The sequence below is a fragment of the Impatiens glandulifera genome, chromosome 1 (assembly GCF_907164915.1).
Source record: "Impatiens glandulifera chromosome 1, dImpGla2.1, whole genome shotgun sequence".
Classification (NCBI taxonomy): Eukaryota; Viridiplantae; Streptophyta; class Magnoliopsida; order Ericales; family Balsaminaceae; genus Impatiens; species Impatiens glandulifera.
In genome coordinates this window covers 96674264-96801578 of record NC_061862.1, presented here as the reverse complement: position 1 = coordinate 96801578, position 127315 = coordinate 96674264, and the positions used below count along the sequence as shown (strand labels likewise).

Genomic DNA, 127315 nt, shown 5'->3' with positions numbered 1-127315 from the left:
TATTTATTTTTAAGAAAGTCTATATATATTAAAAATGAAAAAAATTCGTTTAACCACAACGATAAAAAACGATACTCAATAAGTTATCAAGCTCGTAAATCCTCGAGAAGAATGATTAACTCTCAGACATATTTTACTGACTTTCTTGAACGAATCTCAGAAAGCGTCTTAATAATTGTATTATGAATGATACGCATTGAACGACTACGATCATTGAAAGTTCAACGTGTTCTCTCTAACTAGATAGTCCACTAAAAAATAATTGAGATGATAATCTAAATATGTAGGTCTGCATATCAATTACATCAATTCAAACTTCTCAACAACTACCCAAAGACTCGGGCATCACCCAAAAATAAAGTCTATTAGGGCATTTCATTAATTAACACACAAAAAAAAGAGAAATAACTTTCTCTCAGATCTCTGCTCCCCCTTCCCTGTACACTCGGTTCTCTCTAGTGAAAGATTATGACCAGCCTCTGACCAGTCGACCCTGTGCTTTTATTTGTTTTCTCTAACAATTGGTATCAGACCTGAGTTCGTTTGGTGGTGATTCTTGTGTAATTCAAATGGAAGAATCGTTGAGTAGTAATGACACGATGATCAAACTCATAGCTATCAACTATAAAATCTGAAAGTCATGAATGGAGGACTTATTGTGTAATTATGATTATGAAGACACTATCTTGGGTGAAAAAGGCAAACTAGAGGCTATGACAGATGTAAATTGGAAGAAGCTGACAGAAAGACAGTTGGTAAGAACAAGAAATGGGTTGACAACATCGTGTATCAGCATGTGACTACTAAGGTTAATTCTCATAAAGTGTGGACTATTTTGAATGAGTGGTATGAGAAGAACAACACTCAAAATAGAGCATTTCTATTTAGAAAGCTTTGCTCGTTGAAATATCAAGATGGATCTTCTATGTCCGAGCACCTAAATGCTTTTTAGGGTATTCTAAATGAGTTGGCTACGATAGGAATGAAATTTGATGAATGGCTTCATGCTATATGTTTGATCAATTCTTTGCCTGATAGTTGGGAGACACTTGTGGTTTCATTTACCAATTATGTTCCACAAGGTAAGCTCACTTTGAAAATGATGAAATAGAGCGTATTGAATGAATATGCTAAAAGAAAAAAATAAGGCTTCTCGACTCCAAGTCAGGTGTTCGTGACCGAGAGAAGGGGTAGAAGTAAAAGTAAAACTCCAAAGAATCGCAGTGACAGTTCATACAGGTCACGGGGAACATCCAGCTCGAGAAAAGAGATTACATGTTATCATTGCAGTAAGCCGGGACACAAGAAGTATTAATGCAGATCTTTCAAGCGGGAACAAAAGGAGAATAAGCAAGATGGAAGTAGTAAGGTTGCAGTTGTGGATGGTAATAACATCGATATTATTTACGATAATGATAGTATTAACCTTGTTTCTCAAGATACACAATGGGTGGTAGACTTGGGTGCTTCTTATCATGTCACCAATCGTTGTGATATATTTACTTCTTACACTAGTGGACAATTTGGTTTAGTAATGCTGGGAAACCATGTTACGTGTAAGATTTTTGGAAAAGGAGATGTCTGTTTGGATACTAACACTTTTTGCAAACTACTTTTTAAGAATGTTCAACATGTTCCCAATATTCGGATGAATTTGATCTCCACTAGAATTCTTGATGATGATGGCTATCATAGTCACTTTGGTGAAGGAAAATGGAAACTCACTAAGGGGTCTTTGGTGGTAGCTAAAGTAATGAAAGTCGGTTATCTTTATGTGACATAGGCTAAGTCTTACGGGGGAGAAGCAAATGCAATTAATGTATGTTCAGCACAGCTTTGGCATAAGTGACTTGATCACTTAAGGCATAATGGCATGCGAGTTCTCTCCAAGATAATCGATCTTCAAGGCTTGAAGTCTATAGATTTAAAGACATGCACAGATTACTTAGTTGGTAAGCAACATAGAGTTTCCTTCTAGAGTTTATCTCCATCTAGAAAACCCAATATTCTAGATATGGTTCACACATACATATGTTTTATGGATTCCTTAACTTTATGTGATGCTCATTATTACATCACTTTTATCGATGATTGCTAAAGGAAGGTGTGTGCCTATTTCTTAAAGACTAACGACAAATCATTGGATTGCTTCAAGTTGTTTCACGCTGAAGTGGAGAGAGAAACTGGGAAAATGTTGAAATGTGTTCGTTCGGAAAATGATGACGAATACAGAGGGACATTTGTGGAATATTGTAAAAGTCATGGGATCAAGCTTTTGAAGACTGTGCTAAAAACACCTCAACAGAATGGAGTCGCAAAGAGGATAAACAGATCTATCAATGAGAGAATCTTATATATGTTGTCTCATGTTAAGTTTCCTAAATCCTTTTGGGGAGAGGCAATGAAGACAACGGTTGATCTGATAAATCCCTCAACTCCTTTAGATCGACGTTCCAAAAAGAGTTTGGAGATGTAAAGACGTCTCTTATGATCACTTGAGAGTTTTTGGTTGTAAAGTGTTTGTTCATGTTCCTCAAGATGAGAGAGCTAAGCTTGATAATAATACGAGACAATGTATTTTTATTGGGTATGACCACGGAGAATTTGGTACCGATATTGGGACCCAGTTAACAAGAAACTCATTAAAAGTAGAGATGTTGTACTCTTTGAAGATCAGATCATTGAAGACTTTGAGAAAAAAGAAAAGTTAAAGTCTACGAAGAAGGAATTGTCTAATAATGGTAGGATTCGTACACCACAATCACAGCCTAATGATATGGAAAATGCCCAAGTTGAGGTTGATGAGACTCATTTAGTTGATGTTGAGCCAACAGAGGAAACTGAACAAGATGATGATAGTTCTCTATAGTCATCTGTTGATCAACATATTAAAAGATCTAGTAGGCAACGATAACCTTCTAGTAGGTATCCTCCCAATGAGTATGTGATGTTGACTGACGGGGGAGAATCAGAAACCTATCAAGAAGTATTGTCTCATAAAAACAAGAACAAATGGTTTGTGGCAATGTAAGAAGAGATAAATTCCTTGTAAGAGAACGGGACTTATGGCTTAGTAAAACTTCCGAAAGGGAAGAAGTCTTTGAAGAACAAGTGGGTATTCAAGTTGAAACATCAAGATAATATCTCACAACCTCGATACAAAGCAAGACTGGTTGTGAAGGGCTTTGATTAGAAAAAAAAGGATTGATTTTGAAGAGATCTTCTCACCGGTTATGAAGAGGTCATCCGTCAGAGTTGTGTTAACATTGGCTGCTAGTCAAGATTTGGAAATTGAACAATTTGATGTGAAGACTACATTTCTCCATGGTGACTTGGAGGAAGAGATCTATATGGAACAACCCAAGGGTTTCAAAGTTAAAGGTAAAGATTATCTTGTTTGCAGGTTGAGGAAAAACATGTACAGGCTCAAGCAAGCGCCTAGACAATGATACAGGAAATTTGACTCCTTCATGGAAGAAAATGTGTACAGTAAGACTACTTCCTAATCATTGTGTTTTCATAAAGATATACGGAATTAATGATCATGTTATTCTTCTACTCTATGTTGATGATATGTTGATTGTTTGGCAAGATATTGCAAAAATTGAGAAGTTCAAAAGGGATTTGAACAAGTCTTTTGCAATGAAGGATTTGGGTTCAGTGAAACAGATCTTAGGCATGGAAATCACAAGAGACAGAAAGAACAGAACACTTGGCTATCACAGGAGAAGTACATTGAGAAGGTACTTGAGATGTTTGCAATAAAAAATGCAAAACCGGTTCCAGTTCCACTTGCAGGTCATTTCAAGTTGAGTTCTAAACAATGTCCTACAAGTGAGAAGGAGAAATATAAGATGAAGAATATACTTTTTGCCTCCGTAGGTAGTCTTATGTATGTCATTGTATGTACCAGACCGGACATAACACATGTAGTTGGTGCTGTTAGTTGGTATCTCTCCAACCCGAGAGAAGAACATTGATTGGTTGTTAAGTGGAGTCTCAGATATATTCGAGGCTCTTCGAAAGTACATTTATGCTTCGGTAGAGATACTCCTGTTTTGGAAAGCTTTACAGATTCTGATATACCGAGTGATGTTGTTCAAGAAAATCGGTATAAGGTTTTTTGGTTACCTTTGCAGATGATGTTGTTTCATGGTAATCAAGGTTACAAAAGTATGTTGCGTTTCTACTACAGAAGTTGAGTATATTGTAGCTACTGAGGCATGTAAAGAGGTGTTGTGGATGAAGAAGTTCCTATAGGAGTTGGGCCAAAAGCAAGATAAGTTCACTTTATTTTGTAATAGTCAAAGTGCCATTCATCTCTCGAAGAATTCAGCTTTTCATTTGAGATTCAAACACATAGACGTGAGATATTATTGGATATGTGATGTTCTTGAGGCAAAAGAGCTGAACTTGAAGAAGATTCATACAAGTGAGAATGATGTATATATGTTTACAAAGTCCTTGCCTAAGGACAAGTTTGAAGATTGTCGAGAGAGAGCGGGTTTATTGGAGCCCGCAAAGTTGCGCTGACGGGGGAGGTTTCGGGCTTGACCAAAAATGAATCCCATTAGGGCATTTCATTAATTAACACACACAAAAAAGAGAAATAACTTTCTTTCAGATCTCTACTCCCTCTTCCCTGTACACTTTGTTCTCTCTAGAGAAAGATTCCGATCAGCCTCCGACCAGTCGTCTAGGTGTTTTTATTTGTTTTCTCTAACAAACTATTCATATATTGTCAACGCATATCGTCTTATTCAAACAGAAACACTTGTTTGCGTCCTACCAAAAGTAAAACTCTATTATGGGACGAAATCTTCATAATGTTTAATCTTCTTCTATATCTAATTCTGCTATTGAAACCACTAAACCAATGATCAAACATGTCCTTAACTGTGTTATTTTTACATATAACATTGACAGCAAGTTCATGATACGTCGTAGCTAGACTTTTGACACTACACCAAATGTCCTCCCAAAAACTTATTGAAAAACCATCTCCCACAATTAATATAGATTACTCACTAAGACTTTTCCATATAAGATAAATTATCCTCCAAATGCTAATTAGACATTTTAGTGAACCAAGTAGACCAATCACGATCATACTTACATTTGATTATCGATGCCAAAGACTATTTGGCTCCATTGAAAATCTACTACACAATTTTGATAGAAGAGCCTTATTAAATAAATAAGATCTCGAATATCTAGACCTTCTTTATCTTTAAACATTTAATATTATCTTAACTAACTAAATGACAAAACGATGAGTTAGAAGATTCCCATAAAAATTACACATTATTCTCTCTATTTTCACCACCACACTCTTGAGAGAATGAATAACGACATTATATATGTGAGCATACATGACAACACACACTCTTAATGAGGATTAACCGACCCCCTTTCAAGATTATTTTATTTTTCCATCTAGATATCTTACATTCTATTTTAGTGATAATCGGGTCTTAAGCAAGTTTAAATCGTAATTTAACACCTAATGGCATATCAATTTATGTTGACGGAAGACCGCCAATTATGAACTCCAACACATTGCTAGCCTCATCATTCTTTTATTCGAAACAAAATATGAGGAAAAAATGTCTAACTTATTAAGATTAACTCGAAAATTGAAAGATATAAAATATCCCATTTTTTAAAATTATTCAATCACATATATACTATATTTTTGGCTTAGGTCTCGACAAAATATATTATGGTTTAAACTGAATATGAACTCAATCTCATACTTAGATATTAACACTCTAGTTACTTTTTGATTGTTATATTTATAAATATATATATATATATATATATATATATATATATATATATATATATATATATATATATATATATATTTTATGTAAAATTTGAACAATACTAATTAGAATATAAATTATATATATAATAATTTATTGTGTTTTTAATTAGAAAAAATATGAAATAATTTATAAAGTCACATAATTATATATATATATATATATATATATATATATATATATATATATATATATATATATATATATATATATATATATATATATATATATATATATATATATAAAAATTAAAAAAATGAAGGAAAATATATAAATGTATTGAGAAAAAAGATATAATAAAGAGAAAATATTATTTATTATACTTTTATTTTATTTTCTATTTTTTAATTAAAAAATATGATTAAAAATATAAAATAATATATAAAATTCACATAATTATATATATATAAAGAAAAAAATAAAATAAAAAGATATATATATTAGACCATCTCTAACCCATATATTCATTCTCAAAATATAGTAGATGACATATCAAACCGTAAATCATCTCAAATCCTAAAACTCATTCTCAAACTAAAAAATTATTTTAGAAATATTTTTTTACATAAAAAATTTAACTTTTTTCAATAACTATATATATATATATCAATTTTATAAATTAAACTCTAAAATTTTTCCAAATCCACGCCTATTAAAAAAATTATGATAAAATTAATTACAAATTAATAATTTTATTATCAATTTATTCATTATTATACATTTATGATAGGTAAAAAATATTAATAAATATATATAAGTTAAAATCAAAAATTAAACATATAAATAAATTATATAAAAGACTAAATATAAAAGTTTAATTAAATTAAAAATTAAAAGACCAAAATAAATGTTTCAAATAATTTATATAAACGAGTTTAATATTCAAATTAAAATATTTATATATTTTAAGGACTTATTTAAAAATTTATAATAAAAATTGCAATGAATTTTATTTTAAGAACGGAAATTCTCATTTTGCAGATTCGTAGGAAATATAATAATTATATTACATAAATATTTTATACTTAAAAATTAATAGAGAATAAATATTGCTTTTTATAAAATGGGAGTAAATATTTTTTTTATAAAATAAGATAACGGATTAAACTCATAGTCCACAAACACGCTTAATCATTAAAGCAGACACAGAATTTGTCGAAATGTCTTATCGCTAAGCTAGAAAAAGAGATTATTATTACTGTTATTATTATTATTTTTATATAATTATGATGAGATATTTTTTTATTATATAGAATGTTATTTATTTATATATATTATTATTATATGAAAAATAATATATATTATATTATATTATATTAAAAAATAAATAAGAATATAGAATGCTTGAGGTAAGAGCTTGTGAAATGATTTGTGAAAACTTTATATTTATAATATATATTAATTAGAAGTTATTTAATATAAGTGATCCTTAGGGAGAGTTCATTGTTTCATGTGAAAGTAGAAAATATAAATTAGTACGGTGTATTGAGAAAATCCTTTGATATTTTTGATATATAAAAATAAAAATAAAATTGTAAGATATAATATCGATATCAAAATTACAGATATAAATAGTATATATTGAAATAATATTTATAAATTAAATATATATATATAATAATTATAATAATTAAAAAAATATATAATAATTAATAAATTAGATTCACGTAATCATTATCAAATTTTTAAAAGATTTAACAGTCATCAACAAATCAATACAATTTTAGTAAATTTATTTCTTTTCTAATAAGATTTGAAACTCAATTCTCAAGTATCTATTATGTCTTTTTTTTTTCTTTTAACAAAATTCAAAAAAAATCATCCAAATAATTAAACAGACCAATCAATTAACCAGATTGGTTAGAATTATTGAACAATGATAAATACTTTGTTGGCAACATGCAAAGTCAAAGCGAGATCACCGCAACCTTCTTGCTTCTCTCTCAGACTCGAGACGATTAATCCCTTGACATTCCTCATGATGTATCGGTTATGATCATCAAGAAACTTGACTCCATAACTTTCAGAACAACAACATGCTTAATTTGAGACTCCATACTTCTGGATGAGAGACACTCCATTTCATGTTGGAATTAAACTAATTCCATTAATTAAATGGAAATGATATTTAGGCTAATGAAATTCACACCAAATTCAAATGTGAATTAAGTGTGAAATTAATCTAAATGAAATTCACATGAAATTCAAATGTGAATTAAAGTGAAATTAATCCAAATGAAATTCACATGAAATTCAAATGTGAATTAAAGTGAAATTAATCCAAATGAAATTCACATGAAATTCAAATGTGAATTAAAGTGAAATTAATCCAAATGAAATTCACATGAAATTCAAATGTGAATTAAGGTGAAATTTCATCCAAATGAAATTCACTGTGAATTAAATTTGTTAATTGTTACAATTAACATAAATGTCTTGAATGAGGCAATTAACAAATGATGTTAATTGCCATTGTAACTACAAAATATTTATTGTAGGATGTAACTTGCAAAGATAATGAAAAGGCAAGCAACGATAACCGTTGGATGAATGGATGATGGATTAGTGACCGTTGGATTAAAGAATTGATTATGAGTTTAATTTTCAACTATAAATATCCCTTCACATTGTATTCCTCTCCACACATTATCTTATCACTTCTCTCTCTAGAATTCTAAAGTCTTTCCTTGTTCTTGTGAGTTTCTTGTGAGTGTTCTTGTGAGCGTTCTTCGAGTTTCTTGACTCGATCATTTCTGTGTGAAACCCGGTGATTGTGATTCAGGTACTTTTGTCTAGTTCGCTGTTGTAGTGGATTTTTTGTGCTAAATCATTGCAGGTTCCGTTGTACCCTGGGAAGCAGCCACCGACGAAACTCTCCAGCACAAACAGGAGACGGTGAAACTGTTTTAAGGGAACTGTGTTTCACAGGCCTCGGAGCAAACGAGAAGACATTTTTACATAATCTATTGTATTTGTTGTATTATCCTTTTATTGTATTCATATATTATTTACGTGTAATTTTTTACGAGATAAGATAACCAACAATCTTGGATTAAGGCTCCGGTTTTTGACAAAAGAATTATGTTTCTTCTTGTCTTTACCATGCTCAACCACATTAGACATTTGTATGATTTAAATCAATGATTTTCTAATCAAGAAATTGTCACACAATTCTTTTACAAATTTCTTTTGTTATACTTATCATACATTGAATAAGATAACAATATTATAAATATTTAATTGAATAAATCATAATTTCTATACAAGAGATTAGAATGTTTATTCATTTATAAATCATTCTTCACATAATCTCTACATAAGAAATTAAAAATATTTAATCAATTAAAATATTTATTTCAACACTTAATTTCTATAAAAGAAATTAGAATATTTAATCAAATAAATATTCACCATATCATATGATTTCTACAAAAGAAATCATAATGTTTCAAGCACCTTTGACCGAAGTCGCTTAAACATTTATTTCCGGTTGCACGTTTGCATCCCGTAATATTGGTACGTTTGCCACATTATTCTCAAATCAAAGAAGACTTTACTTGTAATTATTTGATTTCAAAATTATCAAATTAAGTAAGTCTTAATGATGCAATTGGACAATGTATATCAAGTATCTTATATTAAACCAAAATTAATATATCTATATATATATGATATTATATATTATTGCTTCTTTTATTTTAGTCACCACGATGACAAAACAACTATAATATATATAGTCAATAACATAGAAACGTAATCAGATAAATAATATGTCATATATATTATTAAACAAATATATATACAACTTCATTTATCATCAAAAATATCGTTTAAAAAATATATGATAATTAATTAGAATGTTGATCATTTATTTTTAATCAAATATAAAACTAACTAATTATATAAATAAATATTCATGTCATCAATTATTCGTTTCTTAATTAATTAGATGACCTTAACATTCTATAACAAATCTTTGTCAATCAAAGAACACATGATTTGTGACAAATTTCAAAATTATCTATTAAAATAAAAATAGATAGAAAATAAATCTTAATTTATATATATATATATATATATATATATATATATATAAATTTCTAGATAATCATACTTATTATTAATAACATGAACCATCATATTATTAGCTAATATGCATGATTTATATTAATAATCAATTAGCACATAATCAAATTAAATATAACTACAAATATATTTCATATCTTAATCGAAGCACTTACATTGCCATGTTTTGAACAATAATTGACATGAAACGACTATGCATGCTCAAAATAAATCTGAGTAGATTATTCTCACCGAGACTAATTTCCATAGTCGTGTCTCTTTAAATGAATGATTAGAATAAGTTTTAAAACAAATAACTTATTTAATCTCATTATACATATGACCTTCATTTTCTGTCATTATGAATCACATAATTTCTATAGTGCCCCATTTCATTTCATTTAATATTTTTTACAAAAGAAATTATAATGATTTTCACATCAATGACTCAAGTCTGATTTCTATAAAGAAATCATTAACTACCTCATTCATCTCCAACATTAATGGATAGAGTCATTTTAACGAGTCTGATTTCTACCAAGAAATCATTGACTACCCCCATTCAACTCATAATTTCTACAAAAGAAATTGGAATGGTTTCAACATAAATGACTAGTGTCATTTTATAACACAATATTTCTATGAAAGAAATTATTGGCTTCATTCATCTAATAATTTCTATACAAGAAATTTGAATGGTTCCACCATAAATGACTAGTGTCATTTTATCACGTCCGATTTCTATAAAAGAAATCAACGTAAATGACTAATGTCATTTTATCACGTCTGATTTCTACAAAAGAAATCATCTTATCAGTTGGATTTGAACAGGGGACCTCCCTTCCGTCACACACCATTGCGTCTGAACTTTGAACCACTGCACCAATGCGTCATTTCATTGTTGTACCCCTTTTATGACCTTTTATCTTCTTTCTAGAGACAACTTATACTTCATATTTGACTAGACTCTGTCAACCAATGAATATATACACATTTAAAACGATAACTTATTACCATAATAAAATGTAATATATAAAACAATGTATAAATAAAGATATGTATAAATAAAGATATCATCTCTCTTTATTTATTAAATCATCTTACCATATTCTTATTAATTATATTACTTAATTAAAAAGAATGTATATATTATAATTAATTATTTTAAAACTGAAACCATATGTTTCAATTATAATTAATTTTAACACCATTAATTTTTTAAAAATTGAAAGCTAACATATTAGTTACTTTCTTATTTTTATTCTTTGTTATTAATAATTTTAATAACCAACAAACATTTAAGTAAAAATAAAATAAATTATTGTTTTCTAATTTATTTTGTATAAAATGTTTAAATAATGAATATACATCATTTTTCTTTAGAATATATATCTACATCAACATATATTAGCTTATAAAAGTAAGCTTTCATACAAATAATATTAATAATAATTAACATTATATGTATAAATAAAGACTTATCTTTATTTGTAGATTCTTTTATTCCTTTAGATGAACAACTTTATCTTATCGAAATAAGCAATCATCTCCTTTGCAACATCGCGACTCAGATTCTGAAACATCAAAGACAAAGATTTTTGACGGCAAAAGTTGCTAAATAACTTAGCACACGATACTGTTTTAAGATTGTTAGAAATCTTGTCTTGAAAAATAACAGAAATATATATATAAATTATGTTACAAATAGATGAAATAAATAAAATATATGAAAAACAATATCACCGAATAAATTGTTGATTCGAGGCATGTGCTTAGCACATTTCCCTTAAAACAGTTCCACCGTCTCTCCATGTGCTAGAGCTTATCACAGATGGCTGTCTCCCAGAGTACAACGAATCTAGTAGTGATTCAGCACCGAAATCACTACACAACGAGCTTGATAAAGTACCTGAACTATCACCGGGTTTCAACGGAAAAATCGAACAAAGAACTCAAAGAACACTCACAAAACAAGAAGAAGACTTTTGGAATTCTAGTGTGAGAAAAATACAAGATAATGTAAAATTTTAGATTAAAGATGAGGGGTTTTATATTGTTGAAAAGTTAAACTTTCATAAAAATAAAATCAACCATTAATCTTTGATCCAACGGCTGACCTTGATTGCCTCTTCATTGCCCTTTGTATTTTCTCTTCAATAGAAAATACACGTTACATGATTTTCTTGCTAATAAATTGATAGCAATAATATCATGAAGGTTACAATGACAATTAACAAAATTAAACATATTTAATTTGATAATTGTTTTTCAAGCCATTAAATGTTAATTACATCATTAACAAAATAATTTAATTATTTGGATCAAATTTCACTTTAATTCACGTTTAAATTTCATTTGATTTTATTTACCCAAATTCTCATTTCCATTCATTAATGGAATTTATGAATTAGTTTAAAATTCCAACAATCCCTTCACATTGTATTCCTCTCCACACATTATCTTATCACTTCTCTCTCTAGAATTCTAAAGTCTTTCCTTGTTCTTGTGAGTTTCTTGTGAGTGTTCTTGTGAGCGTTCTTCGAGTTTCTTGACTCGATCATTTCTGTGTGAAACCCGGTGATTGTGATTCAGAAATGTCTACCGAAACACCTACTTTTAACATGAGGATGCCGGTTCCAGCTAACCATTTGGATAAGCCAGAAAAGTTTGATGGCTCAAACTTTAAAAGATGGCAGCAGAAGATGTTCTTCTACCTCACGACCCTAAGTCTTGCGCGATTCCTCACGGAGGATCCTCCCACTCCCAAAATCGATGAGCCAAACGTGGCTTCATCGTCGGATGCAAACGTGCATCCGAAAGTTGATGTGCAAGCGGCTTTGGCCATTGATGCTTGGCACCATTCAGATTTCTTATGCAGAAATTACGTGTTGAATGGCTTATCAGATTCATTGTACAATGTGTACAGTGAAAAGAATACGGCCAAAGAACTATGGCAATCTCTTGAACGTAAGTACAAAACAGAAGATGCGGGTGCAAAAAAGTTTATGGTCGGTCGATTTTTGGACTACAAAATGGTAGATTCAAGACCGGTCATTAAACAAGTTCAAGAGATCCAAGTTATTTTGCACGAAATTCATGCTGAGGGCATGATTTTGGGAGAAACTTTCCAAGTGGCTGCTATTATTGAGAAGTTGCCACCGTCTTGGAACGATTTCAAGAACTACCTTAAGCACAAGCGAAAGGAGATGAACGTAGAAGAATTGGTGATTCGTCTACGCATTGAAGAGGAAAATAAAAGCGCCTCAAAGAAATACTTTAGTCAACATGTGGCTAAAGCAAATGTGGTTGAGCATGGTAAAGACAAGAAGAAACATAATTCTTTTGTCAAAAACCGGAGCCTTAATCCTAAAGGAGGAATCTCTAAGAAGTTCACGGGCAAGTGTTTCAATTGCAATGGCATGGGCCATAGATCTTCCGATTGCAAGAAGCCGAGAAGAGTTCGAGAGGCTAACTTGACTCAAGGATTATCGGACATGGATCTATGTGCGATGATATCTGAGGTTAACTTGGTGGGATCTAATCCACGAGAGTGGTGGGTTGATACAGGAGCTACAAGACATGTTTGCTCCAACAAAGAAGTATTTTCAAGCCTCGAAGAAGTGAAGAATGGTGAAAAGCTGTTCATGGGGAATTCTGCCACTTCTGACATACAAGGTGAAGGAAAAGTGGTGTTAAGGTTGTCTTCAGGGAAAGATTTAACTTTAACTAATGTGTTGTATGTTCCAGAGATTCGGAAAAATTTGATATCCGGATCTCTTCTAAGTAAGCATGGTTTTAGAATTGTGATTGAGTCGGATAAAATTGTTTTATCCAAAGGTGGAATGTTTGTAGGTAGAGGTTATGCTACTGATGGGCTTTTTAAGCTAAATGTAATGGCAGTTAAGCCAAGTATGAATGAAAAGAATAAGTCTTCTATTTATTTGTTGGAGTCTTCCATTTTATGGCATGGTAGACTAGGTCATATTAATTATGATTCGATGCATCGATTAATAAAACTGAGTAGTATACCTACATTCGAAATTAATAAGAAACACAAGTGTGAAATTTGTGTTGAAGCAAAATTGACGAGATCATCCTTTCGAAACGTTGAAAGAAGTAATAGACCGCTTGATTTAATTCATACAGATGTGTGTGATTTAAAAGGAACACCAACACGTGGTGGAGGAAAATATTTCATTACTTTTATTGATGATAACACAAAATATTGTTATGTGTATATTCTTAAAAGTAAAGATGAAGCCATAGAGAAATTTACTCTTTATAAAAATGAGGTTGAAAACCAACTTGGTAAAAAGATCAAGGTGTTAAGAAGTGATAGAGGAGGTGAATATGAATCACCTTTTGCCGAGCTATGTGCTCAACATGGTATAATCCATGAGACGACAGCACCTTATTCTCCTCAGCAAAATGGTACAGCTGAGAGAAAAAATAGAACATTAAAAGAAATGATGAATTCACTTCTATTAAGTTCTGGTCTACCACATAACATGTGGGGAGAAGCTATTTTGACAGCTAATTACCTTTTAAATAAGGTTCCACGAAAGAAGCTTGATAAGAGTCCATATGAATTATGGCATGAAAGAAAACCATCATATGAATACTTATGAATGTGGGAGTGTCTAGCTAAGGTAGTCGTACCATTACCTAAAAAGGTGAAAGTTGGACCAAAAACTGTCGATTGTATATTTATTGGATATGCACATAACAGTAGTGCTTATCGCTTTCTTGTGTTTAAATCGGACATTCCGGATATTCAGAAGAATACGATAATGGAATCGAGAAATGCATCGTTCTTTGAACATGTATTTCCATATAAGTCTAATGAAGAACAACGTTCTCCAAAAAGATTTCTTGAACTAGATGAACAAGAAAAGGAGAATGAAGTTGAGGTTGAACTTAGACGAAGTAAACGAGCTAGAACCGAAAAATCATTTGGTCCAGATTTTATTACTTTCATGATGGAAAGTGAACCTCAAACGTATAATGAGGCAATTAACTCGTCTGAAGGGCCTCAATGGAAAGAGGCAATTAATAGTGAGATAGAATCTATCTTGCAAAACCATACATGGGAACTAGTGGATCTTCCTCCGGGAAATAAACCACTAGGTTGCCGATGGATTTTCAAAAGGAAAATGAAAGCTGATGGATCAATTGATAAATATAAGGCAAGACTGGTGGTAAAAGGATATCGCCAACGAGAAGGTCTTGATTATTTTGATACATATTCTCCAGTTACGAGAATAACTTCTATTCGATTGATTCTTGCGATTGCTTCTTTGCGCAATCTAGAAGTTCATCAAATGGACGTAAAAACAGCTTTCTTAAATGGAGACTTGGAAGAAGAAATTTACATAGATCAATCTCAAGGGTTTTCTTCTCAGGGACAAGAAAATAAAGTTTGTAAATTAGTTAAGTCATTGTATGGCTTAAAACAAGCTCCAAAACAATGGCATGAGAAATTTGATCATGCTATGATCTCAAGTGGATTTAAGATCAATGAATGTGATAAATGTATTTATATTAAAGACACAAAAAATGGTTACGTCATTTTATGTCTTTATGTAGATGACATACTTATCATTGGAAGTGATGATAAAATGGTTAAATCCACTAAAGATATGTTAAATTCAAAATTTGACATGAAAGATATGGGATTGGCTGATGTGATTCTTGGAATCAAAGTGATTAGAACATCGGAAGGGATAGTTCTGAGTCAATCACATTATGTGGATAAAATCCTCGAAAAATTTAACAATGATGATTCTGCATTTCTAAGACTCCGATAGATACGAGTCAACATCTATCTAAAAATCGCGGAGAGAGTGTTTCTCAATTAGAATATTCTCGAATAATTGGGAGTCTAATGTACTTAATGAGTTGTACAAGACCAGATATAGCCTATGCAGTAAGCAAACTAAGTAGATACACGAGTAATCTGGGTAATAATCATTGGAAAGCCATTGTACGATTACTTAGGTATTTAAGAAATACTCGTGATTATGGTCTGCACTACACGAGACATCCTGCTGTTATCGAAGGGTACACTAATGCTAATTGGATTTCAGATATGAAAGACTCTAAGTCAACAAGTGGATATGTATTTACACTTGGAGGTGCAGCTATATCTTGGAAATCTTCTAAACAAACTGTTATTGCTAGATCCACGATGGAATCTGAATTTATAGCTCTTGACAAATGTGGTGAAGAAGCTGAATGGCTACGTCTATTCTTAGAAGATATTCCAATATGGTCTAAGCCCGTACCAGCAATTTCTATTCATTGTGATAGTCAATCTGCGATTGGACGAGCTAAGAGTCATATGTATAATGGTAAGTCTAGACATATACGTCGTAGACATAATACCATTAGACAATTACTCTCTACTGGAATTATCTCAATTGATTACGTAAAATCAAAAGATAATATTGCGGATCCGCTAACCAAAGGGTTAAATAGAGAGTTGGTGTTAAAGTCCTCACAAGGAATGGGACTTAAGCCTACAATAAGTTAGTATGAAGGGAAACCCAACCTATGATGACTGGAGATCCCAAGAACTAGGTTCAATGGGACAACCTAATTGTACTAAACTTGGTAGATTGCTATGGGTAAAAATCCTATGATAAAATAGCATTTCGGGAAAGGATAAGCACACAGGCTTTTAATGATTCTTTATGAATAAAGAGATCACCTATGTGAGAGAGAAGTGGGGCCGCTTCGAAAGAATTGCACGGCTCAATTCTAGACCCTCTCACTGAACCAGGCGAGTGTTCATGGCCAAAACGAACACAATCATGAGAACTGACATGTATCAGGAAGAATTTTATGTGAAAGTGTGTAATCGTTTACACAAAAGGCAGAATAGTTCAAGGACATCGAGTCTACTAATCGGCTAGTAAAGTTATATACTTTCATAAGGGAAGGTTCAAAGGGTTACACCTACCTATCCTATGTAAAGTTCAACTGTTGAACCTTTCACCGGGTTAATCTTTCAATTTCCATTAATGTGGGGGATTGTTGGAATTAAACTAATTCCATTAATTAAATGGAAATGATATTTAGGCTAATGAAATTCACACCAAATTCAAATGTGAATTAAGTGTGAAATTAATCCAAATGAAATTCACATGAAATTCAAATGTGAATTAAAGTGAAATTAATCCAAATGAAATTCACATGAAATTCAAATGTGAATTAAAGTGAAATTAATCCAAATGAAATTCACATGAAATTCAAATGTGAATTAAAGTAAAATTAATCCAAATGAAATTCACATGAAATTCAAATGTGAATTAAGGTGAAATTTCATCCAAATGAAATTCACATCAAATTCACTGTGAATTAAATTTGTTAATTGTTACAATTAACATAAATGTCTTGAATGAGGCAATTAACAAATGATGTTAATTGCCATTGTAACTACAAAATATTTATTGTAGGATGTAACTTGCAAAGATAATGAAAAGGCAAGCAACGATAACTGTTGGATGAATGGATGATGGATTAGTGACCGTTGGATTAAAGAATTGATTATGAGTTTAATTTTCAGCTATAAATATCCCTTCACATTGTATTCCTCTCCACACATTATCTTATCACTTCTCTCTCTAGAATTCTAAAGTCTTTCCTTGTTCTTGTGAGTTTCTTGTGAGTGTTCTTGTGAGCGTTCTTCGAGTTTCTTGACTCGATCATTTCTGTGTGAAACCCGGTGATTGTGATTCAGGTACTTTTGTCTAGTTCGCTGTTGTAGTGGTTTTTCTGTGCTAAATCATTGCAGGTTCCGTTGTACCCTGGGAAGCAGCCACCGACGAAACTCTCCAGCACAAACGGGAGACGGTGAAACTGTTTTAAGGGAACTGTGTTTCACAGGCCTCGGAGCAAACGAGAAGACATTTTTACATAATCTATTGTATCTGTTGTATTATCCTTTTATTGTATTCATATATTATTTACGTGTAATTTTTTACGAGATAAGATAACCAACACTCCATACTTCAAGATGAGAGACAAAAGAGAGTTAGCTGAAGATGGAAGTTCTTTCTTCAACCGGCCGAAGGAATGGCGGAGAGATCTAATCAATTATGTCTCTTTAATCTTAACATATATATATATATATATATTTTCCAAACAAATTTAATGTTATTTTAATTATAAAATCCTAATTTTAAAAATTAAATCAAAATAGAATGAAACTGTAATAATGTTCGATATATGATATCCTATATATTTTATTTTATGAGTTACAAAACTAATTTCATTTCACTCATCTATCAATAGAAATATTTCCCGTTGGTTTAATAAAGAATCCAATGAAAGAACTTCATTGGACAATCGAGACTCCTTCCATAATCTTAATTTTGTTAGAATAGACCCAATAAAGTCTATATATACTTTGAATTAATTAATTTTTAGACTAATTTAAATAAAACATAAAAGAAGTCCACATATTTAAATGAATTAACTAGACTAAATGAAACATATTTTATTGTTTTTATTTTTGTTTTTGTTTTATAGATAAAATAAATTAAAATAATGCATGCGAAAGAGAGACAAAGATCCTAAGGATGACCCTAAGGCCCAACCTAGGCAAAGGTTATGCCAAAGGTTCATCGTGAAGGAGCCAAGTTTGCAGTCAACACGCCAAAAGACCGGTCAATGCATGCAAAAGTCAACAGGTCCTGAACATTGGTCAACATTAACGCCCAAGGCGACCCATGATCACAAAATTGCCCAGCCACTTTCAAACCTTCTATTGAGATAAGTACATTTATTTAATTAATTATTAGTTTATACTAATGATATTTATTTTCTTATAATTACAGATTTAACACTTACAATTTCAAACAAGACTTTATAAAGTTTATTCACCTTTTTTATGTTATAATATTAGTTCAAGAACCTATTTGTATTTTTACAATATAAGGATCAGGATATGTCCCGATCTCCAATTCTAACATATGCAATGTAACCAAGACATTTGGGTTTTTGATCTATCAATATACATAATCGTTCTTCGTCTTTCTTTCTTCTTGTTTTGATTTCTTGATTAGAGTTCAACATGGTATCAGAGCAGGAGCCGATCTTGCACCTTCAAGAAATTTCAGTTAATGATGATCCATTTGATTTCGACAACGACGATCTTCTTGATGAGCCAGTACATTTTATGAACCCTAATTTCAAAGCTCGTCAAGAACGCACAATTCATCCAGTTCAAGTTTCTGTCCAAGTTTTTCCACCAATGGCACTATTGAAGCGAGATTGCACAGATCCTCTTTATGTTCATCCAGGCGATATTCCAGGAGCAATATTGACTCATACAGTTCTGACCCGCCAGAACTAATTCGAATGGTCTACCAGCATGCAATTGGCACTTACTGCGAATATGAAGATGTGTTACATTGATGGATCATTCAAAGCTCCGATTGCACCTCAAGATGCTATTCCCTGGAAAATGATTGATGCAATGGTCCGATCTTGGATAATGAACACAATCGACAAAAAGAAGAGAATTCACTTTCAAAGCACAACTACCTCTTTAGAGCTATAGAATGAAGTGAAAGCAAGGTATGAAGGTAACAATGGTCCAACCTTGTATCGAGTCAAAAAGGATATATGTACAACAAAACAAGATAATCTTGATTTAGAAGAATATTATTCTAAGGTACGTCTAAACTGGGATGAATTGTTACATCTTCAACCGTATCAGGTATGCTCTTGTGATAAATCCCAAAATGAAAATTGTGTGGGATGCAAACTGGAAAAACAAGTTTTGACTAGGTATGAAAAACATAATTTGCTACTGTTCTTGATGGGTCTGGATGATTCCTATGAGAATCTAAAGGATAACATTCTAGTTATGGATCCTTTACCGAGTGAATATAAGGCTTTCACGATGTTCTTGAATGTTGAATCAAAGAATCAGATCAATCGACAAAATCAACAATCCAACTTACAATCTGCAATGACAGTAAGAGATTTCAAAGAAGGTAGTTCAAAAAGATTCAAAGGAAATGATGGTAGGGCTTACAACAATGACAAAAGAAGAAATTTCTCATGTACTCACTACAATATGAAGGGTCATTCTACAGAGGGTTGCTATAGACTAATTGGTTTTCCAGATTGGTGGGATAACAACAAAAGGAAGAATGCTGTGAATTCAGTATCATTTGACAACAATGACAAAACAGTCTCTTTACAAGATCAAATGAAGATGATGCAGGACATGATGAAAAGCTTAATTGAAGAAAATACTAGATCTGAAGCTAACATGTATGCTAAAAACAAAGAAATCAACTTCGAAGCAGGTAAGTTTTCTAGGCTCAATCTTTATTTTATAACTTATATTGAATTTACAATGAGCATGAATAGTTTAAACAGTTCAAAACAATTATGGTTAATAGATTCAGGGGCTAGTACACATATTTGAAATAATAGAAAATTGGTTTTTGATATTAAGAAAACAGAACATGAGATTACTTTATTTTTAGCTGATTGATCTAAAAAGACAATAAATGAATCTGGTAGTCTCAAATTAAATGATAGATTGATTCTTAAGGATGTGTTATTTTCTCCAGATTTCAAGTATAATTTAATATCAGTTACAAGATTAATTACAGATGAAAAAGTTAAATGCATATTTTCTGAAAATGGATGTTTGATGCAGGGCCCTGAAATAGATGATATCCTTGAGCTTGGAAAACGTGTAGGAAACTTGTATTTCTATTCCATAGTTACTGATTTCCTTAAAGATTCTAATAGTGATGCTGAAACTTCATTTTCTACCTTAGATTGTAAAATTAGGCATTATAGATGTGGACACCCTTCTAATGAAGTTCTTAGAATATTGTTTCCTTCTCTTATCAATAATATGGATCATTGTAAAACTTGTCAGATTTGTAAATCACATCGTTTACCTTTTCATAATAGCACTTCATCTTCTAAAGATAAATTTGATCTTGTTCAATTTGATATTTGAGACCTTGTAAAGAAGAATCATACACTAAAACGCCGTTTATGCTTACAATTGTAGATGACTACTCTAGATGCTTTGGACTTATCTAATTTCTAATAAAACTGTTGTTTTTGACAAAATTCGAAATTTTTATTTAATGGTCAAAACTCAATATTCAAAGAGCATTAAAACCATTAGAAGTGATTATGGAACTGAATTTGTGAATTCAAAATGCAATATGTTCTTTGAAGAAATGGGCATAATACATCAAAAGACTTGTGTATATTCTCCACAACAAAATGGAGTTGTAGAAAGAAAGCATAGACATCTAATTGAAGTAGCAAGATCTCTTTTAAAACATTCCAACATATCAATTAAATTTTGGCCTTTTTCTATCCTTACTGCAACATATCTAATAAATAGAATGCCAACAAAAGTTTTGAATTGGAAGTCACCATTCTTCATGCTTAATGAACATGAAGCTAAATATGATGATTTGAAAGTTTTTGGTTGCTTATGTTACATGACAAATACTTTTCCACAAAAATCAAAATTTGAAGATAGAGGCATAAAATGTGTCTTTATTGGATATCCTTCAAATCAGAAAGGATATATTTTTTATCAGATTGAATCAAATGAAATTGTAGTTTCAAGAGATATTGTCTTCTTTGAGAATATTCTACCTTTCAAAGAAGATATCAATGATTAACCAAAACTCAATAATATTATAGAAATTACAAGAAAGATATTAACCTTGACAAAAATGATCAAAATAATGATTCATCTGAAACAAATCGAAGGAAAAGTACAAGAACTAAATATGCTCCAAATTGGATGCAAGACTTTATTGCAACTCATGTTAAATCAAATGAAAAATCTGATCTAGATTACACTCCACAAACTTATCCTTTTCATTCTTTATATAAAGATAAAGAGTATATAAACTCTTTGTCTAACTTTGATTTAACCACAACTCCACTTAATTTTAAACAGGCATCTGAAGATCCAAAGTGGATAAAAGCAATGAATGATGAACTAAATGCACTTTAATTAAATCAAACATGGGAAATAAATAAATTACAAAAAGGCATGAAAGCTATTGGTTGCAAATGGGTCTATAAAAGCAAACTTAATTCTGATGGTACTTTAAACAAATGCAAAGCGCGTTTAATTGCAAAATGTTTTAATCAAAAGAATGGTATCGATTTTCATCATTGTTTTGCACCAGTGGCTAAGAGTGTAACTGTAAGATTGTTAATTGCCTTAACAACCTTAAATAGATGGATCTTGAATCATATTGACATAAATAATGCATTTCTTCATGGAAACTTAGAAGAATTTTTTTTATGAAACTTCCACAAGGTCTAAACAATGTTGATAACACAAACATGGTCTGCAAATTAAGAAAAAAGTCTCTATGGTTTGAAACAAGCATCAAGACAATAGTATAATGAAATATCTAATTTTTTTGATTGATATTGGTTTCACAAAATCACAACATGATCATTGTTTATATTTTAAACAAAATGGTGTGAATATGATTGGTCTAGTAATATATGTTGATGACTTGTTAATAACAGGGAATGACTATGAAGAGATAAAAAAGATCAAACATATGATTGATACTAAATTTCCTATCAAAAATCTTGGAAATGCAAAGTTTTTTTTGGATCTTGAAATTGTACAAAATGATCTTGGTATTTATGTAAACCAAAGGAAATATATTCTAGATTTATTACATGATACAAGTCTAATGGGTTGTAAACCCATAAACACGCCAATGATTAAAGGCATAAAGTTTGAAGATGAAAATCAAGATATATTATGTGATCCTTCTAAGTATAGAAGGGTAATTGGGAGACTTCTATATTTAAACTATACTATACCAGGTATTGCATATGTTGTTCAACAATTATCTCAATTCATGCAAAAATCTCTCTTATGTCATTGGAATGCAGCTTTGTACTTAGTTAAATATCTAAAAGGTACAACATCATTGGGTCTTTTTTATCCATATGAAAATGATTCTTCCATAATTGCATATTCTGATTCTGATTGGGGTTTTTGTGTTGAAACAAGAAAATCTATAACAGGTTATAGTATATGTTTTGGTAAATCAGTCATATCTTGGAAAGCTAAGAAACAAGCAACTATTTCTACATCTTCTGCATAATCTGAATATCGTAGCCTTGCTGCTACAGTTTGTGAACTTCAATGAATTTTCTATATTCTTAATGACTTGAATTTTAAATTACAGTTACCAATATCTTTATATTATGATAATAAAGCTGCTATACACATATCTGAGAATCCAGTTTTTCACGAAAGAACGAAACATATTGACATAGATTGTCATGTAGTTAGAAATCAGTATTTGGCTGGTTTTATTCAACTTTTTCATGTGCAAACAAAGAAACAAGTTGCAGATATTTTCACGAAAGCATTGAATTTTGCTCAATTTCAAGAACTTCGATCACATTTATTTCTTCAAGATATTCATCTTGAGGGAGGAGTATTGAGATAAGTACATTTATTTAATTAATTATTAGTTTATACTAATGATCTTTATTTTCTTATAATTACATATTTAACACTTACAATTTCAAACAAGACTTTATAAAGTTTATTCACCTTTTTTATGTTGTAATATTAGTTCAAGGACCTATTTGTATTTTTACAATATGAGGATCAGGATATGTCCCGATCCCCAATTCTAACATATGCAATGTAACCAAGACATTTGGGTTTTTTATCTATCAATATACACAATCGTTCTTCGTCTTTCTTTCTTTTTGTTTTGATTTCTTGATTAGAGTTCAACACCTTCCTCTTTCTCTATGTGACGGCTGCAGCCTGCAGCATAGACTTTTTTTATTTTAAAAAAAAGCTAATTTGCTCATATTTCAATATTATCGATCATTCAAAAAGGGAAATGATCCCAACTGCACCTTGATTATTTCCCATTATCACTTATATGTCGAGGGACTGGTAGGAGCGAATTTGACTGATGGAAATTCGGCCCAAAAAATGAAAAATCGAGAAATTCGGACATGGGATGAATAGCTCGAGCCGACTAACCTTTTTTGAAAAAACGGTTAAAACCATTTAATTAAAATCTCAAAAGTGGGAGGGTCAAGAATAAAAACTAGACAAAACCTAGTTATGATTAAAAAATGACAATCATACGACCCTAAAAACCTGATTAGTAGCAATCAAAAAAACAAACACAAATTAAAACACAGATTATAAACTGTATCAAATCTTAATTATCTTAATCAGTATTTTTATTTCTATTCAATTTAGTGTATCAACTGTTAGACAATGTTATATTAGTTGATATTCTATAATTATATATGATTAAATGGGCCGGAGATACGACCCATTATGTTATAGAATGTTCATGTATATATATATATATATATACTCTACAATCTTTGGGTGAGGTTAAGAAGAATAAAATTACATTTGACATAGTATTAGAGCCTATCTAAATATTAAACCCTACCCAATATTTTGTCCAATCACCGCCGATATGTCAAACAGTGATGATATTTCTGGTGGTTTGACTCCCACTCAGTGTCAGAATCTCCTTCGCCTAGTTGGTAACGATGGTTCTTGCACTGATCGTTTTGGTAAGTATCATTTATCTTGAATTATTGATTCAGGGGCTACCGTACATGCCACTGGGGTCCAAGACTGTTTAGTTGATTGCTTTGTGGGGACGGAGTGTCCCATTTCTATACCTGATGGTAGCATTGTTATTGCTCATATACGGGGTTCTATGTACTTATCTCTTGAGATTACTCTGAAAATTATTTTATTTGTCCAATCTTTAACCTATAACTTGATTTCTATTACTCAGTTGATTGATGATTATCATGATGATATCTCATTCTCATCTAATTTATGTACTTTTCAAGACCGCAATACTAAGAAGGTGATTGGAGCAGGTGAACAAAGGGGGGTCTCTACTACTGGTACAGTGTTCCGGCGTCACTTTTTGTCTGCTCAACTGAGAGTCTAGGGATTTGGCATAGTAAGATGGGGCATCCTTCAAACAGTGTGCTGTAACATTTACCTAGTGTTAGTGTTACTCGTCGTTCTCTTAGTGTTAGCCCTTGTGATATCTGTCATCAGGCCAAACAGTCTAGGAGTATTTTTTATGACAGTGAATAATATGCTAGGAGTATTTTTGATTTAGTACACTGTGACCTTTGGGGTTCTTATGTTGTTCCCTCCTTTAATGGAGCACGATATTTTCTTACTTTGGTTGATGATTTTAGTCGAGCTGTGTGGGTAGTCCTTTTATCTACTAAAACTGAAGTTTTCACTGTCTTTATAAAGTTTATTGCTATGGTCAAAAGACAATTTGGAGTTTATATTAGACATGTAAGAACTGACAATGGAACAAAATTTAATCGTTTGAAATCTTATTTTTCTGAGGCTAGTGTATTATTTCAAACTTCTTGTGTGCATACTCCTCAACAAAATGGTAGAGTAGAGAGGAAACATCGACATATCTTGAATGTTGCACGGGCTATCATGTTCCAGAGTTATATTCCTATTGAGTATTGGGGGGAATGTGTTCTTATTGCATGCTACTTGATAAATAGGACTCCTTCTCGTTTTTTAGGCTTTCATACTCCTTATAAGGTGTTATATGGTACCACTCCCACTCTGTCTAACGTGTGTGTTTTTGGTTGCCTCTATTATGCCTTTGATTTACACTCTCGTCGTGACAACTTTGTTAGTTGTAAGTGTGTGTTTTTGGGTTATCTCCTTGATAAGAAGGGGTGGAGGTTATTGGATTGGGAAACTAAGGAGGTTTTTGTGTCTCGTGATGTTGTTTTCTATGAAAATGAGTTTCCTTTTGCCCTTGTGGATTGTCTTGTCTCTGTTCCTCCCATTAGTGTTGTGGAGGAGGCACCAGACCAGGTTTCGGTAGGAGAGTTCATGGTGTCTGATGAGCCGGAGAGGGCTTTGGGCGAAGAGCATGGTGCGCAGGATTCGGTGAAGGAGACTAATGCATAGGGCTCTATTGAGGAGCCTGGTTCGCCGATTGTGCAGCAGGCGAGCGAGTCTAGCGTTGAACAGCCGCAATTGAGCGTCAAACAACCATAGTTGGGTAGAGGTATGAGGACTCGGACTCCTTCTTCTTGGTTGACTGATTATATTACCCCCCTTAGACATCATTCATCTGGCTCTGACCCTTCCTCAGGCGTTGAGCCTAAATCTTACAGACAGGCCTCTCGTGATTTTGGATGGCGCGCAACCATGCAGATTGAGATACGAGCTTTGGAGGACAATGGAACGTGGAGTTTGGAGGATTTATCTCAAGGGAAGAAGACATTGGGTAGTCGTTGGGTCTACAAGATCAAGCACAATTCTGATAGGTCAATTGAGCGCTTAAAGGCACGTTTATGTGTCTTTGACAACCATCGGCTTAAGGGAATTGACTACTTTGAGACTTTTGCTTCAGTTGTCAAAATGAGTATTCTTCAGGTGTTCCTTGCAGTTGCTGCTGTTCGGGATTGGCACTTGCACCAGATGGATGCGCATAATGCCTTTCTCCATGGTGATCTGACAGAGGAAGTATACATGCGCCTACCACCAGGTTTGGAGTTCGTTCATACCAAAAAAGTGTGTCGCCTACGTAGTCTCTCTATGGATTGAAACACGCGCCTCGTTGTTGGTTTGTCAAACTGACAACAACCTTGTTTTCTTATGGTTTTATTTAGTCTCGTTCGGATCATTCTCTATTTTCCTTTGCGAGCAGTGATGTTGTCTTACATGTCTTGATATATGTGGATGACATGATAGTATCAGGGAGTGATTTGGGGACACTAGAGGCCTTTAAACAATATTTATCATCATGTTTTTATATGAAGGACTTGGGGGATCTGAAATACTTTCTGGGGGTTGAGGTTGCCATGAGTGTTGAGGGCATTTCTTTGTGTCAACGGAAATACGTTCTAGATATTATTTCCGAGTGTGGTTTTCTGGGTGCTAATCCTGCTGGTTTTCCTATGGAGCAGAATCTTAAGTTGGGGGAGTTAGTGAGTGCGCAGATGGAGGATCCGGAGAGCTATTGACGGTTAGTGGGAAGATTGATATATTTGTCTTTTACAAGACCTGATATAGCTTACTCTGTACATATATTATCTCAGTTTATGCATGACCCATTACAAGATCACTATCAGGCAACATTACGAGTTGTGAGATATCTGAAGAATACCCTAGGACAGGGTATACTCTTGAGGAGTGATTGTGATCTTCAGTTATTTAGATGGTGCGATTCAGACTGGGCATTCTGTCCCAAGTCTCGCAGATCGGTTACTGGGTGGTTGATGTTTATTGGCTCTTCTCTCGTGTCCTGGAAGTCCAAGAAACAATCAACTGTGGCCTTATCTTCCGCTGAGGCTGAGTATCGATCTTTAGCAGCTTTGATTTGTGACTTGAAGTGGCTACAAGGGGTCATGGAGTTCCTTGGAGTACCTCAATCGGGTATGCATGTGTACTTAGACAGCCAATCAACTCTTCATATGGCTCAGAATTCAGTGTTTCATGAGCGTAGCAAGCAAATTAAAGTGGATTTACATTTCTTACGGGATCATATCCAGGATGGGACTATTGTTGTTTCCCATTTTCCCACGACTTCTCAATTGGCTGATATTCTCACTAGGGATGGCAATGGGGCGGTTCTGAGCGAGGAATGAAATTACCATCCCCGCCCCGTTCGGTTTTTTCGGTTTCGAAGAATCCCGCGGGGCACCGTTAATAATTTTTATTTAAAAAATAAATAAATATTATACAATAAAATTATATAAACCAATTTTTTAATATAATTTATATTATAATATATTAAAATTTTATATTATTATAAAGAAATAATTTTAATACTCTTATAAAATATAGTAAATAAATAAATATATTGGTGATTTAATATATTTAATTATGTTTATGGTATTCGGGGCAGAATCGGGGTGAAAACAGGGTGAAATTGGGGCAGGTCGGGACGGGGGACACAAATACCATCCCTGCCCCATCCTCGTTCGGTTTCGGTGGAAAACCGTCATAAACGGGACAATTCGCTTCGGTTTTTGCGGGGCGGTTTCAAATTGTCATCCTTAATTCTCACTAAGCCTCTTGGGAAACAATTATTCGACCATTTTAGATCCAAGTTGGGCATCTGTGATTTGCATGCTCCAACTTGAGGAGGGGTGTTAGACTAAGTTATATTAGTTGATATTCTATAATTATATATGATTAAATGGGTCGGAGATACGGCCCATTAGGTTATAGAATGTTCATGTATATATACTCTATAATCTTTGGGTGAGGTTAAGAAGAATAAAATTACATTTGACATCAACATGTTGTCTTCATTTTCCTCTTCCCATTCCTTTTGCAATGAAATGAGGATGAAATGAAGAGATTGATGAATACTACCTATTCTTATTTTGATTTTTTTTTTCTTTATATGAACCTATTCTGATTGGATAAAAAGAATTATTCTTTAGGATTTTCGGACTCTTCATTTTATTTATTGTTCTTAACTTGAATTTTTAGATCATTATCTTCATTTTATTCAACTTATGTTTTAAAATCCTTTAATACTTTCTAGTGTCATTTTGATGAGGAGAAGAGCTCTAGAGAGAAGGGGCATCCGTTGACCACCATGTTGGGTACTTTATAAGGCCAGACCGAACTGCCCGTGCACCCTGATCTATCGCCGGAATTGCTCCTAGCTGGCCTAATGGCCTATTTGCCTTTCACATTTTTACCGCTTCTTTATTTTATTCTTTTTAATGCTTGAATTAATTTTAAGAAATTATTAAAAAATAAAACAATTAAAAAAAAATATTTCCATTAAAAATATATGGATAAGGAGTTGTTGGGATTTTATTTTATTTTTGAACTAACATTTTACCTTTTTTAGGTACTTTTTTGAGCACCGTCTCTTGCTTACAGGTACTCTTATTTTCTCCACATTTTAGACTTATGATCTATGATAATAACGTAGACGAATGTTTAGGAATAAATTAATACCAACTTAGTCGCATGTTAAGGTTTGGATCCATCTTTAGACGCATATATTAGGATGTAATAAATAAACTAGGTGTAAAATCGTATTCTTTTAAAATGATCAAGAGTGTAGAACAAAGATCGTTATCTGACGGGCACGTGAGGCATAATGTCGATACAATTTCTCACGTGTAACCAATCATCGAACCAAGAACATAACCTCCTAATATTTTTCTTATCTAATTTTTCAAGAATCAAATTAGATTACGACTTTAAAAAGTCAAAGCTAGTCCAAATTTACACATTTAAACGAGATTTAATTGCGTTTACCAGTTTCGTTCATCGTCTCACTCAAAACTTGAGAGAAATGTGAGTTATGAGGAGATGATTGCCGAGACGTGATCCTCACGTTGGACGAGACTTGGCGTTACAATGTCTAACATATTTAATTAAATTATTATTAATTACTTGTATTTATTTAATAAATATTTTAGTAGTTATTCAAAATAAAATATATTATAAATAGAATTTTATATAAATTAAAATTTTTTAAATAAAATTATTATTAATTTTAACTATTATAAATATAGTATATATAAAAAATTAAAATTGTGCACTTTTTAAAAAAGTAAAAGGTGCTTGTGTATTAAAAAAGTTGTGAACTTTACTAAAAAGTTAAAATAATAATTTTAAAATATTTATAACATTTTATTTGATAATAAAATAATTGATATTAAATATATTTTAAAATCAAGATTTTATAATATAAATTATAATAATAGTAGACATCAAGAAAATATGTTGAGTGGATAAATATGGTATATAAAAGAATAATTATTTTACAAGAATCTGATTCTACTCTTCTAATTTATATATAGAATATAATATTATTTAAATAAGTAATGTAATTTTTAACAGAATTGATTCTTATAAAAAAAAAAGATATTCCATAGCAAACAATTCCATATTATATATATATTTAGACACCGTCTTCTTCATGGGAGAGCTGAATATTAGTGTAATAACCATGGAGACTGCTGTAATAGCTTGGTCGGTATTCTCTCTCTAGAATTTCTGATTGAAATTTAGAAAGACTTGTAATTTCTTCTTCCTTTTCTTCTTCTCTTGCTGAACAGGGGTTCTGGAGAAGACGGTCAGTTAGGAATGGGCAATAAAGAAGAGAGAGATTATGCCTCTACTATCAAATCTCTACACAATCAAAATGTTTGCTCCGTCGTCGCCGGAAGTCGAAATTCCCTCGCCATTTGCGACGACGGCAAGGTTTACTGTTTATACTAATTTACTTGCATAATTTTTTCTTTTCTTTTTTTACAATTATTATTATTTTTTAAAAAGTTGAATGATTTCTATTTAAATAAGAATTCTCTCAAAGTTTTTTATTTAATCTTTACTAAATCACTTTTTCAAATTAATGAATTCTCAACCATAACATTACTCAATTCATTAACTAAAATACTAAAATATCCTTTAATTTAAATTATTATTTTATATATTATTTATATATATCAATACATTTTAAGTCTTTTTACCAAAATTAATCATTATTTCTTCAAAATCATCACCCATCATCCATTTTTTCCTCTCTCTTGGTTTTAAAAAAAAATTATAACCGAACAAGGCCTAAGAATAAACTTTTCTATTTTATAAAAAATTTAAAAAAATTTAGATCATAATTTAAGACAAATTAAATATATATTATATATTTAACAAATTTATTTTCCTCCTCAATTTACTAATTTTTAGTAGAATCAAACTTAATAAATTTTATTTTTTTCTTTAAAAAAAAACCCAATTTTTGTTATGAAACGAGATTATTTCTGGGTTGGCTAGCATGACTCATATATTTAATTTCATTCTTTAGTATATTTAAATTCAATCTCAAATATTAACAAGAATCTAATATTCTATGAGCATATATTTTAGATTTGGACAAAAGAATGTTTATAATTTTGTACAAAAATATCTTATTCGAATATTATTTTTTAATATTTTCTTCTAATATTAATTTATATAAAATAATATTCTTAAACATAATCTAATTAGAGATATGTTCTTACATTTCATAATAGTTATTACCCATCCAATAATACCAGTGAAAACATTCCTAGTCAGGTCAAAGCTTTAGCCAATGTCAAAATTGTTCAGGTAATTTTTTTTATAATGTTAAAAGTCTTTCATTTATTTATTATTATTTTATAAATGGTTTAATTGCTTAATTTGGGTTAATTTGTTCATATTCAGGCTGCTATTGGTGGCTGGCATTGCTTGGCTCTAGATGATCAATGTAGGGCTTATGCTTGGGGTATGTAATATGGCTTATTCTCCTTCAACAAGAAAGACACTTGCATTTTGTTTGATTTTTCAATAATGGTGTTTATTATTCTTGAAGGTGGAAATGAATATGGTCAATGTTGTGAAGAAGAATACAAACATGAGCGTGGAGATGATTGTCGTGTCTTTCCACACAGAAGAAATGTTGTCATTCCAAAACGATGTGTTCCAAACCTAATCGTTAAACAAGTATTTTCTTCTTCTTTTTAAACCAAAGTAAATTATCTGAAATAGACTAGTATGACTTTTAACAGTTAGGAGTCTTATGACCCCACTTCAAGTCTTCAAATTAAACTGTCCTTAGTACGAATTAGATTTTTATTCTCTTAAATAAGACTTTATATTTCTTTTCATAAGTCATAATAATGACAAGGGTTAAATACAAGCAAAACAAAGTCCAACTCTAATAAGGTTAAAGATATATACCTTGTTTATGAATTGAGAACACTAAGGAAATTACTCTTCAACCATAACAATAAAACATCTTTCTTTTTGTTTAATAAGTGTTAGAGATATCAGGAGTAATGCATCGCAACCCATCAACGCAACTCTTAACTGTCTATCTTCAAGCCCATCAATAACTAGTCTCAATCATAATCTCAATCAAATATAAATCATATAAGCTAATTATTTCTCCTTTTCTTGTTGAGCATTTATATCGATTTTCAAGCTAGAACAAGGATTGAGAGTAGTTGTTGATGAGCTATTGGGAGTTGTGTTGATTACTCCTGATATCTCCAACAATAAGATCCCCATTTCCAAATGAAATCTCAACCCAAATGAGAAAACCAGATAAAATGGTGTTTCTAAATATAGAAAAATGACATAGTTATACTTCAGGTAGCTGCAGGAGCCACACACTCAGTAGTCCTTACTCATGAAGGTCATGTTTGGACATGGGGTCAACTTTGGCCTCCAGGCGACATGTATATATCCTGTTCACTAATTTTATTTTATTTTTCATTGATTTACTTTCTCTAGCTATTATTTGCTAATAATGTAGTTTTATTGTAAAATTCAGAAAGAAAATCTCAACCCCTGTTAGAGTTCAAGGTCTTGAAAGGGTTGTGTTAATTGCTGTTGGAGCCTTTCACAATCTTGCACTTGATGGGGATGGAAAGCTCTGGGCATGGGGCAATAATGAATATGGTCAACTTGGAACAGGAGACACACAGCCTAAATCACAACCTATTCATGTTCAAGGCCTTGATGATCTTATTCTGGTATCTTATTCTGAAAAACTATCTGTTTATGGATCTAGATCTCGATACAAATGAGAAATTGTCAAAAAAAAATTTGAATCTGTGTCTCACTAAGTACTATTTTCAGACACAAGATATTTAAATTGGATCTATGTTTTATTTTTCTGTGGTTTTGTCAGATTGATATTGCAGCTGGTGGATGGCATTCTACAGCTCTAACAAATGAAGGAAAGGTATTTTTGTTTAAATTTATTGTTATTGCTGGCTGTTATACCAATATTGTTGCTTCTCAAAAGTAGTGAAATTGTTTCAGGTTTATGGATGGGGTAGAGGAGAACATGGGAGACTTGGATTTGGAGATGATAAGAGCAGTAAAATGGTACCTCAAAAGGTTGAGCTTCTTGTTGAAGAGGATATTGTTCAGGTGCCCATATATTTGCTCAATTGTTGCCCTTTTTTACTTATAAAGAAACTAACTAATGTCTGGTTTTGGAAACGGTTTGGTATTTGGTATCTCACCCGAAACACTGATATGGGTCAGAGTGACCCTAGTTGGAAACAGTTATAATTTTTGTTTTGGTATCTAGATCTAGATGAGAAACAACCAATATACATATTTTTTAATTTGTATCCGACTAAGTTTTGTTTTTCAAACGTATCTAGAATAAGATCTAGATACAAAACATAAACCAAAAGTTCTCAAATGGGCATGTTTCTTGTATCCGAATGAGAAAATGTGACAAGTCTAAAAACCTGGTAAACCCTAGAATTAATGGTGATTGTGGGAAATAGACATTTGAGGGGTAATACAATTTATGGTGTATGTAGAACTCGTCGTCAAGATCCATCTACAACACGGTTTTGAAAAGAAGCCAATATGTGATTTCGGATGACCTCTTGGTTTAACATTATTGATACTCTTCCATTTGTCTTTGGTTCTAAACTTATAGGTGTCTTGTGGGGGTACTCATTCAGTTGCATTGACACGTGATGGTCGCATGTTCTCAGTAAGTAGTCTCGATATACTCACAATTTCTCAATAACTTATATACCTCAATAACTCAACTAAGACAAATCAAGTGAAGAGAGTCTTGTCTAAAAGACTAAAAAATTTCAAATTCAATTCACACTAAGAACCTTTTTATTTAAAGTTGGGGTTGGGGAATAAATCCTGATTCTAAAAGAAACTTATATACTTCAACAACAATTTGGCATGTGGATTGTTGCTGAGGTATAAATCAAAATTTTCACTCTGAAAATACCTTTATTGAAGTGTGGTAATGACATTGAGATGATCTTCTGGCCTCTTCTACGTGAAAAAACAATTGTCTAGAAAAAGAAAATGAATTTCACTTTCTTCTATTCCATATATTAAAGATACATGACCATCTTGTATTGTTTTATCAACAGTTTGGACGAGGTGATCATGGTCGTCTAGGATATGGGAGAATAGAAACTACAGGCCATCCTTCAGAAGTCCCAATAAACTTAATTCCTCCATTTAGAGACATTGACAGCAATGAACCTGACGGACAATGGAGGGCTAATCTTATTGCTTGTGGTGGCCGCCACACGTTAGCCATAGTGGAATGGGACACAACTGATTATCTGTAATATCTCTTTTTCCATGTCTAGACTATATGAGGATGCAAAATCATAATGTAAAAGCTTTAACTTCATTTTTATTGTTCCTATCAAAATACTATTATAAGAAAACTTTTAAACATACTGGAATGGGACACAACTGATTATCTGTAATATCTCCTTTTCCATGTCTAAACTATATGAGGATGCAAAATCATAATGTAAAAGCTTTAACTTCATTTTTATTGTTCCTATCAAAATACTATTATAAGAAAACTTTTAAACATACTTCATATTTATTAGTTAAGGGGTGGTTCAACAACAAATGGTAAAGAGAGAAATCCAATAATGAAGATGAAGAATACCAATAGTGATTTCCATGGATTGGCTACTGGAGTAACGAGTGCAATTCCTTCCTTTTGACTTGTTTTTGGCGATGCATGGTCCATTTGCAGCATAAAAAAGCCATAGATTATACCGGTAAAAGCTGCTCCTAAATGGGTCCTGCATTAAATTTGTCATAGGTTCTCAACGGTTCAATCAGCATCCACATTAAAATTGTTAAAATCTAGAATTGAGTATATTACAAAAATCTTATGTTCTTAAAAAAAAAAGAAGTTGAAATGGTGATCTGTCAAAATGATATTTTTATACACAACATCATTGACATTAATCTACTTTAAATACAGGATGTGAGAATTTAGTTAATTGGTGAAAGTGTTGTGAAAATTGAATTGTATTGAGTTTCTTACCAGTTATCAATTGGACCAGAAATGCTCAATATGGAACCAATGGCGGTGGCTATCATTGCTTTCTGAAACATGATCTCTAAATCATCTTTCAATATGTTGTCTTTGTTTTGGATATGATAGATGAACCAAGCTCCTATAATTGCAAATACTGGTCCCTGAAGACGAAAAATAGTGTTTCTTTAATGGAAGACTGGAAGGAAAATATTTTAGAAAAATAGAAAAATTGGTAGAAGAAAGGATTACCGTCCCACCAACACTTGGCTCTGGTGTTTGAAGAAAACTAGTCAAGTTACCAGAGATTCCTCCAAGTACATATATCAAGAAAAACGTGAATGAACCATAGAATTTGCAAACTTGAGGCCCAAAATTGAGAAGCACCCAAAATCCATGGGCAATGTGAAGAATGCCTGAATGCTGCATCAACCAAATATTCCATTATCAGTTGGAATTTCAAACATTCTAAGGAAAATTTCAACACATTCTAAGGAAAATTTAACAAAAATGCATTTTAAAGAAAATAAATCAGTAAATTCGCTCTTGAATTTGTTGAAACACAGACCCAATCATCAATCTTGTACCAGAAACATTGGCGTCACTAGCCTCCACCATTCTCCAGTCATGATCAAGTCGTTTACTTTTGCTCCATATAATGAAGGAAGAGTGAAAAAGAGTTCTGAATCCGAGTTTTGAATTGGACTTGCTATTTCAAACAGAAACACTGCAATGTTTATTGAAGTCAAAATACTTCTGCATTCAAATTTACCAAGAAAACATTAAGAACAATGTGAGTGATCAAGCACACATATAGAACAGCTAAGAGAAATAAATAAACATCTCACATCACATAAAGATCAGAGGCTTCATCATATGAACTCTGAAAACCACTCTCGAGATTGTTGTTTCTAAGATTTCTATAGCTTTTCAACTTGTACTCATCACTTTTCCCTATATCTCCCTTCAGATATGTTTCAGATTCTTCAGCTTCAACATCTGAGTGGAAGAAAAACAGTAAGAATCTTGTGCTCGTGTTTGATAAAATTGAAAATTAAGTGTTAATAAATGAAAATTAATAAATGAGTTAGTGTAAAATATATCATAATAAATAAACTAATTAAATAATTGATATATATGTTTCTTTTTTAATTTTAGAAAATTAGCACGACTCTTATGCCATGATCCTAAATCAGCTTAAAATGTTTTTTAGTGGGAATCGAATCTGAGACTCTTGGTACGGTAGCTATCCTATTGAGTTAATTGATATATAAATTAATTTGATAAAATGTGGGATTAACATTGAAAAGTCAACTATTTTACCCATTTATAATGATTTAATTTGTGGTTTTCATATGCTCTTACTATATTAATTTGTTAAATCATAGAATTTTTAGCTTAATTGATAAACCAAGAAGGGTTAATAGAAACTGATACCTTTAGTGACTTTCCCTAGATAAACATCTAGTAATCTTTTGCCTTTGAGAAGATTACTTGTGCTTGGATCAGTAACCACTGTTCTCTCAATCAACGAATCCAAAGAAGTGTTGTTGGAATCGTGAAGCCTTCCAAAATAATGATCAAGGGAATCTAATTGCTTCTTATTCAACTTAGACAGTACTGATTCCTCTTCATAATTGATGTTCTTAGTTTTCCCTCTAAAGGGAATACAAGAAGCATAACCCAACCATCTCCTTCCATCATCATTCAAAACTGGAAACAAACCTCTATATCTCTCGCTAAGGGACCAAGAAAATCGATCCTTGAATATTAATTTGTGGGCAATAGGAAAACTAGCCATGATTATCTGAAAATAAACAAAACCAACCAAATAAAATAAAATACTGCAGGAAACCAGTATTAATTAATTACTACTACTCTATGTTCATTCAGGCATTTTTACAAACACTTGATCAGCATAAAATGGTCATATAAAAAGACAGGAAAACATAACTGAAAGTTGATATATTTATTCTGAAAATGATAAAGGGGTTCTTTAAATTGTAAGAATGTACCATGAAAGGATGAAGAAGCTCCAGATAGATCAGAGGCGATGTGAAATGTGAAGAGTATAGGTATTCTATGAGGAGAGAAAAGTGGCCATAATAATAATAATAATAATAATAATAATAATGCAGATTTAAGCATCCAATCCCGTTTTAATACAATCTTAGCTCTTATCATCGTTAGCCCATTATATATCTGCCACGTGTAAATATGGCGCGAACTATCTTGCTGAGTCAGCCGGCTCAAGTAGCGGCTAATTTGCTGACTCAGCCAGCGGCCACTAATCATAGAATAAGATTCTTGTGCCATGTCAAATCAAATCGCAGTGACAGTGACAGTGACGTGGACCTACGTGGAGGTCTTTATATATATATATATATATATATATATATATATATATATATATATATATATATATATATATATATATATATATATATTTTGAAAAAATTTTAAATTAAAAATATATATCTTATAAGTAGTTTATATTATTTTATATTAAAATTAATAAAAAATAAGATATAATTATTATATAAATTTATTTTTTAAATAAATAATACTATTATATTATATTTTTACATTATTTTATATATATTTCTTTATAATTTAACTTATATAATTATATAAATATTTATCAATAATTAATACTGTCAAAAATATATAATACAATCATAAATAAAATAATAAAATTCATTTTTTTATATTTTGTTTTCATTAAAAAAAATGAAAGGTGAATTAAAAATGCTCAAAATTCTTGAATCAGGGTTTTAGAAAGTAATATAAAAGAAGAATGAAATTTTATAGGAAAATAAATATAATTAAAAAAAAATATAAAGATAATGAGTAATGAAAAGCGGAAAATTTGGTATAGATAGATAATAATGGGGTAACAAGTTATTGATCTTAGAAAATAAAATTTCTCTATCATATTAGATTTAACTTGATGACATATTATTCTCAATACCATTGACATTAAATTTTTGTTCTATCATTATTTTAAAAATAATAATAAAGTAAAATTTAGTTGTACTATACTCCTTAACAAACGGCTAACATTACAGTTAACATTAAATGGAGTAGTTCAAAATTAGTTTTTGAAACATAAAAAAATAATGAAGTGGAAGATCCACTCTAAAGATGAATTTGAGAATTCTTAAAATGTAAATGAAAAGTTTCTTAATTTAAGAAGTTGAGGATTCAGATTGACTTATAAGACTACAATGTCCCTCAACGAACATCCGGGAACCGTTTGAGGGCAGCTGGGCAGACGTACCTAATTCTAATGGGTCGGGCTTAACTTTTGTTGGTTTGGGTCTGTTTTAATTGGGCATAATTAGAGGTGAACATTTATTTACTAATTCAAATTCAAAATATAAATTTGTGAATGATAATTTCGTTTATGTTTAATTAAAATTGAGTTTAATTCCGATTAAATTAGAATTACTTAAATAACACCAACAAAATAACTATTAAAAAATTAACCTCTCCGTCCCCCTTCAGCATCATTGGCTTCATCAGTTGTATCTCTCATTTACTCATTTCTTATACTCTTTAATTCACAATATAATATTAATTTTATAATTTATATATTTAATTTAGAAATGAAGAAGTGTTACAAATATTAAATGTAAAGACATATATTAAATAGATAAAAAAAATAAATTAAAATAAAGATATATTGAAGAGGTTATATGAGTCAAATACTAATTTCATGACTAAAATAAATTATTGAGTTAAAACGTGTTAAACAATTCAAATATATGTTTTTTTAGAATTAAAGAAGAACTAGCTAGCATCACACACCACTAAGGATGGCAATTTGAAACCGTCCCGCAAAAACGGAACCGAATTGCCCCGTTTGGGACGGTTTTCCCCCGAAATCGAACGAGGATGGGGCGGGGATGGTATTTGTGTCCCCCGCCCTGCCCCGATTTCACCCCGTTTTCACCCCGATTCTGCCCCGAATACCATAAACATACTTAAATATATTAAATCATCAATATATTTATTTATTTACTATATTTTATAAGAGTATTAAAATTATTTCTTTATAATAATATAAAATTTTAATATATTACAATATATATTATATTAAAAAATTGGTTTATATAATTTTATTGTATAATATTTATTTATTTTTTAAAATAAAAATTATTAACGGTGCCCCGCGGGATTCCCCGAAACCGAAAAAACCCGAACGGGACGGGGATGGTATTAAAAAAAATCCCCGAAATTAAAACGGGACAGGGATGGTAATTGCATTCCCCGCCCCGAACCGCCCCATTGCCATCCCTACACACCACAACAATGCCCTACTTAAACTCAAAGCGCTTTCAAATAAAAATGAACCCGTAACATTTTAATATTTTAAGCCGACTCTTACCATTAGGCTACCTTAGTGAGTAACTCAAAGAGATGTTAAAGTTAAATAAAACAAAACGAGTCAAATATTTATTAAACGGTTAAAAAATATGTTAAACGAGTTAAAAAGTGTTGAATTCGTCAAAAACATGTTAACCAAGACAAAACGAGTTGAGCATTTGTTAAAATTGTAAAAACATGTTCAACGAGACAAAAATGTGTTTAACTCGTTACACGAGTCATATACGTGTTAAACAAATTAAAAATATATTATACATGACAAAAAGTAAAAAAAATAAAAATAAATTGAATTACCCATTCCATATCCGACCCGACCCATATAACTTTGTTTTTTTGGGTTTTACCATTTGTTCACAGTTATGCCTAACTCAAGCTGATTCAGAAATTGCATGAATTTTAAAAATAATTGCGCCAATAGATAGTAACATATATGGGACCTCTTTATAAAGATATTAAATTTGAGTAAAACGAATATATATTATTAAATTTTGTAAAATATATATATATAATTAAAATATATTTAAAAATATTGTTTTATTTAAATTAATATCTTAATAATTATTTATTTATTTTTTTAATTATTGACCAAACTCATATTCAAATCCGGATTTCTTCATCCAATCAGGACATACGTCATTTATTTACAATTTCAAACAATTCTACTATTACAACATGATAATAACTCTCTATCTATATTCATATTGCTCATTCAATTATACTTTTCAGGAGTGTAATAAAGTCTTTGCATTTACTGTTGATTTGAATTTCGCTCAATAAATGTTTTAGAACAGGTCTTAAAGATGATTATACAATATTTCACAACCACTCCTCTAATGCAAGCTCAACCGCTTCTCGAGCTCTAATATTTTATGTCACCAAATCATATATATTTTTTTATAAATTTTAGTTGTCATTAGGCAACCTTTCTTTTAATTTTTTTTGAAGCATGTCAAATTAAAAAACTCAAAATTACATTTGTTGGGTTCTTTGTCAAAAAAAAAAAAAATATTGCTTTCATTTGACTTAATACTTTCTCATGATTGGAACCAACTCCTATTTTCTTAACAGATATTTATCAACATTTAATTATTTTTTTGTTGATGATTTCATGTTGTACACATGGTTATTCACTTATTCCCACTACAAAAAAAAAATTCAATTCAGTTCAAAACACTTACTATTTTTTTTTAACTAAAACATTAAAAATCTATGATATTGTAAACCAACTCAACATTGCCGGCTTGAGATAAGCCCAAAAACCCCTAGGCAGACCTACCCAGCCCAAACTAAGAACCCAACACAAATTAAAACATCAATCTAGTCTAGTTTCAAATAGACTTTCCAATTAAATTTATCTAGTAAATATGATACATGCATATATATAAATTAGCTTAGGAAATAATATTGCTAACAATATGATCATCACACCCAAAGTGTTTTCCAATGTTAATGTTAAGTTGCAAGTTTGAGATTTATATATAATATTTTTTATTTTATTTTTAAATTTAATCGTTTTAAATTTATGAGTGAGTCAACCAACATTTATTCAAATTAACCACAATTACAATAAATAAATAATGTGTTCAAAATGAACAAGTTATTAGTTGGGGACTCGACTAAGAAACTCATGCATGCCAAAGACTCCTCTTTTACTCTCTTTTTGAAGCAAATCCTCTACCAAAGAGGTGGGATTCTTCCTTTTTTCTATATTCTTTTGTATAATTGGAAATTCTATCTTCTGTATGGGACTTACACTAGTTGGAACAAAGGGAGATATTACGAGGAAGTTCCAAGAGTTACAAAGGAAACTTCGAGTCATATTGATCATAGAGTGAAAACGGGAATTAAACTTTATGAGATCAAATCTCCCGTTGTTCCTCAGTAGCTCAGTGGTAGAGCGGTCGACTGTTAACCGATTGGTCGTAGAATGAGATTATTACAAATTAATAAATATTTATATCACAATGAATGCGCATATTGCAAATGTATCTAATATGGATAAGAAAGTAATATCTAATTTCAAAACATTTCTTTTCAGAGTTCTATATAGTTAATAATTTAATATTTAAAGAATATAATAAGTATGAAAAATGAAACAGATAAAATTAATATAAAATAGATCAAATATAAAATATTTATTAATAATTTTTTGCCTCATATATAAGACATGCACATCTCATGCAAAGTTGGAAAATTAAAATTCAACTAATTTTATTTAGTAAAGATTAATAAGAGAGTGTCGTACATCCCAACTATTAGTCTTGATTAGTATGCCTGTATTTTTTAAAAAAGTTTGATTGATCTAACTCACATAAACCAAAATGTGTAACTACTAAGAGCATTCCCATCGGTAGGTACAAATCTGATGTGGACAAAATTTATACTTGAGTACACTAATGGGGAGATGGGTACAAATCAGGAGAGAGAAAATTGAGTAGCAAAGTTTTGCTACTGGGTACAAATGAGAAAAAATCAAAAAAAGTGGTCCCCACCCCACTTTTTTATACAAAAAAATAAACATTTAAAAATTTTAAAAAATAAACCGTTTTATTCATTTTTTTATTTAACAAAATATGATTTAGTAGTCTATTTTTTTCAAGTATTATTGTGATGATAATTTTCTAAATTATTTTTAAAAATTATTAATTATTTTTAATTTTTTAATATAATTTATAAATATTAGTTTTATTAATTTAAACAAATTAATATAATAAAAAATAAAACAAGATTACTTGAATTATTGAATTAAAAAATATTGTATGAATTAGATTATGTGGATGGTGGGACCACGATTGTACTTGAGATGGTTGGGGAATAGAGGTATAAATTGAGAGGTATAATTTATTTGTGATGTGACTGCTGACGTGGCACATATTTGTACCTATGTATGGGTACAAGAATGGGGATGCTCTAAGGTCGATCTATGCAAAATTGCTTGCTTCTACCAATTTGATTCATCACACTACAAACATATTAGACACATGTTCAATCTATAGAGATATTGGAAATTGTGTACCATAAATGTGATCACATTAGACACATGTTTAATCTCATTGACAGCTAAATATCATTTTCAAAGTTTTTTTTTCTCGTCAATAATATGAAACATAACAGCGGGGCAATAAGCCCATTTTCTCTAGAGTAAGCCCAACAAGCTATCGGGTTAAGACTGAATCATCTTTCTCCCTTAGGGCAGACCAAAATCTAATCATTCTTAAAATAATTATCTCTAATAAGAAAATTAGAATCTCAACCAATTACTAATTTTGTTTTTATAATTTAAAATAAAATTATTATATCACAAATTGAGTTGTACTATATTTTAAAAAAAATATAGATTTAAGTCCGCCAAAAGCTCAGGACCTACCCTGCATAAAATGTACTAATATTAGTGAAGAAAACAAGAAAAAGAAAAATTCCACTCACGTCAAATTTTCATAAAAACACTGTTAATCGGATTAGCGAACCCAAATAAGGATAGTTGTTTAAAATAATGGTACCCTCTAAACGTCGAAAGAACTACACCTCGTGAATATCCATTTTAAGAGAGACATCATTAGGGATTAAGACGTTAACGAGGTTATTAAGTGCACTCGGTTTTAATCAAAAACTTTTATTCTTTAATGATTTTTTTTGGCATCCCACAAATTTAAAACAAAAATCAACCTATGACAAATGTTAACTATCCCTACCTAGTTTACAACGATAAGGATTAGTTGCTTTATACATGTTAGGGTTAGAAGAAAAAGTCCTATATAAACACAAGACACAAGAAAAAGAAAGGGTTGCTTCACTTTTCATTTCCCGGCGGCGGAATTTTAATCTCACATTTACAATCTACATTTCCTCCTAAGGGATCAGCCATGACCATTGTTTCAACGTCTACTTCAGAAGAAAAACCAGTGTCTAATTCGAAAGTTAAGGAGAATGGCTCACAGATACCAGAGGATGGTACCTTATTGCATTCATCAGAGATCGTGGAGGAGAAGCAGAAGCAGAAGAGGAAGAGAAATGAGAATCCAGGTGTTCGTATTATCGGCAATCGAATCTATGATTCTGAGAATGGGAAAACTTGTCATCAGGTATGTAAAACCAAATTAGATTTATGGGTTGGGTTGGGTGGTCAACATTTCAAGGGTTTCTAGTGTTCAATTGCTTCAACTTTTCTTAGTTGTTTATGAGATCAGATCAATGGATTTGAAGATCAACTCTGTAGATACCGATTATGCATTTCAAAGCTGTAATCTTATAAATTAGGAAATGAATCCCTATAAATCTGCTCTCTTTATTTCCCTCTTGCCTGTTTTAAATCCTGATTATCGCAATTACTTGTCAATTCTTCAAAATTCAGCTTGCATGGCTGATGGATTGCTATCTGCATTTACCTTATTAGATACTTCAATGGGATTTCAGGCTACTGGTTTAGTTTGATCAATAATATTTATATATTATTGTACTTTTAACTGTACTTTTTAATAAAAATAAACAGTATAAGCATTATTCTAATCTTAAAAAAAATGTTTTAGTAATGTTTTACTTCCCCATTTATGAGCTGATTTGAAAATTGGGATTTATAAAAAATGAAATTAACTGTATCTCATCAGATTAATATTTTATATTTTGCCAATTCATTTTTAGTAACATATTAAGCAAATTGTGGCATATTTGTTAAATAAACTTTTGGTTGGATTTTGATTCAATTTTTTTTCTCAAATTTGTACTCGTTTGATTATAATGTTTTTGACAGATTGAATAACAAATAAAATTGCGTTGAATGAGAATAAATATGTCTTTCTGTCTTCCAAATATCATTCATTATTTTCAAGAGTTAGAAAATTAATTCCTAAACAATTATTGTTTACTTCTCATTTTTAATTAAAATTATAGTTTCTCAATCATTACACACTATTGTATTATATTTTTTCAGATGGGGAAGAAATGGAGATGATAGTTGCATGTCCTATTTCACATCCGTCTAGAACCTCATTTTATTTCATTACAATATTATATATTAGACCTTTTTGTTTGTATGTTAATATTATTATTTATATGTTATATATAATCATATTCTTGTTTCAGTCCAAATTTAGCATGTACTACAAGGGAGTCAATGTGGAATGTCATGAAAAGTCATTAATTTTTTGAGATTTTGATAGGCATCACCCTAATTTGTTTATAGGATTTTGATCTTTTAACTAAAATATCTTTTAATCAAATTTTCAAATTGCGCGAAGACATTAGAGACATCAAATTTCATTGTTAGTGGGGATAAAAGCGCGTGTACAAACTGTAGTCATAAAAAGATGAACTGTCTCAAATTTCCTAGTTAGTGGGGTAAAAGCGTGTGTAAAAACTGTAGTCATAAAAAGATGAACTGTCTCAAATTTCCTTGTTAGTGGGGTAAAAGCGTGTGTAAAAACTGTAGTCATAAAAAAGATGAACAGACCAGAATATTGACAATTAGGAAGACCTCCAAATATTATAATGGCTTAAAAAGGAGCATGATAAAGAAATTGGAAATGACAATTTCTGAGCTTTCATAGTTTGACACACTTCACATAAGTTAAATTCTTACTAACTAACACATAATTTAAAGGAAGCCCTAGTTAAGATGCTTGAATCAGATATTTTTCAGAAGAGAGTTATTATTTATTGGTTCCGAAGGGAGAATCACATATACGTGGCCGACGAACTAATAGTATTAGAGTTAATAATTATTGTTATTCATTCTAGTTTCTCTTTCAAAATTGTTATGGCAGTAGTTATCTTTCTAGTTTATTTGGATATTATTTATCTGTTCAAATAATAGGATAGTAGTTACCTTTCCAGTTTAGAGTTTAGGGTATAAAAACATGTACAAGTTGCAACTTAATATTAGTGAAGGAACTTAGGAAAGGTTCTAACTTCTCATCTTGATCTCAACTGGCTTCTCACCACCTCTTCTTGAATTGATTAAATGTGAGAGCTTAAATATTAGATTCAACTTTAAAGCTCTGATACCCTAAAGAAGACTAGTTGTTAGGGTTAGCGGAGAGTGAATTGGAGGCAGACAAAGTGCCTTACTTTCTTGTACTATGGCTCTATCATTATCATATAGATATGAGAAAATATGAATATAAAGACATGAATTATTTCTACAAATAAGGTAAGTAAATTACAATAAAATCAAATAATTATATCAATCAGATATTCTAATTATCAATAAATGAGCAATTGAGTTGATTTGTAAGGGAAACTTTCCTTTAGGGATTCAGCTGACTTTTGTGAATAGTCCCCAATATTTCCACATTTTCTCTTAATCAATTATCAGAAGATTTACATGGTTAATTTTTATAAACATCCCAACTTGCAGAAATTTTCTTGTTTATTGTTTTATTGACAACCAATTACTATGCATACATGTGCCATTCACATTGTACATTATAACAAACCACACAAATCCACAATCAGAAAAAATTCATTTATTATGCGATTGTAATTTCTATTTCCTGATATTTTTTTTGTTTATGGATTCCATGTTGTATGGTTTTCACCAACCGTGTTTTCTTTGCAGTGCCGACAAAAGACCATGGATATTATGGCACATTGCAATAATATGAAAAAAGATAAACAATGCACGATCCAGTACTGCCATAAGTGTTTGTTGAATAGGTTTGGATCATATGATGTGTGCTTTTGTAAAGCAACTTGTATATCTTTTGTTGAGCCAAAATGATTTTATTTGAGTTGAAAATGGTTATTTCTATTTGATTCCAGGTATGGCGAGAAAGCAGAAGAGGTGTCGGTTGTAGAGGATTGGTTTTGTCCTAAGTGCAGAGACAATTGTAATTGTAGTTTTTGCATGTAAGTTCTCGTCATACTAATTTTTCTTTATATGAGCTTTAGGATTTTTGGTGTTAATCTATAAACATGCCCTGGACAGGAAGAAAAGGGGGCACAAACCTACTGGTATACTCGTGCACACCTCTAAGTCAATTGGTTTTTCTTCTGTTTCGGAGATGCTTCTAGCCCGAGGTTCCGATTATCAGTCAGGAAAGGTAATTTTTCGTGTTCATGTTTTTTCTCCCTCTATTATATAAAAGTTGACCTTACAAAAAAACATATTATTTCTGTTTTTATTGCAACTATATTCTTTTTGAAATGTTGTGTTGAGATCACATTGTATTCCAGGAAAATCCACTTTTCATACAAGAAAAACATGGCAAGAAGATTGTAAGTGAAGATATTGTTATCGATCTTGATGACCAAAAAGGTAGGAAGATGAAAAATATTCGTAGAAAAATGGAATTAAAAGTTGATGCTGAAATTCCACTTCCTGGAGGATCAGAAATAAAAACAGTATTATCGATTGAATTGCAACCGGAAGAAATCGGTCCAGCATTACAATTCTTAGAATTTTGCCGTACTTTTGGAGAGGTAACTTAACTTTAATTTTTTATATTTATGAGAAATTTCTTCTTTCATTTGATTAGTTTTTTTGTGTGTTTCTTCTTTATTGTGTCAAAATTCCGCAAATCAAAATTTAACCTCCAGGGCTAGGAGTAATAAATGTTGAGTGAAGAATGTTTAAGAGTTGTTAAATGTTCATCATATATTTAGAATGAATTGTTTTGGGAAAAAATGAATATCATGGATATTCCTATCCATAGCTATAAACTTTTCATAGAATCCTAAATTTTTTTTATGTCCAGGGTATTTTTCCTAGATTAAGCTACCACAACATAACCCATATAGTTTTATAAAAAATTATATTAATTTTATCTTACAAAAATTATTGTTTATTGCTCTCCTTTGCAGATTATTGGACTCAAGAAAGATGAGTCGCGGTTCATTCTTAGAGACATGGTTCGTGGGGGGCATGGGCGTCAAGGGAAATTTTCTCCGGTTGCAAATTTTTTTGTTCATTTACTATCATTACTGCAATCAAATTCGGGAGAAAGGTAAGTATCTATGTAAAATTTTCTTTTTGGATCAAAATCCTCTATATTATGAATTGTTTGTAATTCTTGTTGCAGGTCTACCGTGATAAGTAATTCTTCAAGCCATAAAAATTCATGGCTTCGTGCACTCCACAAATATCTTTTTGAATCAAATTATCTATGTAAACAACTAAAGTTAGATCAGTTTGATGGAGGAACAGATAGTTACGATAGACTGAACTCAAATGAAAGATTAAAACTTTTGAACTTTGTATGTGATGAAGTTCTTTGCACCAGGTGAAATACAACTATTATGCACTTTTATAACATTTTCACATCAAAGATTCTATTTTTTATTTTACATTCTCTCAATATAACATCATTTTTTTCGCAGAAAGGCAAGGACATATATTGATGAACAAAAGTTAAAAAGTTTTGAGAAAGTGAAAGATATTAAAGAAAAATTAGTTGTTGCTAAGAATAAGGTAGTATTTAATTATGGTTTCAGTTTTGCATTAAACTTGTGTGCTCACAATTAGTGTTGTATGTAGGAGAATCAATTCAAACAGCAGATGAAGGACGAGATGGCTCAAGGTGCAAAAAATTGCATTCCACTTTCCGAGCATAAAGACATAGTATCTAAATATAAGATGCAAGTAGTCAAAGCTCATAATGAGATGCTGCAGTCAAAAGAAATGTTGTGCACAGGTAATCACCATTTGTATATGATAATTTATCACAATAACTATTGTGTTAGGACATTTGGAGTGAACAAATTCTATTATATGTATCTATATTTGTTAAGCATATAACAAAATGATGAAACTTTGAATGCAATATCCCTGTTTCCCCGATATATAGATATAGTGTTTTTTATTTTCATTTTCAAGCCAACCTTTTATTTGGGAGCTCAATTCACTGGCCAACTTTTTTTTTCTTGAAAATGGTGATATAAATTCCTGTGGCTTTTGTCTAATTGTTTTTATTTTTTTGCTAAAATCTTGGTGTAATAAAGTTTGTTATTTTAACATAGATTTTTGTGTTTCTACTTGTCCGTTAATGTAACCAAATGACTCCTCAAACATTTTTCAGAAAAACAACATTGCAAAGCTATTAGGACAAATCCTATTCTGGTAGACACCGAAGGCCACTCATTTTGGAGATTGAAGGGTTTTGATGATGAGATTAATGTTTTACGTCAAGGTATACTTTACATGTTTCTTTACCACTCAATTATATAATGGTTCAATTCTGAGCTTAGTTATGATTGTCTCTATCCTACTTATATGTAGATTTAAGTCTCCAACATGAATCTGAGTCTAGTGAAAAATGGTTCACATATGAAAAGCAGCAGAAAGAGATTAAGAAATATTTATCTTACAGGTAAATGCACCAAAGTAGTATAAATATTCTATATTGGCATATCTTATAATTAAAATTTCATTTTTATCAAAATGAACCAAATTAAATTTGTTTACATATGTTATTTAATTGTTCATATATCAATCTAAAGTTATTCAAAACAATTCAACATATGTTTATACTAGTAAACAAGTTTTATTAACATTTACATAGTTTAAACTTTTCATCAATTTTGTCAGATTGTTATATTTTTCACACCACTACAAATTCTCCAAATTATATTTTTCGTAAAATTGAGATCCACTTCCAAACTAATTTCTCAGCTTTTTGGTCATCATTAAGGAACATGTTTAAGTCTGTCCATGTTTTTAATATTTGTCGTTTATCCTATTATTTTAGGTCTCAGTGTTACATTTGTAGATGATATCATTACATCTAAATAAATTAGAGATAGAAACTACTTTAAGTTTCCAAATAGACTAAATGTATTATCATCTAACTTAAGTCTAGGTATCTATTTAAAAATTTGTACTTCAGCTATATTAAAGATATAGAGAGTTGAGAATGTGATAAACTGATAAAGAAAAGAATGACAAGGAAGCCATGTCATCTAGAGATGCTGAAGTGACAGCCTCAACTAATTACCAAGAAGTAGAACACAGATGAATCATTAAGTTGGGTAGAATGATAACATTTGAGTTCTCCTTCATTTATAACTGCTACTTGTTTGTTTGGTCTGTTTCAATTGCATTCATATATATCCTGATCTATTTTTCTCCCTTTCTCTAATTCAATGTAAATATGATTGAAAATTTCATTTAACTGTTGTAGGATAATAAAGAATTTTTTCATGTTGAGAATAATTGGCTGTGAGTTTGTTATGTTAATTTACCCAGAGATTACTTTAATATTATTCTTATGAATGCTTGTGGGTATGAAAACATGTTGCAGGCAAACAAGATGAGAAAAGGATGGCATTTCTTCCTTGTCCGAATTTAGACAACAGTTTTTTTTGTATGGTTACTATGAATTTAGACATCATTTGTTTGGCTTTGTTTTAATATACTCTTGTATTGCAGCATTTCTTCTCTTCTTTAAACTTCTTATGGTTGGAGAAATTGAATAGAAAATCTTGTCACTTTACCATCGTTTATGAATAAAAGTCATATTTAGGAACCAATGATAATAACTTAAGTTAATTGTGTTTTTTTTATAAAAATAAAAAGAGCTTTAAATTATTGTGTTAGTACACATATATATATAACCCAGAATAATCATCTTTTCAATTAAATACGATATTTATTTTTTCTCTCCAAGGATGAGTGACAGAAAGTTACATTTTATGCATTGAAGAAATGATAAGGGTGTTTGTTAAGAAATGATACCATTCTTTTCATTTTTGAGCTTATATTTTGTATACTATTCTTTTCTAAATATACTTCTAAAGATCGTATTTGCTTTTTAGTAAGAATCGAACTCAAATTATCACTATGCTGTTCTTCATCTATAGCCAGACTATTCAACTTACTAATGCTCTTTTTTCTTCGTTATCAATCAAATCATTCTATCTAACAAAATTTGAACACAAATAACCTCGAATAATCATCTTTTTAAGCAAAGCAAATACATCTTTCATTTTTCTCTCCATGAATGAGTGACAGAATGTTGCATTGAAGAAATGATATTTCTCTATACCCATTATCAAATGTCCTATTTGCTTACAAGGAAGAGAGTGAGTTGACCTAGATGAATCTGCCCTCTTTTAGATTTCACAACTAAATGAATTTGAAGACAAATCTTAGTAAGTAACACTATATATATACTAATGACAATCACTGAGCAGGGGGAGAGAAAAGATTGCAGCAGTAAAGGAACAGAGAATCAAAGAAATAAGTCAAATACAAATCTATAGATAGTGCAGATTAGATGAATTCATCATATAAACCCTAACTCAAAAACCTAAGAGCTTCCAAAGAGCGAGATCAAACTGAAATAGTAATATATTTATGAATGATGTCAACACATACCTTATTCGGCTTTCTTCTTCACGTGATTTCTCTATCTTCCTGCATATAGCCATGATTTCAGCCATGATTTCTCTCCTAATGTGGGTAGCGGCGGCTCTTCTCTCTCACTTTCTTGCTCCGCTCACAAAATGAAATAGAACCCGACTTAAAGTCGCTTACTCGGTCTAACTCAAACCCGAAAAATATACAATCGTTCTGAAATCCGAACCCGCAATTTTCTATTTTGGGTCGGTTTTTCCTTAGACAGACAATAGTTATAATATACTAGGTATGGGTGTTAAGAATATTTATATCTCCTTCTCGATTACTGATCCATAGTAAAACTAAATATAGAGATATGGTACACTAATATATTTATTTTTTATATTTAAAATATAATAAATTTATTTCTTTTAATAATATATTTTTTTAAGATATAGAATATATAATTTTATAAGTATTATATAAACCGAAATTAAATTGGACATACATGTTAGTAAAATAATCCAAAAATGAGAAATATTTCAAGATCATTCCATGCAATATTGTCATCTCTAACCTTGAAACCAAACATCTACATACGGTTAGTATATCATTTTGTTGGCATGATTTTGAAATATTTTTAATTAATTAATTTTTTTTTATTTAACAACTAATTCAACATAATGGCAAATCTACTTTTTTCTTTCGATAAAAGCAAAAATATATTAACAAATGAGGCTTATAAACATCAAAACTCAAAATCCATAATACAAATTTCTAGGTCACAATGAAACTTATATATTGGGTATCTAAAACCTAATTAACCTTATCCCTTTTATTAGATAAGGTGGATATTTTACACAAACTCTTTGTTTGGGAGTAAATGGACCAATCTCTTATTTCTTATTGAGACTTGAAAATGAACTGTTAACAAATAATTTGTTTAATAAAAAAATATTTATATGTAGTAAATAGTTATTTATTAATGTGTAAAATTTAACAAGAATAAAAATGAACAAATCTAAACAAGCAAAAAATTGAATCAAGAATCAGATATGGTAAACAAAATGATAAAATTATAATCAAAACAAGTCTAGAATCTTATGTCATATACATACTCAATTTTAATGTGTTAGTTAAAAATTGATTTTTAACAATATGAAGATCAATGTTAAGGTATTAGTTATCATAAAAATAGATGGTCATTACTAATTAATTTTGGTATTTTAGAATGATTTCACACTTTACTCTTTGGTATTAAGGGTGAATTCCATATAGATAGTCGATCGATTATCGTAAACATAGAAAGTTATGCAGTATATAGATAAAAAAAAAACTTATGTAGTACATATAAAAAAAGATTTCATCATATCCAACTTGTGATGAATAATAAGCTGTGTAGTTAGGAGGAATTTATGGCCTTAATGCTAATATATTATATAATATATAATTATATAACAATCTAATTTATTAATTTCTATATAATAATTTGAAAGCCACCAGCCAATTAATATATTATATAATATATTTATTCATAATTAAAGAACCTACTAATTTATTAATTTTTAAATAAATAACCTACTCAATAATATATAATTTATCACTTTCTCATTAAAAGAGTCTCTAACTTATTCATTCTTAATTAAATTTAGCTACCTACCATTAAACTATACAGCTTAATTAAAAAAATATATTCCTATCAATAATAGTCATGGTCATAATTTGAAATTTTAATTTTTTTTCTCACTAATCATTAGGTCTGTATAGTTTGTAGGACTAAAATGGAAGACCATATTCTGACGACTTAGATTAGAATTCATTCTCTCACCTGATTGGTATAATTTTAATTTTATAATAATTTGTGTATATGTGAATTGTTTTTAAATTGTTCATATTTCGATGATAATTTTCTTAGTATTTAATATATTTGCAGGTTCTTGAAATTCAATAATTTTTTTAATATTAAATTCAAAGAAAAAGAGAAAAAAATTAATATTTTATCTTTTTTTAAGCCAAGAATTGATAATATTTTATTATCTGAGTCAATCGAACCAAATACAATAATTTGCTATGAGAATCTAGAATCTCTTTCTAAATCTTAAAGAGTTGAGTTTGATGAAGCTACCCTTGAACGAGATCATGTATTGTGTATTTTATGTGGCGACATCCTGTAAATTATCATGATAAAATTAGACGAACTTACATTAAAATGAGGTCATATCAATCAATATATGTTGTCAGAGTATTCGAGATCTGAATTTGAAAAGCAACAACATCAATTTCAGTGCTCTTAGTTACAAAGTTCTCATGGTTGGAATACGTACTCTCCTTAGAATGATGTTGTTTTTTATTTTCCATGTTATCTCTAATATGTTTGAAATACTCTCCTTCGAACTTTTATTGTATTTGGTTTACTAATATGTTATATTTCAAAAAATCGTAAATCACAACTTTAATAGTAAACGTCATCATTTTTTTTTGTATTTGGTTTAAGATATTTAATTTTCTCTTTTCAGTATTTTATTTTTTATTTTTCTAATATCATGCTTTGTTTCGTTATGCTTAAATGATTCTTATTTTGGAATATATATTAATTATTTAAAAAACATCGTGTTATATTAATTTTGTGAAAATGTTTTTAACCTGAGTAGACTTGAAATCCTAGCTCCACCTTTATATGGATAATGGATGGACAATGATATTCAAGTAAGGCTCGTGTAAAAGTCGTATGTGCTCATGCAAGACATATATAGTGATGATCATGTGAGGCATGTATATTATAGGGCTGCAAATGAGTCAAGCTACTCGAGAGCCGTTCGCAAGTCGTTTGGTCAAAGTTCGACTTGAGCTTGACTTTGACCAAGTTTTAGCCGAACTCGAGCTCATATAATACTTGATCGATGACTTTTTCGAACTTTTTCGAGCCTAATACTAAATAATATATATATATATATATTTAATTTTTTTAAATATTAAAACGTAAAATCTAAAATACATATTTTTTATTCACTCTCTCCATATTTATATATGAGGCCCACATTATTATATCATATTGCCCCAAAAATTTAAAATTAGAAATTTTAATTCTCTAATCTAATATATTATATTATAATAATAATATATTCTAACCATCCTATATCATATATTTTAATTATATTTTTTATTTTTTATCATTTCTCTAACTACTTATTTATAATTATTCCTCATTTTTTTTTATCATTTTTTTCACTTATTCACAAGTATTCTCCTGAATCTTCCCTTTTCATCATTATTCTCACTTATTCACAAACATAGTTTCTCTTTGTCACATATTTTCTCATATTATTTCATTCGAAAATTAGTAAACTCAAGTTACTCAATCATTTCTTTCGTTGAATAGGTATATAAAAGTTTGATATTTTCGTTTTGAAAATAAATTTTGGATTGAGTTCGAACTCGAGTTTAAAAATTTAATTTTAGTTCAAGTTTTTCGAGCCGAGTCGAACATGTATGTAAGTAGTCAAGTCGAACTCAACTCAAATTTATAAACTCGTTTGAGTTTGAGCTAGTAAATACTTATAAATCGAGTCGAACTCGAACTCAAACTGGTTTGAGCACGACTCGACTCATTTGTAGCCTAATCATACCCAAAAAAAATGTATGTACAAGTCCAATGAGTAAATTATTGCTAATAATTGTGTGTATCAGTGATAAATATTATAAATATAATAATCATGTGAGCAAATATAATATTTTAATCATACCAAGTATAAATGGATATATATATATATATATAAACAAAAAATCATACAAGGCATGCATTAAATCAAAGTAGCCAAAAAATATGCAGAAATTAGTGTTAATGACTTCAATTAATTTAAGGAAAGTATTAAAACCACTTTTGGGATTTTTTAATTTAAAACCATAAATTATTAATTTAAATAAAATGGTTAAAGAATTGTTTATCACGGTAGACCTACAACAAGAATTACAAACAATTCATAATATATAGGATTTTGATCCAAAAAGAAAATTTTACATAGACAAAAAACTTTGCAACCGGAGAAAATTTTCCTTGATGCCCACGCCCCCAAGAACCATATCTCTGAGAATGAACTACGACTCATCTTTCTTGAGTCCAATAATCTACAAAGGAGAGTAATAAACAACAATTTTTGAAATTGTAAGATAAAATTAATATATTTTTTTATAAAATTATATGGGTTATACTGTGGTAGCTTATTCTAGGAAAAATACCCTGGTCATAAAAAAAACTTTAAGATTTTATGAAAAGTTTATAGCTATAGATAGGAATATCTATGATATTCAATTTTCCCTAAAACAAATTGATATTCATTTTAAATATATGATGAATATTTAAAAACTCTTAAACATTCTCCACTCAACATTTATTACTCCTAGCCATGGAAGGTAAATCTTGATTTGCGGAATTTTGACACGATAAAGAACAAACACAAAAAAAAACTAATCAAATGAAAGAAGTAATTTCTCATAATTATAAAAAATTGAAGTTAAATTACCTCTCCAAAAGTACTGCAAAATTCTAAGAACTGCAATGCTGGACCAACTTCTTCGGGTTGCAGTTCAATATATAACGCAGTTTTTAATTCTAATCCTCGAGGAAGTGAAATTTCAGCATCAACTTTTAATTCCATTTTTCTACTAATATTTTTCATCTTTCTACCTTTTTGGTCGTCAAGATTCATAGCAGTATCTTCACTTACAATGTTCTTGCCATGTTTTTCTTGTATGGAAAGTGGATTTTCCTAGAATACAATGTGATCTCAATACAACATTTCAGAAAAAATATAGTTGTAATAAAAACAGAAATAATATGTTTTTGTAAGGTCAACTTTTATATAATAGAGATAAAAAACATGAACACGAAAAAATTACCTTTCCTGAACCTCGTACTAGAAGCATCTCCGAAACAGAAGAAAAACCAATTGACTTAGCGGTGTGCACGAGTATACCAGTAGGTTTGTGCCCCATTTTCTTCCTGCTCAGGGATGTTTATAGATTAACACCAAAAATCCTAAAGCTCATATAGAGAAAAATTAGTATGACGAGATCTTACATGCAAAAGCTGTAATTACTATTGTCTCTGCACTTAGGACAAAACAAATCCTCTACAACCGACATCTCTTCTGCTTTTTCGCCATACCTGGAATCAAATAGAAATAACTATTTTTAACTCAAATAAAATCATCTTGGCTCAACAAAAGATATATACAAGTTGCTTTACAAAAACTCATCATATGATTCAGACCTATTCAACAAACACTTGTGACAGTACTGGATCGTGCATTGTTTATCTTTTTTCACATTTTTACAATGTGCCATAATATCTATGGTCTTTTGTCGGCACTGCAAAGAAAACATGGTTAGTGAAAACCATACAACATGGAATCCATTAACAAAAAAATTCTCAAGACATAAAAATTACAATCGCATAATAAATAAATTTTTTCTGGTTGTGCATTTGTGTGGTTTGTTATCATGTACAATGCGAATGACACATGTATGCATAGTAATTGGTTATCAATAAAACAATAAACAAGAAAACTACATTTACATGAACCATAACTTGAACTTGCAGACCTGACCAAATATGTTACCATTTTAAATCTGAAACTCAGTTGATCAATTTTACAATAAGGGCTTGATGTGATGTTTATAGAAATTAACCATGTAAATCTTCTGATAATTGATTAAAAGAAAATGTAGAAATATTGTGAACTTTTCACAAAAGTCAGCTGAATTCCTAAAGAAAATTTCCTTAAAAAGTGCATATTGCTTTCTTGTACTAGGGCTCAAAAGCCCTACAATTAAGCAAGATACACTTTGGAAGAGAAACTTTCCTTTAGAGATTGAGCTGAGTTTTGTGATGTACTGTCCACAATATTTCCACATTTTCTCTTAATCAATTATCAGAAGATTTACATGGTTAATTTCTATAAACATCACAACAAGCCTCTTTAATTTCCTCTTTATTATGAAAATATACAAATGTTACTCTACCGTAAAATTGATAGACTGAGTTTCAGATTTAAAATGATAACATACTTGGTCAGGTCTGCAAGTTCAAGTTATGGTTCATGTAAATGTAGTTTTCTTGTTTATTGTTTTATTGACAACCAATTACTATGCATACATGTGCCATTCACATTGTACATGATAACAAACCACACGAATGCACAACCAGAAAAATTCATTTTCTTATGCGATTGTAATTTCTGTCTTGAGAATTTTTTTGTTTATGGATTCCATGTTGTATGGTTTTCACCAACCATATTTTCTTTGCAGTGCCGACAAAAGACCATGAATATTATGGCACATTGCAAGAATATGAAAAAAGATAAACAATGCACAATCCAGTACATCCATAAGTGTTTGTTGAATAGGTTTGGATCATATGATGTGTGCTTTTGTAAAACAACTTGTATATCTTTTGTTGAGCCAAGATGATTTTATTTGAGTTGAAAATGGTTACTTCTATTTGATTCCAGGTATGGCGAGAAAGCAGAAGAGGTGTCAGTTGTAGAGGATTGATTTTGTCATAAGTGCAGAAACAATTGTAATTGCAGCTTTTGCATGTAAGATCTCGTCATACTAATTTTTCTCTATATGAGCTGTAGGCTTTTTGGTGTTAATCTATAAACATGCCCTGGGCAGGAAGAAAAGGGGGCACAAACCTACTGGTATACTCATGCACACCGTTAAGTCAATTGGTTTTTCTTCTGTTTCGGAGATGCTTCTAGCCCGAGGTTCCGATTATCAGTCAGGAAAGGTAATTTTTCGTGTTCATGTTTTTTCTCCCTCTATTATATAAAAATTTACCTTAAAAAATGTATTATTTCTGTTTTTATTGCAACTATATTCTTTCTGAAATGTTGTGTTGAGATCACATTGTATTCCAAAAAAATTCACTTTCCATACAAGAAAAACATGGCAAGAACATTGTAAGTGAAGATATTGTTATCGATCTTGATAACCAAAAAGGTAGGAAGATGAAAAATATTCATAAAAAATGGAATTAAAAGTTGATGCTGAAATTCCACTTCCTGGAGGATCAAAAATAAAAATTGTGTTATCGATTGAACTGCAACCAGAAAAAATCGATCCTGCATTACAATTCTTAGAATTTTGCAGAGGTAACTTAACTTCAATTTTTTATATTTATGAGAAATTTCTTCTTTCATTTGATTAGTTTTTTTGTGTGTCTTCTTTATTGTGTCGAAATTCTGCAAATCAAGATTTACCCTCCAGGGCTAGGAGTAATAAATGTTGAGCGGAGAATGTTTAAGAGTTGTTAAATGTTCATCATATATTTAGAATAAATATCAATTTGTTTTTGGAAAAAATGAATATCATAGATATTTCTATCCATAGTTATAAATTTTCATAAAATCCTAAATTTTTTTATGACCAGAGTATTGTTTGTAATTCTTGTTGCAAGTCTACTGTGATATGCAATTCTATAAGCCATGAAAATTCATGGCTTCGTGCACTCCACAAATATCATTTTGAATCAAATTATCTAATGTAAACAACTAAAGTTAGATCAGTTTGATGGAGGAGCCGATAGTTACGATAGACTGAACTCAAATGAAAGATTTAAACTTTTGAACTTTGTATGTGATGAAGTTCTTTGCACCAGGTGAAATACAATTATTATGCACTTTTATAACATTTTCACATCAAATATTCTATTTTTTGGATGAGATGGCTCAAGCTGCAAAAAATTGCATTCCACTTTCCGAGCATAAAGACATAGTATCTAAATATAAGATGCAAGTAGCCGAAGCTCATAACGAGATGCTGCAGTCAAAAGAAATGTTGTGCACATGTAATCATCATTTGTATATGATAATTTATCACAATAACTATTGTGTTAGGGCATTTGGAGTGAACAAATTCTATTATATGTATATATATTTGTTAAGCATATAACAAAATGATGAAACTTTGAATGCAATATCCCTGTTTCCCAAATATATAGATATAATATTTTTTATTTTCATTTTCAAGCCAACCTTTTATTTGGGAGCTCAATTCACTGACCAACTTTTTTTTTCTTGAAATGGTGATATAAATTCCTGTGGCTTTTGTCTAATTGTTTTTATTTTTTTCTAAAATCTTGGTGTCATAAAGTTTGTTATTTTAACATAGTTTTTTTGTTTCTACTTGTCTGTTAATGTAACCAAATGACTCCTCAAACATTTTTCAGAAAAACAACATTGCAAAGCTATGAGGACAAATCCCATTCTGGTAGACACCGAATGCCATTCATTTTGGAGAGTGAAGGGTTTTGATGATGAGATTAATGATTTACGTCAAGATATACTTTACATGTTTCTTTACCACTCAATTATATAATGGTTCAATTCTGAGCTTAGTTATGATTGTCTATATCCTACTTATATGTAGATGTAAGTCTCCAACATAAATTTTGAGTCTAGTGAAAAATGGTTCACATATGAAAAGCACCGGAAGAGATTAAGAAATATTTATCATACAGGTAAATGCACCAAAGTAGTATAAATATTCTATATTGGCATATCTTAAGTAGGATATAGACAAACATAGTTTTTTTTGTTTCTACTTGTCTGTTAATGTAACCAAATGACTCTTCAAACATTTTTCAGAAAAACAACATTGCAAAGCTATGAGGACAAATCCCATTCTGGTAGACACCGAATGCCACTCATTTTGGAGATTGAAGGGTTTTGATGATGAGATTAATGTTTTACGTCAAGATATACTTTACATGTTTCTTTACCACTCAATTATATAATGGTTCGATTCTGAGCTTAGTTATGATTGTCTATATCCTACTTATATGTAGATGTAAGTCTCCAACATGAATTTGAGTCTAGTGAAAAATGATTCACATATGAAAAGAAGTCGGAAGAGATTAAGAAATATTTATCATACAGGTAAATGCACCAAAGTAGTATAAATATTCTATATTGGCATATCTTATAATTAAAATTTCATTTTTATCAAAATGAACCAAATTAAATTTGTTTACATGTGTTATTTAATTGTTCATATATCAATCTAAAGTTATTCAAAACAATTCAACATATGTTTATACTAGTAAACAAGTTTTATTAACATTTACATAGTTTAAACTTTTCATCAATTTTGTCAGATTGTTATATTTTTCACAACACTACAAATTATCCAAATTATATTTTTCGTAAAATTGAGATCCATTTCCAAACTAATTTCTCAGCTTTTTGGTCATCATTAAGGAACATGTTTAAGTCTGTCAATGTTTTTAATATTTATCGTTTATCTTATTATTTTAGGTCTCATTGTTACATTTGTAGATGATATCAATACATCTAAATAAATTAGAGATAAAAACTACTTTAAGTTTCCAAATAAGCTAAATGTATTATTATCTAACTTAAGTCTAGGTATCTATTTAAAAATTTGCACTTCAGCTATATTAAAGATATAGAGAGTTGAGAATGTGATAACTGCTACTTAAAGTAGAATATATATGAATCATTAAGTTGGGTAGAATGATAACATTTGAGTTCTCCTTCATTTATAACTGCTACTTGTTTGTTTGGTCTGTTTCAATTGCATACATATATATCCAGATCTAATTTTCTCCCTTTCTCTAATCAATGTAAATATGATTGAAAATTTCATTTAACTGTTGTAGGATAATAAAGAATTTTTTCATGTTGAGAATAATTGGATGTGAGTTTGTTATTTTAATTTACCCAGAGATTACTTTAATATTATTCTTATGAATGCTTGTGGGTATGAAAACATGTTGCAGGCAAACAAGATGAGAAAAGGATGGCATTTCTTCCTTGTCCGAATTTAGACAACAGTTTTTTTTGTATGGTTACTATGAATTTAGACATCATTTGTTTGGCTTTGTTTTAATATACTCTTGTATTGCAGCATTTCTTCTCTTCTTTAAACTTCTTATGGTTGGAGAAATCGAATGGCAAATCTTGAGACTCTTACCATCGTTTATGAATAAAAGTCATATTTAGAAATAAATGATAACTTAAGTTAATTGTGTTTTTTTTATAAAAAAGAAGAGCTTTAAATTATTGTGTTAGTATTGATCTTGTCACATGAATACAAGGTAAAATATTACTAGAAAAATGTATAAAACTTTCTTTTGTTCTTTGTTGTATGTTGATGAGGAGGGTTACTTATCCTTTATATAAATCAATTTATCAACTAAAATATTTATTTATTGATTATTATTCATTAAATTTTAATACTCTGTAAGTATTTTTTTCCTTAATAATTCAATTTTTCAAAACCCAAATCAAATAAGGTTATTTAACTATCCAAACAAGGTCCAAAAAGCTTTGGTTTGAGTTCACGCCTTTTTTTTACAAAATTGTTTGTTAATTAGAATTCTAAAATACCTTATATTATTTTTCATTATATCTATATTGTTTTTAAACTTTTCACTAAATAATTTTTTTTATAATTACACTTTGAACAAGATTATTTAAATAACTCTAATCCCAATAAACAAGGTAAGATGATCTTGATTTTTTATGGAATTTTTTCAAAAAGCTTTATTAGAATAATTAAGTAATTTAATAATTAAAACAATACTAATATGATAGAGAGTTAGTTAAAAAAAGGCTTTAAAAAAAATAAGAAAAAACTAAAATATCCAATCAAGTAAAGCTTGAAAATATAGTCATAGCATCTAGTCTTTTATTTATTTTTATTAATATAAATTAGAAAGATTATATTGTTTCTTACAACTTACAAAGAATCAGATATCCTATGAAAATTTAAACCTATAATTCAAGTTTGAGCTATAATGAGTTTTTATTATGTATACTATTTTTATCATTTTTGAAAACCTAGCACGGTCTCCCTTCATGAGCTCACACTTTTAAAGAAGCTTAAAATCAAATACTTTTCATGACTTTCTATACTACTATCTATGTTGTTCTTGATTTTTCTCTCTAACCAGTCTAAAGCAAACTTTACTACATTCGAACTATCAACTAAATTCGAACACATATAACCCCGAATTATCATTTTTTTAAGCAAATAAGATATTTCTTTTTTCTCTCCAAGAATGAGTGATAGAAAGTTACCTTTTATGCATTGAAGAAATGATAATGGTGTTTGTTAAGAAATGACAATATTCTTTACATTTTTGAGCTTATATTTTGTATACTATTCTTTTCTAAATATACTTCTAAAGATCGTATTTGCTTTTTAGTAAGAATCGAACTCAAATTATCACTATGTTGTTCTAAATCTACAGCCAGACTAGTCAACTTTACTAATACTCTTTTTATTTAGTTATCAATCAAATCATTCTATCTAACTAAATTTGAACACAAATAACCCCGAATAATCATCTTTTTAAGCAAAGCAAATACATATTTCATTTTTCTCTCCATGATTGACAGAAAGTTGCATTGAAGAAATGATATTTCTCTATACCCATTATCAAATGTCCTATTTGCTTACAAGGAAGAGAGTGAGTTGACCTAGATGAATCTGCCCTCTTTTAGATTTCACAACTAAATGAATTTGAAGACAAATCTCAGTAAGTAAACACTATATATACTAATGACGTTCACTGAGCAGGAAAAGATGGGAGAGAAAGATTGCAGCCATAAAGGAACAGAGAATCAAAGAAATAAATCTAATACAAATCTATAGATAGTGCAGATTAGATGAATTCATCATATAAACCCTAACTCAAAAACCTAAGAGTTTCCAAAGAGCGAGATCAAACTGAAATAGTAATATATTTATGAATGATGTCAACACATACCTTATAGCCATGATTTCAGCCATGATTTCTCTCCTGATGTGGGTAGCGGCGGCTCTTCTCTCTCTCACTTTCTTGCTCCGCTCACAAAATGAAATAGAACCCGACTTAAAGTCGCGGTCTAACTCAAACCCGATAAATATACAATCATTCTGAAATCCGAACCCGCAATTTTCTATTTTGGGTCGGTTTTTCCTTAGACAGACAATAGTTATAATATTTATATCTCCTTCTCGATTACTGATCCATAATAAAACTAAATAAATATAGATATGGTACACTAATATATTTAATTTTTTTAATTTATTTCTTTTAATAATATATATTTTTAGCATAGAAAAATATAATTTTGTAAGTATTATATAAAGAAAACTAGATTGGACATACATGTTAGTACAATAATCAAAAAAACAAAAATAGAAAAGCTAATAAAATGAGGATCGCAAGTTTACCCATGCAACATTCTCATCTCTAATCTTAAAACAAAACATCTAAATATTGTTAGTATATCATTTTATTTGCATGAAGTCGTGAATTTGAAATATTTTTTATTATTATTTAACAACTAATTCAACAAAATAAAAACTCTTCTTTTTCTTTCAATAAAAGCAAAAAAATATATTAACAAATGGGGTCTTATAATCATCAAAAACTCAAAATCCATAATACAAATTTATAGGTCACAATGAAACTTATATATTGGGTACCTAAAACCTAAACCTTGTCCCTTTTATTAGATAAGGTGGGTATTTTACTCAAACTCTTTTTTTGGGAATAAATGGACCAATCTCTTATTTCTTCCTGAGACTTGAGAATGAACAGTTAACAAATAGTTTGTTTGATGGAAAAAATAAGAATGAGTGGATCTTTAAGACTTTATTTTTTGTAGGTATTAGAAAAGAAATAAGAGAACTAAGATGGAATTAATTAGAAAATAGGAATTCAAGAATTAGTTAATTAACGAAATAAAGGTAAAAGGATTAGGTTTCTACTTGCAGGGTCAAAGGAGTTGAGCAATAGTGGAAGAAAGATGGGTTGCAAATAAATTGTAGTATTTTTTCTTAGGGGTGGGCCTAAACCCACACTGAGATTCATCTTTGTTCACCTGTAAACCCAACACGGATGACCTATATGCTAATAAATTATATAATATATAATTTTATAACTTCTCACCTGTAAACCCAACACGGATGACCTATATGCTAATATATAATTTTATAACTTCCTAAATTATTAATTTTTATATAATAGTTCTAAACCCACACCATGCTAACTAATATATTATATAATATATTTATTCTATCAAAAACAATTTAAATTTAATTTATTAATTATTAAATAAATAAATAAAAATTTAACTGGTCAATAAAAATATATTATATAATATATTTATTCATAATTAAATAACATTCTAATTTATTAATTCTTAAATAAATAATCACTCAATAACATATAATCTCTCACTTCCTAATTAAAGAGTCTCCAACTTATTCATTCATAATTAAATCTAGTTACTTACTATTAACATATATATAATTTATTCAGCTTAACTAAAAAAATATATCCCTAACAATAATAGTCACGGTCATAATTTAAAATTTTGAATTCTTTTCTTAGTAGTCATTAGGACTCTATAATTTGTAAGGCTAAAATGGATGACCGCACTTTGACGACTTATATTGAAATTCATTCTCTCACCAGGTTGGTATAATTTCAATTTTATAGTAATTTGTGTCTATGTGAATTGTTTTTATATTGTTCATGTTTCGATAATAATTTTCTTATTATTTAATATATTTGCAAGTTGAGAATCTTAAAATTCAATTTTCTTAATGTTAAATTCAGAGAGAAATAAAACAATAATATTTTATTTTTTAAGTCAAGAATGGATAATCCTTCATTATCTGAGTTAATCGAACCAAATATAGTAATTTTCTATGAGAATCTAGAATCTCTTTCTAAATTTCAAAGAGTTGAGTTTGATGAAACTACCCTTAAACGAGATCATGGATTGTGTATTTTTATGTGGTGACATCATGTAAATTATCATGATGAAATTAGACGAACTTACATTAAAATGAGATCCTATCAAACTATTTATGTCGTGGGAGTATCCGAGATCTAAATTTGGAAAGCAACAACGTCGATTTCAATACTCTTGGTTTAAAAAGTTCTCATGGTTGGACACTCTCCTTCGAACTTTTGTTGTATTTAGTTTACTATAATATATTATATTTCAAAAAATCGTAAATCTCAACATCAATAGTAAATGTCATCCTTTTTTTGTATCTTTGGTTTAAGATATTTATTTTTCTCTCTTCAATATTTTTATTTTTCTAATGTCATGTTTTGTTTTGTTGTGCTTAAACGATTCCTATTTTTTAATATATCATGAACTATTTAAAAAATATCGTGTTATATTAATTTTATAAAAAATGTTTTTAACCCGGGTAGACTTGAAATCATGGCTCTGATATTACATGGATGGACAATGATATTCATGTAATGCTCGTATAAAAGTCGTACGTGTTCATGCTAAACTAGGGCTGCAAATGAGCCGAGTCGAGCTCGAATTTGTTTGAGCTCGAGCTCGACTCGATTTAGTATTTATTAGCTCGACTCGAACTCGAGCTCGAACGAGTTTATAAATTTGAACTCGAGTTCGACTCGACTATTTACCTATAAGCTCGGCTCGAATCGAAAAACTCGAACTCAAGCTCGAATTTAAGATCGAGTTCGAGCTCAAGCTCGAGCTCGAATTCAAGCTCGAACTCAAACTAAAATTTATTTTCAAAATGAAATATCAAACTTTCATACATATTCAAAATTTAAAACATAATATTTAAAATTGAAAATATGAAAAAATCATAACTATTTAAAATTCCAAAACCATGATAATCCAAAAAGCATTCAACCACAATTATTAGTCAAAATTCTAAAATATAAAATTCTAAAATTAAAGTACAATACTATATAAATTGTTTGAACATTCAATATATTAATATTTTTTAAGTGACGTTCTTCAAGCATAACACAAGTACACCTACCTGCATTTAAGCTTAAAAATAATTAATATAAAAAACACATGTTAAAACAAATAACTAAAATTTAACTTACTTTAAGGTTTAAGGGTAGATACGGACAAAAACAAAATCAACCTATTTTTTATTAAATATTATTATTTATAATTAAATTATTTGGGTACAAATATAATAAGAATTTATTAACTTATTTATAACAAGAATCTATTAATTTATTTATATATTACAATATATTATTAATATTGTAAATTCATTTTTTCTCTCAACATATTATATATAATATATACTAACTTTTTTTATCTCTTCATAATATATACAAAATATAAACTAATATTTTTTATCTTTTATTATATATAATATATCTATATAGATCTATGATCAATATATATTAAAATATTTTTTATATAGATCTATGAACAATATATATTAAAAGTATTTTTCTATATAGATCTATGAACAATATATATTAAAAGTATTTTTCTATATAGATCTATGAACCGATTAATATATATAATAGTGTTTTTCTATATAGATCTATAAATGACTAATATATATAATAGTGTTTTTCCATATAGATCTATGAATGATCTATATAATCACAAATTTCTCACAATACAAAAAAAAAAATCAAAGTTATTTAAAAAAAATCAAAGTTATTTAAAAAAAAATCAAAGTTATTCAAAGTTATTTAAAAAAATCTAAATTTCAAAGAGTTGAGTTTGATGAAACTACTCTTGAACGAGATCCTGGATTGTGTATTTTTATGTGGTGACATCATGTAAATTATCATGATGAAATTAGACAAACTTACATTAAAATGAGATCCTATCAAGCTATTTATGTCGTGGGAGTATCCGAGATCTAAATTTGGAAAGCAACAACGTCGATTTCAATACTCTTGGTTTAAAAAGTTCTCATGGTTGGATACTCTCCTTCGAACTTTTGTTGTATTTAGTTTACTATAATATATTAAATTTCAAAAAATCGTAAATCTCAACATCAATAGTAAATGTCATCCTTTTTTTGTATCTTTGGTTTAAGATATTTATTTTTCTCTCTTCAATATTTTTATTTTTTTAATGTCATGTTTTGTTTCGTTGTGCTTAAACGATTCCTATTTTTTAATATATCATGAACTATTTAAAAAATATCGTATTAATTTTGGTATTTTAGAATGATTTCACACTTTACTCTTTAGTTAATTTTGATTTTGTCCTATCATGTTAATCATATCTTAGTATTAAGGGTGGATTCCACATAGATAGTCGGTGCATTATCGTAAACATAGAAAGTTATGCAGTACATAGATAAAAAAAAAACAAAAAAACTTGTAGTACATATAAAAAAGATTTCTATCATATCCAACTTGTGATGAACAATAAGTTCTAAATAAGTTCTAATCCGGAGGGATCTATGGCCTTAATGCTAATATATTATATAATATATAATTATATAACTTCCTAATTTATTAATTTTTATATAATAGTTTGAAAGCCACTAGCTAATTAATATATTATATAATATATTTATTCTATTTCAACAACATAAATTTAATTTATTAATTCTTAAATAAATAAATAAAAAATTCAACAAGTGAATACAAATATATTATATAATATATTTATTCATAATTAAAGAACATTCTAATTTATTAATTTTTAAATAAATAACCTACTCAATAATATATAATTTATCACTTTCTCATTAAAAAGTATCTAACTTATTCATTCATAATTAAATTTAGTTACATATCCTTAACTATATATAGTTTATTCAGCTTAATTAAAAAAATATATCCCTAACAATAATAGTCACGATCATAATTTGAAATTTTAATTTTTTTCTCACTAGTCATTTGGTCTCTATAATTTGTAAGACTAAAATGGAAGACCGTATTCTGACAACCGAGATTAGAATTCATTCTCTCACCTGGTTGGTACAATTTTATTTTTATAGTAATTTGTGTATATGTGAATCATTTTTACATTATTGATATTTCGATGATAATTTTTTTAGTATTTAATATATTTGCAGGTTCTTGAAATTCAATAATTTTTTTAATATTAAATTCAAAGAAAAAGAATTTTTTTTTAATCTTTTTTAAGCCAAAATTGATAATCTTTTTACTCTTGAACGAAATCATGTATTGTGTATTTTTATGTGGCGATATCTTGTAAATTATTACGATAAAATTAGACGAACTTACATTAAAATGAGGTCATATCAATCTATATATGTTGTCGGAGTATTCGAGATCTGAATTTGGAAAGCAACAACGTCAATTTTAGTAATCTTAGTTAAAAAGTTCTCATGGTTGGAGTACTCTCCTTAGAATGATGTTGTTTTTTGTTTTCCATGTTATCTCTAATATGTTTGAAATACTCTACTTCGAACTTTTGTTGTATTTGGTTTACTAATATTATATTTTAAAAAATCGTAAATCTCAACGTCAATAGTAAATGTCATCATTTTTTTTTTGGTTTAAGATATTTAATTTTTTCTTTTCAGTATTTTTTATTTTTCTAATATCATGCTTTATTTCGTTATGCTTAAATGATTCCTATTTTTTAATATATGGACTATTTAAAAAACATCGTGTTATATTAGTTTTGTGAAAATGTTTTTAGCCTGAGTAGACTCGAAATCATAGCTCCACCTTTGTATGGATAATGGATGGACAATGATATTCAAGTAAGGCTCGTGTAAAAGTTGTACGTTCTCATGCAAGACATGTATAGTGATGATCATGTGAGGTATGTATATTACTTGATCGGTGAATTTTTCGAACTTTTTAAAGTCTAATACTAAATAATATATATATATATATATTTTAATTTTTTAAATATTAAAACGTAAAATCTAAAATACATATTTTTTATTCACTCTCTCCATATTTATATATGAGGCCCACATTATTATATCATATTGCCCCAAAAATTTAAAATTAGAAATTTTAATTCTCTAATCTGTCATCGAATATTTTATATTATTGTTAAAATATAATATAACTTGTATATATAAATTTATTTATTGAATATATTATATTATAATAATAATATATTCTAACCATCCTATCATATATTTTAATTATATTTTTTATTTTTGTATCATTTCTCTAATTACTTATTCATAATTATTCCTCATTTTTTTTTATCATTTCTTTCACTTATTCACAAGTATTCTCCCGAATCTTTCCTCTTCATCATTACTCTCACTTATTCACAAACATTCTTTCTCTTTGTCACATATTTTCTCATATTATTTCATTCGAGAATTAGTAAACTCAAGTTACTCAATAATTTCATTCGTTGAATATATATATGAAAGTTTGATATTTTCGTTTTGAAAATAAATAAAAGACTAGATTCTATGACTATATTTTCAAGATTTGAAGCTTTATTTGATTGGATATTTTAGTTTTTTCTTAGTTTTTTTAAAGCCTTTTTTTAACTAACTCTCTATCATATTAGTATTATTTTAATTATTAAATTACTTAATTATTCTAATAAAGGTTTTTGAAAAAATTCCATAAAAAATCAAGATCATCTTACCTTGTTTATTGGGATTAGAGTTATTTAAATAATCTTGTTCAAAGTGTAATTATAAAAAAAATATTTAGTGAAAAATTTAAAAACAATATAAATATATTGAAAAAAATATAAGATATTTTAGGATTCTGATTAACAAACAATTTTATAAAAAAAAGTGTGAACTCAAACCAAAGCTTTTAGACCTTGTTTGGATAGAGGTTAAATAACCTTATTTGATTTGGGTTTTGAAAAATTGAATTATTAAGGAAAAATACTTACAAAGTATTAAAATTTTTAATGAATAATAATCAATAAAATAAATATATTTTAGTGGATAAATTGATTTATATCAAGGATAGGTAACCCTCTCCTCATCAACATACAACAAAGAACAAAAGAAACTTATATACATTTTTCAGTAATATTTTACCTTGTATTCATGTAACAAGATCAATGTAACAAGATCAATCAGTACTAACACAATAATTTAAAGTTCTATTTTTTTTTTAAAAAAAAAAACACAATAACTTAAAGTTATCATTGGTTCCTAAATATGACTTTTATTCATAAACAATGGTAAGAGTCTCAAGATTTGTCATTCAATTTCTCCAATCATAAGAAGTTTAAAGAAGAGAAGAAATGCTGCAATACAAGAGTATATTAAAACAAAGCCAAACAAATGGTGTCTAAATTCATAGTAACCATATAAGAAAAACTGTTGTCTAAATTCGGACATTACCCTAACCAGTCTGCAAGGAAGAAATGCCATCATTTTCTCATCTTGTTTCCTACAACATGTTTTCATACCCACAAACATTCAGAAGAATAATATTAAAGTCATCTCTGGGTAAATTAATATCCTCCAACAGTTAAATGAAATTTTCAATCATACTTACATTAATTAGATCATGATATATATGTATGCAGTTGAAACAGACCAAACAAACAATAGCTCCTATAAATGAAGGAGAACCCAAATGTTATCATTCTATCCAACTAAATGATTCATCTGTGTTCTGCTTCTTGGTAATTAGTTGAGGCCGCCACTTTATCATCTCTAGCTGACATGACTTCCTTGTCATTCTTTTTTCTATCAGTCAGTTTATCACATTCTCACCTCTTTATATCTTTAATATAAGTGAAGTAACAATTTTTTAAATAGATACCAGCTAGACTTAAGTTGGATGATAATACATTTAGCCTATTTGGAATCTTAAAGTAGTTTTATTTCTAATTTATTTAGATGTATTGATATCATCTACAAATGTAAAATTGAGACAAAAAATAATGGGATAAATGACAAATAATAAAAACATGGACAAACTTAAAACTGAGAAATTAGTTTGGAAATGGATCTCAATTTTACTAAAAACTAATTTGGAGAATTTGTAGTGTTAGTGAAAAAATATAACAATCTGACAAAAATGGATGAAAAATTTAAACTAAGTAAATGTTAATAAAAGTTTTTTACTAGTATTAACATATGTTGAATTGTTTTGAATAACTTTATATTGATATATGAACAATTAAATAACATATACAAAAAAATTTAATTTGGTTCATTTTGATAAAAATAAAATTATAATTATAAGATATGCTAATATAGAATATTTATCCTATTTTGGTGCATTTACCTTAAAGATAAGTATTTCTCAATCTCTTCTTGTTGCTCTTCATATGTGAACCATTTTTCACTTAACTCAGATTCATGTTGGAGACTTACATCTATATATAAGTAGAGTAGAATAGAGACAATCATAATTAAGCTCAAAATTGAACTATTATGTAATTGAGTGGTAAAGAAAAATGTAAAGTATACCTTGACGTAAAACATTAAACTCATCATCAAAACCCTTCAATCTCAAAAATGAGTGGCATTCCTTGTCTACCAGAATGGGCTTGGTCCTACTAGCCTTACAGTGTTGTTTTTCTGAAAAAAGTTTGATGAGTCATTTGGTTACATTAACAGACAAATAGAAAGACAAAAATCCATGTTAAAATAACGAATTTATGACACCGAGATTTTAGAAAAAAAAAAAGTAAAAAACAATTAGATAAAAGCCAATGGAATTTGTATCACCATTTCAAGAACAAAAAAGTTGGCCAGTTAAAAAGTTGGCTCGAAAATGAAAATAAAAAACATTCTATCTATATCTATCATATTGGGAAAACAGGAATATTGCATTCAAAGTTATCCTTTTGCTATATGCTTAGAATTTGTTCACTCTAAATGTTCTAACACATTATGATTAATTATCGTATACAAATGATTATTACCCGTGCACAACATCTTTTTGACTGCAGCATTTCATCATGAGCTTCGGCTACCTGCATCTTATATTTTGATACTATGACTTCATGCTTGGAAAGTGGAATGTTATTTTTTGAATTGTTAGCTTGAGCCAACTTGTACTTCATCTGTTGTTTCAGTTGTTTCTCCTATACACAAAAATTAATGGTGAACACACAAGTTTAATGCAAAACTGCATGCCTATTTTAGAGGTAACCACAGTTTACCTATTACCTTAAACTTAGCAACAACCACATTTTGTTTAATTTCTTCCACCTTCTTTGAATTTTTCAACTTCTGCTCATTTATATAAGTTCTTGCCTTCCTGTAAAAGAAATATGATATTAAATTTGAGAGAATATCAAAAAAGTTAAAATCTTTGCTGTGAAAATGTTATAAAAATGTAATGGTTTTAACTCACTTGGTGCAAAGAACTTCATCACGGACAAAGTTTACAAGTTTAAGTTTTTTTGTTGAGTTGAGACTATCATAACTCTCAGATCTTCCATCAAATTGATCTAATTTTAGTTGTTCAGATATATATTTTGATTCACATAAATATTTATGTACACGAAGCCATGAATTTTAGTGGCTTATCACAAGAGACCTGCAACAAGAATTACAAACAATTCATAATATAGAGGATTTTGATCTAAAAAGAAAATTTCACATTAATATTTCTCCTTATCCAGAATGTGATTGTATCAGTGATAATAACTGAACATGAAACTTTGCAACTGGAGAAAATTTCCCTTCACGCCCACGCCCCCCACTAACCATGTCTCTGAAAATGCGAACCATGTCTCTGAGAATGTACTGAGACTCATCTTTTTTTAGTTCAATAATCTAAGAAGGAGAGTATAATAAACAATAATTCTTGTAAGATAAAATTAATATATATTTTTTTTATAAAATTATATGGGTTATGATGTGATAGTTTCCTCTAGGAAAATTATCCTGATTATAAAAAAGAATATAGGATTATATGAAAAGTTTATAGCTATGGACATAAATATCTACTGTATTCATTTTTTCTCAAAAATAAATTGATATTCATTTTAAACATTTAATAACTCCTAAATACTTTCTACTCAACATATATTTCTCCTAACCATAAAAGGTAACTCTTGATTTGCAGAATTTTGACACAATGAAGAATAAACACTAAAAAGCTTTGCTCTAAGAATTGCAATGCATGACCCACATCTTCGGTTTATAGTTCAATTGATTTAACAATTTTCAAATTTGATCCTTCAGGAGTGGAATTTCAGGATCAATAAATTTACTTATTGAGCTAGTTGAATCTTTTTCAACTTTTACTTTTTTTAGTTTTCCTACGAATATTTTTCTCTTGGGCAACATCCTTTTTCGCCTTCAAACCCAAATCTTCACTTACAATATTCTTTTCCTGTTTCTCTTGTATGGAAAGTGGAAGTTCCTATAATATAATGTGATCCCAATAAAACATTTTAGAAAGAATAAAGTTGCAATAAAAAAAAGAAATATTATGTTTTTTGTATGGCCAACTTTTATATAATAGAGGGAGAAAAAACGTGAACCCTAAAATTTACTTTTCCTGACTGATAATCAGAACCTCTAACTAGAAGCATCTCCGAAACAGAAGAAAAACCAATTGACTTAGCGGTGTGCACGAGTATACCAGTAGGTTTGTGCCCCCTTTTCTTCCTGTCTAGGGCATGTTTATTGATTAACACCAAAAAGCCTAAAGTTCATATAGAGAAAAATTAGTATGACGAGATCTTACATGCAAAAGTTGCAGTTACAATTGCCTCTGCACTTAGGACAAAACCAATCCTCTACAACCGACACCTTTTCTGCTTTCTCGCCATATCTGGAATCTAATAGAAGTAACTATTTTCAACTTAAATAAAATGATCTTGCTCAACAAAAGATATTCAATTTGCTTTATAAAAACACATCATATGATCCAAACCTATTCAACAAACACTTGTGGCAGTACTGGATCATGCATTGTTTATCTTTTTTCATATTTTTGCAATGTGCCATAATATCCATGGTCTTTTGTCGGCACTACAAAAAAAACATGGTTAGTGAAAACCATACAACATGGAATTCATAAATAAAAAAATTCTCCAGACAATGGATATTTTTTTCTCTGTCTTGAGAATTTTTTTATTTATGGATTCCATGCTGTATGGTTTTCACCAACCATATTTTCCTTGCAGTACCGACAAAAGACAATGGATATTATGGCACATTGCAAGAATATGAAAAAAGATAAACAATGCACAATCCAGTACTGTCATAAGTGTTTGTTGAATAGTTTTGGATCATATGATGTGCTTTTGTAAAGCAACTTGTATATCTTTTGTTGAGCCAAGATGATTTTATTTGAGTTGAAATTGGTTACTTATATTTGATTCCAAGTATGGCGAGAAAGCAGAAGAGGTGTCGGTTGTAGAGGATTGATTTTGTCCTAAGTACAAAGACAAATGTAATTACAGGTTTTGCATGTAAAATCTCGTCATACTAATTTTTCTCTATATGAGCTTTATGCATTTTGGTGTTAATCTATAAACATGCCCTGGGCAGGAAGAAAATGGGGCACAAACCTACTGGTATACTCGTGCACACCGCTAAGTCAATTGGTTTTTCTTCTGTTTCGGAGATGCTTCTAGCCCGAGGTTCCGATTATTAGTCAGGAAAGGTAATTTTTCGTGTTCATGTTTTTTCTCCCTCTATTATATAAAAGTTGACCTTACAAAAACGTATTATTTCTACTTTTATTGCAACTATATATTCTTTCTGAAATGTTGTGTTGAGTTCACATTGTATTCCAGGAAAATCCATTTCCATACAAAAAAAACATGGCACGAACATTGTAAGTGAAGATATTGTTATCGATCTTGATGACCAAAAAGGTAGGAAGATGAAAAATATTCGGAGAAAAATGGAATTAAAAGTTGATGCTGAAATTCCACTTCCTGTAGGATCAGAAATAAAAACTGTATTATCGATTGAACTGCAACCAGAAGAAATCGGTCCCGCATTACAATTCTTAGAATTCTGTAGTACTTTTGGAGAGATAACTTAACTTCAATTTTTTATATTTATGAGAAATTACTTCTTTCATTTGATTAGTTTTTTTTGTGTGTCTTCTTTATTGTGTCGAAATTCTGCAAATCAAGATTTACTCTCCAAGGCTATGAGTAATAAATGTTGAGCGGAGAATGTTTAAGAGCTGTTAAATGTTCATCATATATTTAGAATGAATATCAAATTGTTTTTGGAAAAAATGAATATCATAAATATTCCTATTCATAGCTATAAACTTTTCATAAAATCTTAAATTTTTTTATGACTAGGGTATTTTTTCTAGACTAAGCTACCACAACATATCCCATAGAGTTTTATAAAAAAATCATATTAATTTTACATTAAAAAAATTGTTGTTTATTACTCTCCTTTGCAGATTATTGGACTCAAGAAAGATGAGTCGCAGTTCATTCTCAGAGACATGATTCGTTGGGGGCGTGGGCGTCAAGGGAAATTTTCTCTGATTGTAAATTTTTTTGTTCAGTTACTATCATTACTGCAATCAAATTCGGGAGAAAGGTAAGTATCTATGTAAAATTTTCTTTTTGGATTAAAATCCTCTATATTATGAATTGTTTGTAATTCTATATTGTCTACCGTGATAAGCAATTCTATAAGCCATGAAAATTCATGGCTTCGTGCACTCCACAAATATCTTTTCGAATCAAATTATCTATGTAAACAACTAAAGTTAGATTAGTTTGATGGAGGAGCCGATAGTTACGATAGACTAAACTCAAATGAAAGATTTAAACTTTTGAACTTTGTATGTGATGAAGTTCTTTGCACCAGGTGAAATACAATTATTATGCACTTTTATAACATTTTCACATCAAATATTCTATTTTTTGGACATTCTCTCAATATAACATCATTTTTTTTCGCAGCAAGGCAAGGACATATATAGGTAACAAAAGTTAAAAAAATGTTGAGAAAGTGAAGGATATTAAAGAAAAATTAGTTGTTGCTAAGAATAAGGTAGTATTTAATTATGGTTACCTCTAAAATATGTTTGCAGTTTTGCATTAAACTTGTGGGCTCACCATTAGTGTTGTGTATAGGAGAATCAATTCAAACAGCAGATGAAGGACGAGATGGCTCAGGCTGCAAAAATTTCATTCCACTTTCCGAGCATAAAGACATAGTATCTAAATATAAGATGCAAATAGCCGAAGCTCATAATGAGATGCTGCAGTCAAAAAAATGTTGTGCACAGGTAATCATTATTTGTATATGATAATTTATCACAATACCTATTGTATTAGGCCATTTGGAGTGAACAAGTTCAAATTATATGTATATATATTTGTTAAGCATATAACAAAATTATGAAACTTTGAATGCAATATCACCGTTTCCCCAATATATAGATATAATGTTTTTTATTTTCATTTTCAAGCCAACCTTTTATTTGGGAGCTCAATTCACTGGCCAACTTTTTTGTTCTTGAAATGGTGATATAAATTCCTGTGGCTTTTGTCTAATTGTTTTTATTTTTTTTGCTAAAATCTTGGTGTCATAAAGTTTGTTATTTTAACATAGATTTTTGTGTTTCTACTTGTCTGTTAATGTAACCAAATGACTCCTCAAACATTTTTCAGAAAAACAACATTGCAAAGCTTTTAAGACAAATTCCATTCTGTTAGACACCGAATGCCACTCATTTTGGAGATTGAAGGGTTTTGATGATGAGATTAATGTTTTATGTCAATGTATACTTTACATGTTTCTTTACCACTCAATTATATAATGGTTCAATTCTGAGCTTAGTCATGATTGTCTCTATCATACTTATATGTAGATGTAAGTCTCCAAAATGAATTTGAGTCTAGTGAAAAATGGTTCACATATGAAAAGCAGCAGGAAGAGATTAAGAAATATTTATCTTACATGTAAATGCACCAAAGTAGTATAAATATTCTATATTGGCATATCTTATAATTAAAGTTTCATTTTTATCAAAATGAACCAAATTAAATTTGTTTACATGTGTTATTTAATGGTTCATATATCAATCTAAAGTTATTCAAAACAATTCAACATAGGTTTATACTAGTAAACAAGTTTTATTAACATTTACATAGTTTAAACTTTTCATCAATTTTGTTAGATTGTTATATTTTTCACAACACTACAAATTATCCAAATTATGTTTTTCGTAAAATTGAGGTCCATTTCCAAACTAATTTCTCAGCTTTTTGGTCATCATTAAGAAACATGTTTAAGTCTGTCCATGTTTTTAATATTTGTCATTTATCCTATTATTTTAGGTCTCATTGTTACATTAAATAAATTAACAATACATCTAAATAAATTAGAGATAGAAACTATTTAAGTTTCCGAATAGACTAAATGTATTATCATCTAACTTAATGTACTTCAGCTATATTAAAGATATAGAGAGTTGAGAATGTGATAAACTGATAGAGAAAAGAATGACAAGGAAGCCATGTCAGCTAGAGATGCTGAAGTGACAGCCTCAACTAATTATCAAGAAGTAGAACACAGATGAATCATTAAGTTGGGTAGAATGATAACATTTGAGTTCTCCTTCATTTATAACTGCTACTTGTTTGTTTGGTTTCAATTGCATACATATATATCCTGATCTATTTTTCTCCCTTTCTCTAATCAATGTAAATATGATTGAAAATTTAATTTAACTGTTGTAAGATAATAAAGAATTTTTTCATGTTGAGAATAATTGGCTGTGAGTTTGTTATGTTAATTTACCCAGAGATTACTTTAATATTATTCTTATGAATGCTTGTGGGTATGAAAACATGTTGCAGGCAAACAAGATGAGAAAAGGATGGCATTTCTTCCTTGTCCGAATTTAGACAACAGTTTCTTTTGTATGGTTACTATGAATTTAGACATCATTTGTTTGGCTTTGTTTTAATATACTCTTGTATTGCAGCATTTCTTCTCTTCTTTAAACTTCTTATGGTCGGAGAAATTGAATGACAAATCTTGAGACTCTTACCATCGTTTATGAATAAAATTCATATTTAAGAACCAATAATAACTTAAGTTAATTGTGTTTTTTTTTTATATAAAAAAAGAGCTTTAAATTATTGTGTTAGTACTAATTGATCTTGTCACATGAATACAAGGTAAAATATTACTAGAAAAATGTATAAAACTTTCTTTTGCTCTTTGTTGTATGTTGATGAGGAGGGTTACCTATCCTTTATATAAATCAATTTATCAACTAAAATATTTATTTTATTGATTATTATTCATTAAATTTTAATACTTTGTAAGTATTTTTTCCTTAATAATTCAATTTTTCAAAACCCAAATCAAATAAGGTTATTTAACTATCCAAACAAGGTCCAAAAGCTTTGGTTTGAGTTCACGCCTTTTTTTTACAAAAATTGTTGGTTAATCAGGAATCTAAAATTTCTTATATTTTTTTCATTATATCTATATTGTTTTTACACATTTCACTAAATATTTTTTTTATAATTACACTTTGAACAAGATTATTTAAATAACTCTAATCCCAATAAACAAGGTAAGATGATCTTGATTTTTTATGAAATTTTTTCAAAAAGCTTTATTAGAATAATTAAGTAATTTAATAATTAAAATAATACTAATATGATAGAGAGTTAGTTAAAAAAAAAGCTTTAAAAAAACTAAGAAAAAACTAAAAGCTTCAAATCTTGAAAAGATAGTCATATCATTTAGTCTTTCATTTTTTTTATTAATATAAATTAGAAGGATTATATTGTTTCTTACAACTTACAAGAATCAGATATCCTATAAAAATTTAAACCTATAATTCAAGTTTGAGCTATAATGTGTTTTTATTATGTATACTATTTTTATCATTTTTGAAAACCTAGCCCAGTCTCCGATCATGACCTCACACTTCTAAAGAAGCGTCCTACTGAAAATCAAATACCTATCATGAATTTCTATACTACTATATATGATGTTCTTCATTTTTCTCTATAACCAGTCTAAAGCCAACTTTACTACATTCGAATTATCAACTAAATTCGAACACATATAACCCCGAATAATCATGTTTTTAAGCAAATAAGATATTTCTTTTTTCTCTCCAAGAATGAGTGATAGAAAGTTACATTTTGTGCATTGAAGAAATGATAATGGTGTTTGTTAAGAAATGACACTATTCTTTTCATATTTGAGCTTTTATTTTGTATACTTCTAAAAAAGCGTTTTTAGTAAGAACTCTAAGGATGCTAAGAATTCTAAAGATGCGATTTTAGTAAGAATCGAACAACTTTATGGTTTTATATTATCACTATGTTGTTCTTCATTTTTCACTATAGCCAGACTAGTCAACTTTACTAATGCTCTTTTTTCTTCGTTATCAATCAAATCATTCTATCTAACTAAATTTGAACACAAATAACCCCGAATAATCATCTTTTTAAGCAAAGCAAATAGGATCTTTCATTTTTCTCTCCATGAATGAGTGACAGAAAGTTGCATTGAAGAAATGATATTTCTCTATACCCATTATCAAATGTCTTATTTGCTTACAAGGAAGAGAGTGAGATGACCTGGATGAATCTGCCCTCTTTTAGATTTCACAACTAAATGAATTTGAAGACAAATCTCAGTAAGTAAACACTATATATACTAATGACGTTCACTGAGCAGGAAAAGATGGGAGAGAAAGATTGCAGCCATAAAGGAACAGAGAATCAAAGAAATAAATCTAATACAAATCTATAGATAGTGCAGATTAGATGAATTCATCATATAAACCCTAACTCAAAAACCTAAGAGCTTCCGAAGAGCTAGATCAAACTGAAATAGTAATATATTTATGAATGATGTCAACACATACCTTATTCGGCTTTCTTCTTCACGTGATTTCTCTATCTTCCTGCATATAGCCATGATTTCAGCCATGATTTCTCTCCTGATGTGGGTAGCGGCGACTCTTCTCTCTCTCACTTTCTTGCTCCGCTCACAAAATGAAATAGAACCCGACTTAAAGTCGCGGTCTAACTCAAACCCGATAAATATACAATCATTCTGAAATCCGAACCCGCAATTTTCTATTTTGGGTCGGTTTTTCCTTAGACAACAATAGTTATCATATACTAGGTATGGGTGTTAAGAATATTTATATCTCCTTCTCCATTACTGATCCATAATATATTTAATTTTTTAAATTTATTTCTTTTAATAATATATATTTTTAGCATAGGAAAATATAATTTTGTAAGTATTATATAAAGAAAACTAGATTGGAACATGTTAGTAAAATAATAAAAAAAAAAAAATAGAAAGGCTAATAAAATGACGATTGCAAGTTTACCCATGCAACATTGTCATCTCTAACCTTAAAACCAAACATCTAAATATTGTTAGTATATCATTTTATTTGCGTGAAGCCGTGAATTTGAAATATTTTTTTTATTATTTAACAACTAATTCAACAAAATAACAACTCTTCTTTTTTTTTTTTCAATAAAAGCAAAAAAAATATATTAACAAATGGGGCTTATAATCATCAAAAACTCAAAATTCATAATACAAATTTATAGGTCACAATGAAACTTATATATTGGGTACCTAAAACCTAAACCTTGTCCCTTTTATTAGATAAGGTGGATATTTTACTCAAGCTCTTTGTTTGGGAGTAAATGGATCAATCTCTTATTTCTTCCTGAGACTTGAGAATGAACAGTTAACAAATAGTTTGTTTAATGGAAAATTGTTTATATGTAGTAAAGAGTTATTTATTAATGTGTGTAAATTTAACAAGAATAAAAATGAACAAATTTAAACAAGCGAAAAATTGAATAAACAATATGTAGATATTGTAAAAAAATGATAAAATTATTATTAAAACAAGTCTCGAATTCTGATGTGATATATATACTAAATTTTATTGACGTTAGTTAAAATTAATTTTTAACAATATGAAAATCAATATCAAGGTAATTGGTTATCATGAAAATAGACGACCTTTACTAATTAATTTGGGTCATTTTAGAACGATTTCACATTTTACTCTTTGGTTAATTTTAATTTTGTTCTACATGTTAATTCTAGTATTAAGAGTAGATTTCACTCCTAGTATTAAGGGTGGAATCCACTCCTAGTATTAAAATAGTACAGAGATAAAAATATTTCATCATATCTGACTAAATATATAAATGAAGGCACACAAGACCAGGATGTAGGGGCGGGGTCATTCACCTGCAGGGACCTTCTATTCCAAAGATATATGACCATCTTGTATTGTTTTATCAACAGTTTGGACGAGGTGATCATGGTCGACTAGGATATGGGAGAATAGAAACTACAGGCCATCCTTTAGAACAACGCTGTAGCCCAGTCTAAATATTTTAAAATCTTTCATATATATTTAACTTACACATCCTTGTCTAATTGGCTTTTCAGCTAATTGTTATACATGAGGTCAGGTGATCAAACCCTGGCCTCATTTTTTTTTTAATTCTATTATAATTTCAAGCAAGGATGATTTTATTAAAATAATTATTACACAAAATCAATATTTTTATTTTTATTAATTTGAATAAAATTAATAATAGAAATAATTTAAAAAGGGTAAAATATAAAGATTAAAATAATAATTTATATAAATATAAGGTTAAAATAGTTTTTTATATTATTTAATTTTAAACTATTTCAAAAATTTATAAAAAAAATATAAATTAATATTAATAAACAAGAAAAGTTAAGTTGATTTGGTTCAGTATTTAAATTAATAAATTGATATATTATTTATTCTTCTAAAATGATTTATATGCATTAATATTTTATAATTCTAATTTTGAGTGTTTATTCATTTACCACAATTTTGTATTTTTATTCTTATTTATATTTTTTGTTTACTTTTTATCTACATTCACACAAAAATTAGGCTGAAATTCATTAATTAGACATGTATATTTTTATTTATTTATTTATATATTTAGTTTTTAATTTTGTATTTTTATTCTTATTTATATTTTTTGTTTACATTTACATTCACACAAAAATTAGTCTGAAATTAATTAATTAGACTTGTATATTTTATTTATTTATTTATATATTTAGTTTTTTATTATTTAAAACTTAATTAATTTAACTTCTCATTTTGTTTTAATATATATATATTTTTAAATCGAGTATTTTTATATTTTATTAGGTTTCGTGTATTTATTTTATTTTAGTGAAGGTATTTTTGGAACTGTTTAATTAATAAGTTACTTATTACTCATATTAGTGTAATACATAGGGGAGGGAAAAATTATCAATATTAAAGGTATATCGAAAATACCGTACCGCAATATATCGAAAATATCAAATTTTAAGGTATACCGAAAAAAAGGTAAGGTATGATACCATGTCGAATTTATTAGTACGATAAAGGTATGAGATTTTTAAGATTTTGTTATATCGAGATATACCGAAATACCGAAATAGTATTTATAAGTTAATATATATATATATATATAATACTTATAAGAAAATAATTAAATACATTTCATATTAATTTAATTATAGAAATATAATTTTTGAATAATATCAAAATATAATTATACTGTAATATTATTCAATATATGCATCTCAACCTTATGCATGAGATTAATTTTTTTAAAGTTAATATGTTTTTTAGGTATCAAAGATATAATACAAAAATTAAGGTATACCGAAATTAAGGTAAGATAAATGTATGAATTTTTTTTATACCGAAATTAAAGTATATCGAAATCAAAGTATATCGAAATCAAGGTAAGGTAAATGTACATTTTTTGCATACCAAAATTTTAAGTAAGATATATAAAGTATAGATAAAACACTAAGGTATACCGTATCGACCCACCCCTAGTAATACTTTTAAAATTTTCAGCCCAGTGAAAAAAAAATCCTGGATTCGCCCTTGTTTCAGAAGTCCCAATAAACTTAATCCCTCCATTTAGAGACATTGACAGCAATGAACCTGACGGACAATGGAGAGCTAATCTTATTGCTTGTGGTGGCCGCCACACGTTAGCCATAGTGGAATGGGACACAACTGATTATCTGTAAAATCTCTTTTTCCAAGTCTAGACTATATGAGGATGCAAAATCATAATGTAAAAGCTTTAACTTCATTTTGTTGTTCCTATCAAAATACTATTATAAGAAAACTTTTAAACATACTTCATATTTATTAGTTAAGGGGTGGTTCAACAACAAATGGTAAAGAGAAAAATCCAATAATGAAGATGAAGAATACCAATAGTGATTTCCATGGATTGGCTACTGGAGTAACGAGTGCAATTCCTTCCTTTTGACTTGTTTTTGGCGATGCATGGTCCATTTGCAGCATAAAAAAGCCATAGATTATACCGGTAAAAGCTGCTCCTAAATGGGTCCTGCATTAAATTTGTCATAGGTTCTCAACGGTTCATTCAGCATCCACATTAAAATTGTTAAAATCTAGAATTGAGTATTACAAAAATCTTATGTTCTTACAAAAAAAAAAAAAGTTGAAATGGTGATCTGTCAAAATGATATTTTTATACACAACATCATTGACATTAATCTACTTTAAATACAGGATGTGAGAATTGGTGAAAGTGTTGTGAAAATTGAATTGTATTGAGTTTCTTACCAGTTATCAATTGGACCAGAAATGCTCAATATGGAACCAATGGCGGTGGCTATCATTGCTTTCTGAAACATGATCTCCAAATCATCTTTCAATATGTTGTCTTTGTTTTGGATATGATAGATGAACCAAGCTCCTATAATTGCAAATACTGGTCCCTGAAGACGAAAAATTGTGTTTCTGTAATGGGAGACCGGAAGGAAAATATTTTAGAAAAATAGAAAAATTGGTAGAAGAAAGGATTACCGTCCCACCAACACTTGGCTCTGGTGTTTGAAGAAAACTAGTCAAGTTACCAGAGATTCCTCCAAGTACATATATCAAGAAAAACGTGAATGAACCATAGAATTTGCAAACTTGAGGCCCAAAATTGAGAAGCACCCAAAATCCATGGGCAATGTGAAGAATGCCTGAATGCTGCATCAACCAAATATTCCATTATCAGTTGGAATTTCAAACATTCTAAGGAAAATTTCAACACATTCTAAGGAAAATTTAACAAAAATGCATTTTAAAGAAAATAAATCAGTAAATTCGTTCTTGAATTTGTTGAAACACAGACCCAATCATCAATCTTGTACCAGAAACATTGGTATCACTAGCCTCCACCATTCTCCAGTCATGATCAAGTCGTTTACTTTTGCTCCATATAATGAAGGAAGAGTGAAAAAGAGTTCTGAATCCGAGTTTTGAATTGGACTTGCTATTTCAAACAGAAACACTGCAATGTTTATTGAAGTCAAAATACTTCTGCATTCAAATTTACCAAGAAAACATTAAGAACAATAATGTGAGTGATCAAGCACACATATAGAACAACTAAGAGAAATAAATAAACATCTCACATCACATAAAGATCAGAGGCTTCATCATATGAACACTGAAAACCACTCTCGAAATTGTTGTTTCTAAGATTTCTATAGCTTTTCAACTTGTACTCATTACTTTTTCCTACATCTCCCTTCAGATTCTCCAGCTTCAACATCTGAGTGGAAGAAAAACAGTAAGAATCTTGTGTGTCAGTGTTTGATAAAATGAAAATTAAGTGTTAAATGTAAATTAATAAATGAGTTAGTGTAAAATATATCATAAATAAACTAATTAAATAATTGATATATATGTTTCTTTTTTAATTTTAGAAAATTAACACGACTCTTATGTCATGATCCTAAATCAGCTTAAAATGTTTTTAGTGGAAATCAAATCTGAGACTCTTGGTACGGTAGCTATCCTATTGAGTTAATTGATATATAAATTAATTTAATAAAATGTGGGATTAACATTGAAAAGTCAACTATTTTACCCATTTATAGTGATTTAATTTGTGGTTTTCATATGCTCTTACTATATTAATCTGTTAAATCATAGATTTTTTAGCTTAATTGATAAACCAAGAAGGGGTTAATAGAAATTGATACCTTTAGTGACTTTCCCTAGATAAACATCTAGTAATCTTTTGCCTTTGAGAAGATTACTTGTGCTTGGATCAGTAACCACTGTTCTCTCAATCAACGAATCCAAAGAAGTGTTGTTGGAATTGTGAAGCCTTCCAAAATAATGATCAAGGGAATCTAATTGCTTCTTATTCAACTTAGACAGTACTGATTCCTCTTCATAATTGATGTTCTTAGTTTTCCCTCTAAAGGGAATACAAGAAGCATAACCCAACCATCTCCTTCCATCATCACTCAAAACTGGAAACAAACCTCTATATCTCTCGCTAAGGGACCAGGAAAATCGATCCTTGAATATTAATTTGTGGGCAATAGGAAAACTAGTCATGATTATCTGAAAATAAACAAAACCAATCAAATCAAATCAAATCAAATCAAATACTGCAGGAAGCCAGTATTAATTACTACTACTATTCTATGTTCTTTCAGGCATTTTTACAAACACTTGATCAGCGTAAAATATTCATATAAAAAGACAGGAAAACATAACTGAAAGTTGATATATTTATTCTGAAAATGATAAAGGGGTTCTTTAAATTGTAAGAATGTACCATAAAAGGATGAAGATGCTCCAGATAGATCAGAGGCGATGAGAAGAGTATAGGCATTCTATGAGGAGAGAAAAGTGGCCATAATAATAATAATAATAATAATAATGCAGATTTAAGCATCCAACCCCGTTTAAATACAATCTTAGCTCTTATCATCGTTAGCCCATTATATATCTGCCACGTGTAAATATGGCGCGAACTATCTTGCTGAGTCAGCCGGCTCAAGTAGGGCTAATTTGCTGACTCAGCCAGCAGCCACTATCTTGCTGAGTCAGATGGCTCAAGCTGCAAAAAATTGCATTCCACTTTCCGAGCATAAAGACATAGTATCTAAATATAAAATGCAAGTAGCCGAAGCTCACAATGAGATGCTGCAGTCAAAAGAAATGTTGTGCACAGGTAATCATCATTTGTATATGATAATTTATCACAATAACTATTGTGTTAGGACATTTGGAGTGAACAAATTCTATTATATGTATATATATATATTTAAGCATATAACAAAATGATGAAACTTTGAATGCAATATCCCTGTTTCCCCGATATATAGATATAATGTTTTTTTATTTTCATTTTCAAGCCAACCTTTTATTTGGGAGCTCAATTCACTGGCCAACTTTTTTGTTTTTGAAATGGTGATATAAATTCCTGTGGCTTTTGTCTAATTGTTTTTATTTTTTTGCTAAAATCTTGGTGTCATAAAGTTTGTTATTTTAACATAGATTTTTGTGTTTCTACTTTTCGGTTAATGTAACCAAATGACTCCTCAAATATTTTTCAGAAAAACAACATTGCAAGGCTAATAGGACAAATCCCATTCTGGTAGACACCGAAGGCCACTCATTTTGGAGATTGAAGGGTTTTGATGATGAGATTAATGTTTTACGTCAAGGTATACTTTACATGTTTTTTTACCATTCAATATTTAATTAAAATATTCTATATTGGCATATCTTATAATTAAAATTTCATTTTTATCAAAATAAACCAAATTAAATTTGTTTACATGTGTTATTTAATTGTTCATATATCAATCTAAAGTTATTCAAAACAATTCAACATAGGTTTATACTAGTAAACAAGTTTTATTAACATTTACATAGTTTAAACTTTTCATCAATTTTGTTAGATTGTTATATTTTTCACAACACTACAAATTATCCAAATTATTTTTTCGTAAAATTGAGGTCCATTTCCAAACTAATTTCTCAGCTTTTTGGTCATCATTAAGAAACATGTTTAAGTCTGTCCATGTTTTTAATATTTGTCATTTATCCTATTATTTTAGGTCTCATTGTTACATTAAATAAATTAACAATACATCTAAATAAATTAGAGATAGAAACTATTTAAGTTTCCGAATAGACTAAATGTATTATCATCTAACTTAATGTACTTCAGCTATATTAAAGATATAGAGAGTTGAGAATGTGATAAACTGATAGAGAAAAGAATGACAAGGAAGCCATGTCAGCTAGAGATGCTGAAGTGACAGCCTCAACTAATTATCAAGAAGTAGAACACAGATGAATCATTAAGTTGGGTAGAATGATAACATTTGAGTTCTCCTTCATTTATAACTGCTACTTGTTTGTTTGGTTTCAATTGCATACATATATATCCTGATCTATTTTTCTCCCTTTCTCTAATCAATGTAAATATGATTGAAAATTTAATTTAACTGTTGTAAGATAATAAAGAATTTTTTCATGTTGAGAATAATTGGCTGTGAGTTTGTTATGTTAATTTACCCAGAGATTACTTTAATATTATTCTTATGAATGCTTGTGGGTATGAAAACATGTTGCAGGCAAACAAGATGAGAAAAGGATGGCATTTCTTCCTTGTCCGAATTTAGACAACAGTTTCTTTTGTATGGTTACTATGAATTTAGACATCATTTGTTTGGCTTTGTTTTAATATACTCTTGTATTGCAGCATTTCTTCTCTTCTTTAAACTTCTTATGGTCGGAGAAATTGAATGACAAATCTTGAGACTCTTACCATCGTTTATGAATAAAATTCATATTTAAGAACCAATAATAACTTAAGTTAATTGTGTTTTTTTTTATATAAAAAAAGAGTTTTAAATTATTGTGTTAGTACTAATTGATCTTGTCACATGAATACAAGGTAAAATATTACTAGAAAAATGTATAAAACTTTCTTTTGCTCTTTGTTGTATGTTGATGAGGAGGGTTACCTATCCTTTATATAAATCAATTTTATCAACTAAAATATTTTTTTATTGATTATTATTCATTAAATTTTAATACTTTGTAAGTATTTTTTCCTTAATACTTCAATTTTTCAAAACCCAAATCAAATAAGGTTATTTAACTATCCAAACAAGGTCCAAAAGCTTTGGTTTGATTCACGCTTTTTTTAAAAAAATTGTTTGTTAATCAGAATTCTAAAATATCTTATATTTTTTTCTCATTATATCTATATTGTTTTTAAACATTTCACTAAATATTTTTTTTTATAATTACACTTTGAACAAGATTATTTAAATAACTCTAATCCCAATAAACAAGGTAAGATGATCTTGATTTTTTATGAAATTTTTTCAAAAAGCTTTATTAGAATAATTAAGTAATTTAATAATTAAAATAATACTAATATGACAGATAGTTAGTTAATAAAAGTTTTTAAAAAATTAAGAAAAAACTAAAATATCCAATCAAATAAAGCTTCAAATCTTGAAAAGATAGTCATATCATCTAGTTTTTTTATTTTTTTTATTAATATAAATTAGAAGGATTATATTGTTTCTTACAACTTACAAGAATCAGATATCCTATAAAAATTTAAACATATAATTCAAGTTTGAGCTATAATGTGTTTTTATTATGTATACTATTTTTATCATTTTTGAAAACCTAGCACGGTCTCCAATCATGACCTCGCACTTCTAAAGAAGCGTCCTACTGAAAATCAAATACCTTACATGACTTTCTATACTACTCTATATATGATGTTCTTCATTTTTCTCTCTAACCAGTCTAAAGTCAACTTTACTACATTCGAATTATCAACTAAATTCGAACACATATAACCCCGAATAATCATGTTTTTAAGCAAATAAGATATTTCTTTTTTCTCTCCAAGAATTAGTGATAGAAAGTTACATTTTGTGCATTGAAGAAATGATAATGGTGTTTGTTAAGAAATGACACTATTCTTTTCATATTTGAGCTTTTATTTTGTATACTTCTAAAGAAGCGTTTTTAGTAAGAATTCTAAGGATGCTAAGAATTCTAAAGATGCGATTTTAGTAAGAATGAAACTCAAAGAACTTTATGGTTTTATATTATCACTACGTCGTTCTTCATTTTTCACTATAACCAGACTAGTAAACTTTACTAATGCTCTTTTTTCTTCGTTATCAATCAAATCATTCTATCTAACCATGAATCTTTTTAACCCCGAATAATCATCTTTTAAAGCAAAGCAAATAGGATCTTTCATTTTTCTCTCCATGAATGAGTGACAGAAAGTTGCATTGAAGAAATGATATTTCTCTATACCCATTATCAAATGTCTTATTTGCTTACAAGGAAGAGAGTGAGATGACCTAGATGAATCTGCCCTCTTTTAGATTTCACAACTAAATGAATTTGAAGACAAATCTCAGTAAGTAAACACTATATATGGGAGAGAAAGATAGCAGCCATAAAGGAACAGAGAATCAAAGAAATAAATCTAATACAAATCTATAGATAGTGCAGATTAGATGAATTCATCATATAAACCCTAACTCAAAAACCTAAGAGCTTCCAAAGAGCGAGATCAAACTGAAATAGTAATATATTTATTGGGCTTTCTTCTTCCTGCATATAGCCATGATTTCAGCCATGATTTCTCTCCTGATGTGGTAGCGGCGGCTCTTCTCTCTCTCACTTTCTTCGTTATGAATGATTTCTCTCCGCTCACAAAATGAAATAGAACCCGACTTAAAGTCGCTTACTCGGTCTAACTCAAACCCGATAAATATACAATCATTCTGAAATCCGAACCCGCAATTTTCTATTTTGGGTCGGTTTTTTCTTAGACAGACAATAGTTATAATATACTAGGGATGGGTGTTAAGAATATTTATATCTCCTTCTCGATTACTGGTCCATAATAAAACTAAATAAATATAGATATGGTACACTAATATATTTAATTTTTTTAATTTATTTCTTTTAATAATATATATTTTTAGCGTAGGAAAATTTAATTTTGTAAGTATTATATAAAGAAAACTAGATTGGATATACATGTTAGTAAAATAATAAAAAAAACAAAAATAGAAAGGCTAATAAAATGAGGATTGCAAGTTACTCATGCAACATTGTCATCTCTAACCTTAAAACCAAACATCTAAATATTGTTAATATATCATTTTATTTGCGTGAAGCCGTGAATTTGAAATATTTTTTTTATTATTTAACAACTAATTCAACAAAATAACAACTCTTCTTTTTTTTTTCAATAAAAGCAAAAAAAAAAATATATATTAACAAATGGGGGCTTATAATCATCAAAAACTCAAAATCCATACTACAAATTCATAGGTCTCAATGAAACTTATATATTGGGTACCTAAAACCTAAACCTTGTCCCTTTTATTAGATAAGATGAATATTTTACTCAAACTCTTTGTTTGGGAGTGAATGGACCAATCTCTTATTTCGTCCTGAGACTTGAGAATGAACAGTTAACAAATAGTTTGTTTAATGGAAAATTATTTATATGTAGTAAAGAGTTATGTATTAATGTGTGTAAATTTAACAAGAATAAAAATGAAAAAATTTAAACAAGCGAAAAATTGAATAAACAATATGTAGATATTGTAAAAAATGATAAAATTATAATCAAAACAAGTCTCGAAATAAGATATATATACTAAATTTTAATGACGTTAGTTAAAATTAATTTTTAACAATATGAAAATCAACATTAAGGTAATTGGTTATCATGAAAATAGACGACCTTTCCTAATTAATTTTGGTCATTTTAGAACGATTTCACATTTTACTATTTGGTTAATTTTGATTTTGTTCTACATGTTAATTCTAGTATTAAAGGTAGATTTCACTCCTAGTTTTAAGGGTGGAATCCACTCCTAGTATTAAAATAGTAAGGAGATAAAAATATTTCATCATATCTAACTAAATATATATATAAATGAAGGAACACAAACCAGGATGTAGGGGCGGGGTCATTCACCTGCAGGATTCAGAAATTAGAGTTGGAGTGGCTCGATTAAAACATATATATATTAGAATATAAAGTTTAATATAGAGTATCAAACAATCAGCAAGAAACCATCTTTTATTTTATTACAAAGTTTTGTCTTCACATTTTTCATATATGAAAATGCTTGTTCAACTCTCGGTTAATTATTGATACAACTCCATAACTATATAGAAACCTTCAAATTAAACATCGCATTAAGTTTATAATGTCCCAATTTATACTTCATGAAAAATTTTCAAGATAAAATTACACTGCAAACTTACAAATATAATAACTATTAAATGAGTTGAATGGATTTTTTTTGGTAAAAATGCGATATGAAAAATAAAATTCACTATAAACCGAGTATTTAACTCCATCGAAATGAAATCAATTTTTACATTAAAATCATCAAATCGATAATATTACTTCAATTATTGATGGAACTACTGATCTTATATAGATAATAGACGTCAATTAATTTCATTTCTTAAACAAAATATTTTTACGTCTTCAAAAAATTCTCTCCAGGGGTATTTTTTAAGTTGTTGAAGGCTAAGTTTGGGCGTCTTGAGTTTTTTTTAAGAAGTTAAATATATATTATTCTTATAATTTTGTGCATTAAATAAGATATAAAAATAAATTTAAATTTTTTTATATTTATGTTAATTTATGTTAGTCTAAAAATTAAATTAAATAAGATATATACAAATAAATTCAAAGTTTTTCATATTTATGTTAATCTAGCAATTAAATATATTAGTCTAATAATGAAAAAATAGAAAAAAAAACATTTAATCAAATAATTAAAGGTTAAGGATGAAAAAATAGAAAGAAAAAATAAATTAAGTAATACTAACTTGTTAAATTTTAATACTATATATTCAATTAAACTTACTTAAATCAATTATAAACATTAATTATATATATAAATATAAATATATATAAAAGAAGAGAATTAGAAGAAAAAAAATTAAGAATGAGTGGATCTTTAAGACTTTATTTTTTTTAAGTATTAGAAAAGAAATAAGAGGACTAAGATGAAATTAATTAGAAAATAAGAATTCAGGAATTATTTAATTAACGAAATAAAGGTAAAAGGATTAGGTTTCTACTTGTAGGGTCAAAGGAGTAGAGCAATACAGGAAGAAAGATGGGCTGCAAATCAATTGTAGTATTTTTTCTTAGGTGTGGGTCTAAACCCACACTGAGATTGTCTTTGTTCACATGTAAACCCAACAAATGAACCAGGGCCGACCCTGATTTGAGGCCTATACAAATTTAAATTTTTGAGCCCCTAAAATAATAGTATTTTTTTTTAATTTTAATTAATAAAATAAAATATAAATAATTAATATATTATAATACTAGACTAAAAAGGAGATAAAAAAATTATTTTTATAATATATATTTAATATTAAAGGAGAAAAAAGAGAAAAAAATAATATTAATAATATAATATTATTAAATATAAAAAAATGGAACTATCAAAGTGGGGACATATGTAACTGCATTGGTTGCCTTACCAGGACCGACCCTGCGGAGTAGGGGTGTTCATCGGTTCGGTTTCGGGTTATTCGAATTTCTCAATTCGGTTTTTTCGATTTTTTTGTTTTTTTTCGTAAATTCGAAAACCGAACCGAATTCGAATAAATTTTAATTAAACTGAACCGAATTCGAATTTTATATTCGGTTTGAACTTTGAATAATTCGAATTCAAACCGAATTCAATTTTATTTTATTTAAACTCAAAATAAAATGTACCAACCAAGAATTGAAATCTATACCATGGTAGGGAACTATTCTACCACTAGACCACTAGTATTTTTGTTTCTATTTTTTCTTTTATTATATATCTTAATTCGAATTGAAATCATGGCTCTACTCTTACATAGATGGACAATGATATTCATGTAAGTAATGCTCGTGTAAAAGTCGTACGTGCTCATGCTAAACATATATAGTGATGATCATGTGTATATCATACATAGGGCTGCAAATGAGTCAAGCTACTCACGAGTCGTTCAGTCAAAGCTTGACTTGAGTTTGATTTTGACCGAGTTCGAGCCAACTCGTTTAATATTCGAGCTAAGCTCGAACTCATATAATACTTGTTCGATGGCTTATCGAGCTTTTTCGAGCCTAATACTAAATAATATATTTTTTTTAATATTTAAACGTAAAACTAAAACAAATATTTTTTATTCACTGACTCCTTGTTTATATATCAGGCCCACATTATTATATCGTATTTTCCCCAAAATTTAAAATTTTAATTCTCTAATTCGTCATCATTAGAATATATATATATATATATATATATATATTTTTTGTATTTTTATAATATAATATATTTCGAAGATGTATATTCTATAAATATATCTACTAAATATATTATATAATAATAATAATATATTATAAAAATCATATCATATATTTTTATTGTATTCTTTTTTTTTTACAATTTTTCTTACTTATTCACAAATATTACTCAATTTTCATAATTTCTTTAACTTATTCACAAGCATTCTCACCTCTTCATCATTTCTTTCACTTATTCACAAACACTCTTACTCCTCCCGTCACATCATTTTTTCATAATATTTCATTCGAGAATTAGTAAACTCAAGTTACTCAAGAATTTCTTTCGTTGAATATGTATGGAAGTTTGATATTTTCGTTTTGAATTTTTTTTATTGAGTTCTAGCTCGAGTTCGAGTTTGAAAATTTAATTTTAGTTCAAGTTTTCGAGCCGAGTCGAGCCTGTAGAGCTCGAACTTAAATTTATAAACACATTCGAGTTCAAATCGAACTAATAAATACTTAATCAAGTCGAATTACTCAAGCTCAAGCTAGTTTGAGCTCGACTCCTCTCAAAGTAGTGAATTATTGCTGATATTGTGTGGACCAGTGATAAATATAATAAACAAAACTACAAGGCCTGCATTAAATTAAAGTAGCCAAAAATATGGCAGAAATTAGTGTTAATGACTTAAATTAATTTAAGGAAAGTATTAAAACCAGTTTTGGGATTTTTTGAATTTTAAACCATAATTTATTAATTTAAATAAAATGGTTAAATGTTAAAAATATGGGCCAAACCAACTTAGTAGAAAAACAAATTTTAATTTTATGCATTTCTATATTTTGGTGACTTAAAAAAAACTAGTTAAAACAATTAACACCAAATAAAACAAAATAACTTAAATAGACTAAATAAGCTCAAACAAATTAGGACTTCAGGCTGATGTTCCGAATCAGGGATTGTGGGTCAGTTCATGGGTTTCGGGCTAGACCCGGTTACGGGTCACTGTTAGAGTTTGTGGCCTGAATTCTTGTTGGGCCAGCGAACTTTGTCCGCACTGTATGGACCTGTAGACTTAATGAGTCTGACCCCTTTAATTTATGTACATTGTATTTTAGGGTTAGACAACATATAGGAAATACATCCATTTTTTCTCTCATTAGTTTGAACATTGGCCACTAAAAGTGTACAATCTTCGATATAGTGAAACATTCTCTTCTGTCTGTGGTTTTCACTCGTAAAGGGTTTTCCACGTAATTATGGGTGTTCGTTTTTCTTTTCACTTTTATCCTCGTTTATTGTGGTTTGATTCTAACAAATTTGTATCAGGGCCAAGTTTGTTTGTTTTATTTTTGGCCATGACCACTATGAAGTACGATATTCCACTATTGGATCGTAACACCATATTTTCGTTATGGCAAGTGAAGATGCGAGCTATTTTGGCACAGATGTATTTGGAAGATGGCTATTTGGCACTGACAAGATGCCGTATTCGTGGACTGATGAAGAAAAGCAACGAGCGGATCAAAAGGCTCTATCGCAGATTCATCTATATCTATTAAATCAGATTCTTTAAGATTGTTATAAGGAAAAATCAGCTACTGCGCTTTGGCTGAGATTGGAGCAATTGTGTATGACGAAAACTATGACTAACAATCTACACTTGAAGCAATGCTTGTATTCCCAACGTATGTCTGACGATACGTCTTTAAAAAATCACTTAACTGTTTTAAAAAAAAATAGTCTATGATTTGGAATCTATGGAGGTTAAGTACGATGAAGAAGATTTAGGTCTGATATTATTGTGTTAACTACCTCCTTCGTATGCCAATTTTAGAGATTCTATTCTCTATAATCGTGATACTTTAACTCTAGATGAGGTTTATGATACATTGTTCTCGAAATAGAAGATGCATAAACTCGTTGTTGGTTTAAATAACATGGTTGAAGGCCTTGTTACACGAGGCAGACAACATGAGAGGTATTCTGGCAATAATAATCATGGTAGGTCAAAATCCAAGAACAAGGATAAGACGTGTAGGTACTGCAAGAAGAAGTTCCATATTGTTTTTGAGTGTTATAAGTTATATAATAAGAATAAGAGGGCTGGTGAGGAACATAAGAGCAATCAGCTAGATAAATATGGCGAAGCTGATGTTGCTGAAAAGTACAATGATAGAGAACTCCTCGTTACGTCTGATATTGATTCGAAACAGAGCGACGAATAAATTCTTGATTATGGCTGCACGTTTAATGTGTGTCCTAATTGGGACTAGTTATCTATATATGAAGTGGTTTTTAGAGGTACCGTTGTGATGAGAAATAATGCATCTTGCAGAATTGCTGGTATTGGTATGGTTAGAGTTAAGATGTTTGATGGCACTATTCAAACACTTGGTTATGTAAGACACATTCCTAACATGAAGAGAAATATGATCTCATTAAGTATTATTGATTCTAAAAGATACAGGTACACCGGTGAAGGTGGAGTTGTGAAGGTAAGCAAGGGGTCTCTTGTTGTGATGAAGGGACTCAGGAAAATTGTTAGTTTATATGTTCTACAAGGCTCTACGATTATAGGTGACGTTGCTGTCGCTAGTTCGTCTATGTCTGATTCCGATACTACGAGATTATGGCACATGCGTCTAGGTCACATGAGTGAGAATGACATGGCCGAATTGAACAAGAGAGGACTTCTTGATGTGTAGGGTACTATGAAGCTGAACTTTTGTGAACACTACGTTTTTGGTAAATAGAAAAGAGTTAGATTCTCGGCTAGTATTCATAATACGAAGGGGACGCTAGACTACATTCATTCTAATTTGTGGGGGCCTTCTAGAGTACCATCTAAAGGTGGTGCGTTTTATATGTTGACTATTATAGATGATTTCTCCAGGAAGGTTTGGGCATTTTTTGAAATAAAAGAGTGACGTGTTTTCTACTTTTAAAGAATGGAAGTTCATGATTGAGAAGCAGTTAGGGAGGCAAGTGAAGCATCTCCGAACTGATAACGGTTTGGAGTTTTGTTCTAATAAGTTTAATACTTTATGTAGAACTAAAGATATTGTGAGGCATCATACAGTTCAACATAATCCTCAACATAATGGAGTTGTAAAGAGGATGAATAGGACTTTGATGGAGAAGGTGCGTTGTATGCTTTAATGCTGGGCTACCGATGTCATTTTGGGCTGAGACCGCTGCCTATGCATGTCATCTCGTTAATCGCTCTCCGTCGACTACTATTGATAAGAAAACTCCACAGGAGTCATGGACTGATTCTTTTGCTAGTTATTTTGATTTAAAAATTTTCGAATGTCTTGCGTATGCTCATGTGGATAATGGGAAATTAGAGCCTCGTTCGGTGAAGTGTGTGTTCATAGGGTTCAAGGAAGGTGTGAAGGGATACAAGTTGTGGTGTACTGAGACTAGTAAAGTCGTCATCAGTAGATATGTTGTTTTTGATGAGACTAGCATGCTTCAAGGGTCTCCGTCTTCAACTCCCTCCGAGGGAAATCAACAGAAGTCAAGTATTCAGGTGGAGCCTGAGATTGGGTTGAAACCTACACTAGAGAAAACTCTAGGGCCTATTCTAGTTTTTATGGATGGTGCCAACTCCTCAGAAGCACCTCCACAACATTTAATTTCTAAAAATAGGCTTCGTAGAGAAATTAGACACCCTTAGAGATATGCAGAGGCTAATTTAATTACGTATGCATTAAATGTGGTTGAAGAGATTGATTTAGAAGAAGAACTTACGACGTATTTAGAGGCGGTTACCTACGAGAACTATGGTATGTGGATGATCGCTATGCAAGAAGAGATGGAATCACTTCACAAGAATGCTACATGGGATCTAGTGAAGCTATAAAAGAGCAAGAAGGTTGTTTGCTGCAAGTGGGTGTATAAGAGAAATGAAGTTATGCTGGGAGTTGAAGAAGTCAGGTATAAAGCCAGACTTGTTGCAAAAGGATATAGTCAAACTCCAGGTGTTGATTTTACTGATGTATTTTCTCAAGTTGTGAATCATAGTTCTATTCGGACTTTACTAGGTATTGTGGCATTCCACGATCTTGAGTAGTTAGATGTAAAAACTGCATTCTTACACGAAGAACTTGAGGAAGACATCTACATGCAATAACCAGAGGGATTCGTAGCTTTAGAAAAGGAGGACTACGTAAGTCAGCTTAAAAAGTCTCTTTATGGTTTGAAACAGTCACCCATGAAATGATATAAGAGATTTAATACATTTATGACCACTCATGATTTCAGGAGGAGCCGTTACGATAGTTGTATCTACTTTAAAGTATGTGATGATGGGTCATTCGTTTACTTGTTTTTGTATGTTGACGATATGCTAATTACCGCCAAAGATCAGAGAGAGGTCAGAAAGGTGAAAGAACAGTTGAGTAACAAGTTTGAGATGAAAGATTTAGGTGCAGCAAAGAAGATGCTTGGAATGGAGATTCTTAGAGATCGATCGGCTGGTAAATTATACATAGTCAAAAGAGGTACATCGAGAAAGTTCTTAGTAGGTTTAACATGAGAAGTGTCAAGCTGGTAAGTACTCCACTAGCTGCTCATTTTAGACTTTCGTCTTCTTTGTCACCACAGTTAGATAGTGATGATGATTATATGTCGCGAGTGTCATACTCTAGTGCCGTTGGCTCCCTTATATATGATATGGTTTGTTCACGTCCAAACTTAGCATATGTAGTTAATGTTGTTAGTATATATATGGCAAACCCTGGTAAGGAACATTGGAAAGCAGCTCAGTGGATTCTTAGATACTTATGTGGTTCTACTGATGTTTGCTTACAGTTTGGGAAAAGTAGAGATGGAGTTGTCGGTTACGTTGATTCAGATTATACTAGAGATATTGGTAAGAGAAGATTGTTGTCTAGTTACATTTTTGTGTTGGTGGTTGCGCTATTAGTTGAAAGGCAATGTTGCAGGCTACAATTGCTTTTCTAATACAAAGGCAGAGTACATGGCGATTACATAAGCTTGAAAAGAAGCAATTTGGATAAAAGATTTGTTTGGCAAACTCAGTGAAGATTTGTAGATTTCTATAATCTTTTGTGATAGCCAGAGTGCTATTTTTCTGTCGAAGGATTAAATGTTTCACGACAAGACTAAGCACATTGATGTACGATATCATTTTGTGCGTGATGTGATTTCATGTGGTGATATTGTTGTGAGCAAGGTGAGAGTACACACAATAATCCTACAAATATGATGACCAAGTCACTTCCTATTACCAGGTTTGAGCATTGCTTGAACTTGGTTGGTCTTCATTGCTGAGTTATGCCTTAAGAGCTTTGGTGGGAGAGGTTTGATTTTGTGGTTATGCTATCAAAGATTGGAATTTGTTTCAAGGTGGAGATTGTTAGAGTTTGTGGCCCGAATTCTTGTTGGGCCGGCGGACTTTTCCCGCACTATATGAACCTGTAGACTTAATGGGTCTGACCCCCTTTAATTTATATACATTGTATTTTAGGGTTAGACAACATATAGAGAATACAACCGTCTTTTCTCTCATTAGTTTTACGTTGGCCACAAAAAGTGTACAATCTTCGATATAGTGAAACATTTTATTTTGTCCGTAGTTTTCACTCGTAAAGGGTTTTCCACGTAATTCTAGGTGTTCGTTTTTCTTTTCATTTAATCCTCGTTTATTGTGGTTTGATTATAACCGTCACAGGTACGTGTCACGGTTCGATTGATGGACGCAGACCAGGTTTAGGAGCAAGTTAGGAAACTTATTCCTCCTTCGATGAAGATAGAGCCTTCGGAGACCCTTTAATTGGTAGTCCTTCCTAGGAATGGATCTGGGGATCGATATCATTTCGACTAGGACAGACCCTAAGGATTGGGTGTTCTAAGTAATTTGTTTACTTTAATAGTTATATTTTATATTAAATTGATATAATATTTTGTATTAATTTAAAAAAAATTATAAAAATAAAATAATATAGTTTAGTTAGTTATGCTAGGTTAACACATTAACTTAGGAACATTGTTAGGTTTTTTATATGAAATGATCCATGCAATGATATTAAAAAATAGATAGTCGTTTAAGTATAACGATAAAAACACAATAACTGTATAGGAAAAATCAGTTAGATAATAAAAAATTAATGTGTGCGGAGATCTTCCAAAAGCTCTGACCAATATGTCGGCTTCATAGATCAAACCTCATATAATGTCAATATGATAACATTGTGAAGGATCCGCAACGATCGTTTGAGATTGCTGAATGTACTACGCTTTCTTCCAACCAAAATATCCACCATAAAATAATAGGATGTAAATCCATTGTTTGATACCTGTAAATTTAGTCGCTTCAATCCAAATTTCCCAACACGCACCAATAGTTCTCGACATAACCTGATAAATACCAATAATGCTTAAAAGAAGACTCTAAATACTAGAGACACCATTACAATGTAAGAGAAATGAGAGGCCATCTCCACCTCTTTGAGACACAAACGACATTGGCTAACTATGATAATACCCTTGCGCATACACCTATCACTAGTTAGAATATTACCATAGATCGCACTCCAACCGAAAAAAGAGAGTGGAAACCCTCAACTCCCATAATTTCTCTTAGTGCAACTCAGTTGTAACAACCCTAGCCTAATGATAATAACAATTTCACACATGAAACTTATATAAATCCCTCAATCGCATCATATCCTAGTTCAACGGAGACACCCCCTTTGTTGACCACTAAAGATAACAATCTATTATGAGAAGAACTTTCTTCAAAAGATAATATCCTTATATATCTAATATGATACGTAAAACCTTGAGAGTGATGGTCGTACATGTTCTTGACTGTGACATATTTATAAATAGCAATAAAGGTAAACACGGGAAAGACAACCGCAATACACTTACCCCACACCATACATCCTCCCAAAAACGGATTGATGAACCATCACCCATTGTAAATGAAGAATGTTCACGATAGTTTTTATATATGATTGATATTCTACTCCATATGCCACATCCCACAAGGCAATTGGATATTTTTGTGAACCAACAAGACCAATTCAATCCATATTTTCTTATAATCATATTAACCTAAAGACTTTCCTATTCCAAAAAAAATGAGCACACTACTTTGACATAATTCCTTATTAAAAGCACGTAGGTCACGAAAACTCAAACCCCCTTCATCTTTGGATTTTTACTTTGTCCCAACTAACAAGATGTGAAAACAAAGACTTAAAGGACTCCCATAAAAATTTACACATCAACCTTTCCATTTTCACTACTACACTTTTAGGAATAATAATTCATGACATCATTTGCGTAGACATAGATTCCAACGCGCTCTTGATGAGAACCATACGACCTCCCTTAATGATCAACTTACTTTCCATATAGGGAGTTTGTTTTTCATCTTAGAGATAATAGGATCCCAAGAGGCTTTAGAATGAGATTTTGCACCCACTGGAAGACCAAGATATGTGGCTGAAAAACATCCAATTCCAAAACCCAAAATACTCGCCAAACAAGTTCTTCTCCTAGCCGACACTGAATCAAAGAAAAAGATTTTAGACTTACCAAGATTAATATGAAGCCGTGAGCAAGCACCAAATAACCACAAAATAACACGAAAATGTTTGAAATTTTTATGAGTATCCTAAATCATACAGAGCGTATCGTAAAAAAAAAGCAAGTGAGAAATAGAAAAATAACTCTCCTCGATCTTAAATCAATCCAATGGATACATCCGTTATTTTCAGCGAAGATCGTCATCCTAGAAAGAGATTATAAAACAATAACAAACAAAAAGGGGATAACGGGTATCTCTGCCTAATCCCTTTCAAACTCTCGAAAAAGCCTTGAGAACTACTATTCACGATGACATAAAATTTAGTTATAGAAATGCAAAATTTTATCCACTGGATCCACTTATCACCAATTCTCATCCTAACCATGATATCGAAGAGAAAATCCCAGTTAACATGATCATAAACTTTTCCAATATCAAGTTTGACGAAAGCACATTGAACACTATTAGAGTCAGCTAAATCAATGCATCATTGACAATCAATGTTGTATCATGGATTTGACGCCCTTTAATAAACATCATTTTGTTGATAGATATAACCGATTTAATACCATCCTTAACTAGTTCATCAAACATTTTGAATTAATCATATAAAAAGACGTGAGTAAACTTGTAGGCCTAAAATTCTTTAGGTATATAGTTCTCACAGTCTTGCGATTAAGAACAATCAATGTAGAATTCCAACTTTTGTCAAAAAAAAGAGAAATAATAAAAAATTTTAATAGCCACCATAACATCCGCCTTGAAAAGTCCACGCCTTATTTTAGAAAGCTAATGTAAAACCATCTCTACCTGGTGCCTTGTCATGGCGAATTATTTGTGATTGAATTCCTAGTTCAAAGAAGACAATCAATACCTAAAGAATCGCTCTGTGGACTTCCTCACTACCACACACATTAATAGCATCTTCCACCTCCTCCACCGTAAAACGTCTCTCAAGAATACCTTTCTCCTCATAAAAATCTAAATATCTACCTTTATATCAATAACGACGATTTACCTTAACCGTCGTTATTGAAAACAATATTAACTACCGTGTATTTAGCGACGGTATTTCGTCGCTATTGTAATCATATTGAATTTGTTTTGTCCGATAGAAATGGATAATACAATTTGTTGTTAATTTTCATCGATATTGGCTTCTTTAAACAGAATTTAAGTGTTTTATTGACGTTATAACTGTTATCATTCATTTTTAAACATTTGGGAGGACCATCAACATTTCAATTATAATTTGATTGATTTTGTAACTTTAATACAAGGTAAACTAATACTAGACAAATGTTGTATATCATTTTTATTTGTTGTATGTTGATATTCTTTTTTTAATATTTATTATTAGTTTTCATTAAATTTTAATACCATATACGTATTTTTCTTTTATAATTCAATTTTTCAAAACACAAATCATACATGGTTATTTAAATAACATCTATCCAAACAAGGTCTAAAGGCTTTAGTTTGAGTTATTCAAATAAATCACACTTTTTTCATAAAATTATTTGTTAATCAAAATATAAATATTTTTTCATTACATATAAATATTTTAATTTTTTTTTACTAAATAATCAATTTTTTTTTATAATTATAATTTTTATAATATTATTTAAATAACTCTAATCCGAATAAAAAAAGACAAAATGATCTTATTTTTTTTTGTATTTTTTTCAAAAAACTTTGTTTATAAAAAAATAAACTTATTTGAGATTGGTTTAAATTACTAAAGTATCTTTCTATATTAAAAATTAAAATTTAATAAAAATAATCAAAAGTATTTTGATATTTGAATCATTAATTAAGTGATATAATAATTAAAATAATATTAATTAAATAACCAATCAAATAAAGCTTTTACTAATTTTGAAAAGATAGTCATAACATTAGTCTTTTATTTTTTTATTAATATAACCAGAAGGATTAGTGAAAATTTAATCCAACAATTCAAGTTTGAGAGTAAATGAACTTTTAATTTGTATACTATTTTTTTTTAAACTTAGCACAATCTCCTATTCATGATCTTCTATTTTTTTACAACATATTAGTGGAGATTCAATCTTCTATAATACTACTTTACTACTCAAATCTAAAATTTACTATTCTTCAATATTTCTGTAACTAGGTGTCTAAACCAACTTTAGTTATTAGAATTTATCAACTAAATTCAAACACACAGATAACCACAAATAATCAATTATTTATCGTTTTAAGCAAATAAGATTTTTTTTTCTAATTTTTTCAACAAGCTCCAGTTTCTTTTTCCACAAGAGCTGACCGAAATTTCCTCTCTCCGAGAATGTGCGATAGAAAGTTGCATTTTATGCATTGAAGAAATAATAATGGTGTTTGTTAAGAAATTATATTTTCTCTTACCCAGTAATGAATCTGTCCTGTTTGTTTATACTGATGATAATAAGTTGACCTAGATGAATTTGTCATCTTTTAGATTTGCATGACTAAATGAGTTTGAAGAAAAATCTAAAGTAAGCAAACAATATACTACTGGCATTCACTGAGCAGGGAAAGATAGAGTGAAAAGATTTTGCAGATACAGATTGTTCTCTTCCTAATAAGAAGAGATGAGTTGTGGGTGACGGATTAGGAATTACTGATCTAAAGATAATGCAAATTAGATATATTCATCATATAAACCCTAACTCAAAAACCTAAGAGTTTCCAAAGAGCAAGATCAAAAGGAAATAGTAATATATTTATGTATGATATCGACACATACCTTCTTCCACTTGCTTCTTGAAGTGATTTTCTCTAATTTCCTGTGCATAGCCCATTTCTCTCCTGATGTGGGTTGCGGCGGCTCTTCTTTTTCTCTCTCCTGTTCCGCTCACAAAATGAAATAGAACATGACTTAAAGTTGTTTCCTAGGTCTAACTCAAACCCGATAAATATATAATAACCCGAACCTAAAACTGAGTCCAGTAAAGTATTCAATCACCCTAATATCGGAACGGATATTTTCATTCAATGACTTTTTTTGATTTATTTATCCTCTCAACATGTGTAAATAGAAATATATATGTATATTTTTCTTAATACATTCAAAAATATATATATTTCTTTTAATAATATATTTTTTTTAATATATTATAATGTATTTATCAGAAAATGAATATACATTTGTTTTAAGTTTTATATTACACGAAAATTTACAAAAACTAAATTGTAAAAATGTTAATGATAGTAAAAAAATTTAAAATAAAACGCGACAAAAACCACAATTGCAAGTTGTCTCATTCATCATGCACATCCTTAACATTGAAATCAAGAATTTAATATTCCAAGCATACCATATTTAATCAATTCCTAAGAGTATTCCATAACTTCTTTCTTTACTAATTAGAATTGCTACCATAAACGCAAGATCAAAAAATTGAAGAATCGTTATGTATTTAACTTCAATCGCAATAACAAGTTCACTCGAGAGAAGCAATCTGTCCTTAACAAAATTTGAATCCCACGCAATCCAAATTCTACCAGAACAATCTGTAGAACTATGGATAAAGTTCCAAGAACCATCAAAAGCAAAACGTCCCATTATACCTTCAACATTTTTCAGTTTACTTTAGTTTCCAATATGCCAACCATCTCAACCTTCTACATTTGAATAATCTTTCCGACTTCCCTGCATTATATTGGATCATTCAAACCTATAATATTCCATGTTAAAATATTCATGAATGAATAAAAGAGTTTTATTCTTTGCCTTCCTCCTCAATTTCCTCCTTATTCCTTCTTTTTTTAGATCTTTTACTTTTTTGCTGATTTAGGACCCAACGAACACCATTCCTAACTTGTTTTTCCATAACAATAGCCAAGTAAAAAAAAAAATATTTTTCGGGGCTCGGGTCAGTACATAGATCTGCCATGTGCACTCCAACATCACCTCATTAATAGTCAGATTTAAAACATGATTACTTGTCAACATTTTCCATGATAACTAATGAACCTTATTTGAACATAAAACTAGAATTGTGCCTCCAACGACTATAATATGATGTTGAAATATTGACATATTAAAACAAAATTTTCAAAGCTAACAGATACGATAATTTTAAAAAAAAAATTGTAAATAAGAAAACTATAAAAGAAATCTTGAATAAAGTATATATATATGACGGGTCATACCCTTAGGAAATATGACGGTTATACTATGCGACTCTTGGGAGTCTATATAAGGACATTCTGCATGAGATTAAAAAAGCTTTTTTTCTCTCAAAATCTTTTAAGAACCCTAGATTTGTTCGATTTTCTCTCTAAGAAACCCTTATTCATTTTGTGTCTGTTCGTATTCTTTCAAAATGGGAAACAAGAGAATCACACTTGGTCATTGTACTCTGCAGGTCGATTTCCCTTCCGTCTATACGTTCGATCAGCAAGATGTAGTCGACATGTTCCGATCCCTTGAATATTCCGGTCTCGGGAAGTACTTTGGCGGGCCGTTCATATTCCACGAAAAAGAAGTAAGGGAGTTTTTCAAATCGGCGACGATGGTCGGAAATTCCATTACTGCAACGGTGAATGATACAAAAATATCCTTAAAAGAAGCATCCTATGTGGAGTTCTTCGAACTTCCATCGGAAGGGCACACTTTCAACTTGAATCTGTCATCTGAAGTCACGGAAGAAATGAAGATGATTTTCTCAGCCGATGGCTCGGAGATTCGACTAAACGAGAGTAAGAAAGCTCTCAAATCCCACTTTATTTTCCTGAATGATGTGGTTACTAAAGCGCTTCAAGGGAAGGCGGGCTCTTTCCATCTCTATAGTGAAGACCGTTTTGACTATATGTCGACTATTTCTAAAGGGATTCAGGTCAACTGGGCCTCAACTTTGTACCTGAACCTATGCTCTGCAATCAATCAAGAGAACAAAGAAACTGTAAACTTTGTTGCTCAACTAAGTCGTCTGTTGAAACATTTAAGGGTCCCCATGGGGGATTCTGAGCCGATCAACTCTACCTAGGTGTACAATGTCTTCATTGTTGCTAACACCCTCGTCCGAATGAAGAATAACAAGTAATCATTCTCGGGAGCATCAAGCCAACAGACAAGAGGAAGGTCTGTTACTCGTTCCAAATATCTAGCGGCTTCTATCTTGTCTACAGGAGCCAAAAGATCAAAAACCGTCAATGAATTAGAGGCTAGTTCCACTAGTCTTAAGAGTTCTTCGAAGAAGGACTCTGGAATAGTCGATCCTAGAGTTAAGAAAGGTCCCTTCGAACTTGTTGTTGTTCCCATGTCTCCCCTGTCTTCAGCTGTGAGTCAGTTAAGAAAGCCCTCCAAGTCCTCTGTTTCAAGATGCGATAAATCAAAGGCGAAGTCTGTAAAAGCATCATCGAAGGTAACCCCTTCCCAATCTCAGGCCGAAGTGCCTAAATTTAATGTTCCTGAGTTGGAACAAGATAAGACTATTTTTATTCCTATTGTGGAATCTGTTGTCGCGTCAACTGTTGAGGCAGTTGGTCCATATACTGAAAATTTTGACAAGGTTTCGTCTCCTGTCCGTCAAACCGTATTAGTAGCTTCTGAAACTACAGTCGTTATCGAACCAGAGCAATGTGTAGCCCTTACCCTTACTGCTGGTGATGCACTTGAAAAAGCCCTCTCTATGCTAGTCGAAGAGCCCCTGTTTTCAATCTTGTCCCAATAGAGTCCGTAGTGACTGGAAAGCTTGTTCAGTCAGAACACACGCCAGGACTCTTTGCTAGATCCCTATCTGCTCATGAGTTAATGCATTCCACAAGAAAGGCTGATGGAATCACGTTTGGGGAACCAATGCCTACTCCAAAGCCTGTTTAGGTTATTGGAAAAGGGAAAGATGTTGGAATCGATTCTAATGAGGAGGTTTTTGAAACAACCTGTATTGTCAACCTTATGATGGATCAGGCCAATGTAAATGCTGCTGAAAAGATCGAGATCTTTGATACTTGGGTCTTGAACAAAATGTCTATTAAGTATATGAGGTCATCAAGGGTAAAGGCATAAGTAGTCAATGGTTGAAGCAAGTCAGCACTGAAAAGAGAGTCTTGAAATGGGTCAAGACATCAGAAGTTTATTAATCTCTTAAGAGAAAAGAGTTAGTTGAAGCAAATTTGAGAAGAAGAGCCCTCTTTCCGATTCTTCAAGCCAGAAGAGCCAATTTCAATCATCTTGAGAGGAATGCTAAGGTAGATGAGAAAGCTCTGAAAAGACTAGACGAGATTATGCAAGATTACATTTCTATAGTTGTCAGGTACGTTCATGGAGCAAATTTCTCTAGGGTTAGTCCATTTGGAAGTTCCTCAGATGAAGATGAACTTATGGATCTGTCCGATGATCATGATGTTGCTGAAGATGAGCAAACTGTTGCTCTTCTTATAGAATTGAGAAGTTTTTCAGCTGAAGAAAAAAGTCTAATGGCTCAACCCAGAATTGAGCAAACTGTGGAACCTGTTCAAACCAACCCTATTATCGAAGAAGAAGAAGTTGTTAAGGAACCCGTTCAAGCTCTTGTTACCCATGAAAAGGAAGTGTTGGAGTCCCCTGTTCTCCAAGTAGAAAAATCTCCAGAAAAGGAGGCTGAAGTAAGTCAGCCTAATGAAGCTAGATTTGAGGGGGAACCCTCAAAAGACAAGGAATCAGAGAAGAGTTCCTCATCTGAGGGGGGACAAGCTAAAAATGATGAATCATTAGAAGGGCTTCCATTGTCTCAATGTTTCATTCCAGGATCACCCAAGCCTCGGCCGTTTCCTGATATCAATGTTGCGAACGTTCATAATGATATTGTCAATCTTCCTCATCATTCAGATGAGTCGCCCGGTCCGGTTCACAAGGTACGTGAAGATTTATTTGATGATGAAGAAGGAGGAAAGTCTGAAAGTGATTCAGAGAATGATGGACCTGAGTAGTCCATGCAAGTTCACACCCATATCAGTCCCATTCAGACCGCTCCAGCAGATTCTCAAAAGATTTCATATAATGAAGGATCATCTGCTGATAGTACAAAACTTATGAAGTGTATGACAGCATTGAAGGGAACACTTCCGAAGAATATAGTTGTAATGGAATCCAACATGGTAAAGATTATGAAGACTCAGAAAGAAAACAAGAAGGAATTTGTCGATCTTCTTAAAATCCATAATGAGATGGAGCAGACACTAAAGAGGAACACGTATGAGATTCATACCCTTAACAAGACATACACCAAATTTGAAAAGAACTTCTTCAGTCGACAAAACGATTTGATCGATTGTGAAAGGGAAAATGTCGTTGAACTCCATAATGAAGTTATGGATGAAATTAGCTTGCTTCGAAATCAGATGATTGAGATTCAAGGTAATATGAGCAAAATTGATGCTGAGCGGTTAGAACAGGATGATTCCTTTGCAAGGAAGATTCAGGCTGAAGAAGATGTTAAGGCTGCTGCCGAGAAAGAGAAGAATATCATTACTCAAGGCGATGACAATAGCAGTAGAAGATGTGGTGGTGTTTCAACAGGCACCAGATCAAAGTGAAAGCCAACTGGTGATGATAACGATAGGCCAATCAAAAGAGACGAAGGTCGCATCAGTGATCGTGGTGGAAGAAGTGGTGGAAGTGGTCGTGGTGGTCATTCTCTCCCTCTGTATCGAAACCTTCTAACTGGTGAAGAATTCAGCTGTCAAGGATATCGCTACCCAATCGACCCACTCGTGAAAAGAGAAGGTCAATAATCTCTTTTCTCTTAAACTATCTTCTGTTAGTTTGTGAACTTGGTTCTTTAAACTTGGTTTCTGAATATTGGTTTTTGGAAATTATTTCTGTAAGATTGGCGAACAAGTTTGACTCTTTCTTTTATTTGATGGATGTTCATTTTGTTAACTATGCAAAGGTTTAACATCATCATCAAAAAGGGGGAAATTGTTGGGTCAAATTATTTTGACTAAGGGTCAAAGTATTCTGACTAATGGAATTTTGATGATGAGTTTGTTTAAAACTTAATCTAAGTTGTCTAATCGTTTTTGGTGCAGGTGTATCGAAAACATGCTATATTAGACCTAGTCTGAATGAAATTCATTAGACTTATTGGCCATTAGATGCATTGAGTTAGACGTGTAGTCTAACAGACGTAGTTAGACGTGCAGTCTAACAGACGTAATTAGAAGTGCAGTCTAACAGACGTAGTTAGACGTACAGTCTAATAGATAGGTAGTTAGACGTGTAGTCTAACAGATACGTAGTTAGACGTGTAGTCTAACGGATACGTAGTTAGACGTGTAGTCTAACGGATACATAGTTAGACGTGCAGTCTAACGTCTAACAGATACGTAGTTAGACGTGCAATCTAATAGACGTAGTTAGACGTACAGTCTAACGGATACGTAGTTAGACGTGCAGTCTAACAGATACGTAGTTAGACGTGTAGTCTAATGGATACGTAGTTAGACGTGCAGTCTAACGGATATGTAGTTAGACGTGTAGTCTAATTTATAAGTAGTTAGACGTGCAGTCTAATGGATAAGTAGTTAGACGTGCAGTCTAACAGATACGTAGTTAGACGTGTAGTCTAACAGATACGTAGTTAGACGTGTAGTCTAACAGATACGTAGTTAGACTTGCATTCTAACAGATACGTAGTTATACAGTCTAACAGATACGTAGTTATGCAGTCTAATGGATACGTAGTTAGATGTGCATTCTAATGGATACGTAGTTAGATGTGCATTCTAATGGATACGTAGTTAGACGTGCAGTCTAACGGAGACGTAGTTAGACGTGCAGTCTAACAAAGACGTAGTTAGACATACAGTCTAACAGACGTAGTTAGACGTGCAATCTAACATACGTAGTTAGACGTGCAGTCTAACAGATAAGAGTTAGACGTGCAGTCTAACTCCTTCAGATTAGTCTGTAGGGAAACATAATTATACTTGTCATATAATTCCATTAGACCAGGTGGTCTAATGAATTCTTCTATTAGACGGGGGCGTCTAACTTCATTAGACTTGTCAGTCTAAGTGAAAAACGTCTAATGTCATGCTTAAGTAGTTACTTAAAGCTAGTATCCGTCTACCCACGAACAACTAGCTGTATGCTACTTCTACTCCACTTTTTAGTACAGAGCAGTACAACAGCCAGTTGCAACTAATGTCACGTAAGCAAATATTATTCTTACTACTTGTTTCTTGCAGGACAATACTAGAATAATATTCGGCGCACTACCAGATTGGTACGGCCACGTTCATGGTGCTCAGAGTCTACATTACCTGTGTACTATGGAGGTTTTCCAATGAAAGTTTGACATGTGTCATTATAGAAGATTCGATCGTTGGTACTTGCTCTCTATTTAAGTTCTTCAAAGACAACGGACGAACAACTAGAATGAGAGAGAACTCGATCGATTAGAACATACGCGAACATACAAGCTGATACACGAACAAACTGTTTTTTGCTTTTACTGTGTGTACATCAAGAGAGTGTTAGAATTAAAGTATTGTCTAGCGGAGTGATATTCTTCAATATAGTGTAAAAGTTTGCAAGGATTTGTGTAGAATAGAAAGCGATATAAATCCCTAACAGGATTTCTATCAACTCGTTTATTCGAAGCCGTCATCAATAACCAGACTCCATCTCTATTGGTTCCGCCGATCCTATCATTTTGTTATCGATTGAACTACAATTCAAAAAAAATCAGTTATGCAGTTCTTAAAATTTTTCACAACTTTTGAAGAGCTAACAGTGTTTCAATTTTTCAAAATTATGGGAAATTTTTTCTTTCATTTGATTAGCTTTTTTTTACTGTTTCTTCTTTGTCATGTAAAAATTATTCAATTAAGGAATATATTCTTTTGCTAGGAGTAGTAAATGTTCGATGATACCTTAATGTAAGATAAAGATAATGTTATATTGAGAAAATGTCCAAAAAATAGAATTTTTGTAGTGAAAATGTTATAAAACTGCATAATAGTTGTAACTCACCTGGTGAAAAAAAACGTCATAAATGAAGTTCACAAGTTTAAGTTTTTCAGTTAAGTTCATACTATTGTAGCAGCCAACTCTTCCTATCCAACTCTAGTTGTTCTAATAGATAATTTGATTCAGAGAAACATTTATGCATTGAAAGAAACATGAATTTTTGTGGCTTAAAAAATGACTTATCACATTAGACCGACAACAAAAATTATCAACAAAATAATATAGAAGATTTTGATCTAAAAAGAAAATTCCACATAAATACTTACATTTCTCCCAAATCTGGCTGTATCAGTGATTATAAACTAAACAAAAACTTTTAAATTTTTTTCCGGTTGAAATATTTTTGTTCAGTTACTATAACTAATATAATCAGATTCTGGATAAGGATAAGGGTAAGTATCTATGTGAATTTTTTTTTCTATTTTGATCAAAATTCTCTATATTTTGAATTGTTTGTAAATTTTGTTGAAAGTCTCCTATGATAAACCATTCTTTAAACCACGAAAATTAATGGTTTCGTGCCCTACATAAATATCTATGTGAATCAAAATATTTATTTGAACAACTAAAATTAGATTAGTTTGATGGAGAATGTGACAGTTACGATAGTCTGAACTCAACCAAAAGACTTAAACTTGTAAATTTTGTCTGTGATGAAGTTCTTTGCACCAGATGAGTTAAAACCATTACACTTTTATATCATTTTCACATCAAAGATTCTATTTTTTTTTTACAATCTCTCAAATATAACATAATATTTCTTTTGCAGGAAGGCAAGAACTTATATAGATGAGCAAAAGTTAAAAATTTTTGAGAAGGTGAATGAAACTAAAGAAAAAGTGGTTGTTGCTAAGTTTAAGGTAGTATGTAAATTGTGGTTACCTCTAAAGTAGGCATGCAGTTTTGCATTAAACTTGTGTGTTCACCATTAATGTTTGTGTATAGGAGAAACAATTGAAACAGAAGATGAAGTACGAGTTGGCTCAAAATGTAAAAAATAGCATTCCACTCTCCGAGCATGAAGTCACAGTATCAAAATATAGGATGCAAGTAGCCGAAGCACATTATGAGATGCTGCAGTCAAAAGAGATGTTGTGCACGGGTAATTATCATTTGTATATGATAATAAACCATAATGTGTTAGAACATTTAGAGTGAACAAATTCTATTATATGTATATATGTTTGTTAAGCATATAGCAAACGAATAACTTTGAATGCAATATCATGTTTTCCCCAATACATATATAGTTATAGATAGAATGTTTTTTATTTTCATTTTCGAGCCAACTTTTTAATTGGGAACTCAATTCACTGGCCATGTTTTTTGTTCTAGAAATGGTGATATAAATTTATATGTTTTTTGTCTAATTGTCTTTTTTTTTGCTAAAATCTCGGTGTCATAAATTCGTTATTTTAAATTGGATTTTTTGTCTGTTAATGTAACCAAATGACTCATCAAACTTTTTTAAGAAAAACAACACTACAAGACTATTAGGACAAAGCCCATTATGGTAGACACTAAAGGCCACTCATTTTGGAGATTGAAGGGTTTTGATGATGAGTTTAATGTTTTATGTCAAGGTATACTTTACATTTTTCTTTACCACTCAATTACATAATAGTTCAATTTTGAGCTTAGTTATAATTGTCTTTATTCTACTCTATTATATGTAGACGTAAGTCTTCAACATGAATCTGAGTCCAGTGAAAAATGATTCGCATATGAAGAGTAACAGAAAGAGATTGAGAAATACTTATCTTTTAAGGTAAATGCACCAAATAGTATAAATATTCTATATTAGCATATCTTATAATTATAATTTCATTTTTATCAAAATGAACCAAATTAATTATATATATATTATTTAATTGTTCTTATATCAATATAAAGTTATTCAAAACAATTTAACATATGTTTATACTAGTAAACAAGTTTTATTAATATTTACTTTGTTTAAACTTTTCATCAATTTTGTCGGATTGTTATATTTTATTTTTTCACAGCACTACAAATTCTCCAAATTAAGTTTGTCTTAAAATAGATATCCACTTCCAAACTAATTCAACTTTTTGGTCAACATTAAGGAACCTGTTTAAAACTGTCCAAGTTTTTAATATTTGTCTGTTTAACCTATTATTTTATGTCCCAGTTACATTTGTAGATAATATTAATACATCTAAATAAATTAGAAATAGAAACCACTTCAAGATTCCAAATAGGCTAAATTTATTATCATCCAACTTTGTTTCATAAAAAAATAAACTTATTTGAGATTTGTTTAAAATAAATTACTAAAATATCTTTACATATTAAAAATTTTAATTTAATAAAAGTGATTAAAAGTATTTTGATATTTGAATCAATTAATTAAGTAATTTAATAATTAAAATAATATTAACTAAAATATTCAATCAAATAAAGCATTAAATCTTTAAAAGATAGGCATAACATCTAACTCGTCTTTTATTTTATTAATATGAATTATAAGGATTATATTGTTTCTTACAAGAATCATACCTCCTGTGAAAATTTAATCAAATAATTCAAGTTTGAGATAAAATGAGCTTTTATTTTTGTATACTATTCTTTTTTGAAAACTTAACAGTCTCCCATTCATGATCTCCTATTTCTAAAGACATATTAGTGGAAATTGAATCTTTTATAATACTTACTACTCAAACCCAAAATTTACTATTCTTCATTATTTCTGTAAGTAGGTGTCTATGCCAACTTTAGTTATTAGAATTGTCAACTAAATTCAAACACAGATAACCACAACTAATCATCCTTTTAAGCAAATAAGATTTTTTTCTAATTGTTAAGAAATTATATTTTCTCTTACCCATTAAGGAATGTCCTGTTTGTTTATACTTATGAGAATGAGTTGACCTAGATGAATTTGTCATCTTTTAGATTGCAAGACTGGATGAATTTGAAGAAAAATCTATAGTAAGCAAACACTATACTACTGGCGTTCGCTGAGCAGGGAAAGTTAGAGAGAAAAGATTGCAGATACAAATTGTTCTATTCCTAATAAGAAGAGACGAGTTGTAGAAGACGAATTAGGAATTACTGTTAATCTATAGGTAATGCAAATTAGGTGTATTCATCGTATAAACCCTAACTCAAAAACCTATGAGTTTCCAAAGAGCAAGATGAGAAACAACCAATATACATATTTTTTAATTTGTATCGGACTAAGTTTTGTTTTTCAAACGTATCTAGATTAAGATCTAGATACAAAACATAAACAAAAAGTTCTCAAACGGGCATGTTTCTTGTATCTGAATGAGAAAATGTGACAAGTCTAAAAAACTGGTAAGCCCTATAATTAATGGTGATTGTGGGCAATAGACATTTGAGGGTAATACAATTTCTGGTGTATGTAGAACTCGTCGTCAAGATCCATCTACAACACGGTTTTGAAAAGAAGCCAATATGTGATTTCGGATGACCTCTTGGTTTAACATTATTGATACTCTTCTGTTTGTCTTTGGTTCTAAACTTATAGGTGTCTTGTGGGGGGTACTCATTCAGTTGCATTGACACGTGATGGTCGCATGTTCTCAGTAAGTAGTCTCGATATACTCACAATTTCTCAATAACTTATATACTTCAATAACTCAACTAAAACAAATCAAGTGAAGAGAGTACTAAAAAATTTCAAATTCAGTTCACACTAAGAACGTTTTTATTTAAAGTTGGGGTTAGGGAATAAATCCTGATTCTAAAAGAAACTTATATACTTCAACAACAATTTGGCATGTGGATTGTTGCTAAGGTATAAATCAAAATTTTCACTCTGAAAATACCTTTATTGAAGTGTGGTAATGACATTGAGATGATCTTCTAAGTGAAAAAACAATTGTCTAGAAAAAGAAAATGAATTTCACTTTCTTCTATTCCATATATTAAAGATACATGACCATCTTGTATTGTTTTATCAACAGTTTGGACGAGGTGATCATGGTCGTCTAGGATATGGGAGAATAGAAACTACAGGCCATACTTCAGAAGTCCCAATAAACTTAATTCCTCCATTTAGAGATATTGACAGCAATGAACCTGACAGACAATGGAGGGCTAATCTTATTGCTTGTGGTGGCCGCCACACGTTAGCCATAGTGGAATGGGACACAACTGATTATCTGTAATATCTCTTTTTCCATGTCTAGACTATATGAGGATGCAAAATCATAATGTAAAAGCTTTAACTTCATTTTTATTGTTCCTATCAAAATACTATTATAAGAAAACTTTTAAACATACTTCATATTTATTAGTTAAGGGGTGGTTCAACAACAAATGGTAAAGAGAAAAATCCAATAATGAAGATGGAGAATTCCAATAGTGATTTCCATGGATTGGCTACTGGAGTAACGAGTGCAATTCCTTCCTTTTGACTTGTTTTTGGCGATGCATGGTCCATTTGCAGCATAAAAAAGCCATAGATTATACCGGTAAAAGCTGCTCCTAAATGGGTCCTGCATTAAATTTTTCATAGGTTCTCAACGGTTCAATCAGCATCCATATTAAAATTGTTAAAATCTAGAATTGAGTATATTACAAAAATCTTATGTTCTTACAAAAAAAAAGAAGTTGAAATGGTGATCTGTCAAAATGATATTTTTATACACAACATCATTGACATTAATCTACTTTAAATACAGGATGTGAGAATTTAGTTAATTGGTGAAAGTGTAGTGAAAATTGAATTGTATTGGACCAGAAATGCTCAATATGGAACCAATGGCGGTGGCTATCATTGCTTTCTGAAACATGATCTCCAAATCATCTTATGTTGTCTTTGTTTTGGATATGATAGATGAACCAAGCTCCTATAGAGATAATTAAGACTCGTAACCCCTGGGCAGACCTACCCTCAAGCATACCAAACTACTAACCCAACACAAATTAAAACCTCAATCTAGTCTAGTTTCAAATAGACCTTCCAATTAAATTTCTCTAGTAAATGTGGATACATGCATACATTTTATATATAAAAAAAATTGGCTTATGGAAGCCGACAATAACGGTCGCACTGGTGATGAATATGGTAGTATTGGTTCATTAACTAAATTATATGATATACAACATCATCTATCCTTTTATTCATATCCACATACAAATGAACAAAGCTCTGTCATTTTTACTAAAACAAGCCTCACACTAAGTGCTTATGTCGAGTCCATTCTCGATATTTATTCAAGTATTCATTACTCTCACATATATATTCAAATTAATCACAACTTTTTATTCGACAAACTAAAGAAATTGAAATTAAGCATCGTTATATGTTTATAAATTAAATAGTTAAATGTTAAACTAATATTGTTAACATATATTTAAATTACAAGCTTGAAACTTATATATATCATTTTTAACTTAATTTTTTTTTTTAATTTAATCGTTTCAAGTTTATGAGTGAGTCAACCCACATATATTTAAATTAATCACAACTATCCATCTAACCAAACGAAACAAATTGAAATTAAGCAATATATTATATTATACATATATATTTGTGTTCACATATAGCTTTATAATATAAGATACCTTAATCGAAACATTACCAACTTAAATATTGAGGTATAATAAGATTTTTTTTAGTTAACTTTTTTTTATTGACAATTACATTTCATTTAGTTGGTTAGAAGTCTCTTTAAATATCGAGTGATGAATACTTTTATAAATGTTTACTAACAAAATCTCATTAGAAGTTTAGTATATTTATTATATCCACTAGTGGGAGGTTAAGTCTGAGAGACAGACGCCTCTTATACATGAGAATGTTGTCATAACAAATTAGTGGGTAATGATAGAATAATTTGAAAGTTCACAATATATATAGATAATGTGTTCATTTAAATGAATGGACGAGATTATTACAAATTAATAAATATGTCTATCACAATGAATGCACATATTGCAAATGTATGATTGTGTCTATTGTGACTATTGAATGAACACATAACTACTGAGTAAGTATGTGTATTGAACAAATAGTTGTATGTATGAGAATGTTGTTTTATCTAATTTTATACAATACATATTTACTTTTAAGAAAAGTAATATCTAATTTGAACACTTTTTTTTAGAGTTCAAATTTCCTAACAATATTGACTATATAAAGTTAATAATTTAATATTTAAAGAATATAATAAGTATGAAACAGATCAAATATAAAATATTTATTAATAATTTTTGCTTCATATAAAAAGACATGCACATCTATTGCAAAGTTGGAAAATTAAAATTTAACTAATTTTATTGAGTCAAGATTAATAAGACAGTGTCTTACATCACAGCTATTAGTCTTGATTAGTATGCCTTGTGTTTTTAAAAAAAGTTTATTGATCTAACTCACATAAACCAAAATGTTACCAATTTGAATCATCACACTACAAACATATTAGACGCATGTTCAATCTATCAGAGATATTGGAAATTGTGTACCATAAATGTGATCACATTAAAAAGTCTCTCATTGACAGAAAAATAGCATTTTCAAAGACTGTTTGATATTGTCAATAATAAGAAACATAACATCGGGGCATAAGCCCACTTTCTCTATAGTAAGTCCAACAAGTCAACGAGACCGCCCCACTCTCTCTAGAGTAAACCCAATAAAACAACGAAACCACCCTACTTTCTCTAGAGTAAGCCCAATAAAACCACGGGATAGGACCGAATCATCTTTCTCCTTTAGGGCAAACCAAAGTCTAATCATTCTTAAAATAATTATCTCCAATAAGAAAATTAGAATCTCAACCAATTACTAATTTTGTTTTATAATTTAAAATAAAATTATTATATCAAAATTAGTTGTACTACATTAAAAAAAAATTTGTAGATCTAAGCCTGCCAAAAGCTTAGAACCTACACTGCATAAAATATACTAATATTAGTGAAGAAACAAGAAAAAGAAAAATTTTCACACACGTCAATTTTACATAAAAACACCGTTAATCGGATTAGAGAACCCAAATGAGGATAGTTGTTTAAAATAATGGTACCCTCTAAACGTCGAAAGAACTACACATGAATATCCAATTCAGGAGAGACATCGAAAGAGAGTAGACTTGAATTAGATTGAGTGCATTAAGGATTAAGACTTAACGAGGTTGTTGAGTGCACTCGGGTTTTAATCAAAAGCTTTTATTCTTTAATGATTTTTTTTTTGGCATCCCACAAATTTAAAACAAAAATCAACCTATGACAAATGTTAACTATCCCTACCTAGTTTACAACGATAAGGATTTGGTGCTTTATACATGTTAGGGTTAGAAGAAAAAGTCCTATATAAACACAAGACACAAGAAAAGAAAGGGTTGCTTCACTTTTCTTTTGCCGGCGGCGGAATTTTAGTCTCACATTTACAATCTACATTTCCTCCTAAGGGATCAGCCATGACCATTGTTTCAACGTCTACTTCAGAAGAAAAACCAGTGTCTAATTCGAAAGTTAAGGAGAATGGCTCACAGATACCAGAAGATGGTACCTTATTGCAGTCATCAGAGATCGTGGAGGAGAAGCAGAAGCAGAAGAGGAAGAGAAATGAGAATCCAGGTGTTCGTATTATCGGCAATCGAATCTATGATTCTGAGAATGGGAAAACTTGTCATCAGGTATGTAAAACCAAATTAGATTTATGGGTTGGGTTGGGTGGTCAACATTTCAAGGGTTTCTAGTGTTCAATTGCTTCAACTTTTCTTAGTTGTTTATGAGATCAGATCAATGCATTTGAAGATCAACTCTGTAGATACCGATTATGCATTTCAAAGCTGTAATCTTATAAATTAGGAAATGATTACTTGCCAATTCTTCAAAATTCAGCTTGCATGGCTGATGGATTGATATCTGCATTTACCTTATTAGATACTTCAATGGGATTTCAGGCTACTGGTTTAGTTTGATCAATAATATTTATATATTATTGTACTTGTAACTGTACTTTTTAATAAAAATAAACAGTATAAGCATTATTCTAATCTTAAAAAAAATGTTTTAGTAATGTTTTACTTCCCCATTTATGAGCTGATTTGAAAATTGGGATTTATTAAAAATGAAATGAACTGTATCTCATCAAATTAATATTTTATATTTTTCCAATTCATTTTTAGTAACATATTATTATTCTTTGTTAAGCAAATTATGGCATATTTGTTAAATGAACTTTTGGTTGGATTTTGATTCAATTTTTTTTCTCAAATTTGTACTCGTTTGATTATAATGTTTTTGACAGGTTGAATAACAAATAAAATTGCACTGAATGAGAATAAATATGTCTTTCTGTCTTCTAAATATCATTCATTATTTTCAAGAGTTAGAAAATTAATTCCTAAGCAATCATTGTTTATTTCTCATTTTTAATTAAAATTATAGTTTCTCAATCATTACACAATATTGTATTATATTTTTCAGATGGGGAAGAAATGGAGATGATAGTTACATGTCCTATTTCACATCCGTCTAGAACCTCATTTTATTTCATTACATTATTATTAGACCTTTTTGTATGTATGTTAATATTATTATTTATATGTTATATATAATCATATTCTTGTTTCAATCCAAATTTAGCATGTACTATAAGGGAGTCAATGTGGAATGTCATGAAAAGTCATTAATTTTTTTTGAGATTTTGATAGTTATCACCCTAATTTGTTTATAGGATTTTGATCTTTTAACTAAAATATCTTTTAATCAAATTTTCAAACTGCGCGAAGACATTAGAGACATCAAATTTCATTGTTAGTGGGGGTAAAAGCGCGTGTACAAACTGTAGTCATAAAAAGATGAACTGTCTCAAATTTCCTTGTTAGTGGGGTAAAAGCGTGTGTAAAAACTGTAGTCATAAAAAGATGAACAGACCAGAATATTGACAATTAGGGAGACCTCCAAATATTATAATGGCTTAAAAAGGAGCATGATAAAGAAATTGGAAATGACAATTTCTGAGATTTCATAGTTTGACACACTTCACATAAGTTAAATTCTTACTAACTAACACATAATTTAAAGGAAGCCCTAGTTAAGATGCTTGAATCAGATATTTTTCAGAAGAGAGTTATTATTTATTGGTTCCGAAGGGAGAATCACATATATGTGGCCGACGAACTAATAGTATTAGAGTTAATAATTATTGTTATTCATTCTAGTTTCTCTTTCAAAATTGTTATGGCAGTAGTTATCTTTCTAGTTTATTTGGATATTATTTATCTGTTCAAATAATAGGATAGTAGTTACCTTTCCAGTTTAGAGTATAAAAACATGTACAAGTTGCAACTTAATATTATTGAAGGAAATTAGGAAAGGTTCTAACTTCTCATCTTGATCTCAACTGGCTTCTCACCACCTCTTCTTGAATTGATTAAATGTGAGAGCTTAAATATTAGATTCATCTTTAAAGCTCTGATACCCTAAAGAAGACTAGCTGTTAGGGTTAGCGGAGAGTGAATTGGAGGCAGACAAAGTGCCTTACTTTCTTGTACTATGGCTCTATCATTATCATATAGATATGAGAAAATATGAATATAAAGACATGAATTATTTCTACAAATAAGGTAAGTAAATTACAATAAAATCAAATAATTATATCAATCAGATATTCTAATTATCAATAAATGAGCAGTTGAGTTGATTTGTAAGGGAAACTTTCCTTTAGGGATTCAGCTGACTTTTGTGAATAGTCCCCAATATTTCCACATTTTCTCTTAATCAATTATCAGAAGATTTACATGGTTAATTTCTATAAACATCTCAACAAGCCTCTCTGCAAATTCAAGTTATGGTTCATGTAAATGTAATTTTCTTGTTTATTGTTTTATTGACAACCAATTACTATGCATACATGTGCCATTCACATTGTACATTATAACAAACCACACAAATCCACAATCAGAAAAAATTCATTTATTATGCGATTGTAATTTCTATGTCCTGATATTTTTTTTTTGTTTATGGATTCCATGTTGTATGGTTTTCACCAACCATGTTTTTTTTGCAGTGCCGACAAAAGACCATGGATATTATGGCACATTGCAAAAATATGAAAAAAGATAAACAATGCACGATCCAGTACTGCCATAAGTGTTTGTTGAATAGGTTTGGATCATATGATGTGTTTTTGTAAAGCAACTTGTATATCTTTTGTTGAGCCAAGATGATTTTATTTGAGTTGAAAATGGTTACTTCTATTTGATTCCAGGTATGGCGTGAAAGCAGAAGAGATGTCGGTTGTAGAGGATTGGTTTTGTCCTAAGTGCAGAGACAATTGTAATTGCAGCTTTTGCATGTAAGATCTCGTCATACTAATTTTTCGCTATATGCTTTAGGCTTTTTGGTGTTAATCTATAAACATGCCCTGGGCAGGAAGAAAAGGGGGCACAAACCTATTGGTATACTCGTGCACACCGCTAAGTCAATTGGTTTTTCTTCTGTTTCGGAGATGCTTCTAGCCCAAGGTTCCGATTATCAGTCAGGAAAGGTAATTTTTCGTGTTCATGTTTTTTCTCCCTCTATTATATAAAAGTTGACCTTACAAAAAAAGTATTATTTCTGTTTTTATTGCAACTATATTCTTTCTGAAATGTTGTGTTGAGATCACATTGTATTCTAGGAAAATCCACTTTCCATACAAGAAAAACATGGCAAGAACATTGTAAGTGAAGATATTGTTATCGATCTTGATGATCAAAAATGTAGGAAAATGAAAAATATTCGTAGAAAAATGGAATTAAAAGTTGGTGCTGAAATTCCACTTCCTAGAGGATCAGAAATAAAAACGGTATTATCGATTGAACTGCAACCGGAAGAAATCGGTCCGGCATTACAGTTCTTAGAATTTTGCAGTACTTTTGGAGAGGTAACTTAACTTCAATTTTTTATATTTATGAGAAATTGCTTCTTTCAATTATTAGTTTTTTTTTGTGTTTCTTCTTTAATGTGTCAAAATTCTGCAAATCAAGATTTACCCTCCAGGGCTAGGAGTAATAAATGTTGAGTAGAGAATGTTTAAGAGTTGTTAAATGTTCATCATATATTTAGAATGAATATCAATTTGTTTTTGGAAAAATGAATATCATAAATATTCCTATCCATAGCTATAAACTTTTCATAGAATCCTAAATTTTTTTATGACCAGAGTATTTTTCCTAGACTAAGCTACCGCAACATAACCCATATAGTTTTATAAAAAAATCATATTAATTTTATCTTACAAATTTTTTTGTTTATTACTCTCCTTTGCAGATTATTGGACTAAAGAAAGATGAGTCGCAGTTCATTCTCAGAGACATGGTTCGTGGGGGGCGTGGGCGTCAAGGGAAATTTTCTCCGGTTGCAAATTTTTTTGTTCAGTTACTATCATTACTGCAATCAAATTCGGGAGAAAGGTAAGTATCTATGTAAAATTTTCATTTTGGATCAAATCCTCTATATTATGAATTGTTTGTAATTTTTGTTGCAGGTCTACCGTGATAAGCAATTCTTCAAGCCATGAAAATTCATGGCTTCGTGCACTCCACAAATATCTTTTTGAATCAAATTATCTATGTAAACAACTAAAGTTAGATCAATTTGATGGAGGAGCGGATAGTTACGATAGACTGAACTTAAATGAAAGATTTAAACTTTTGAACTTTGTATGTGATGAAGTTCTTTGCACCAGGTGAAATACAATTATTATGCAGTTTTATAACGTTTTCACATCAAAGATTCTATTTTTTTGGACATTCTCTCAATATAACATCATTTTTTTTCGCAGAAAGGCAAGGTCATATATAGATGAACAGAAGTTAAAAAACTTTGAGAAAGTGAAAGATATTAAAGAAAAATTAGTTGTTGCTAAGAATAAGGTAGTATTTAATTATGGTTTACCTCTAAAATATGTTTGCAGTTTTGCATTAAACTTGTGTGCTCACAATTAGTGTTGTGTATAGGAGAATCAATTCAAACAAAAGATGAAGGACGAGATGGCTCAAGCTGCAAAAAATTGCATTCCACTTTCCGAGCATAAAGAGATAGTATCTAAATATAAGATGCAAGTAGTCGAAGCTCATAATGAAATGCTACAGTCAAAAGAAATGTTGTGCACAGGTAATAATCATTTGTATATGATAATTTATCACAATAACTATTGTGTTAGGGCATTTGGAGTGAACAAATTCTCTTTTATGTATATATATTTGTTAAGTATATAACAAAATGATGAAACTTTGAATGCAATATCCCTGTTTCCCCAATATATAAATATAATATTTTTTATTTTCATTTTCAAGCCAATCTTTTATTTGGGAGCTCAATTCACTGGCCAATTTTTTTGTTCTTGAAATGTTGATATAAATTCCAATGGCTTTGTCTAATTGTTTTTATTTTTTTTGCTAAAATCTTGGTGTCATAAAGTTTGTTATTTTAACATAGATTTTTGTGTTTCTACTTGTCTGTTAATGTAACCAAATGACTCCTCAAATATTTTTCAGAAAAACAACATTGCAAGGCTAATAGGACAAATCCTATTCTGGTAGACACCGAAGGCCACTCATTTTGGAGATTGAAGGGTTTTGATGATGAGATTAATGTTTTACGTCAAGGTATACTTTACATGTTTCTTTACCACTCAATTATATAATGGTTCAATTTTAAGCTTAGTTATGATTGTCTCTATCTTACTTATATGTAGATGTAAGTCTCCAACATGAATCTGAGTCTAGTGAAAAATGGTTCACATATGAAAAGCAGCAGGAAGAGATTAAGAAATATTTATCTTACAGGTAAATGCACAAAAGTAGTATAAATATTCTATATTGGCATCTTATAATTAAAATTTCATTTTTATCAAGATGAACCAAATTAAATTTGTTTACATATGTTATTTAATTGTTCATATATCAATCTAAAGTTATTCAAAATAATTCAACATATGTTTATACTAGTAAACAAGTTTTATTAACATTTACATAGTTTAAACTTTTCATCAATTTTGTCAGATTGTTATATTTTTCACACCACTACAAATTCTCCAAATTATATTTTCGTAAAATTGAGATCCACTTCCAAACTAATTTCTCAACTTTTTGGTTATCATTAAGGAACATGTTTAAGTCTGTCCATGTTTTTAATATTTGTCGTTTATCCTATTATTTTAGGTCTCAGTATTACATTTGTAGATGATATCAAAACATCTAAATAAATTAGAGATAGAAACTACTTTAAATTTCCAAATAGGCTAAATGTATTATCATCTAACTTAAGTCTAGGTATCTATTTAAAAATTTGCACTTCAGCTATATTAAAGATATAGAGAGTTGAGAATATGATAAACTGATAAAGAAAAGAATGACAAGGAAGCCATGTCAGCTAGAGATGCTGAAGTGACAACCTCAATTAATTACCAAGAAGTAGAACACAGATGAATCATTAAGTTGGGTAGAATGATAACATTTGAGTTCTCCTTCATTTATAACTGCTACTTGTTTGTTTGGTCTGTTTCAATTGCATACATATATATATCCAGATCTAATTTTCTTCCTTTCTCTAATCAATGTAAATATGATTGAAAATTTCATTTAACTGTTGTAGGATAATAAAGAATTTTTCATGTTGAGAATAATTGGCCGTGAGTTTGTTATGTTAATTTACCCAGAGATTATTTTAATATTATTCTTATGAATGCTTATGGGTAATAAAACATGTTGCAGGCAAACAAGATGAGAAAAGGATGGCATTTCTTCCTTGTCCGAATCTAGACAACAGTTTTTTTGTATGGTTACTATGAATTTAGACATCATTTGTTTGACTTTGTTTTAATATACTCTTGTATTGCAGCATTTCTTCTCTTCTTTAAACTTCTTATGGTTGGAGAAATTGAATGGCAAATCTTGAGACTCTTACCATCGTTTATGAATAAAAGTCATATTTAGGAACCAATGATAATAACTTAAGTTAATTGTGTTTTTTTTTATAAAAATAAAAAGAGAGCTTTAAATTATTGTGTTAGTACTGATTGATCTTGTCACATATATATATTACCCAGAATAATCATCTTTTCAATTAAATACGGTATTTATTTTTTCTCTCTAAGGATGAATGACAGAAAGTTACATTTTATTCATTGAAGAAATGATGAGGGTGTTTGTTAAGAAATGATACTATTCTTTTCATTTTTGAGCTTATATTTTGTATACTATTCTTTTCTAAATATACTTCTAAAGATCGTATTTGCTTTTTAGTAAGAATCGAACTCAAATTATCACCATGCTGTTCTTCATCTATAGCCAGACTAGTCAACTTTACTAATGCTCTTTTTTCTTAGTTATCAATCAAATCATTCTATCTAACTAAATTTGAACACAAATAACACCGAATAATCATCTTTTTAAGCAACGCAAATACGATCTTTCATTTTTCTCTCCATGAATGAGTGACAGAAAGTTGCATTGAAGAAATGATATTTCTCTATACCCATTATCAAATGTCCTATTTTCTTACAAGGAAGAGAGTGAGTTGACCTAGATGAATCTGCCCTCTTTTAGATTTCACAACTAAATGAATTTGAAGACAAATCTTAGTAAGTAAACACTATATATATACTAATGACGTTCACTAGCAGGGAAAGATGGGAGAGAAAAGATTGCAGCAGTAAAGGAACAGAGAATCAAAGAAATAATTCTAATACAAAGCTATAGAAAGTACAGATTAGATGAATTCATCATATAAACCCTAACTCAAAAACCTAAGAGCTTCCGAAGAGCTAGATCACAATGAAATAATACAAATTTCTAGATCACAATGAAACTTATATATTGGGTACCTAAAGCCTAATTAACCTTGTCCCTTTTATTAGATAATGTGAATAATTTACTCAAACTCTTTATTTGGGAGTAAATGGACCAATCTCTTATTTCTTATTGAGACTTGAAAATGAACCGTTAACAAATAATTTATTCAATTGAAAATTATTTATATATAGTAAAGAGTTATTTATTAATGTGTAAAATTTAACAAGAATAAAAATTAACCAATTTAAACAAGCGAAAAAATGAATCAACAATCAGATATGATAAAAAAAAATGATGAAATTATAATCAAAACAAGTCTCGAATCTTATGTCATATACATACTCAATTTTAATGCGTTAGTTAAAATTAATTTTTAACAATATGAAAATCAATGTTAAGGTATTGGTTATCATGAAAATAGATGGTCATTACTAATTAATTTTGGTATTTTAGAATGATTTCACACTTTACTCTTTAATATTAAGGGTGAATTCCACGCAGATAGTCGATCGATTATTGTAAACATAGAAAGTTATGCAGTATATAGATAAAAAAAACAAAAAAATAACTTATGTAGTACATATAAAAAAAGATTTCTATCATACCCAACTTGTGATGAACAATAAGCTGTGTAGTCCGGAGGGATTTATGGCCTTAATGCTAATATATTATATAATATATAATTATATAACTTTCTAATTTATTAATTTCTATATAATAATTTGAAAGCCACCAGCTAATTAATATATTATATAATATATTTATTCTATCTAAACAACATCAATTTAATTTATTAATTCTTAAATAAATAAATAAAAAGTTCAACAAGTGAATACAAATATATTATATAATATATTTATTCATAATTAAAGAACATACTAATTTATTAATTTTTAAATAAATAACCTACTCAATAATATATAATTTATCACTTTCTCATTAAAAGAGTCTCTAACTTATTCATTCTTAATTAAACTAGCATGATTACCGTGCGATACAAACGGATAAATATATAAAAAAAAATCAAAATTTTTTTATAAAAAAATTGAATCACACTATATAATATATTAACAATGGCTATATTCAATAGTTTAAAAATATTTAATTAAATACCATAAAAAAAAATTTTTACTTTAATTAAATTTTGTTATATAAAAATTAACACATTTAATTTCTATTATTACATGTGAATTATAAAAAAATAATAATCATTTAAATTTTATTATATAAATTTTACCATTATATTGTGTTTGACATTAATTTTATAACATCATAATTATTAGACACTATATATATTAAATATAAGTTTGAGAAATTTTAATATTGTGTATATATTCTTTCACATTTTTATTTTTATTAATATTTTGTGAAGTTATTTAGTCTCAAATTTATTATAATTTTTTTATAGTTTTTTTTTTTAAATACAACTAAAATAAAATAATATAAATATGGTCATTTATTCAAAATTTTAATTTTTTTATTCTATTAATTTAATTTTAATTTTCCTTTTTTTTAACGTGAATTATCACATTATAGACGAAAATAATATTTGAGAAAATATGTTTGTATTTTTTTTTCTATTTTGTACATAATTATTTCGGCTTCTACTATATCCTTTCAAGAAATTCGAAAACAGTTTATTATATATTAAAACTCAAAATATTAATTAAAATATATGTGAAATGTCTATTAAAAAATAATGTTGAACCATCTTTTTTATAGCAATACCATAAAACTCTTGTTTATTTATATATATATATATATATATATATATATATATATATATATATATATATATATATATATAATTTTATTTTAGTTAAACAATAAAATGTTATAATATTTTGTAAAAAAAATATATATTTATAATAATATTATAAATTAAAATAAAAATATTTATTAATTATTTAAAACATATCAAAATATAAAGTTAAATATATTTTGTAATATTTATATATTTATAATCTATTTATTATATTTTTTATTATATATATATATATAAATAATAAAAATATTAATATTATTCATTAAAATACAATATTATTTATAGTTTTATTATAAAATATCTTATTAAGTTTTGTTATAGATTTTTTTTAAAAAAAAATCTAAATCCTTGGAAGCAAAGAATTATCGAGTTTCTCTTAATTTCAAATCCTCGTCTTCTTTCGCTTCCCATTTTTCTTTAAATCAAGATCGATTTTTTTTTTCCTTTAGGTCTCTCTTACATCGTCGTCGCCCTCCTTCGTCGCGTCGTCGTCGCCCACATCCTCTTATCGTGCTACCTATATCTAAGGAGAAATGATAGTCGATTTAAGAAAGTCCTAGACCTAAGGAGAAGGGAGAGACAATTGTACCGCAAGAATTTGATGAGAAATTCATATAAAATATGTAAAATTTAAAAAAAAATTATTTTTTTTCTAAATCTACGGAGACAGAGAATACTCGTATTCCTCTTGATTTCGAATCCTCGTCTTCATTCTGTTCCCATTTTTTTTCAAATCAAGATCGAATATTTTCCTCTATGTCTCTCTTGCATCGTCGTCGCCCTCCTTCGTTGCGTCATCGTCGCCCTTCTCCGTCACCGTTAGAGTCGCCCTCCTCCTCTTCTCGTGCTACCTATACCTAAGGAGAAAGGAGTGTCGATTTAAGAAAGACTTAAACCTAAGGAGAAAGGAGAGACGAATGTAACGCGAGAATTTGATAA

General features: G+C 29.8%; 9 protein-coding genes and 1 long non-coding RNA gene across 10 annotated transcripts; 6 read left to right on the top strand and 4 right to left on the bottom strand.

Moving 5' to 3' along the window:
• Positions 1–19269: 19269 nt before the first annotated feature.
• LOC124937568 lies at positions 19270–20886 on the top strand. The gene is made up of 4 exons (XM_047477857.1): positions 19270–19377; positions 19459–19572; positions 19618–20215; positions 20486–20886. Exons 1-4 carry the CDS (start codon positions 19270–19272, stop codon positions 20884–20886), a joined length of 1221 nt encoding a protein of 406 aa, XP_047333813.1.
• An 8998-nt stretch (positions 20887–29884) lies between these two features.
• On the top strand, positions 29885–34155 carry LOC124937549 (ultraviolet-B receptor UVR8-like). The gene is made up of 11 exons (XM_047477834.1): positions 29885–29937; positions 30024–30168; positions 30952–31053; positions 31150–31210; positions 31298–31428; positions 32080–32165; positions 32261–32462; positions 32621–32674; positions 32755–32865; positions 33392–33448; positions 33852–34155. Exons 1-11 carry the CDS (start codon positions 29885–29887, stop codon positions 34053–34055), a joined length of 1206 nt encoding a protein of 401 aa, XP_047333790.1. The 3' UTR covers positions 34056–34155.
• An 87-nt stretch (positions 34156–34242) lies between these two features.
• LOC124919363 (RHOMBOID-like protein 9, chloroplastic) lies at positions 34243–36832 on the bottom strand. Its single transcript, XM_047459593.1, has 7 exons — positions 36784–36832; positions 36206–36575; positions 35617–35767; positions 35356–35524; positions 35021–35191; positions 34778–34932; positions 34243–34529 (listed from the first exon to the last, which is right to left on the bottom strand). The coding sequence occupies exons 1-7, from the start codon at positions 36784–36786 to the stop codon at positions 34325–34327; spliced, it is 1224 nt and encodes a 407-aa protein (XP_047315549.1). The 5' UTR covers positions 36787–36832; the 3' UTR covers positions 34243–34324.
• An 8820-nt stretch (positions 36833–45652) lies between these two features.
• On the top strand, positions 45653–46274 carry LOC124922423 (cell division cycle-associated 7-like protein). The gene is made up of 3 exons (XM_047463153.1): positions 45653–45808; positions 45914–46000; positions 46080–46274. The coding sequence occupies exons 1-3, from the start codon at positions 45726–45728 to the stop codon at positions 46234–46236; spliced, it is 327 nt and encodes a 108-aa protein (XP_047319109.1). The 5' UTR covers positions 45653–45725; the 3' UTR covers positions 46237–46274.
• Positions 46275–46438: 164 nt separating this feature from the next.
• Positions 46439–48463, top strand: LOC124937542. The gene is made up of 6 exons (XM_047477824.1): positions 46439–46573; positions 46955–47097; positions 47173–47347; positions 47628–47784; positions 48169–48279; positions 48369–48463. The coding sequence occupies exons 1-6, from the start codon at positions 46439–46441 to the stop codon at positions 48461–48463; spliced, it is 816 nt and encodes a 271-aa protein (XP_047333780.1).
• A 6058-nt stretch (positions 48464–54521) lies between these two features.
• Positions 54522–62278, bottom strand: LOC124937532. The gene is made up of 5 exons (XM_047477811.1): positions 62224–62278; positions 55504–55590; positions 55323–55425; positions 54947–55192; positions 54522–54551 (listed from the first exon to the last, which is right to left on the bottom strand). The coding sequence occupies exons 1-5, from the start codon at positions 62244–62246 to the stop codon at positions 54522–54524; spliced, it is 489 nt and encodes a 162-aa protein (XP_047333767.1). The 5' UTR covers positions 62247–62278.
• An 8661-nt stretch (positions 62279–70939) lies between these two features.
• LOC124937526 lies at positions 70940–88654 on the bottom strand. Its single transcript, XM_047477799.1, has 5 exons — positions 88629–88654; positions 78991–79046; positions 71316–71406; positions 71069–71230; positions 70940–70945 (listed from the first exon to the last, which is right to left on the bottom strand). The coding sequence occupies exons 2-5, from the start codon at positions 79041–79043 to the stop codon at positions 70940–70942; spliced, it is 312 nt and encodes a 103-aa protein (XP_047333755.1). The 5' UTR covers positions 79044–79046; positions 88629–88654.
• LOC124922422 (RHOMBOID-like protein 9, chloroplastic) lies at positions 82289–84482 on the bottom strand. Its single transcript, XM_047463152.1, has 6 exons — positions 84177–84482; positions 83604–83743; positions 83340–83508; positions 83005–83175; positions 82762–82916; positions 82289–82522 (listed from the first exon to the last, which is right to left on the bottom strand). Exons 2-6 carry the CDS (start codon positions 83741–83743, stop codon positions 82318–82320), a joined length of 840 nt encoding a protein of 279 aa, XP_047319108.1. The 5' UTR covers positions 84177–84482; the 3' UTR covers positions 82289–82317.
• Positions 88655–113136: 24482 nt separating the features above from the next.
• LOC124922419 lies at positions 113137–114155 on the top strand. The gene is made up of 2 exons (XR_007097809.1): positions 113137–113400; positions 113782–114155. It is a non-coding gene; the product is annotated as an uncharacterized LOC124922419 (long non-coding RNA).
• Positions 114156–117240: 3085 nt separating this feature from the next.
• On the top strand, positions 117241–122608 carry LOC124937516. The gene is made up of 11 exons (XM_047477786.1): positions 117241–117459; positions 117565–117617; positions 120042–120128; positions 120206–120320; positions 120453–120698; positions 121085–121227; positions 121302–121502; positions 121599–121689; positions 121774–121930; positions 122314–122424; positions 122514–122608. The coding sequence occupies exons 1-11, from the start codon at positions 117241–117243 to the stop codon at positions 122606–122608; spliced, it is 1518 nt and encodes a 505-aa protein (XP_047333742.1).
• Positions 122609–127315: the final 4707 nt, after the last annotated feature.

Excerpts from the sequence above, each read along its gene's own strand:
- LOC124937568 (XM_047477857.1), top strand. The coding sequence starts at position 19,270 with ATGCAATTGGCACTTACTGCGAATATGAAGATGTGTTACATTGATGGA. Across the intron at positions 19,378-19,458 it reads GGAAAATGATTGATGCAATG|AATGAAGTGAAAGCAAGGTA; the intron begins GTCCGATCTTGG and ends TTAGAGCTATAG. Across the intron at positions 19,573-19,617 it reads TAGAAGAATATTATTCTAAG|GTATGCTCTTGTGATAAATC; the intron begins GTACGTCTAAAC and ends CAACCGTATCAG.
- LOC124937549 (XM_047477834.1), top strand. The coding sequence starts at position 29,885 with ATGGGAGAGCTGAATATTAGTGTAATAACCATGGAGACTGCTGTAATA. Across the intron at positions 32,166-32,260 it reads CTTTGGCCTCCAGGCGACAT|AAAGAAAATCTCAACCCCTG; the intron begins GTATATATCCTG and ends TGTAAAATTCAG. Across the intron at positions 32,463-32,620 it reads GCCTTGATGATCTTATTCTG|ATTGATATTGCAGCTGGTGG; the intron begins GTATCTTATTCT and ends TGGTTTTGTCAG.
- LOC124919363 (XM_047459593.1), bottom strand. Across the intron at positions 35,768-36,205 it reads TCTAGGGAAAGTCACTAAAG|ATGTTGAAGCTGAAGAATCT; the intron begins GTATCAGTTTCT and ends TCTTCCACTCAG. Across the intron at positions 34,933-35,020 it reads AGCCAAGTGTTGGTGGGACG|GGACCAGTATTTGCAATTAT; the intron begins GTAATCCTTTCT and ends TTTCGTCTTCAG.
- LOC124922423 (XM_047463153.1), top strand. The coding sequence starts at position 45,726 with ATGGATATTATGGCACATTGCAATAATATGAAAAAAGATAAACAATGC. Across the intron at positions 45,809-45,913 it reads CATAAGTGTTTGTTGAATAG|GTATGGCGAGAAAGCAGAAG; the intron begins GTTTGGATCATA and ends ATTTGATTCCAG. Across the intron at positions 46,001-46,079 it reads TGTAATTGTAGTTTTTGCAT|GAAGAAAAGGGGGCACAAAC; the intron begins GTAAGTTCTCGT and ends TGCCCTGGACAG.
- LOC124937542 (XM_047477824.1), top strand. The coding sequence starts at position 46,439 with ATGGAATTAAAAGTTGATGCTGAAATTCCACTTCCTGGAGGATCAGAA. Across the intron at positions 46,574-46,954 it reads TTTGCCGTACTTTTGGAGAG|ATTATTGGACTCAAGAAAGA; the intron begins GTAACTTAACTT and ends TCTCCTTTGCAG. Across the intron at positions 48,280-48,368 it reads GATTAATGTTTTACGTCAAG|ATTTAAGTCTCCAACATGAA; the intron begins GTATACTTTACA and ends ACTTATATGTAG.
- LOC124937532 (XM_047477811.1), bottom strand. The coding sequence starts at position 62,246 with ATGGCTGAAATCATGGCTATAAG. Across the intron at positions 55,591-62,223 it reads GCTGAAATCATGGCTATAAG|GTATGGCGAAAAAGCAGAAG; the intron begins GTATGTGTTGAC and ends ATTTGATTCCAG. Across the intron at positions 54,552-54,946 it reads TTTGCAGTACTTTTGGAGAG|ATTATTGGACTCAAGAAAGA; the intron begins GTAATTTAACTT and ends TCTCCTTTGTAG.
- LOC124937526 (XM_047477799.1), bottom strand. The coding sequence starts at position 79,043 with ATGGCTATATGCAGGAAGATAGAGAAATCACGTGAAGAAGAAAGCCGA. Across the intron at positions 71,407-78,990 it reads GAAGAAGAAAGCCGAATAAG|GAAGGCAAGAACTTATATAA; the intron begins GTATGTGTTGAC and ends TTTCTTTTACAG. Across the intron at positions 71,231-71,315 it reads TGGTTGTTGCTAAGTTTAAG|GAGAAACAACTGAAACAACA; the intron begins GTAATAGGTAAA and ends TTTTGTGTATAG.
- LOC124922422 (XM_047463152.1), bottom strand. The coding sequence starts at position 83,743 with ATGTTGAAGCTGGAGAATCTGAAGGGAGATGTAGGAAAAAGTAATGAG. Across the intron at positions 82,917-83,004 it reads AGCCAAGTGTTGGTGGGACG|GGACCAGTATTTGCAATTAT; the intron begins GTAATCCTTTCT and ends TTTCGTCTTCAG. Across the intron at positions 82,523-82,761 it reads TCTGGTCCAATTGATAACTG|GACCCATTTAGGAGCAGCTT; the intron begins GTAAGAAACTCA and ends AATTTAATGCAG.
- LOC124937516 (XM_047477786.1), top strand. The coding sequence starts at position 117,241 with ATGACCATTGTTTCAACGTCTACTTCAGAAGAAAAACCAGTGTCTAAT. Across the intron at positions 121,690-121,773 it reads TAGTTGTTGCTAAGAATAAG|GAGAATCAATTCAAACAAAA; the intron begins GTAGTATTTAAT and ends TGTTGTGTATAG. Across the intron at positions 121,931-122,313 it reads AAAAGAAATGTTGTGCACAG|AAAAACAACATTGCAAGGCT; the intron begins GTAATAATCATT and ends AATATTTTTCAG.